Source organism: Ciconia boyciana, chromosome 4 (assembly GCF_034638445.1).
Source record: "Ciconia boyciana chromosome 4, ASM3463844v1, whole genome shotgun sequence".
NCBI lineage: Eukaryota > Metazoa > Chordata > Aves > Ciconiiformes > Ciconiidae > Ciconia > Ciconia boyciana.
The window spans coordinates 28067833-28200149 of NC_132937.1; the positions used below are offsets into that span (position 1 = coordinate 28067833).

At 47.3% G+C, this 132317-nt stretch overlaps 3 protein-coding genes across 14 annotated transcripts; all 3 read right to left on the bottom strand.

Moving 5' to 3' along the window:
* Positions 1-11559: 11559 nt before the first annotated feature.
* Positions 11560-16962, bottom strand: ELAC1 (elaC ribonuclease Z 1). Of its 5 annotated transcripts, none has more exons than XM_072858952.1 (5): positions 16338-16765; positions 15956-16197; positions 15085-15304; positions 13194-13661; positions 11560-12570 (listed from the first exon to the last, which is right to left on the bottom strand). In XM_072858952.1, the coding sequence occupies exons 3-5, from the start codon at positions 15239-15241 to the stop codon at positions 12107-12109; spliced, it is 1089 nt and encodes a 362-aa protein (XP_072715053.1). In that variant the 5' UTR covers positions 15242-15304; positions 15956-16197; positions 16338-16765; the 3' UTR covers positions 11560-12106. The 5 variants fall into 5 exon arrangements, with proteins under 5 accessions (XP_072715053.1, XP_072715055.1, XP_072715056.1 ...); XM_072858954.1 differs by lacking the exon at positions 16338-16765 and adding an exon at positions 16783-16962 and having other exon boundaries at positions 11561-12570; positions 15085-15263; XM_072858955.1 differs by having other exon boundaries at positions 11561-12570; positions 15085-15263; positions 16578-16765.
* Positions 16963-17994: 1032 nt separating this feature from the next.
* On the bottom strand, positions 17995-55115 carry ME2 (malic enzyme 2). Of its 8 annotated transcripts, none has more exons than XR_012042151.1 (17): positions 55012-55115; positions 47418-47544; positions 37771-37904; positions 36229-36378; positions 34204-34279; positions 33280-33441; positions 32648-32751; positions 32206-32315; positions 32001-32098; positions 30840-30953; positions 30633-30747; positions 29344-29486; positions 25284-25386; positions 24584-24654; positions 23753-23851; positions 20526-23372; positions 17995-20184 (listed from the first exon to the last, which is right to left on the bottom strand). XR_012042151.1 is itself a non-coding variant. In XM_072859442.1 (16 exons), exons 2-16 carry the CDS (start codon positions 47523-47525, stop codon positions 21021-21023), a joined length of 1680 nt encoding a protein of 559 aa, XP_072715543.1. In that variant the 5' UTR covers positions 47526-47544; positions 55012-55115; the 3' UTR covers positions 17995-21020. The 8 variants fall into 8 exon arrangements, 4 of the variants coding, with proteins under 4 accessions (XP_072715543.1, XP_072715540.1, XP_072715541.1 ...); XR_012042152.1 differs by having other exon boundaries at positions 17995-19296; positions 20072-23372; XM_072859442.1 differs by having other exon boundaries at positions 17995-21113.
* Positions 55116-72621: 17506 nt separating this feature from the next.
* On the bottom strand, positions 72622-94426 carry MAPK4 (mitogen-activated protein kinase 4). Its single transcript, XM_072859688.1, has 5 exons — positions 93881-94426; positions 83823-83967; positions 77818-77979; positions 75471-75672; positions 72622-73622 (listed from the first exon to the last, which is right to left on the bottom strand). The coding sequence occupies exons 1-5, from the start codon at positions 94424-94426 to the stop codon at positions 72935-72937; spliced, it is 1743 nt and encodes a 580-aa protein (XP_072715789.1). The 3' UTR covers positions 72622-72934.
* Between the last annotated feature and the right edge of the window lie 37891 nt (positions 94427-132317).

Here is a 132317-nt window from a genome sequence, read left to right on the forward strand (position 1 = left end):
GCAGTCTTGCAGATCAGCTGAGAAAAGAGGTTCCAGATACAGACGTGGTGCTGAAGGTCCAGAGACGCTGGTGGGGAAAGCCGATAAACACACCAAACAGGGGAGGCAGGGCAACGCACAGCATACACTGACAAATCAGAAGCGAATGAAGAATGCAAGATGGATTTGCCACCACATGCACAAGAAGCCTGAAATAAACAGTTGTGATGGAAATCCAATCAGTCTGCAAAGTTAAAATCAAAGAAAAAAAAAGATTTTACACGTGCTAACTATGAGATGACACATTCGGGGCTCAGGAAGCCTTTAAACAGCAAGGCGGAGAGAGATTTGCCACCTTTTTGTACAAACTGATAAGACAACAGCCCTGTGTCACCTTAGAGCACTTCAAACTGTCATAAGTAGATGATCATTGTAGGTCCTTTCCAACTGAACTATTCTATTCTAAATAATATTAACACAGATTTTTAGCAGCAGTTATGCAAAAATGTTCTATGATGCACATAAATATACAAGTCTAAGAATTTTTAGTATTGGTATATCCGTGTAAGGGCTGGCGTTACAAGCATGTAAAGGGACGTTAAAGACAATAATGTAAGGCAAGTAAGTGCGTCTAATGGCATTCACCAGGTACAATACAGCATTTCTATCTACGCTATGAATCTTAAAGATAACTTGGCCATTATCCATTGTAAGATATTGCAGAAGGGTCTAAGCAAGTCAGAAAATTTGCAGACAGAATATCCTTTGAGAGGAGCCATGACTTAAGTGAATATTACTACTACGGTGTTCAAAAAAAAAAGTTCATACCATCTGAGCTTCCAAGGAGAAAAGAAAATAAAAACATGTATATTGCAGTAACAAAGAAAGGCCACAGCCAGATCAAGGCCTGTGGTGCCGTATGATATCAAAGGGAAAGAAGTAGAGTCTGCAGTTCTGGGGAGTCATATACTGGGGGTGCAGTTCTGGAGAGTCATATACTGGGGGAGGAGGGAAAGGAATTAATGCAAAAAATATCTTAATGACCAAAAACATATTTCCAAGTTACAAATGTGAAGGTAATTTTTTGAAAAATATATCTAAAGAAAAAATAAGAATCATTTGCTTGAAGCTGCCACCGATGCTCTGGGAGCATGATTTACCAGTAACAGCCATTCCAGTCACAGATTTCCAGCATTTTGATACCAGGCAGTAATGCAATGCTAACGAACTGGCTAATTAGAATAGCGTACAAATTGACATCTTGCTAGAACATTTCACACGAATAAAGGACAAGAAAGGCTCTTGCATAAGCTGTTGCCTCCAAAATTAGACAAACACAAAGATGTCAGAAAAGCAGCATATACATTTGATAGCTTTTAACCACCAAAACATTACTACAGAGTTTTGCTGTTTAATAATGCAGTGGTAGAAGTTTTATGATAAACACGATAAAGAAAAATCCATAAACCAATAAAACAAAAGGCAGCTCGTGATTTGATGAAGATATGAATAAGTGATTAAACTGCAGATACTTTCCAGCACATTAGACTATTATCTACTTGCCCAAAGGGTGAACAGGAACAAAATGTTTGTAGACATAAGAACAATTAGCATTAAAGGGCAAGAGAAAGCGTACTAAAAAGCTCCTGCACTAGCACTGTTCTGTACAGTAAGAGCTAACATTCCCCAGAATACTATTTTTGTGCGTGTATCTGAATCATCAGTATCAATTCTGCTCATCTCACTGTCAGCAGGTACAAAAATTTAAGACACATGACAGCATAAAAGGAACTGGAGAAGAGTTTTAAGACAACTCTGAGTAGCAACTCTTACATCTCAACATAATCCACGGTTAAAAAGTGCGAGCAGCCATTTCTTTGTGGAAGAAACTGATCTGACATAGCTGCCCAACTGCAGCTCTCAGCTTCTTTACTCCTCTCAGCTTCCACCTGTGCACTTCAACTGCTTTCAAAAGCCCTTTACAAATGCAACAGACTGATCCTGTAAAGGAAGCAAACATTTCTGCTGCACAAGGTTCCAGGTTTTTTAATCTCCTTCAAGAAACTAATACAACAGTCAAAAAGACATCCAAATCCTCTGAACGTGTGGGGGACAGGACACGATGAAAAAGGTAGCGCTACTACGCTGATGTGACTACATACGCACACATTTTAAATCCTAGAAAGTTGCATTTGTCATTTTGTTTCCCGTTCCCTCTCTCTGCTTTTTATTTTTATACAGCTCAAAAACACTCCTCTTTTCAATACAGGCTTCTGTATGGTCAGAGAAGGAAGACCACTGCACGTTACACCACGAGAGTGGAAAGGGCAGTAAACTCCTCTACCACTGGATCTATTTCTGCAACGTAGCAGCGAGACTCGCACTACCTCACCTGGCGAGAGGGCACCCTTGCTGTCCCATTCAGCAAGAGATCATCCCCTCCTCATCCTAGCGCCCGTGGGTAAGGAAGGGATGAAAACCTGGGACCGGCAGGAGAGATCACGCTCAGAAGGCGGGAGGTGGTGGAAGTCCTTGCCATAGAACGACAGGGCAAACCTGCAAACCTGAACTGAGCTCTTCCTCAGAGTATCCTGCAAGACACATCTTCTTGCAGAAGGCTTCCTTCAACAAGGACAAATAGTAATTTGTCAAAACCTCACAAACAGAGGAAACAATTGCGGCTACACCAAGCAATAAAAGGAAGAGTCAAACCTTGCTCAGGCAGAAGCGGTGTGATTTTTCACTTGTACGTCATGTTTCGATACCCTAGCAATAGGTGTATTAGATAACATCTGTTCTTTATTGTAATCTGCACAGGGATAATGTTCTCTGCATTTGTTCGAGCTTTAAAAAAAAAAAAAATCACCTCTGGGCAAAGCAAGCATGGAAAATTCCAGCCCCAACCAAAAGTAGAGTTTTTCACAAGGTTAACAACATAGGAAAACAGAGTCCTAAAATTCCAGCAGGACCTTAACAACAGCACGGCAAAGGCTGCTCCTCACCAGGATAGACCGATCTGCTCTCAGCACCTTTGTTCTCCACTAAATCTGTTGATACCTCTCAAAACTCACATCCCTGTTGTACTAGCTGCGCTTGAATGCATTATGTAAAGAGCCATCTACTTAAAAAAGGAATTCTAATCAGTTTGAGACACTTACTGCTTCTCTTCAGGCTTCAGCTCTTTGAAATAAAGTTTCTATATCAATATTAAACACGCATGCTTATGCAACAAGCAATCAAAAGAGGTTCATGAATACAAAGTGAGAAGAAACTCCTTCCAGTAGCAATCTGGCCAAGATAAGAGGAGGGCCAGAAGGACAAGTTGCCTACTTATCATGATGCTGGAGTACGAAAACACCTTTAGTTTTATAGGGCAGTATAGCTATTTCAACAACCTTGCATGGAATTACCTACATTCCCAAACAAAGTCACAACAGTACAAGAGTCTTGCAATTTAAACGATGACAGCTATCGCAGAGTCCGAAATCACTCTTGCCTGTCGAAAGTGGCACACCATTCTTAACCAAGATAATTTGAGAAGCGGTGGTAAAAGACACCGCGATCCTACTCCGACCGTATGTGTTTGACAACAATTGGTTTGCAGTAGTACAATTTGGGCTCTAAGTAATAACACACCTAACCCACAACCAGATTACCCCATAAATTAACCAGCCTTCCGTGGTAAAACCTATAAGACTCAACTACGCAGCAAGTCACAAACCTCCCCCAAAAACCCAACACCCCCCGAAACGGGGATGGGAAGGAAAAACAGTAAAGATGGAATAATCTTTAATTAACACCCCTTGTGCTCAGCAGCCTCACGCTGTCTGAAAATCAGCTAAAAGCACCGCTCTCTCTTATTGCAAATAAGATGGCAGATTTCGGAGCACTAAACGCGAAGCGGCTCAGGCAAAACCATCCAGAGCATTTTCCAGGGTGCGGGAGAGAGCACGGAGAGAGAGGTCGGCACCAACGGCAGCCGACGAAAGTTTAACTGGGGACAGGCCGGCTGTAGAGCCTTTACGAGAGGGCACCGAGATTTAAAAAAAAAATCATACTAAAAGTTTAGGCCGGGGTGGGGGGAGGGATCATGGTTTTTTCTCGCTCAGGGAAAGCGGGGGAGGTGGGGAAGGAGCCGGGGAGGGGAACCCAGCGCAGCGGGGCCGAGGAGAAGCCCCCGGGCGGCGGGGTGAGGGGGGGGGGAAGGCCGCTGCCCCGGCTCCCCGGAGCGGCAGCCGGCACGCCCCCGCCGCGGCTCGGCGGGGCGGCGCGGCCCGGCGGCGCCCGAGGGCCCGAGGCGGCGGGGGAGGCGGGCGGGAGGAGGGGCGCGCTGCGGGCGGCCTCGGCGGGCGGGGGGGAGCGGAGAGCGGATGTTCCCTGGGCCGCAGGCAGCGGCGGAGCGGCCGCTCTCCGGGCGCGGCCTGCGGCTGTGGTGAGGGCGGCGGCGGCGGCGGCGGCGGCGGGGGGCGGGCGGGCGGGGGAAGCCTTCCCTCGCCTCAGCCGGCCCCGGCGCGGCGGAGCGGGCCAGGCCTCCGCCCCCCCGCCCTCCCCTCCCCGGGCTGCGGCCGGGCCGGGCCGGCGGGGCGGCGCTCACAGGCCCGCGGCGCGGGGGAGGGGGGGACCCGGCCGCCTTGTGACGGCCGCCCCCGTCGCCGCCGCCTTCTTGTTGTTGTTGTTGTTGTTGTTGCCGCGGCTCCGGCCGCTCGCGCTCCGCGGCCGCCGCCGACACGTCCAGCCGCCACCGCGCATGCGCGACATCCGGGTAACACCCCCCCCGCGCCGCCGCCGCCGCCGCCGCCGCCGCCACAGCCGAGCGCCTCCGCGCCGCCGCCGCCCCCGCGCCGCCACCCGCCGCCACTGCGCCTGCGCGCCCGCCGCCCCGCGATTGCCGCGCCGCCGGCAGTTGGAGAACGGAGCGGGCGGGCGCGTTCGGGGGTTTATTTGTGTGGTTGGCGTCCGGCGGCGGCGCGCCGGGCAGGGCAGGCAGCGCTCCTGGGAACTCAAGCACGGCCCCGGAAAAGCACAGCTCCAAAAATGCGACCCCAACAAATGCAAAGGTCCGCAAACGCAACCCCTGTAAGTGCGAAAACCCGAAAAGGCAATCCCCGTAAATGCACAGCCTCGTAAATGCAACCCCCAGGAGTGTAAAACCCCACAAATGCAACCCCCAGCAGCTGAAAGTCCTGCAAATGCAACCCCAACAAATGCACAGGGCCACCGATGCAACCCCCATAAATGCATAACCCCACAACCGCAACCCCCATAAATGTATGGTCCCCAGAAGCATGACCGCCATAAGCGCAAAGTCCTGCAAATAGAGCCCCCATGAGTGCAAAGCCCTGCAAGCGCAACCCCAACAGATGCACAGTCCCACGAGTGTAACCCCCACAAGTGCAAAACCCCCAAAATGCAACCCCAACAAATGCGCAACCCCCACAAGTGCAAAACCCCAAAATGCAACCCCAGCAAATGCACAGCCCCACAAATGCAACCCCACAAGTGCAAAACCCCAAAATGCAACCCCAACAAATGCAAAGCCCCACAAATGCAACCCCCACAAGTGCAAAACCCCAAAATGCAACCCCAACAAATGCAAAGCCCCACAAATGCAACCCCCACAAGTGCAAAACCCCAAAATGCAACCCCAACAAATGCACAGCCCCACAAATGCAACCCCCACAAGTGCAAAACCCCAAAATGCAACCCCAACAAATGTACAGCCCCACAAATGCAACCCCCACAAGTGCAAAACCCCAAAATGCAACCCCAACAAATGCACAGCCCCACAAATGCAACCCCCACAAGTGCAAAACCCCAAAATGCAACCCCAACAAATGCACAGCCCCACAAATGCAACCCCTACAAGTGCAAAACCCCACAGATGCAACCCCCAGAAATGGAAAGCCCTGCAAATGCAACCCCAACAAACTCACAGCCCTGCAAATGCAAAGCTCCACAAATGCAAACCCCCTATAAGTGCAAAGCCCCATAGACGCAACACCCCTATAAGTGCAAAGCCCCACAGATGCAACCCCATAAATGCACAGCCCCACAAATGCAACCCCATAAGCTGAAAGCCCCGCAAACGCAACCCCAACAAATGCACAGCCCCGCAAATGCAACCTCCAAAAGTGCAAAGCCCCACAAATCCAACCCCAACAAATGCACCAGGCTGCAAATGCAACCGCTTTTCCCATTCTTCATCACCTCGTCCAGCAAAAGCAAACTCTCCAAAGGAATTCAGCTGAAAAGGAAAAGATTTTTTTTTTTTAACTACAAGGTTACATCTTTCTACCTTTGTGGTGTTGGGCTACCGTTAGAATACAAAACAGAAGGGAAAAGGCACATGAAATACCGTATCCACTGCAAAACGCAATATATTTTTGCTAAAGAAGTGGGGTGTTTGGCAAGGTGCTGGTGTGCTATCACAGCTACTCTGATAAGAACTGAGAATTATGGAAATTTCTAAAAATGGTTATATTGCCATACCAAAATTTCCTGCTCGCACTGTTAAGTCATTTATAGTCACTTGCACATCCTTAAGAAGATCTTAGTGATGAAAAGCAATGTAACATGCTGCTATATTTATCATCTTTTCCTGGGTAGATATAATTGAAGCCGCTTCGCACCAGGATTTGCTGAGTGTGTTGCAAATTATCTATCTCGAGAGTTTCTGAAGCGTTACGGATGGGAGATGAGAGCTCCAGTTCAACGGGGAGCATGTCCCGTGCAGGACTCGTGGACCACAGCGCAGCAAATCCACGTGCTCACAGGCTGCCTACGCCAGCCTCTGTGCTGGCGAGTTACGCACCAGCGCTTCCCCTCCCACTCCAAGGTATATCATTTAAAAAAAATAAAAATCCTTAAATAATTTGCAATTTGTAAGCACGGTCTTCTTCCCCCTTGCACTTGCGGAACCAGCTGCAGCCCCTGCCAGGGAGACGATTTGCTCAAATATGTGGATGAAAGCTGCAAAATGTTAATGCTGAGCACCAAGCAGTGTAATTTTCTGATTTCCCATTGGTTGTACAATAACAAATAATAAGTCTGAATATAATAAGTTCAATTTCCTTCCATCGGCAATAGCCCCGGTTTGCTTTCAAGGCGTACCATGAACCACGTTCCATTGGGATGCCATGAACTGCCATTACTAACGCTGCGTTTCAAGCATCTTTTCTACAGGCAGCTCTCTTTATACGCAGGATTTTGGTTTTAAGAGTGGAGATGAAAGGGTGTTGGGAAATTCGGTGCAATCTTTCACCGCATTTCACAAGCAGGTGTGAACAAGCTGCAAATTCAAGGAGGAAATCCCCAACGATGATACTGCAGCTGGGTTACGGGGTAGTGGGATTAATTCACTTCTAAAGCATGTATTAAATCCGAAAGGATCTGAATTAGGTATCTTAAAAGTACTGTACGCGTTGCGGTAACTCTCTGTGTTTATACGTATGTCTATTTTGAGGTTCATAAAGCAATCATGACGACGTCCTGCTCAACCGGATGGTGAAATGTGGAATTTGGGGGTGCACAAGCCGTTGAGCCGGTGCCACCATCGGTCTCGGGTGTCCCAAGCTCGGCACGGTGTCCACGAGCCTCCGTGCGTGGTGGCTGTTGGGGACACGTGGCGAATCCCACCGCAGCCAGCACCAGCACACGAGGAAAGGACTGACCTGGAGCTGTAAAAGGACCGGGGTGACCACCAGGTAGGTGCTTCACCAGGGAAGATGCTGAGCTGCTGCCTCATATTTATCCAAACCCAAACAGCTCCAGCAACAATTAGTCCTGGGAAGGACTTTGTAGGCCATTAAGGTGATTTTGAAAGGCTGCAGGGATACCGTGTCCAACAAAATGGTACTATTTCCAACCACCTAAACTCCTTTGAACGCAAACATTTTTCAAATATCAAATGCTGGTACTAGCAGGATCAATTTAACATGTTGTGGTTTAGCATCCGTCCCTGCCCCCCTCCCCAAAATGTTACTTTGATCAGATTTCTGCAACTCGTTCTACCTCAAGATCCCAATCAATATGTTTTTATTATTAATAAAAAATGCATTAAGTTGTTCTAGTGACTATGTGCCAAACCACCTATTTCAGCGAGACCTGGATCAGTCCCACCACCTCGCCAGAAATTAGATTTCTAGAATGAAGCTATCCGAGGTAAATAATTAATATCCTTTTCCTTACAAATGAACCTAATTCAGCAAGAGCAAATTATTTTAAAAGTCTGTTTAAAAAAAAAAAAAAATGCTCCCAAATGAAGATCGTGTTTCTTCTGCACTGACAGATGAAGAGTCCCACCGTGGGCCATGGGGAGTGGTTGATACCAAAGGCTGAACCACCTCTAGCACGAAGGATCCTTTTCCCAGCTGGATTTAGAGCCCAGGCTCGATGTTGAGCTCTCCATCCTCGACACAGACGGCACCACACTGGGAGCAGCTAACCATTTTTGTGCTGTAGCTAACTTATTTCTCAACCTTTTTTGCAAGCTCATGCAGATCTCAGCAGACGGAAGATTTACCCTCACTCCCTTTGATCAGCGCTCATCCATTCGGTTAGCAGCTACACGTAAAACACAGGAACATCTCTGCTCTACAAAACTCTTCATGTCTTATATCCTCCCTCCTCCTCTTTCCCGTAACATAAAAAGCTTCTTTCGCAGTTTATCGAGTCGCTCTGCTAGTACCAGCTAAAAAAGGAACCAAACTTAGAGGAACTCTTCCAGGAAAGCAGAAGAATTTTTTAAATAAGTTATTCAAAGCTAAAAAAAAAAAAAATATCTTCATTTACATACCCAGAACTTGTCAAAACACCCTCCTGGTCCCTACGGGACCAGACTGCAGTCCTTCACCTGCTGTCAGACAAAATACTCTCAGGCAAATATATTTTAATGCAAAAGAGTTTTGTTCTCTGGTAATTAACAAACAGTTAATGGAAAGATAAACTCATTGAGAAAATAGACAATTTATGGTCCAAATTTTTCTGTCCTTACTGGCACACATGTTCCCATTAATTTAATTCAAGTCTCACCAGCAGTCAGATTTATGAAGTAGTTTAGTATCCAGACTTAGAGAGAAGAGTGGACCGTGGTAAGCAAAGACACATGGGTCTGTTAAGAAGAAACAACTATAACTTGATTACAAATACTAAAATATATTAAATTGAAAATACAGGAATTTCACATAACTCCAGCACTAAATGTACCCTCTTTCACCAACATACCAAAAATAAACGGTTTTTAAAAATGACAGACATATAGTTAATCCAGCCTTCAATATAGACCAGGCAACTTGCAGCTTTTCTTCTCAGCTTAGATGAAACGAGCATTTCCTCCCTTGATTGTCCATATAAAATAAATTGCCATAAAAAATGCACTAACACATCAACTCTGTCCAATAAAGTCCCCAGACCTAATACTTGAAGAGGACCTGGCCTGCTGCTTCAATTTGATACACTCTTCCCCTTGCTGGTCTTTATCCCAATTGACCTGTTCTTATTTTGGATTTAGATCCTAGAACATATTTAGGCTGTAGCTACGTGGTAGGACTGACCCAACGCATCAGCTCTCTACTGCTAAAAAGGGGGGGGTCCCAAGCATTTCTGGCCAAGCACTTCTGCACCCTCCTTCGTTCAGCCCTTGTACAAGTCATGCAGGAAGACAGCTCGCTAATCGACTCGGTAATCCAGACGAAAATTAGCCCAGAGGCCATTTTCTTGCAGGCTAGCAAGAACCAGTGGTTGTTTAGCCAGGCAAGCGCTGGACCGGCACGCTGAGCTGGACCACGGGGGCACCGGGACCGCGGGGCACGGAGGAGTGAGGCTCCCTCCACGCTGGGAGCCTGCGCCATCGATTCATCTCACCCATCTACCCACACCCTCCATCATTTGAATGGGAACTGAAGATATTCCTGAATTCACAGCAATTAACTAACCACACGAAGGCAAAAATGTGTTTACCGCCGGGATGGATTACCCAGTTCTGGAGCAGCATGATCCAGCACCGTGGGGAGATGAGCTGCGGCAGTGGGCGCACGCATTTCAGGTTGCATAGGCTTTTGGATTGTCCCTTGTTTTTATTTCCATCCTTTGATTTTTGTTATTTGCAGATGGTATTCAGTGAATTTCCACAAAGCTTGGAAGTTGTTCCCTAAACTTTGTATCACAACTGTGAATGGCTTAGAAAGAGGAATTTTTGGTTGTTCCAGTGTGGAAGCAGACGTAGCAGAGCAGGTCAGGACAACAAAGAAAGTTCTTCTTTCACTGTGTGAAACATAGAATAGCTGGAGTCTGCTCAGCTTTTGACTACATAAAGCAGAGTGTGATATCAAGATCTCTGCACCTGCCATTAATTTTTATCTTAAAAAAGAATTTATGGGAGGAAAGAACATGCCACCGCATGATCTGTAGACTCTGCCTGCTTTACACCATTTTGAAGAGAGAAGTCATAGAGAGCAGTGAGTTTCTGCTCCAGAAGTCATGGTCTTCAAGTTTGCAACTCTTCCCAATATTTTTTTAAAGAAATCAAAGACTTCATCTATATTTGAAGCATTAAATATTAACGGTGGTGTAATTCGGTTCGGAGTTACCATAACCGCAGGTAAGACCAAGCCTGTTTGAAGGGTGGGGATAAGACATCCCATTCAATTCGATCCATTTAGTCAAACATTAGGAAATCACACTCCTTTTTCTTTGAAGACTGTTGCTTAATTACGGCCAAGTACACTCTTAGCGAAGAAAATGCAAAGAGTATAGAAAAATTATCTGCAGGATTTAACTCCCTCATCTACCCAGCTTGGTCTGGGTGAAGATTAGCACTGTACACAAACCACCTTTGAGCGGTGCACCATTTACAAGGGAGAGATCTTTAAAGAGTGGGAGCGTCTTCGTTTTTTGGAGCTTTGTTATTCTACATTTAAAGCAGGGCGGGAAATCGTATATTAAAACTGATTCATTTTCCTTCTGCATTACCATCAACTCAACAAAAGTACAAGCACAAACTCTAGCAGCTGTACTTAGACCTGCCAGAGTTGTCAGTGTTTATTACAAAGCTATGAAGTGTTTCAGCTTTCAGGAATCCACGCTAGGGGAAACATACTCAGGGTAGATTTTTCAAAAACACTGACTTGACTTTTGACCAGAAAATTGCGCTAACATTTGGGAAACTCCAACTTCTAGTTTGTTTTGAGGTGGGAAGAAAAGGAGATACAGTTGGTCTACATGTCCCTTAGCTGAAAGAATAAAGTCACTGCAGAAACAGACCGAGCTATACGTAGGTGAAATTCCTCCCGTAGGGGTATTTCTACAGAGAAATATGCTTTTATCAGGATAATTTGTCTTTGAAAAGGCACGTGGAGGAACACTTCGGAAAGACTGTTTGTCATCTGCCTAAAGACTTCCAGAGCATATTTCCAAAACTTTGCTGATGCAGGGAACAGGTATGCAAACTTAGGGCTCACGCTTCAGAGCTTTAAATGAATCAAATTGTTAAGAGTGAATCACTTTTGACAGGAAGGCTAAACTATATTTATTTATGAGAAAACTTCATATGCAAAGGGAGAATTAGAAGAGCTCCTCAACTTGAGCATAGCAACACCCCCAGTTACAAACACTTAGCAGAGTTATAAATGCTTTATTAGTTTCAGTGTAATAGTCCTCTTACATAGAAATCGGGTAACAGTTACAAAATGCTGTCGACGAGTTTGAAATAGATGTTATTCAAAAACTTGTAAACAGGCAAGATATCTTAAATTCTGGTGCAGAACACAAACCTTCCTGAGGGCTGCATTAAGCCGAATGATCCAGTGCTCCGCTCTAGGAATCTGTGGTCCAAGGAAAACCCCTGGGCTGCAAAGGCTTGTACCAGCCTACGCATTTGGTTTCTGGGGAGGCCAGGTGTCCGAAACCATCACTTAGGAATGTATTCCAAGTCCCAGATGTTCGAGTATCCTTTTTTCTTGCTTTACAAAAGCCACGCTAACTGTACCTGGTACTCTTTCCAGCTTGCAATGGTTCTCTGTGTGCCACAGAAGAGAACTGATTTGGATACCAGAAACCCTACCATTATTTTTAAGTGCTATCCAACATCATCCGACTTTATGTCTTCATATAGAGCTTGCTAACACTACTTTTACTTTTTCATTGGAATTTCTATTGTCATAAAATCCTCAGCTAGCATTACTTCTTGACCATCTAACACTGACTCTGCCTGTCTCTTCAGTTCGGTGATGTCCGTATCTCCCTCCCCTCTCTGAGCAGCTGGTTTATACCGCTGACTGAAGTGAGTCAAAACCAGTTTCTTAACTTTACACAATTTTGCAAAATCCGATGCCATTTTTGGAGTGCTATGACCATGCTCCCTGGCCTTTTCCTCTTGGGTATCATCCAACGTGGCTTCATGTATCAGTACATCTGCATCACAGCAAAGCTTCATGGCCGCATCTCCAACCACCCCTGAACAATCCCCCAAAATGCAAATTTTTCTTCCAGGAATAGGGTCTTCTAAGACGTCTGAAGGAGAAATCGTTATTCCGTTTTCTAGAACGATTGCTGTTCCATTCTTCAGTTTCCCATACAAAGGGCCTGGTCGAACTCCTGGTAAATAAAGGCAAAAGAGTCCTTAAGTATTATGAGTGTCAGGTTTAAAAAAAAAAAAAGTCGCTTAAGAAGAGATACGCTATATATAGAGCTGTCTCACTGAAAAAATACAACCTCAATATAAATAGCAATTGATATTTCACATACTTCATACAAATAAAGAGCTTGTAATGTTAGCAGGAAGTGTGTTTGAAGAAAAGATATATTCTTCATATTAAAGTCAATAAAGTCATGCAAATACACTGGCCATACATTTCCCTGAAAGCCACGTTGTGCTTTTTAAAGTTTAACATTTGAATTTGTTTGCTCTTCCCAGTATGAGAATGGTCTGCAATATTAATTGGCACTCGTGTTACACACCAATTCAGACTGCTGCATTGGTATGAAGTATTAAAATGTCTTTAATAGAAAATGGAAAATTGAATTAAAATGGATTACGGAGAGATACAGCAGCTCTAATTTCTTAGAACCTCTAGAAAAGTGGTCATAAAAAGATTTCAGCTGCTTGTGAACCCAATTTTCTTACATTTCCTGAAAATCGGAGTCGCTCCTCAGCTTGAACACATGCATTTAGGCATTTAAAAAATTAAAAAGAGGAAAAACAAGTCAAAAGTAGTTACCAAGGTCTTTCAGTTTCTGTACATTGAGTTTACCGGTCCGGGGCTTCTCTTCCACCACAAAGCCAAAGGAAGGAATGCGGTGAAATAGGCGAAATGCTTTCAGAACTAGCTGCTCATCCTCAACCAGCAAGTAAGAGTTTTCTACTGGATCCAGGTGGAGTATTCTCCCTTGTGCTCCCTGGGGAGACACCTCATCTCTGTCCACGTAAGGAAACTCTTTAAATTCTTCTGCAGGGCACTGGTCCCGTGTAGGTACCAGTTCATGAACAGTGTAGGGAAAGAGAAGTTGTGAGTGGGAGAGCTCCATACTCCTCCATATGAAGTTTCGCAGTCCTAATGGCCCATAAATATCCACAGGTGGTTTGTTTGGGTCAGGGCTACTTTGGAGGCTAAGTGTACACAGCAGGCCAGGAAGTCCAAAAAAGTGGTCACCATGGAGATGAGTTATGAAAATCTTGGTAATTCTGCCTATTGATTAGAACAACAGGAGAAGAAAAACAAACCAGAAAAAGATAGGAAAATAAATGAACACCATTAACAACTCAGAAATACTCACTTTTTGGCAAGAAGTAGGAAATCAGGAAGGAGGGAAATTAAAATAAAAGCAGTGTTTAAGAAATAAATCCCAAACCACAAAGTATTTTTTTTTTCCACAGTAGCGACAAATTTCCACACAAGGTTTATTTTGGCTTGATTTGTCACGAAAAGACTGCCGAGACAGAAGTTTTAGTTGCTTCTAAGCAAAACGTGCTACAAGCATGGAACAGAAACAACTGGTGACATCTGCCATATTAAAACGCAAAGAAGCGCTGGAAAGGGGTTGTGCTTTCATACATTACAGGGAATCTGTAGACCAATGAGAAACATAAAGTGGAATTTGTGTTGTTCCTAGTTTTGAATCTAGCACATGAAACGAACTTAAGTAAAAAAAAAAAAAAAAAAAAGGCATCCAGTTTTGATTTCAAAGTTTTTTAAAAAGCAAGAACCCCACGGTTCCTGACTGGTTTGTTTTGAACAGATGAAAAATTACAGTTAAAGATTTGGGCTTTGTTTTGTGTTTGAGTTTGTCTCACTCCAGCTCTCAGGCACTGGGCCCTGCCCTTGCTAGATTAAAAAAAAGCCCAGAATTTTCTCTCACTACAGTCACGTGTACTTTAATCAGGCTGCCTCAGTCTCCTCTGCTAGCTGAGTTCCCACTTCCTTGCAGTAAGGCATTTTCTCCAGCATCTGTTAGGAACAGGCAATAGGAAGGACAGAATCGCTTTGTTTTAAGAACAATTTAGTAAAAATCAGTAAATTTAGTAAAAATTAGTCTATTCACTTGGTCAGTAAATCCCCTGATAGCTTCAGATTTTGGGGGAGCAGGAGGTTGGTTTTCTGTTTATAATTGGTAATTCCATCTTTATAACTTGAGAGTCAGAAGTCTGCTCTTGCCGCTGGAGACTGCAAAAGCACCGCGACTGAAGGTAAGTCTGGTTTCTACTTTATTTGCCAAAATGTAAAAGTTACCACAAATACATGCAACTTTACTTGAAAACAAAAGCACAATATTTATTGACAGGAAGACTCACAGCAGGTATTGTCAAGAGCCATCTTCAGACAAATACAAACTGTGCCAGTTTAAAGCTGGTCTGTGGTCCACGTTCGAAATTACAAAGCCCAAGAAATTAATTCAGGAGAGTTCGGTTCTCGAACGCAATTCTTTACCAAAGGGCAATCAAGGAATACTGCACAGCAGGTTCAGCAACTGCCACCCATACGCAGCACCTTCAGATGCTCATGCATGTTTAGTACGTATTCAAATACCGTGAGCACGAGGACAAAGTATTTTGTTTAGATCTCATGAAACTTTTCCCCTTCCCTAATCACAATACCTTTCAGCAGCACAAACCTGCTTTGAGATGGCTCTTCATGAATTGTGTTTGAGTTCCCTCTCCGCAGTCGAAGAGCCAGCACTCTCCTTCCCTGCGAAGCACTAATGCCGATGCTCCTCTTGTTGGAGAGGGATACGCTGAGCCTGTGCCGAGGAAAGTTATATCCATCGACATTTTGAATATGTCAGTATGCCACCTGAAAGAGAGGTTTTGAGCCGCTGAACAGATGTATTTATGCTGGGAAAGAAACAAACATTTTTGCTTTAAATGAAGGCATCCTCCATACTTTAGTGTGAGGATCAAATTCCCCCTCCCTTAAAAAAGAAAACTAAAACCTCCCTGGAGTAGGATATGATTTCAGAAAACACAATATTTACAAGCAGCAGATTCCCTTTTTATGTCGATGGAAGGTTGCAAACATGCAGCCCAAACATAAGATGTGACCTTTGTTTGCTACCTAAAGAAACAGTCCTAGCCAGCTGGAAATGCTCTGATCTTTAAACCCACTATTCTTTCTTCTTTGCTTTATTTAAACTTTGAATTTTCCTGCATGCGCTTTCCTCTAAAAGCCTTTTCAGAATGACTAACACGAAACAGCCACTGCTGACATTTAAACGCCGTTACTGGATGTCAGGAGCGGGCAGCCCAGCACCGCAGAGGAAGAAAAATTCGCTCCCCTCAAAACAACTTCAGAGACTGCAAGAGGCAGGAGTGACCCGATTTACTTTACCTTTGCAACGGCATCCTTAAAAGCAATCGATGTTTTATTTCTCATCAGTGTTAAGTGAAAAATTAAACACTACCAAACCTTTACGTAGCCTGAAGGCTGCGTGACAGATCATGGGACACCTATTGCAGCAGAAGGATCTATATATTCAGCTGCCATACCTCAGTTGTTTATGTATCCACTATGTTCTCCGGATGAGGAGCCTGGCCGGTCTGCAGGAGCAGGACAACCTTCCCAAAGCTGCGCTAGGAGCAGAACTTCCACGTGCACGACTCCGACGATGTCTCGCCGTACCGGGTGTGCTTTCTCCAGCCTTAGTCTTCCCAGACTTAGTTCCTACCTCGTTTTCAGGTGTATTTCCACCTCATTTTCAAACTCCAGGTGCCTTAACAGCTTCAGATACCTTTCAAGCAAAAGAATTACCATTTCTCAGGTTTCGTTACTTTTAAAGGAGCTGCCACAACTTTCCAAAGGAAAGCAGCCCTCTTCCCTGGTGCGCTAGCAGGGTCCTCCCAAGCACACCAAGGTGCAACATGTAATTACCTGACCTTGGGGCGGCAGGATAAACGTCCATCACCCCCCCAAAAGGCAGAAAGAAACATTTTTGCTTCCTTTTCCTCAGTGTAAAAGCAGGTTAACAGCTTCTCAGCTGAACTGGCCTCGGGCCTTACACCGTGAATTCGTGTCCATGGGCTGGGACGTGGGGCCAGCCGTAAGGCCGAGACCCACCGAGGTCTCACCTCTCCTCAAACACTTCACGCCCGCCCGACCACCCGCACTCACAGCCGCGCCGGGCCTCGCCCTGCCGCCTCCACCCCCCTGGGCCGCGGCCCTCGGCTGCTCCCCGACAGCGGCTGTGGGGAACAGCCCGGGGAGGGCCGGGGACGAGGCCGCTACGCCGCGGCGAGGGGACACGGTTCCGGGTTTAGTCAGAAAACGCGCAGCGCACAGGCCCGGCGTCCCGGCCTCCCCTTCCCGCCCGGCCTACCTCCCCCGGCCGGCGGCAGGCGGAGCCCGCGCTGCACCGCCCGGCCCGGCCCGGCCCCGCCGCCTCCGCGCCCTCCCAGGCGGCGCGGCAGGCCGGGAAAGGCGGGCGGCGGCCAACAGCGGCCCCGGGGGCCTGAGGCACCGGCAGCCCGGACGTGCGGAGGGGCTGGGGCGGTGCCGGCTGGAGCGGGCCCTGGTGTGCCTGGTCCACAGGCTTGGGGAAGAGGGGCTGGAAAACTGCCCGGCAGAGAAGGACCTGGGGGTGTTGGTCAACAGCCGCCTGAATATGAGCCAGCAGTGTGCCCAGGTGGCCAAGAAGGCCAATGGCATCCTGGCTTGTGTCAGAAGTCGTGTGGCCAGCAGGAGCAGGGCAGTGATCGTCCCCTGTACTGGGCCCTGGTGAGGCCGCACCTCGAATGCTGTGTTCAGTGTTGGGCCCCTCACTGCAAGAGAGACATGGAGGGGCTGGAGCGTGTCCAGAGAAGGGCAACGGAGCTGGGGAAGGGTCTGGAGCACAAGGCTGATGGGGAGCGGCTGAGGGAGCTGGGGTTGTTCAGCCTGGAGAAAAGGAGGCTGAGGGGAGACCTCCTCGCTCTCTACAACGCCCTGAAAGGAGGCTGGAGAGAGGTGGGGGTCGGTCTCTTCTCCCAGGTCACAAGCCATGGGACGAGAGGAAATGGCCTCCAGTTGTGCCAGGGGAGGTTTAGATTGGACATTAGGAAATTTTACTTCACGGAAAGGGTTGTCCAGCACTGGAAGAGGCTGCCCAGGGCAGTGGTGGAGTCCCCATCCCTGGAGGTATTTAAAAGCCGTTTGGCTGAGCTGCTTAGGGCCATGGTGTAGTGGTGGGCTTGGCAGTGTTAGGTTTACGGTTGGACTCGATGATCTTTAAGGTCTCTTCCAACCTATACGATTCTGTGATTCTGGGATGGCAAGAGCCGCTCCAGACTGGGGTTTTTTGTCTCTGTTAAAATATGGATGTAGATCCTCAAGTACCTTTTAGAGGTCCTTTGTGAAGGGCTGTCCAACAGTCAGGAAACCAGTTTTGAGATAAAATTCTAATTGCTTTACCTAAGTACCTGTTTTGTTTGCTGATCATTTGCAAGGGACAAAAGGGAAAAAAATAACGTCGGTGATTTAATCAATTGCATACCAATTCTGTATAGGTCAAGCATTATTTTTTCAGAATAAACAAAATCAAATGTCATTTAGGCAAAGGGAATGCATTTTACTAAGAAAATAGAAGACCAGAACACACATTTCAATAGAGTTACAACATTATAAAGGAGAAAAAACCCCAATCAGTTCACATTTAAATACAATTTTAGTTTCAGCTGAGCAATGACCCCCCCTACGTAAAGTCAAGCCCGGACAGATTAGGCTAGAACTGTTCTCACAAGCAGTCCAGCAGACTTACATTTATTTGTGTAAGGTAGATATGTTTAAGAAATAAATGTAAATTATTTTGACATTTTATTTCTTGACAAACTGGCCATCTTCTTATGTTTGTGTAGTCCTAAAAGTATTTTTATTTCCACCTGCATGAGAAAGGAACTACTTAAAGGATGGATAAGTCAAAGGTACTCGGAGAGTTCAGTTCAATCCAGCACCCACTTCGTGTCCGGGGAATATAAACGCACAGCATAGGGTTCCTGCGCCGCAAGCAAAACGTCCGATGCGAGAGAGCTTTTTACACGAGCTGTGGCCATGGTCCACTGTGCCACCGGGTACCGGATTCCCCATGTACCATCTAGCTGTTAGCACACATTCCTCTGGAGAAGGCACGAGTAAGCTGCATCCTCACCGAGCGCTGCGATGCGGGAAGCGATAGCAGGAAGCAGAGGTCTAAAGCGTGCTCAGTTTTCCTTGCGGTTCACCCAGAACATCTGCAGGCTTTCCGAGACTATGGTAATGTGTATTTTGGGAGTAGGTAGGTAGGTCAAGGTAGATCCATACGGAATTAGACGTCCCTTCACCAGCGGCAACTGAATTACATTGCTCAAATTCAGCTGTCAAGTGGGTGCAATCAGAGCTGTGCTCTAGATTTTCTCCTTGCTCCAGTATTCAATGTAACACCAGCCCCTGCCTATTATGGATGGCTGTTATGAAACAGGATAGCAGTATGCATCATCTTAAAAAGAGTCCAAAAACGACAGTGGTTTTCTTAAACTCAGGAATAGCACTTATAGCCGAGGCAGAACGGGAGTCCAAACTGTACTGTTCCTACAGTCTGATCCGAGAGTCTCGTAGATATCTTTATCCAAATGACAGAGGTGCTCAAGCCTGCACCTTTGAAGTCAAGAAGACCCAGAGCAAATGAAAGAAGACAACTTGGATTTACTTAGGCCCAGAGTCAGCTGAACTAAAATTCACAGTTGTAGCTGCACAATAGTGATCCCCACTCTCCTACAGGAGTAGTCACTAAATAGGGCCGCTAATGAAAAACTAAAGGGTGTATCATTTATCTTTACAGTTACTACCAGAGGAGTGTGACAAAGGGTTACTTTACCCCCTCCTGCAAAACAGCGTGTTAGGAAAAAAAACAGTACGAAGACATGCACCTACCACAGGAAACCTGTTAAACACCGATCTGCATGTGAAGCGTCGTTTCGTTTTAGGCTTGGAAAACAAACACAACATCATGAAACACCACTGTTCACAAACATAACCAAGAACTTCTGTGAGGAGGCACACTTGGGTTTTAAAAATCTATCAGACACAACATTTTAATAGTCTTCCTCTACATGTCAATTGTTGGCTTTAGGAACATACAAACCTTTGTAAGGTCTCTGAACAAGAACACACACATTTAATTAAAAAAGGCTTCCTTTCTTCTCCTCCCCTAGACATTTCTCTACATTGCTGCTAAGAGGCTCAGTCCTGCTCCTGTTGATTTTAGGGAAGCAAGTCTTGGACCAGTCCTGGAAAAGCCCGAGCTACTGACCTCGGTGGGAGTTTCTGATCCTCTCAGAAGTGTTCTGTACATCCAGAATAGTACCCTCACAGAAGAGACATGAAAGACAGACTTCTATACCATTCAGAGGGCAAAAGTCACCAGGACTGTGTGAAGAGCTAGAACACTAGTCATCCTTTAGGTGATAAGATTTTTTTTAAAGAACAGTTTAGGCTTAACTTACACTATGTAGCATTACAAAATGCATCCCGGTAACAACTTTTTCCCTTTGCATACTGCGTAACAGAATTTTCTGAATAAAGATCGGTAAATGCTTTTGAATAAGCCAGCAAATAGAAAAAAAAAATCAGGTTAAGTAGAATATGAAAAAGGATACTGTGGTTCCTTACTAAGTGGCAAGATTAGCAGTTGTAATTAATTCAAAGATTAATGAGATCTGAAGAATACACAAAACCAAAGATGAATCTATATATTTTATAAAAGAAAAATCTGAAAGAGATGAAAGGGAGAGTGAAATGCACTTAACTTTGTGAGCTGACACATTACCTGTTGCTAACAGAAAACAATGGCTATACATTAAAGGTAAAATTCCACTGTGTCTATATTGCAAGCTATAGATGACCCACAGAACCTGATTAAACAATGTCCATGGGTGTGTGTGCGTGGATGAAGTCTAACTGGTACCACTTAGCTGCTGTAACTGGGACAGGTTAGAGAGACGCAGTCAGGCCTTCTCTATGCTAGAGCTCCGACACATCTGCAGCCCTGCCAGGGCAGTGCTGTATTGTAACTGGAGCCTCCGAGTCAGTTAAAGACTGTTTTTTCCTCACCTGTGCAGTGGGATTTCCAGAAAAATGATGCAGGAACATTTGTACTTGGGAAAATCCCACTGCTGGCCAGTTCTGAACAATCCCTCTTGGCATCTGCTTAAAGACAGCAGGGAGAGCCCGTGCCAGGAAGGGAAAGGACTGCACTTCACAAAACAGGCATCTTCCCTCAGCTTGACAGCAGCCAGTGCGAATTTCCTGCATGGGAGCTCCCTCTGGGAACCGAAATCACTCTTGCTCAAAGCAAGACTCCTCCTGCGTGCAGGTAATGCCATTTTCCCAAGCGCCAGGTTTTCCTGAGTACTATTAATGCCCACTGATTATGAACCATGACTGCACTTCTTGCCTGAAAAAAATAATCAGACTGAATAGATGGATGCAGATCTTTATTTTGTAAGACAGAGTTATATTTACGGACTGATTGCCCTGCCTCCGTGATCATTCTCGGCCGGGACACCAGATCAGTGCACGGGATATTTTTGTTACTTGTCTGCCTAATTAGTATGTTGGCAGAAGTGAGGAAGTGTGTGTTCCCAATATACTTGAATCCAATGACGCAGAACTTCGCTGACACACTGCAACAGGCTTCAGCTAGAGTTGAATTTTCAGAAGGTAAAAATAATTTGTACACTAAATAAATATTTTTTCAGTAAGATCACAAATTTAAATACAATAAAAACCAGGCATAGCAAAAATAGATGAAAAAAGCATTCTTGGTAAAAACATCATATGTGTGTGTTGGTCTTTTTTGTACATACATATACAAGTTGCAAACCACGCACGTCGCCCAACTTGGCAATGTAGCATTTCGAGCCCCACCAGACAGCACTTTACCACAGTTTGAATACGTGGTCTTTTCCCCACATCGCTATTTTCTGTGTTTACATAATCAGTCTTCTTTCCTCACTTAGGTAAAGCCTTCCCAAAGTTTACTGTTCTTTTTATCTAATACATGAACATAATTTTAAAATCAGGTACTAGGCAGGAAGTGACAGAGACCACCTCCAAGGGGGTACAGAGACTATTTTCCCTGTTCTGTATGGACCTGTTCTGAGGAGACTGCATTTTCCAATATAAACGAGGATATGAGAGAGGTGCTTGCCATCAGTAAATGCTATGCAAGCTTTACTTCATCTCTTTGGATTCCAGCTTCAAGTCTGGCAGTACAGCCCTTTTACATCTATCTATTTTTTTATTTTTGTCCTTTTTTGCCTTGATGCAGCAAGTTATGGAACAGCACGTTATCTTTATTTCTGTTCCTGACATACCATTGTTCTTGTTACAGAGACTAGATTTAGAGAAGTCACAGACTGTAACTATCACTGTGTGTCCTTGCCTGCTAATACAAAGTGATGGAGGGCACTCAAACCTGATATGAACAAAATGAAAAGGAATGCACAGTGTGGTATCTTTATCAAATGTGCAGTACTATTCATTGCAAGGAAAAATTCAACTTGCAATTTTTGTTGTCACACAAAAACCCTGACAAATTAAATCTGTAAACAGAGTGAGGAAGATGAAGTGATCAACTTAGAGCTTCTAAGCATTAGAGTTTTCGAGTCCTGTATTCAAACTGAACTGAGACCACAAGAAACATTCAGTCAAACTTCTGTGAACGTGCGTGCCAATAGCTGCCTGTAACACTTCGTTTGAGCTTCATCAGCTGCGTGAGGGGGGTTTGTTCCAAGTGGCAACTGAGTCCACTTAAGAGTGTCTGAGTCAGCAATGTCATGAAAACATCGCACACACATCTTTTTGTGAGAACAAGGGTGGGCAAGGGAGAAAACAATTGAGCTTAGAAGAAACAGAACCTTGAAAAAAATTAACAAATTAAAAATCCTTTGGTGCACCACCTTGGAGTCACTGTGGAAAATCTCCTTGTAAAAACTCTAAAATATTTCCGTAAATTCCTTCAGATCCTGCCTTTACATGATAGAATTTATTATGCAACAGCATAGCTTTGTTTTTAAAAGCTATTAAGTGATTAATATTATTTTCAGGCTTTCCAAGGATAATTTTAACTAGGTTCACATTTTTCCTGATAACAGATTTCACACAACGATGAAAACATGAAATACAAACATTGCTGCAGATTCCACATGTGCACACCACGCTGCTCCTCAAAGCACATGCAAAGAAACAGAGCCGCCAATGCCGCAAGGAAGTCTGGACATGGGCATCTTTAATCATCAGACAAAACAGAAAGCCCATTAGACTGTTACATTTGTCTTAAGGTGTGCTTTTTTTTTTTTGACAAATGCTCTCTGGTGATGTCACAGATAATGCAGTGTGACAACACTACGACAATTAGAAGACTGATTATTAAAAGCAGAAATAAATCATTCTGGAAATCAGCAGTGATGAGAGAGCTATAGTTCAAATGCACGTAGCTAAAACATCATTAATGGAATTCTTTAGTATGGTGCCGGCTCTAAGCTAGAAATGCAATGTCATTATTTAAATTAATTTTGGAGAACTCTCTCATTCCTGTGACGGGTGCCATCATCCATACAGTTTATCAGGTACTTGGAACAGTGGGGAGAAATCTACGTCAAGCGAAAAACAGGGTAGAAGGGGAAAAAGACAACAAAATGAGCAAAAATAAATTACAGGACTCAAAGATCATTATTTAAATTGGTCTGAAAAAGGGATCCCTGCAGAGTAGAAGATACTGCCCGAGGAGTGTGATCTTCTGATGCATCAGTGAACTTTAGATTCAGGCCAGTCATACACATCTGGCATGAAGGATTCATATTCGTAGGTCCAAACCTTTGATCGAATGTAACGGTTCTTGTCTGCAGGTTCAGGGTAATGGAAAGCCATGTTGTTTGCGTACAAAAACTCCATAACCTGAAAAGTTAAATCACCATGCAGTTTGTGCCTTTTACTACATTCGCATAACAGCCATTCTTCCACTGCAATAAGTTTAGGACTCACAAACTGGATAAAGACAAACACCAAAGTCTTTTTACAATTCCTGAATGCCTTACCAGGGATCTGAAAACTTAATTTCAGAAATCAAAGGAGCATAATTTTGGCCCATCATCACTGCCAAACTGAAGGATCCAACAAACTCAAAATTTTTTCTAAGTATCTCTTATTAAAGGCACAAAGAAGTGGGTATTTTGTGCCCAAGCACCTAGTGTTCAAGGGTCATACTGTGCAATTCAGCAGGTTAACGTACACATAAACCACTTTTAGTACAGTCCACTTTTATGCTTCATACTCACCTTGACAGCAATATAAATAGAAACTTCCCTGATATTAGACAACGGAGGATAAAGTCTTCCTTGTGCAAGTTCTTCATCGGTCAACTGTTCTGTCAACGCCTGAGTTAGAGAAACAAACAAGTTTTATTTACTGCATCCTGAATGGGATCAGTAACATGCTCAGACATGTTAACACCTCAGAGAAACAAGTTGCAGTGTTCTTACTAGTAGAGTGCTCCAAAGCACTAGAATAAGGCAGTCAATCTCAAAATTCTCAAAGATCAACTCTGCTATCTGTGCCCATATCAGCAAATTCTGCTTGTAAGCATTTAGCAAAGTAAGATCCTTTTTTTTGGAGGCCGAACTACCCATAACCACGGAATTTATAAGAGCGCGACATGCCTGCAGGACTGCCCATGTGTTTGGCCAGTTGATTCACTGGCTACTCCGATACGGTAGGTGCTCCTGCTCCAGAGTGGAAAGAAAGGAGAGGATGGGAGTCTGGGGGCCACGTGCATCCCTGACCGCAACGCCAGCTGTGGAACCCAGAGCGGGGCGGGGAGGAGGCGGCAGGCCTGCTGCCAGACCTGCAAGGCTGGGAGGCAATTTACACGTGGTCGGATTTCCTATTTGGGTGTTTGGTTTCTGGATGAGAAAATTAAAATTGCAGTGGAAGCCGATAATTTTCACAATTTTGTTTGATCAAAATCCATTTTTTTTTCCATTGGGGAGGGATAAAACCAACAGAAATCAAACAGGAAACCACAGAGTTTCAGCAAGGTTTGAGAAATTGCCCATCACGTCATCCACCATCATGTCAGAAGCCACAGCCTACTCTGCTTCCACACTTACCTTAGCAGCCTCTAGGAAAACCTTATCACTAATATGTCGAACACTGCTGAGGATCACAGCGAGAGCCACGCCTACAATAAAATTATCGCCAATTAGGGCCACATAATTTTAAAATATGCAGCCTGCTGCCGAGAAGCTGCGAGTCATCTAGAATGTTATTTTTAAAAACCTTCCCATAGCTTTCTACACACATTCGCAAAACTACTACCATGTGTGCTAGTCATTTACCGTAATACGTGGCTTTTGACAAGGGGTTGGAGCTTAGCAGCTCAGGGAGGAAAGGGAGAGAAAGGGGAAGGCAGAGAAATATCTCTAGTGCTTCTTTTGTACCCTCACTTGTGCAGACATAACTTCAAGGGGAGCATATTGACACCTACTTTTTCCTCCCCCCCAAAACAAGCAGAAGAACCCACAATGCAGCAGCTTTCAAAGCCTTTAATAACACCCTTTTGTTTTCTTAGAAACATCCAGTTGTGTGAGCTCACTGTGTGCATGTCACCTATGTAGCTGCACATGCCTAACACCCATCCTTAACTGATTTTATGCCATTCATTCTTCTGACTGAGTTCTCAGCTTTAAATGCTGGTAACACCTCCTCAAGCTGCTTCACTAACTGTGCCTAGCGTAGCAAGGGAACCCAAGAAGAGGTGCTAATAGCCTAGTCTTAAAGATTAAAAAATAATACAATTTTATTTATTACCTGGAAAAATATAAGCATTGTTTCCTTGGCCTGGTTTGAAGGTTCTTCCATCTTTCAGAGTCACCAGCTCGAAGGGACTGCCGCTGGCAAACAAGCAACGGCCCTGTTGAACAGAGGAATAATCGCAGTCAGGCAGCTTCTAAAGAGCCAACAGTATGGAGCAATACAGTCATTATGAAATACAGGGACACCAGAGTCCTACAGCTCCCAGTCAGCTCTAGGACTGAGTCAGGAAGATACTCGAGCACACAGCCAAATGCAAAGAGGCAAACAGCCCTACTGAATGCAACTGGATTCAAGCACATACTTAAATCCCTTGCTGACTCAATTTCTACAATCCCGGAATGACAACCACCAAACGCGCCCTTTCCAGTAGGGCCTGGAAGAGATACAAGAATCAGTAAGCATCTGCATGTTTCTGCAGCTGCAGAACATGCAATGTTTCTGCAGCAAACATCTGGCAAACCAAAGAGGCAAGCGTACCCATTGAATTGTGCAGCTTTCCAAGGAATGGAAGCAATCTATTTCTTTAATCATTCATTGCTCTTTAAGACAGCAATGACTTAGAGGAACTACTCATGCACAAAATAAAGTACTCATGTGTTAACCATTATTATAACCGTAACCATATATCCGGAACCACGGCCACAAGCCAGAACACACCACCATAGGACTGTACACAGACAGCTGAATAATGTCCACTTCCAAAAGGAGACCGAAATAGAAGTACAGTAACAAAAGGTCACTTGCTTACTGATGGGTGGGAGGGTGAAGGGAGGGACTGCTGTATCATACTTCTATTGCTGAGAGCTCTGAGAGGAGTGAATAATGCAGTTTGCTTATCCTTCCTTTGAAAAGGATTTTAATCAGCACAAAATATTGAAACAAATCCAGAGTTCGGAGTATGAAATATACCCTCTAGATAAATGACCCTTTCCTCAAGCATTAAAACCCCTGTAAGCAAAAAATCTTGACCTTTTTTTGAGTAACAGGTTTAACAACATTACTTTAAAATATTTAAGGCTCCTCAGGACCACTACATTTGAGAACAAATTACCAAAGAAGCTAAAGACTCAGGAACTATGAATGTTAGGCCATACCCACGACAATAGCCTTTTTGTGTAGGCAGGAAAACATATTAATGCATTTCAGGACAGGACCAAAAGACAATGAAAATTAAAACACAACAACAGCCCACACAATACACAGTGGCAGAGGGCACTAAAGCATTGTCAGACTTTTACAGGTGCCATCTAGTGGAAGAAGAATAAGGAATAAAAGGTTAGTGATGATATCTTTGTTTCCTTAACTGACTTCCTAGTTTAGTCTAAGATTTCACACCAGCCAGGATTAGGCTATTCCCGAGGCCAGGAGACACATGGGGCTGAGAGCTCTGATCCCTAATTGCCTGACAAACTTTGTTAGTTAAATGACAAAGTAAGTAAAGTCGGAGAGGATTTTGTAGGTAATTACTGTATCTTGAAGGGAAAAATATTATACATTTTGAAGGGCAAACTATGGGTAAACTGAGTACATTTCAGAGAACTAAAGAGCATTATGAAAACAAACATTAGATATGGAGAAAAGTCTAAAGAGCCAGAAACATTACAAAATTTATTAATAAGGACTGGAACAAAGTTACACCTATTCATTTACTGACCAGTAATATTTAATTGTCCAAATAACCCATGTCTATAAATAATAACTTATGGAAAATCATGAATAAAAGGACATATGGATCCAGTACAGGAAAAAACCTGTATTTGGCACAAACTTTTTAAATAGCACTATGCTCACACAGCTACTTCAGTGAAGACATGTTACCACACCTGAATCTAATCACCACTGTCTTGCTTCTGCATCTGATAGCGCCAACTACCCTGAAGTCCAGCTCCTTGGGACTCAACACACAGCCATGGGGAACACGTGAGCCTCTTCCCTTAAAACATCTGCTGCTCTGTTGATATTCTATAAAAAGCGCAAGCGAAAATTAGGCTGATTCTCTCTCTAAAAGTGCTGCTGGCCTCCTTCAGCCATCAGAGATGCCAGTAGTTTTTACATTTATTTATGCCAGCTAAAGGCTTGGCTGTATAACTAATTCTTGTTTACTTTCTATCCAAGATATTGGAATTTAATTTTATATACTGAAACACTGCCCAAGTCGCTATTCTGGCTCATGCAAGATATCTGAGAGATATTAAACCACCTTCATTTAAAAGTGTTCTCATTTACTATTAAAAGCTAAGGTCTAGATTTTGTCGAGAGGCTGATATTCCTGCGTAGGGCTCACTCTGGACCTGCAAATCTGTGTAGCAAGAGTTCCCTCCGAGCTGATGCGCCCAGTAACATGGAAGGGAATCTGGATGCCAACTGGAGACGATGGAGTTCTACCCTTCCCGGTGTGAAGCTAACACTGCTTGAGGTTGCAATGCTGGAAACTGAGCCACACTAACAGTGGAGGGAAGGAGTTCATAGTTCTGCATCAAGAAATGAGGAAAGATCTCCACTCACTCATTTTCACATATGAGTCACTTGATTTGGGACTGTATAAAGAGAAAAGGAGGGGAAGAAAAGGAGGGGAAGAAAAGGAGGGGAAGAAAAGGAGGGGAAGAAAAGGAGGGGAAGAAAAGGAGGGGAAGAAAAGGAGGGGAAGAAAAGGAGGGGAAGAAAAGGAGGGGAAGAAAAGGAGGGGAAGAAAAGGAGGGGAAGAAAAGGAGGGGAAGAAAAGGAGGGGAAGAAAAGGAGGGGAAGAAAAGGAGGGGAAGAAAAGGAGGGGAAGAAAAGGAGGGGAAGAAAAGGAGGGGAAGAAAAGGAGGGGAAGAAAAGGAGGGGAAGAAAAGGAGGGGAAGAAAAGGAGGGGAAGAAAAGGAGGGGAAGAAAAGGAGGGGAAGAAAAGGAGGGGAAGAAAAGGAGGGGAAGAAAAGGAGGGGAAGAAAAGGAGGGGAAGAAAAGGAGGGGAAGAAAAGGAGGGGAAGAAAAGGAGGGGAAGAAAAGGAGGGGAAGAAAAGGAGGGGAAGAAAAGGAGGGGAAGAAAAGGAGGGGAAGAAAAGGAGGGGAAGAAAAGAGAAAAAATGAAGCCTTTTCACAAGCCCCACCCCTGAAGTCTGCAGGCAGGCCCTATGGACAGGGGAGAGATCACAGCGAGCTGGAGCCTATGATGTAAAGGAAAGGCACTACCAACCAGTTCAAAGTGTTAAAGCTAGTGCTCTGTCTGCCTGATGCTCCCTTGCCCCCACCTCCCTTCCCCTCAGGCTCTCTTCAAAGATGATTAGTTTTATATAAAAAGTTGTGCAGAAGGATAAAAGACTTGCTTCATTAAAGGCCAAGGTCTGGATGCACTGGTGATGGTGTTATTAAAAAAACACCCCAAAACCCCAACTTCCAAGCCCCTCCCAGCACCCCACAGTGTAATGGCTTTGAGGTAAGAGTGCTGGATGAGGTGTGTTTATTCTTGGTTCACTCATTTCAACGTTTGGTGGTGCCAGTGTACGAGACACAGACGTTGCGAGAGGGGAACACGAGGACAGAGGGCCACCACAGACTCCTGGACTGGAAGCACAGGTCTTCACAGGTCACTGTTAATGATATGAGTTCTGACCTGCAGACACTAGGAAATGACTGAGTGCAAAGCAGAATTCCTGGATTGATGCAAGGACTTTATCTGCTTTACGGACTTGACTCACAACGTGGCAGCCGTTACCTCTTAAAGGTTGCACCTAGTATCTATTACAATGTTAACATGTTTCTTTAAAAAACAAAATAATTAAAAAGCGTGGTGGGAAACGGTTAACTGGTCAAAGCTATGGAACAGTACCTCGTGGTCGTTCTTTTAAAAAGTAATAAGATTGAGGCTATTTTAAGCTTTGCAAAATGTCGTTATTTAAAAATTAAGACTTCTTTTCAAATCACCTCGATTTACTTTTGCCAGAAGACAAGATCTGTATTATTATGTCAGCAAGTCCAAGTAATAATAAAATAATTTGAGTTCTTGCATTCTCACACTCAGTAAACAGTTCTATCACTAAGTGCGAACAGGTCAACATTTCTAAACATTACATACCTCTGTTAATGTATATGCTTCCTCTGCTGTGCATTCTGCTTTCACTGTAGGGTTACTTAGTGCAAATATTATGGGTCGCTCATTGATAGAGGCCATTGCTTTGATCACATCCTGAGAGAAGAGCCGCCCAGCTCCTGCAACTCCTGAAGTAAATGGAAACACATAAAAATAGAATCAATACTTGACTGCCTCAGGGCAGATGACAGCGACTGTAGATTAAGTTCATGTCACCCCTCAAGTCTCCCACTCAGAGCAAAGCATCGCAGGCTTTTCTAGCAGCAGGAGATAGAAGCCAGGCACTGCTCTGTTAGTGGCTGCTTAAAATTCTCATTTTCACAGGAACATCTAATTAATGTGTTCCAAAAGCCTATTTTACATGATTTTTTGTATTGATCTGTGCACTTATCGCTGCCCTGGATAAGCACGTGGGAACTCCAGGCTCTAGGATGATTCATCCTAGCTGTGTGTTAACTGTGCAATGCACATTCCCTTGATACTGGTCTTTTGACCACACCCAAACACCTAGGTACAAACACATAAAAGTGGTGTACGTTTCTATACCGGCTACAAACTTCAGGGTAGCTACTCAGCCAAAAACTTTTCCAAATAAATCATGTGCAAAGGAAATTGCAGAGTTATACCAGGAAATACCTGTAATCCCATCTGACCTCTGCAGACAGCCACAGTTATAAATCAATACCTACATATGTCAGTGACCTAGCAGGTATTGGTGATCTGCAGCATGAAACAGCTCCTTCAAGCCATGCTGCTGGCAGATTCTGGCCAGAGAAGCTGACTGGGGGAAGGAAGGTCAGAATAAAAACATTACTCAAGTTAGGGAACTCCTGTAAAGCAGAAAATGCAGTGTTTGTGACTGCGCTCTCCCTTGCTGCTGGTGTAGGGAATGTGGCTGGGAAAAAGGTTGTATTTTTGTCTTCCTGACTCTTAGTGCCCTTCATTACAGTTTCAGTTCATTGTGGCCATGCAGGCTGTGAGAACATGCTCAGAGTTTTGTAAGAAAGGTCCAACACCAGCTGGACCAGGACTAGAGGAAGTGGTTAACAAGGACGCAAGATGCAGAAGGAGCACCACAGCTGCAACGAAGAATGCCTTGAGAGCTAATCAGCTCAGTATATTTTCAAGCAGAAAACTGATCTCACATTTCCATCTTATTTACACCAGCAGAAATGCAGATCACTGTCACCAACCTCCTTGGAGCCATGTTAGCAAATTAAATGCAGCAAATAACCAAATGATGGAAACACAGAAACAAAAATAACCTTACTTACCAATGATAGCTGAAGGCCGAAGTACATTCACTGCCTCAACAAATGTCTTTGGTATCTGCTCTGGAGCCTGATGCGTAAATGGTTCTTGATTGGAATCTACCTTTTGTTCTCGGCCCTATAGATAAAAAGTTGATTCTTTTTGTGAGAAGGACATGGAAAGCACCAGCCATCTGTATTGTGGTATTTCAAAGCACGGTGCACCCCTACCTGAACCAGTAAACCGTATTTGTCAAACATCCATATTCTCCTGTAGGCTTCCTCAGCAGAAACACCGCTTTCCATCATAGCCATAACAATGAGGTTTGCAATTCCCAGGGCGGCCTTGCAGATAAAAGGACTTTGATTTTTAACAAGTCACAAAAGAGGTCTGTCATCGCAAACACCACCCTGTTGAAGATCCCCACAAAAATCATCTAGTAAGTCAGCTCTGAATCACAAGCACTGTTTGCCTAGATGGGGGCAGACTCCGGGGATCAACAGTGTCACGTCTTCCAGCAAAAGAGAGAGGCAGCTCCTCTGGGTACTGTGCCCCCATGCCTATACCAGTTCAGCAGCCACAATAAAGCAGCCCAACCAGACAACAAGAACAAGTTAGTGCTGCAGCACTCCTGTCAAGAAACCATGGCGTAGTGTTCTGTGCCCAACTGCTTTCCGAACCTCTCTCTGCTCCTGCTGCCTGTGATAAAGGCCTTGCAGACAGAGGGCAGAAAGTAGATGCTGGCAGCGCTTCCCTCCACATCCCTTCTCTTGGCTCACTGCACAGGCTGCTAAGTCTGGCAGAAGAAATAAGGTAGAAGGAAGTGCAGAGCAGGGCTCAGTGCTCAGGCAACAACACAACACTGGCCAATTACTGCAATCAGGACCTTCCCCAGCTGGAGAAATTTTCAGCTAATTAAGTTATTTTGTCAGCACCACAGGAGCAATTTTGCTGATACAAGAAGCCTGGTGCTGGTCCTGACACTGCTGCCCCTGTAACTAACTAGTGTCTGCTGCAAACAGCCACTGATTTAACTTACTAAGAAAACAGCTGTGTACTTCTCTCCAATGCTATAAAAATTAACAAGATGTTCTTACACTCTTTCTTACTAAATCATAATTTTATGGTAAATTCCCCTTCAACTACACAAGTCCCTGATGCTTTTTTCAAGTCCATGTAAGAAAGTGAACAACTTGAGTCCTTGCAAATGTTAAACACCTTTCAAATAGTCATCTTCAAGCAAGTAGTCCCTCCTGTTAATGTATTTCAGCTGGCCTGATACAAAAAGTTCTGCAATAGAATTCAGAGAATGTGAATCTCCACAAGTCCTACAGAACCAGAAAATACACAGTTAAATCTCTTGCTGCTCTAGAGCCCTTAAGAGAACTCACCTCTCCTGCTCCAAGGAACAGCACTTTCTGCTCTGCAAGTGGTTTACCAGTGGCTTTCTGTGCTGCCAGCAGTCCTGCCAAGGCCACTGAAGCTGTCCCTGTAAAAGCAGTACAAATTTAAGGTGAGCTGAACAGATCTACACGGCAGATTATGGTTTTAGGCAAAGTTTCTACATATACATTAAGAAACAAACAAAGGGTATACCTTGAATATCGTCATTGAAGGTACAATATTTCTCTCTGTATTTTCTTAAAAACCGAAAAGCATTGTGGTTTCCAAAGTCTTCGAATTGGATAAGTGTGTTCTGGCCATACCTACAGAACATGGCAAATATTCCTATCACTAGACACAGAAAGAAATACAATCCTTGTAAAACAGATCCTGCACGTAATCAATTATCTTTGGAAACAGGATGTCCTCAGACCTTTCACTGCTTAAAATGGTTCCATCTCCATTCTGTGCATATTTAACAGATGACTACAAGCAGCATGTTCCTGATCACAGAGAAAAATCACTACAGAGCCAGAAATACAGCCATGTCTTTTGACTTCTAGTCCTATCCTTATTCCTTAAATAACTATTTCAAGGACAGTGTGTTAAGGGGTTTTTTTTTCCATACTTCTGTGCAGAATATTCAGTGTCATACCTGTCTGTAATGGCTTCCATAAATTCATCAATTAGGTCATCATAGACCTGTGAGCGATCCCTTTTTTGGTATAGGCCCATATAAAATGGATCTTTTAAGAGTGTCTGAAAAAGAATAAATCAAAGGCAGCAGCAGGATGAATCACTTCCTCAATATACACTTTCCAGAGTTCACAGTAACACATTTCACACCAAAGATACTGCATTTATATAGCCACTGAAACTGCCTCCAGTCTATATCAATGTTAAGTAATTTCAGCTGGCACTTGAGGTTGGTGATGGCTGCTTTTAAAATGGAACAAATCAATACTGTGAACAATAAACTGCTTTAATAAATCTGATTCACATTTCCAGCTTCTTAAAGTCAGGTCAACCTGACTGCCTGTTTTACAGTGTTCCAGCATTCAAATTACTTCCAAATGCACCATTTCACTGACAAATTAACTGGCGTTTTTCAGTCACTGATATGTAACTGTATAGGGAATTCCAAATCATTTACCCTTACATAAAATATTTGGGTTTATCTTAAATAAAAGCGCTCAAATAAAAATCTTCTCTTATAGTACTAAATACTCTTAAATAAATACTTTTCATAGGCATAACTTATGGCAGGCAAAGTTCAGTCAAACTCACTGTATTATCAGTTCCAACGTCGATGCACACGGGCAAGCATTTATCTGGATGTATTCCTGCACAGGCTGTATACAAACACAGTTTTCCTACTGGAATTCCCATCCCATACACACCTAGGTCTCCAAGACCCAATATTCTTTCTCCATCAGTGACGACAACAGCCTGAAAACAAAAGCAGGTGAAATTATATATGATCACTGAAATTTTTAAAGTTTAGAGCAATACCAGTTGTGGGTTTTTCCAGGAAAAAATTCAGGTATGTTTGCACAGTCAAAGAATAGATTACAAGGAATATTTTACTTGAACCAATAATGCTTAATGTTCGAATCTGCTATGCTCCTTTTCCTTGCCTGAAATCCACTGTGCAAATCCTTAAAAGATAAGTGGGAAGGATCCAAGCTGCCGTGTGGAACTGCAGCTTGTAACTTGGGTTTATGATTTCCACTTGTAAATCCAGACATCAAAAAGTTTGTATAAGTATCATTCACTTCATCTCCCCTTGTGGTTCTCGACCCAACTGGGTCATACCGAATTTAATGGCAAAATCTGGGCCTCCCAACTACCACTTCTGTGTCCTAATCTGAGGACAAAATCACCTCTCCTACTGCTGTGTAACACAGTAAGAAAGACCCAAAGGTGCATCCCCCAACACCTCCCCAAAATGTGGAATAATGTAGTAAAATAAAAAGTTTGGCAAGTCTAGTTCTCATCATCATTGTTTACTCAAACCATAAACCTCATATTTAGGATAAAACATCGCTCTTCAAGATATGCATTATCTTCATTAGCTGTATTTTGCCACCATTGTCAAACAGCTAAGGATGCATTATTTAGTATTTACATTTCCATCAAATACTAACAAATCTTAAGAAGCTCAAGTGAGATTAAATAAAAGCTAGAAAAAAAATTATACAGTGGTAGTACCTTAACGTCGTTCTCTGGCCAGTTGTTCACAATTGACCTTATATGGCCTCTGTCTGAGATAGAAATAAATAATCCTCTGAAAGAAAAAAAACAAAGCAGAAATATTTTATAGGCGGCAATTAGAAATGTCACCTTGCTTTGTAAAACTAAATGTCAAACAGTACAGTTTTCTTAAAATTGAAAGGGTTGCAACCACTGACATAAATCACTCAAAGGACAATTTCTAACACACAAGTCTATTTGGCTACTTTGACCCTCTAAAATAAGAACACAGAGAAAATAGTTTTCATGATGCTACCTGGATTTTACACTACTACAGATATTCACCTTTAATACTCCTCTAGGGCAAAACACCTCTGGTGTTAGCGTCAGACATGACAGGATCTATGCTCCCCTGTAAGGATATGAGAAGGGAACATCAGCCTAAGCCTGGCTTTTTACTTTAGTGAATCTCTGTTCACGACATCACACAAGGTGAGGGGAGGGAAAAGAAAGGAGAGAGAAAGACAGGGACTGAGCACACTGTCTTCTCCAAGACCAGGAGGAGAACAGTGCTTCCCACCGCTGAGTGCTCCTCTGTGGGAACATGGGAGGGGAGGCAAAGGAGCAGAAAGGATCACAGGTGAAGAGAAGTGTCTGTATTTCTTCTGCTCAAGCAAGCCCTCTGTGGTTAGGAGAAAAAGGGGCATGAAAGGCTTGGCAGAGGTGGTAACAGATAAATTACCAACACTTGGAAAGGGCTGGTTCTGGGAAAGAAAGGGGCACATCCTGAGTTCAGGTCCATGCTGCTGTTTCTTGTACAGACAACCTCTAGAGGGGGACAGTTTTCAAACCAGTCTAATAATACACACAGAGACGTGGAAGAGGAGAGGAAGTATGTGAGAAATAAGAGTACATCTTTCACATCCCCTACCCCAGATCAGGAACAAAACCATGAGTTTCTTACTGTCTTTATCACAGCAGCCGCGCTGCGCAGCCGAGTGAGTCCTCGCGGCAGTGAAGGATTAGCCCTTCCTCCACACAGCACTAAAGCCCTCAAGCAAGAGGGCTCTAGAAACATGCTTTGAATTGCAGCGAGAGTATCATGGAAGTGAGCTGAAATGACTGCCAGTCTGAACGGGTTTCCTCAACACAGAGCTAATAACCTGAATGGTTGTTTTGAAGTCACTGCTGAACCCAAACCAGATCCCAGCCAGGTGTATTTACTGTGTCAGAATAACTGAAAGCTGACTCCTAGTAGCACAGCTTTAATACGGGGACTATCTGCACCCAACGGAGTCTGCTGAGCTACCATGAGTCAAGCCTCTCCCTTCCTGCTTTGCCAACCTCTCTCCTCACACGCTGCTCACTGGCCTCTGCTCCTGCACCCAAGATGTCATGCTGTGCTGCTCTGCAGAGCCTCGTGAGAATCTCTCCAGCACTGGGACCCTTTGCCACCAGCAAGAACATGCCCATCATGGCTTCGATTCTGCCAGAGCCGCTGTTAGCCTGAGCTTCCTCCAGCAAATCTGCTGTACAGGTGTGCGTGTACTCGTGTTTCTGCCTCTGTGTAGGCTGTGTGCAGGGTTGCACAGGGGAATATATCTAATGAACCTACTCAAAGTTACCGCTCCGGAGGCTGGATGACATCCAGAAATCCCTTTCAATCTATACCTTCCTCCGAATGCTCTGTCCTAATACAGATCCTCAGACTCACAGATGCAGTTTTGAGAGCTGGAGAAAGCCACAGCACCCTCCTCAGAATTAAAGAGCTGTATGGCATCCAGGAAGAGCTGGAAATGGGGCTGAAGCCCTGCACTTGTGGTATTTATGTGACACATTACCAGTTCTGTTTTCAAGTGTTCTGTTTTCCACTATAAACTGGGTCTTGAGATATTATTTAATTAACTTTTACTGCCCCGAATTGGCACAACTCTTGTGTAGCTGAATCCAAATGAAAACCAAGTAAAACATTTCCAAACCTCAAGCAAGTATACAGAGAAAATGATAATAAAAGTAGCAGTAATACATATCTATTGTTCTTACTTTGGTCTCCTGAAGATGTGTCCATACTGGGAGCAGGCAAGGCCTACTGTTGGTGTGTATACAATTGGCATTAACCGCTCAATATCATCCTGTAATACCCTATAGAATAATTTTTCATTTCTCTCTTGGATTCCCATTATGTAGATATACCTGAAATCAAGCAAAAGAAAAAAAAACACTTATTGTTTCACATTTATGCTTGTTTAAAACAATGTGAAAAATGTCAAAGCAAAAACCAATTCAATGCTTCACATTATTTCTTCATGAAATTCCTGCTTCCACTCAAGTTGGGCTTTGAGCACTAAAAAGTTGGAAAAGAGAGCAGCAGTACTAAAAAGCTGAAATAAAAATACTGGCTATGACATACCATGCATGCTAACAACTTAATGCACAAACATGCATTGCAATAAAAGATAACCCATGGATTTATTACAGGATGCAGCTGGGAGTCTCATTACTGTTAAAAAAAATTATCAGTGAAAGAATTTTTCATCCAAAAAAGTAAGGTCCTGACAGTAAGGTCTTGTTAATCCTAACATTAACACAGTTGTAAAACAAATTAACTCCTAACAAAAAGTTCATTTTGAAGGGCTTACCTAGGTGTGTAAATTAAACCTGCATTTTTTGCAAATTTACCTACCAATCTACCATGTATCAATTCATATTCAGTCTTGCTGACCCGACAATGTAAAGATAATGAATTAGCAATTTGTCTTAGGCTACAGCAACTGGGCACTTTGCCCATACAGATGACATGACTGTTTCAGATCATCAAGTGACATGATGTTGATTTAAAAGTCATCTTTTGGTCTGCATGAGAACAAAAGAGGTTTGATGTGGTCCAGTAAGCCTCAAACCATTCCAATGCTCCTCTCACCTTTAGGAGAGTGCATGTATTTACATGCAGATATACATAGGTGTATATGAAAACAGTAACAGGATGCTAAAAACATGCCATTCTAAAAAAACCCAAATCAAAATCCTTACATTTTTTCACCAAACCAGTGGGTTAAACAAAAAAAAAAAGATTGATGTAAAAAAATTACCCATTATGACACTCAATTCTAACCCTGTAATTCCTTTCTAGCAGTAATTACTGGATACAATAAACATTGTTTTTCATACCTAATTATCAAACCTTTGATTTACCTTCACTCTCACATATTTTTCTAGCATGCACTAGCTGCCCCCTTCCGCCCCCGCCAATAGTTCCGTGCTCTAACAACCTGCCACCCAAATCTTACCTATTACAGAAATACATATTACAGCAAGGTTTGCAGCTTTGTTACTGGCTAACTCGTGCACATTCTTTTTCGTTACCTTATGACTATGGAATATAAGAAAAAAAGCTCCCCAACCTCATTTAGCCACATGATGAACGCATGATTGATGAAAGCAGTTTTCTGTGCAAAAGTGAAAATAGACTCCAACCACCAAAAAACCCCGTGGAGGCATAGAAACCTTGTTTGGTTATCCCCATGAACTATTTTACAGCAATTTCCATTTACTTGCATGACAAAACAAGGCCAGAGGAGTGCTTACTTTTCCAAGGGGTCAGTCATTTTTGCCAAATTCTTATGGAAGCGTAAGGCTTGAATGTCTTGTGTCTCTATTTTAGGAGGTAGAAGTCCTTGCAACCCAAGCATCTGTCGTTCAAGTAATGTAAAGGCCATTCCCTGAAAACAAGAGAGGTGAGAAATAATTAGCAGTTCTTCCTCTAGCATTTCTATTTATAATGTCTTTCTGTTTGTCATTTCAGACTATCTACTGCATCCTTTTCTCATGGCAGGTGCCACAGAAGGCAGGGTTTGGATATAGTTGCCTCTGCTGGGGTTCTCCTCATCCTTTGTGGGTATCCCCCTTTTAACCACAGCATTTCCACATCTCTGAGACCTCATGCTCTGTGCCAGATTTCATTTTCCTCTGTGAAACTGGAGAACAACCAAGAGATTCCACCACAGACAGGCTACAGTTTAGAAGTAAAATAACAGCTGCTTCTTGAATTGTTTCATAGGAACATAAGGTTGACCAGGAACATGCGGGTCACCCAGTCTGGTCTCTACAATCACAGACAGTAACATTCAGTCCAGAGAGCTTTCTCTGAATTGCTCCATTTGCTGCTTTTTTCTACATACTTTTGGTAATCTAGCCAAAGTTACTGAATTGCCCTAATGCTTCTATTGAGATCACAATTCAACCCAAATCTTTCATTTCTACTTAGGGCTAGAACTAATCTATTCGTCTTCAACTGTAGCTGTCTACTACCAAAAAGCCTCATTTGTAACAAATTAAGTTTCAGAAGAGTTAAACCACAAAAATAACCCAGCATTTCCATTCTTCTCTGTTTCAAGGTGGATGAAGAGTTTAATTTATTGTTATTTAAATACTAATTTTAATTATTTAACAATAACATTCAATAAAACTGGCTTTTCACTTAGTACACCTAACAGCCTGCTGTGAGCTACATGCTAGTGGAAACACCTTCACAGGGCAGTCACCTCGAGGCATAACGTTGCAAAACATTAACTGATCCGAGTCCAGATTCGCGGCCAACCTGGCTCAAAGTGCTGACCCCATTTCTGACAACAACTGACCCCACTTTTAAGTTTGCCACTTCCAAAAGGGCAACGATAAACTTTCCTTATTTCAGTTTATCCAACTGGGTCAGTTCAGTGAATGATTAAATCAATACTTGTGAATGCAGGAGCTGAAAACCCAGGAAAGCCCTTGCTGTGCCAAGGCTGTGCACCAATCCGTGAGCAAAAGCAGAATCCGAAAGGAAAAGGTCTGCTAGTTGCAATGTTTTGAAGGAGATGGAAACAAGAAACATCATTTCTGCTCACTAACAACACTTCCTTTGTTTACCACAGCAGCTAGATTACAAAACAAGAGCATGTTTTCTCAAATTTCCCCACACTGGAAGCAGATTCTTACTGCCAAGTTAAAAAAAAAAAAAAGGTTTAAAAAAGCTTTCTAATGTTTGGTTTATGCCTTGTAATTACACTCCGAATTCATCCTGCAATCAGAAAAATCACAGGAAAAAAAATAATATTTTCCCACTTTAGAATAAAAGACATAAATTCAGATTAGAATATATATATTTTCACCTCTGCTTATGTTTGAATAGACTTTCACAGGTATTTGTACAAAGCATGCCCAATAACAAAAAAATCTCTAAATTAGACTCTATACTTAGTGTAATTCAGCACACTTGAATGGTTTATAACCAATGTAACTACTCCTTAGGAAAAAACATAATTAAAATTATTAATATTTTTACTTTTTTTTTCTCTTTGCTTATTTAAACCACATTTAATATCAGTTGTTTTGAGTACACTGATTTAAGCAGTCCACCTGTTTTTCCATACTCATTCCATAGGATGTTCTAAAGTAATGAAGTACTTGAAGAGTTAGAAAGCAATAAAAAAAAAAAAAACCCAAAAACTTCAGTGTTTTGCAAAAACCACTTGCAAATACTTTCTTGCAAAAAACTCTAAGTATTTAACCCTAAACTAGATTATGTATTTCTGACAACCTTCCATGTAATCGATTTGACATTAAATACTGAACTCAATTTATCCTTTTTCTATCTGCGAATCATTCGCAAACCATTGTTTTCTTTCCTCATGTAACTGTTATTCTCAAGTATTCTTCCAATATTGTCTGTAAATAAATTTCAGATGACGGCTTATTCCTGAACTTTTTACCCTTGCTGCTGGTCTTTTGCCGGGTGTAACAGTCACTTTAGCCACATGGTAATTTTTCTGTAAACTGATTTGAATAATCCAAAACTTCCACTGAGAAGATGCCCGTGTAAGCAGCACCGGCATGAGAAAAAAAACAACCAAAACACCACGAGGAACACACACTGAATGCCTTTTTTTTCCCCCCTATATTGCAAAGGATCTACTTTCGTTTCACTTCTGCATACATCACAAGAAATATTGAAAGATTCTCTGGGAATGTAAATGCATCTTCCAAAGTTGCACGGAAGCGAACCATGCGAACACACGTCTCGGTTATCTTCCCCTTTTCCTTAACTACTCCCTAACTTGTTACCATCAGCAGTTTATGCCTTTTTAAAACAACCGTTTCTCAACACAAACTATACTTGCAGCACAAGTGATTTAGGATACAAAGCTGAGTACAGCTGGGAAACATCTGTAATATTTCAACTGTTACTTTAGGCACTACAAAACCAAAAATGATGGCACAAGATTTACGATATTAAGAAGGAAAAAAAAAAAAGTAGTCTATTTTCAGAAGATATATAAACACTGGTCAGTAAAGCCACTAATGTCACTAGCTTAAGGCATGTCAAAAGCCAGAACCCCTTCAGTGGTACCATACTGGCTACACTGACATTTTACTCTAAACTAACTGAAATATCTCACTAGCAAAACTTATGTCCTCCCCATCAGAAACTCTCAAGTCCCTTAAAAATAAAGTCTACCTAATTTCTAATTTCCACTATTAGCACGACACTGGGACATGGCTTTTCCTTAATCTCCTCGTACAGTGAAACCAGTGACCTTAAACTACCTGGGTCCTTAATAATATCAAATGAGCCCTGAGGTTAGTACTAAGCAGAACAGCTACCCATCTTTAATCAGTTTATTCATATTTTTTCCAGTCTATAGGCAACCTGGTTTTTCAGTGTATCTGGAGTTATAGTAACATTAAACACAGTGAATTCTTTAAGTGGTACTGAGTACTTCCAGCTGTTTATTTACGTGATAATTCGATCTTACCACATTAAAAGATGCTTTAATTTTTGCCCAGGCCTAACTCAGGAACCTGGACGCCATCAGCCTCCATACAGAAATTTAATCCTCGTTCCAACTAGAACAGAACAAGTTTAGTCCAGAGCAGCACTATAAAAACCCCAGAGCCCTTCTAACACTTGCTGTATTCCCATTCAATATCTTTGTCCATGACCATCAGCTGCCTCGTTTTGCAGGGATTTCAGCTTGTTCCCCATACAGCACCTTGCAGGACAGAGATTTTCCTTAAACTACTGTGCCTAGGAGCTGCAGCATTACAAATTTCCTAGCCTTTTCCCTCATTTTATAAACCGTTCCCAGTGAATCAGGAGGCACTCAGCAATTTGCAGCGCTGGGACTGATGTTCTCAGAGGCACTTAAGATCCCAGTGCCTACTTAAGGGCCAAATTCCCTCTGGTTTCCACTGGAATTAAATGCCTAAATATTGTAATGATTTGGGCTTAAGTCACAGGGATCACTTTTTGGTTTCCTTTGACCCACAGTGCTAGGTGTCCTTTCTCTGAGTGTCATCTGCTGACTGTCAGATTAGTTTCTTTAATCCTCTTTACAGCTCAGAAAAAACAGGCGTCCTTTCTAAGACAGTACAGACAAAGCAGGAAGCGCATCTAGGAGAAAACCCAGCACACTTCAAAGACCACAAATGAATGAATTAATACGCATGGACAAATTTATTGCAACAAAACCAACGTACTGCCGTGGGAAAAAAAAAAGCTAGTAAAATGAAGTGTTGACAGTTTTTTGTTAAGACAAGCTCATATTGAATCACCACGTACTGTGCCTTTAATCCACAAACTATCTGGCACTGGCACCTCACTTTAGCCCTAACAACTGGGCTCCACTACACAAAGCAAATGGTGCTATAAATATCAGCATATAAAAATTCTAGATGCCTACTTTGCATGAAGGTGAAGAGGAGACCTGAATCCTGCAAGCATGATTTTTATAGCACCACTGAGTAAGTAATACTGAGAGGTTTCTAAGCAGAGAAGTACTAGTGGCGATGATTTTTTCCCCACCTGCAAAGTCTTGCAGGCATATATAGAGGAGGGGATACTTCTACCTGATACCGTAAATACTCTCAAGCGTTCTGAAAACCTGTACAGTTTATTACAAATAACCCATTCAAAGCCCCTGATAAAGACGTAAATGCAGAATATATCCAAACATGCCACTGTTTGGAAAATGAGTTAGCCTACTTCACAGGGAAGATTTAATCAAATGGTTTTCATGTAACTTCTAATCATTGTTATAACATATTCAGCAGTATATCGTAGGCTTTGAAGTAGCATCATAAACGTTTTTAAAAAAGTAGATTTTACCTTGGATTGTGGACTGCTGCTCTTAACTCTGCTTCCTTTTGCTAAATCACAAAGTTCACTATTGCACAACATGTCTCCACTGCAAATTAATAGAGTTCACTCATATGAATCAAAGGTGTATTTGCTATCTCACCCATAGATTCAAAGTTTCTCTGTGTTTATGAGAACAGTGTAGAATATGGAAATCTCCTTTGATTTATTTCCTCCTTCATTTTTTAAACTCAATTTCTTATCTTTATTCTTCCAGAAACAGCATAGTCTATATACTGGAGGGTATGGCTGACACACCACAGCAGTGTACTCCCTGCTGAACTGTGAAATGACCCAGACCTTCCCCGGTTATTAAGCCTTTAAAGACCTTAGTCTCTCTGCAGGCAAAGATGCCACCACTTCTTGTACCTCCTATGTATGTGTGGAACCAGATGTAAATCACTTTGGCTGCTGAACCAGACTTAGCTAACCCACAGTAGCTCTCATTTACTAAAGATGTGGCTTCAATTAACAGCATTCCCTTGCAGAAAATGGGAGAAAGTCAGAAACAGAAAGCCATCACACATCAGCAAGAAAGTCATCCAGCCTCTCTAGGGGTTGTTTCCAAGCACCAATGGTTATGGTAAAGCTGTACATTGCAAATCATGAGCATGATGGACTGAAATGGTTCATCTACACTGTATAGCATCACTGAACACCTCAAAGACATTTCATTAAACTGCTGATTTTCTAACTGAGCAGATGCCACCGCTTTTGTTCTCCTTTAATGGCATTAATCCTACAATAAAAAAATCAAAAAAATGAAAAAACAAGACAGCTTCCTTCCTTCCTCCACCCACCATCCCAGCAGCTCACGAGTCCTGAGCAGAATAGCTGATCTAAGTTAAATGAGGTGCAATACTACCTCCCACCTTTGGCACTTACAGCACCTTTTCAGACAGATGATAAAAGCTGGTTACAGATTAAACAGTTCCATCTTTCCACATTTAATTCCCTTTAAAAGCATGCAGATCTCAAGGAAGTTGACAAAAGGTGCAGCAGCTGCAGATGCATGCCCATGCAACCTCCATCCAACAATCCCTCCATCTCCAAACCAGTTGGGCAGGACACTAAACTTGCGGTGGGACTTTCGGGCTGGGTGTGCGCACGCAAGGAAACTAGCAGTTTCTATCAGTTTCCTTCTCCACATCCTGTTTATCCTGGTTTCCCCAGGAAGGCAGACGGGCATTGCATATTCTACACCCTGGCTGCTCAACCCAGCTGACACAGTCTAAAAAGTATTAAAAAAAAAAAAAATCAAATGTGTCAAAACCCAGCATGGTGAGAAAGGGCAGTGGAAGGGGAAAGGGAGCATCTGCTTTTAAATCAAGTTCGTACAATCTTTCTTCACATTCTCTTGTCCTATCCTATTTATTTTGTCCAACTAGCTTTAACTTTGGGTTGGGGTTTTTTGGTTTGTTTGTTTTTTTATTCTGAATTGGAAACACACTGTTTGGATATTTGCCAGAAGTCAGTGAGGTCACATACATCTTTGGAAGAGAAATGGTTCTTTAAACAAAGGCAATCTATCAGAGTTTCTGGAAGTATTCAGTAAGGCATAGGTGAAAATAAATTGTGCTGAAAAAGCTGAGAATGAATACAGATAAAACTCTGATTAATGATCTAGGTAAATACAAGATACAAGAAGATGACCACCCATAGGGAAGATAGACACTGGGACAGTTCCTCAGGAATCAGTCTGGGATTAAACTGCAACTTCTGACACTGACAGTGAACTCTTTAAAAATGTATCACGTATTCCCATACACATGTGCCCAGGCATATACATACATACAAATATGCATGCATGCGTGTGTTTAATGCAACATCCTAAAGATATCTGCTGAAGCTAAAAATTTGGGAGGCATTGTCTGTACAACAGAACGATATTAAAGAATGAAATAACCAAACAATATTGAGGAACAGAGTAATAGAAAAAGGGGTAATGGAATCAACTGTACAAAATACAGTCACACACTTAGAGAGGAACAAGAAGAATTGATGCCACAAGGTAGAAAAATCGCCAACTAAAATACAGAAAGTGTCACAGACTATTCAGAGTCACAAATTTGCTGCAAGCACACAGAAAGCAAATATACAAATAATGTTACAGGTCACGTGTTTCCAGTGAAGATAAAGACATACTGATGCCACTCTACATGGCCAAATGGACATTGCCAAGGTCAGGGATCATCTACTCCATCATCTGTTCTGCGCTGGAAGAAGTAGTTCTGGCCCTTGAGTGAGAACCCAACGCATTCCCACAATATAAATAACAATTTAATTGCCAGTACTAAACAAATGAGATTGTTCTAACAGTGTTCTCAGCACCCAACAAGCTTAAAATGCTGCCTTGGCATAGCAGGGATTTCCAGCAGAATAAAAGGTCCTGAAGCCAATTAACTGTAATTTGAATCCCTGTCACAGAGCAGAAATCAAACATCATGGAAGATCGTAAATATACATGGATGTCAGCAATGCAGGTACAGTATGTTCTGCAATTGTTTGGCTGCAACAGAAAGGGCATTACTGATATAGCTCATGACCTTTTCTGAGCCACCCTGACAATAAACACTTGAAAGCTGGCCTTCAAACATAAAAGCCCAAACCAGTTGACGTAGGTGTAGTACGCACCTGCAAAAGACAGGTAAGGATGGGAAAGAAAAGAAAAAAACAAATGGTAAGAGAAAAACCTACTCCAATGGCAAAGAACAGGAGAAGATTAATTTGCACGAGGGGAAAGGGTGGTCTTCTGTTAGTGATGCTGCCATCTTGCGGTTCTTATTTCAGGGCCCATGTCCATTAAAGGAGACCAAATGTTCTGTAGAGTTGACAGAGACTGTAAAAACTAAACATAAGCAACTAAAACACAAGTCATAAGATGATGATCTCAACAAGCTGACAGCAAGAGATAAAGCCCTTTATCTGTGCCTGTATGCATATGATATATGTATGCACGAGGCACTTGAAGGCAAGAAAAGCACAAAGGGTAAAGTGCTTTCCGTATTTAGTCAATCATTTATTTCTCTGCTGAATTTCCAAAATATATTTCTATACAGATATTGCACCCAGTGTCAAGCAGTATCACTTAACTAGCTCACAGATCCATTCAAACAGGTGTCAGCCTTAACGACAGATTGATACAACAGAGCCAAACAAATGTGGAAAGTTCTTTTTCCTCTCACAAGTATAATTTCTTGGAGACATTAAAAAATAAAAAAAGCAACTGCTATTAATAAGGAGCTCTCTGTTCTTCCCTCCTCCTCAAAAACCCCCATAAAAAATACTGCATTGTGCTCAGTCCACCAGAGAATTCCAGGCTTAACAAAAAAAAAAACTAGAAAGATATTACGACTAGAAAAACAGTCAGAAATGACCTATTGTTTTTGTTTCTGAATACTGTTGCATAATCAGCACTTGGAAAAGCTTACAGGGCTTGAAATAATTTCCACTGGCTTGTCAAAGTGTTTATAGCTCAGAAAAGTCTCGAGATAATCTGATCTTGACAAATCATACCAATCTATTCTTTTCTCCTTCCCCAACACGGCAATCCCAATTTTATTTTTGCAGTCAGGCAGTCTCTAACTTCTACAACTCTCTCTCTCTATACGCAACCTGCATTCATGCAGTATCAAGGCATCTCACGTTACACTATACTGTACAAGAAACAGTAAGAAACATGACTACAGGTCTACATTTTGTCTTCTTCCTTTCTTTTCAGGACACTCAGGAATCACTTTTGCCAAAAGAAACATGAGCAATTCTCCCTGTAGTTATGGGCAGGACACAAAGAGATGCTGCTTGCAGTTCCTAGCTTGATATCCTCCCCAGATATTTTGAGCCTACTGGCCAACTTCTAATTCTGACAAAAAGAGAGGGGACAAAGAAGAGAAAAGGGGAAAAAAAAAGATTTTGCTGTGCAGAGGAAAGAGCCAGCCTAGCCCTTCTGCTGAGAGAAAGGCTCGGGGTTATGTGCCTGGTTTGCCAGCTGGCCAATTTATAGCAGTACGTGCTTCTTTGCGTCTCGGCAAAGGGGACGTGGGAAGGAGCTAAGAATACAGGGGGAGAGAAGGAGTCAGGGTCATGGGCAGAAAAGGAAGGGAAGGAAATTTACAGTGAAGGGGGAATATAGGGCATTACAGGAGGGGGGAAAAAATAAAATCAGAGAATGGGGAAGAGGAGAAAAGCCAGACATTAAAAGCATAGGATAAAACTATGGAAGTCCAGCTTCCATAGCTCCATTGCTCAGGAAATACCCTGTCAGAGACAGCTAGATTTGTCACCTTTCTTGGCTACTTCAGACATCTTGGATCAGCTACCAAAAGCCCTCATCTAATTTCTTACTAGTTTTAGTTTACACATCAATTGTTTCCATATTCCTGAAGCCTACCACTACTCTGGGAAAAAAAGAGATTGGAAATAGGAAAATTTTTGTGAAGGGGAAAAAAAAAAAGCTACTTTCTTAGGAGAGGTTCCTCCCAATGCATGGAATTAACATAATGTCTCTGCCTCCCAGCTAGCTCCATTCAAGGCTTATTTTTAGATGCTCTCTGTCTGACTCTCTGGACAGGGATGTTTCTTACTGATATGGCTCAGTCCCAATTCAGAGTCTTGCAGGAAAAAGCCAGGACTAGGACAGAGGGGCTAACACTTTCTATCACTAGCAAGACTGAATTCAGAATTAACTTTTGCAAACTATGAAATAAGACTCTATCTGCTAAAGCTTTACTTCAATTCAACCAGACCGAAAACCAAGCCAGTAATCAGCAAGAATCAGCGACTCTTAATTTGGCACAAGGAAGCAGCAGTATTGACTGCATAAGCCACAGCAAACCAGGGGGAGCACAGGCTGACAGAAGCAGAAGGTATTATTGGATGTCTTTGTACTGTAGGTGTCCAGGTAGTAAACTTGAAACCATCACTGACTCCTCCATCTTCTGTACCCTTTTTTGGCTGTGGCCTAGTACACCTCCTGGAGGTGGTTTAACCCTGGAACAAGGTCCATGGGACGATTACCGGATGAAGATAAGATATTTGATAATCACATACAACCAACCTTGTTTGTTCGTGGGTTTAACATCAGTGGCTTGCCTTTTTCTTTCGTATGTGCGCTGCGACATGCCATCGCACAGGGAGTGACAGCTACTCTTAGCCGGGAGAACATTTTTTTTTTTATACTGCACCTGGGAAAAGGAAAAGAAAATCATTCAGATACAGAGGCAGTGGGACTAATGTTCATATTTGTAAGCCATCTGTCGTAAAAGAAATAGGTACATGCTAGACAAGACTCTTTGCTCTAACACCGTGATAATTACAGTGCAAAATTGCCTTGCGGCAGCCAGAAGAAAGAAAAAGAAGGAAGGCTTTACAACAACGAGAGCACATGAGTGAGTGGAGAGAACATACGGGGATACTAATGTGAGCTAGCATTATGCTGCGGGCTGCAGTCAGCCAGCATTCACTAGGTATTGCCTTATAGCTGCACCGCAAACCCAGAGCAGAATTGCCATTAGCAAATATTAACCTTCTGTGGTGACCCATGCAACTGGCACCAGTGCAAATACCAGGGAGGACAGAATGACTTGGGCTAGTGCAGCAAGAAAATTTAAGCTGAGTTTCTCCAACAGCTTTCTTACAATGAAATCTTGTGGCCTAGGCAACAGAAAGGAAAGAAACTACATCTATTAGCATATTAAAACTAGATTAGAACAAAATATAGAATTAAACAGTCAAAAAATTCACTGAACTCTGGATTCCATGCTTAGATTTTTTAAATTCCAAACCTAAAAAAAAAGGTTCCTTTCAGAGAGAATATATCCTTTTCAATAGAGGATATGTTTCCCTAACAAAATTAAAAATTTGTTAGTACCACTCAAAAACTTAGTTCTTAACCTCACCAGGTGATAAACACTCTCAAACCCATTTTATTCCGCTATTAATTGCAAGCTCTTTGGCGCAGAAATTATCATTTATTACATGTTTGTATAACGCAGTACCACCAGGGAATGTGTACTGGACTTGTCTCTAAACTTTATTTCACCAACACAGAGAGACAACAGCAATCACAGAGAGACCTTACACAGGACCACGGCCTGCATGAAGACACATTAAGATGGCAGGCCAGAAAGGACAGACGTACACAGGTCGGACGCAATATCGTGCAGAATCCTGACATGGGGAGAGGAAAAAAATAGATCCCTTTAGCAATAGGCCTAATACAGTCAGCGGAGGAAGGCAGAGATCCAGGATCAGCATAGCAGGGAACTCCTCTCCCTCTCCGTTGCAGCTGGCGTGGGTGGGGGACCCCTGCAGCCGGTGCTCCATCATCCCCTGGCCCAGCTATATGTTCACATCCAAGACACACGCAAGGACAGTAAAGCAGGTATGAGACATCTTTAAGGAATGAAATGATGCGTGATTTGGATTTTTTATTTCTTCCAGATGGAAGCCAAAATTAGATTAAGGAACAAAACTTCATTATCTTAAATATAGCCTGAATACTTTAGAAGACCTTTCTATAATCAAATTTACACATAATCAGCTTTTAAGATGGCAGACTGATCTTACAAGTTACAATCTGAGGATTTTCTTCAAAATCTTTCCAAGCATTAAACGAACATGCAAACATTTAATGTTTTTCATCATCAGTTATACCCAAGTTTCTCTTCTACCCATTATAAAGCATAGAGGAAAGCAGTGCTGACATTCAGCAGGATCCCTTTCTCTCATCCTTTATTTGTTTGTTTAGGCCTTGCAATTGAAAAAAGTTCCACCCAAAACCCATGTGTTTAGTTGTTTTGTGGTAAAGAACATCAATTTACTGTGTGGAGACAGGAGGAATGGAAGCCTTGCCAGCACTACAAACAAATGCTGCTTTTAACATGATAATTCCTCCCTAAACCAGCTAGCAATGGACTAAACACAGCTGGTCTGCCAGAACCCAGGGCAACTGAAAATCAGCATCAGATAAGCAAAATTAATTTTGTGCTGCAAAACAACCAGCCTTTAGGAATGGCAAATTCAGTCTTAACTGTTTTTAATTCTGATTGCTCATTTGCCATCGTTACACAACTGCGAGTCCATCTCCTCATGCGTGAGGCTAAAAATCATCTGTGATTACAGGATGACAGCAAACCTCAGCCTGCATCCCATCAGTCTGGTGTTAGGGTGGCTTCAATCTGTCATGAGCAAATACTGTAAACAAGGAATTAAAAAGTAGGCCAAACACCACACCTTATCTTAGTCTAATTAAATTCAAATTACTTCATTGCAATTAATGAGCATTTAAGAACCAAACAAGATTGTGGCCCAGATTTCTCCTAACTTGATCAATTAACTCTCTAATCAACAGGAGAGAAAGAGACTTTTCAGGGGTGTGATTCAAATCTTGCAAATACTTTCTTCTCTCCTCTGTGAGAGAGGAGACTGGCTCCTCTCTGAGGTGCCATACAGGCACCTAAAATGATTCTCTGGGTGGAGGTATCTCAGATGCATATAGCACGTGGGAGGAATCAGGCTTCGTTTTCCACTCAGTCCCTCTCTTTAGATCCAAGAGATAGGATCCCAGTTAATTTATATCCAGCATAAAACCTGACTGGTTACTCAGTCCTGAGCTCTCTTTCCCCTGCTTTTCTAATTGTTTCCTATTTCTGTTTCATCTCCCATCTTGCCCATCTCCTCTAACTCCTTTTGTTGCAGACTTTCAAACATGTTTTCGCAAGAATCTGCCTCCAAAACTCACCTTATCGTGACTTACCTTGAAACCACAAAGCAAGCATCCTTCCCCATCCCCTGTCCATACCCCTCTGTAGGAGGGCCAAGAGCTCTGTGCTTTGCTCGCATGGCCATGGCCCTCCACGACTCACCTACCCTCTCCGCCTGGCTCTGCCAGCCACCAACTTGGCAAGAACAAGTCACCCATCTGCCCAGCTCCTTCTGCTTCAAAAGTCCTAATTCCTCCTCAAGAATACACACACAGCACAATCCAGTAACCCTTATGATTAAAAATCAAGGCTACATCTATACAAGCCACTAGTAGTTTAATGCTTTTGAAAACAGAGCTCCCAGGCTGACTGCTCAGCCCTAGCCGAGGCTCACAGGACAGCTTGAGCCAGATGCAGCACTGGGATAGCCATAAAACCAGCTCACAGCAGGAGTTTGGGATTACAGCTAACAGCTTCTCAGATGAAAGATACAACCAGACAGTAAAAATACTTTAGATGCAGCACAGTCCAACTGACAGCCAATAAGATGCCCTGGGCAGCTCTGCTTCTGCTCTGGCCTTGTGGGAAAGGAAGAACGGCCGGTGGCCGTTCCATGGCCGGTGGCTTGTATTTACCAGCCCTGTTTCTGGGAAGCACTTCAGGCAGATAGCAAGCTGCAAGGACAGGTCTGGAAGAAAGGTCCCCAAACTGATACCTGGTTTCAAGGAGATGAAACGGCTGGGTCATGCTGCTTTGTGGGAAGGTTTTTAAATGGTTTATGATCGGTTTTGTAGAAGAGAGACCAGGCTTGAGGTGGTGGTACTTTAACCATACAAAAAAGGAGAGATGATTTTGACAGCAGAGGCTGATAGAGAAGGGGGAAGGATGTCAACTGAGGAAAAGACGGGGGGTTGCAATGATGTGAAAACAGATACAGAGAGGACTGAGGTTGTGCAATGTCCTGTGAGAAGGAATTAGGAAGAAAGCAGAGGAATTGTAAGAGGAATAAAATTCCTGCTGAAACGTGTGTCAGCATAACCAGAACACGGATTTCTTTTCTTCTTTTAGTACTTGACAATGATAAAGACTAAACAAGACTGTGCTGCACCACAGACTTAATCCAATACAACTGGTAATTTTTGACTTATTACCACATACATGCTGTGTCACAATTTAAGAGAATTAAATTCTTCACCATACCAGATGACAGCTCTCTTCTGTGCCTTATCAGGAGGCATCTGGCCAGGTCAAACTAATTACAAATACTGCACAAGTGCCCTTATCTAGGAGCAAATGTTTTGCTGCTGCAATTATGGATTTGTTAAATTGCAAAAGCTACTTTTTAAGCGAAAAGTTCATGATACTTTTAAAAGGTACAATTACATTGCTCAGAGAGTCAGGAAGCCCACTGTCAATTAAAGCAAGGTCTGCTTCAATTACTGCACAGGCTGGCTGACTTGTGGATTATACCTTAATACTAAGGAGTATCTCTCCGTGGAGAGCAATTTACGCTTGATGATTTTGCAGTCTTCCTTCAGTTTGAAGGATGGCTAAACATAAATATACTTCAAGTATTCCTGAAATCCTGCGTAAATGAACAGTTCCAGTCTTTCTTTCACGTACAGAAATTATCAAGACCTGTGTGTTAACAGGAGCTTGTTCTTAATAACACAAACTGGGATTATTAATCCAAGACCATACAGGCCTCACAGTTTCCAGTCTTTCTGGCCTCGACTGGTTTTGGTTTTTTAAGCACCACCGCTCTAGGGCCAACAAACATTTTCTCTTATATAGCCACAGCAATCTATCCTGTGACTCTGCACTATCCTGAGTCTGGTGTGGATGCACAATTGCACTCTTTTTTTTTTTTTTTTTTTTTTAATAAACAGACAAGCCTTGCCTACTCAAGCATGACACAAACCAGGCACACACTAGCTGGCTTCATCACTTCAGTAATGATAAAACAGTCTAGAATTATTACATTAGGCAGTACCAACTATAAATGTGTCTCCCAATGAGACTTTTACTTAAAGAAGCTTTCCCCGCACCCACCACCCTGCAGCACTGCAGCAGGTGCTCTGCGGATCAAGGGGGAAGGGGGCACTTCCATTTCACAACGGGAGCACCCCAGCGCGTACGTGTGCGGAGGAAGGAGCAGAGAGATGAGGCTGGGCAACGCAGTTCTGCACAGCAACTCAGCACCTCAGACTGCCGCGCTGACCAGATGCTGTTGGGGGAAGTTAGCAGAAAATGGTGGTAATAATATTTCGGGTTCCTTCCAGCAAAGTCCTGAGCTGTCATTTTAAAGGACATTTCTAAGGTGCCTTGAGATCTGCAAAGTAAAAGGGGGGGTGTTACTAATAAAATGTTTGGCAGTGGTGAGCGGATCATTTTGGAAGCAGATCTTGAAACTACTTTTCTTCCCTCTTATTCTGAGGCAACCAATTCAACAAGGAAAAAAGTTAGATGCAGGGTACTCAAGCAGAGTAAGTTCACAATTTGAGGCTTGAAACATTCAGCAAATAAAGCACACTTAGGCAAATTCAAATGAGACTAATTTCAGAACACCTTTGTAAAAAGAGCACGTGTTCTCTACATTACTCTAACTTACAACATTAACAAACTTCTCGCAGCACAACTAGAAAGTAGGACTAAGTTGTTTGGTGTTGGAGTCTTGGTTCATAAAAGCTCTTACCACACAACCTACTTTTTTATACATTAATGGATCTGACCTAAATATTTTTCTTAAGCATCAGAAAGTCCATTATCTTGTACTGTGGAAACTGCAGCAGCAGTATTTTTGGCCTACTCTGACAAGATGTATTCGCATTCTTGATTTTATTCCACTTGTCTCACTGGGAGGGCTCCCAGTAGTAAAGCTAAGCGCATCTATATATGCGGGACAAAGGCCTTAACCTGCAGAATCTTCAGAAATATTGCAGAATAGTAAATTCCTCCAAATAAACAGAAAGCCACTGTTGCTTCATTCTGAAGAACTGGTACACAGCTGTATTAGAGCTGTTTTCTTCAAAAATACAGATTTTTTTGATACAAGTTGAGAGAGAAACAAGGATGTTCTCAACAACTGCTACACACTTACAAAAGGGAATTCTTCCTGGGAGAATAATTCAGCAATAAGCACGGAGAAACTGAGCTGCTTGCTAGTTCAGTAACTATCAGGTGAAGCATAAGCCTGTCAACCACTTATAAACCTTGGTGTGCACTACAGTTAGGACTTTAAAAAAAAAGTCCTGCTTAAATTACAGAAGAATCTGAAAAACTATCCATACGCAATTAGTTACCAGCCCAAGTAACAGCGAAGTGTTCCTTCTGCTGCAATAAAGGTGCTGCCACCAGCAGTAAAGATGAACATTTAATTGGTACTCACTCAAGCACGGCGCACTACCACGCATTTTGACAGCTTCTTTCTTAGTTTGCAGAAGAAAAAGCTTCAAATCTTGCCTGTACTCACGCTGCTGACTCATAACGCTACAGCACAGGATTATCAGAAGTCTTGTTCTGGGACTGCAACACACACTTTCTCTTAAAATACATGGTCAGGCTAACGTTCTATAGACCTGACCACACCTAATAGAGCCAACAACATGTTAGACACTGCTGGCTGCACACACACATGGATTACTCGCAGAGTTTCATATTCTGCCTAGCTCTTTGTATTACCCATGTGTCTATATGCACATATAGAAAATTTCCCTTTGCTGTGCACTACTAACTTTTTGGAATTAAGAGCACAAAGATACCAAATAGTTAATAGCTTGCTTGGCTGCAATATCGTCCTTTTTTATCAGCTCTTTATCAACATTGTTGTATGTTTTTGGATTTCTTCAAGTAGTTAGAGATTCGTGCCATGACATAACACACCAAGTTGCTCAGAGACCAGCACTTATCTTGCACCATTTAACGTTACGGTGCAGCGAGACCAAGAGAAGCACGGGACCTGCGACGGTAGCATTTCAAACAGCCACCGCCACTTCTTTTAACAAATAGCCGAAAGGCAAAACCCAAGGACCACAGAGACCAGCTCTAAAAATACCAGGCAGCCTGACGGTGTTTCCTCTTCCAACACTGCACCAGCAGCTCTGACTTCCCAACTTTTACTCTCTAGCTTTTAGGGCCGTGCCATAAAAGTTCACCGCAGGTTGAAAGTCGGCATGGGGATGGTCGGCCAACGTTGAGGAGCTGCAGAAGTAGCTGCGCCCTGGATTTGGGGACTCTGGGGGAGCGTCCTCCCAGGCTTGACCCGGGGAGCTGCTACAAACGAGGGGGGTTGTTCTCGGAGAGTGGCAGCTGAACGTGTCACCCATTTTGACAGCTGGTAAACACGCACCCCTGCACGGCTTAGGCAGGGCACGTCCTGTTTCCTCCAAAGCAAAACAGCCGCCCTTCGTGTTTTCCACCTGCCGCCGGGGCCGGCCGGGCCGAGGGCAGCGGGTCGCGGCGGGCGGGCGGCCTCCGCTGCCCCCGAGGGGGCTCCTCGCAGCAGGCCGAGCCTCGGGGCCTCCCAACAAACGGAGGGGGGAGCGGCGAGCTGCTGCTTTGGTGCGACTTCAGTCGGCCCCAGGGGACCGGACCGAGGGAGACGGAGCTCCCTCCATCCCCCTCCCCGCTCCCGGGTGGGCCTCGTGCCCCCTCACGGCAGGACAGGGCTGGCTCCCCGCCCGGGCCCGGTCCTGCCCACCGCACAGCTCCGGCTACAGCTCGGTGGCACGCTCGGCCAGGGCACGAAGACAACGCCCTCTCCTCACCCTGGCAACACGCAGGCGGCAGGGCCGGGGGAGAGGCTTCAAGGGGGAGAGGCACTCGAGGAGGAAAGGCGGCAAGGGTCGAGGTTCTGGAGAAAACGCCCCCAAGATACGGGTTTGTAAAGAGACAGAGGCCTTTCGTACGCCATTGCAATTGTAAAATTGTTACCAGAACGGGATCTACCTCCTCCTGCGGCTGCTGCCCTCTGAGTGGTGCTGGCCGAGGACCTGTTTCTATTGTGCAACAGCAGCTCCCATCCGCCGGAGCTCCGTCCGCCTCGGAACCCACCACTGAATGGAGCAAACAAGGAGGCACCCGGGAGGGACACCCCGGAGGGCGGGGCGTTCCCCATGACTGGCAACCCGACGCAGCCAATGAAAAGGAAGCCGGCTCGCCGGCCGACGGCCGCGCTCGGCCAATGAGCCTTCTTCCCCGCGACTCCCCGCCCTGACCGAGGGGAAACCGGGCCAGGCGCGGTCGGGCGCGGCCTGTTATATGTTAATTAGGCCAGGGGCGATAGCGAATCAGCGTGGGGGGGGCAGGGAGCCCGGCGCCGAGGGGTGGTGCTTCAGGAAGGGGGCGGGGCGAGGGGTTGTGTGAGGGCACCGGGGCTGTGAGGGGACGGGGGCTATGAGAGGGGGTTGTGAGAGGGACCGGGGTTGTGAGGGGACCGGGGTTGTGAGGGGGACCGGGGTTGTGAGGGGGACCGGGGTTGTGAGAGGGACCGGGGTTGTGAGGGGACCGGGGTTGTGAGAGGATCGGGTCTGTGAGGGGACCGGGGTTGAGAGGGGACCGGGGTTGAGAGGGGACCGGGGCTGTGAGGGGACGGGGTCTGGGAGAGGACAGGGGCTGTGAGGGGACGGGGTTGTGAGGGGACCGGGGCTGTGAGGGGACGGCAACTGTGAGAGGACAGGGGCTGTGAGGGGACGGGGGTTGTGAGGGGACGGGGGTTGTGAGGGGACGGGGTTGTGAGGGCACGGGGTTGTGAGAGGACGGGGGCTGTGAGGGGACGGGGGTTGTGAGGGGACGGGACTGTGAGGGCTGCCGGGTGGCACCCGGGATGTCGGGGGGGCCGCGGCTGCCGAGGGGCGGCACGCTGGGGAGGAGGGCGAGGCAGGAAAAGCAAAGCAAGGCGGAAAGTAGCAGAGAGCGGGTCTCTTGGTGGCTGGGAAATGGGTATAGTCACTCGAAGCAAGATGGACGCCGTTTCCTGACGGTTAGGGCCACAGTGCTGGATCCCCTACACCCATTAGGGCTCCTCAAAGCATGCAGAGCAACAGCACTGAGGAGTTAAGCTCTGTCTCGTGTGTTGCCATACAGAGCCTGAAGGGCTGGAATACCCATAATGTACAGCACGTTGGATTAAAACAGAAGACTTGGCAGAAGACGGTGAGGCAGCTAATGCTGCAGGTCAGCACTAAAATTTCCAGGCCCAGAAAAGAATTGCGGTCTGAAAAAGCACCACTTTTCGTAGTAACATAGGGCTGTTTGTCCTAATATTGCTCTCACCTTCCTAATAGAAATGATACTCTTCCCCAGCTGAGCTTTGACAGTATTTGGAGAGGGCAAGTATGACGGTATGAAACGTGACCGCTCAGCTCATCTGAGACTTCATCTGTCTCCTCTCCAGCCCAAACTCTGAGATGTTTCCTAGTGTTGCAAATTGTGAGGCTGTTAATTCTCTTCTGGCACTTAACGTCATTTAAATTGTTAGATGTACGAATGAGCACTCTGCAGTTAAAAGAAGCAGAGTTGCTATAGTAACTGTAACAATAAATATATAAATCCACTTAATCAAACCCTCCTCTTCTAATCATGATTTTGAAGCCTGTCATGAAGTGTGTATTCTGCTGCTTCCCCTGCCCCCCCCCATCAGCATGACTCTGATGCCTTTGAAACATTTCTGAATAATGTGGTGCTGCACCTATAAACAAAGGAGATTGCTAAAATAACATGCAATGTCATGACTTTGTGCCTGGCTAAAACCAGCCCAAATTAAAGGCATTTAAAAATGCCGGACTTCATACCTGAACAGCATAAATCAGTAGTGCTGTAAACCTATGTCATTTTAGACTGGTTGAGGATCTTGCCCAATATATCTAATGAAATATACTGCATAACTGAAATATACTGCATAACACCTCCTTGTGAAAGAATGACTGTCTTGAAAGCTGTGTTGTAATTAGTCCCAGAAGAGAAAAACCCCCACTCCAGGCAATGGGATTTGGCAGGGCTGCAGGGTCTGAAACTCCCAGCAACCATTTTTAAAGGGAGGGAGAGCTTTCATTTCCAGGCAGCACACCCGCTACTTTTGCACCAGCGTTTTCTCCCTTTGGTATCAGTTAAATTCATTCTCAAATCCAGACTCCAATCCACCAAACCTTTTTCAAGCGACAGGTCGTTGTGGAGAGGAGGTCTGCACCATGCTTCGTGCCTTAACGCAACCCCAGTCTTGTACAGGTGGGCAGCAGCAGCATGGAGCGATGCCTACGACCTGATAACCCAAACCTGGCTTGTCCTAAGACAACGGGGGTGCTTTACGTCTGATCCATATGGACGGCAATCCCACGTAGCGTGGGACCCTGCTTTCACAAGCCTGTTCTTCATCTCATGCTACTACACAGCCACCGAGTGACTGTTACGTTTATAGCTAATTTGTGCAACCGCCTGTGCTACAGAACAAGAGAAGCAGTTGTTTCTTCTTCCTCCTGAGGACTTTTATCACCATATTTGGTCCTCAACACAGAAGAGTTTCTTTTGGCTCACATGATGTTGTTGCTTTGCTGTTGCCAAGAGAACAACTGGGAGCCCTTGGCATTCCTCAGCCCCTTAAAGCCAACTGTCACGGCTCTGCTATCTCTCTTGGCTGTACAGGACCAGCCTCAGGCAGTTTTACAGCTCACTCGCTACAGGGTGCGAATTCATTCAGAAATTTTTAATACAACGGGAGACTGTTTGCTTATCGTAGCAGATTTCCCACACATGCAGGCCATGGCATTTTACTGGGGTTCCTCTTCAGAGGAAGCCAGCGGTTTGTGCTGAAGTAAAATGCATCTCCCAAAAGTCATCCGATCGCAGTTTGAAGGTATACATCAAGGTGCCTAAATCACTCACTCTCCTAAAGCTATGCTGTATTTCCCATTTGAGTTTTCCTGGACTTTTGATCATTTGCTGCTTGTTCTGTCTCTCTTTGCCAAATCACAAAGTCGGATACTTCCCGTTTCATTTTTCTCATGATAAACCTTACAGCTTGTACTGAGTCTGTGTGATAAATCAAACAGAAGACTTTTGTTTCCCATCCTTGAGATAATTTTGTCTCTCCTTTCTGTAACATTTCTAGTTTTTCAACTATCCTATTTGAAGCAACACTGCCAGAGCTGGACCCAGTGTTCTTGTTTTTTATATCTCTGATTCTTAATGTGAATTAAAAAAAAAAATTGCTTCTCTGTTCTACTCACCTAGATCCAGGGCTCTTTTCCTTCCCTCCATAGCGCTGCCTCAACACCTACACTGTCACTCCCATAAATACACTGATAATGTAGCTATATATACATAGCTACTGAACAAATAATTATTTAAGCAATCATGTTAGTTATTATCTACCTCCAACCTCAGAAATTTTTACAGTACAGATTAGCAGACAAGCCATCTCTCAGGAATAAAGTTTCTGCAGCTTGATAAAAACTGGCATCTTCACCTTCCACTCTATTTCTGTTTAAAAGTGTTGAGGGTTAACTATATAGTTAGACTAATCCTCATATGGAGACATGACCCTACTGACTCTTCTCATTTACATGACGAGACTATAGCAGGAACTAGGTGGTAAAGATGATCATTACCTCAAGGCAAGGTTTGTGAGGAAAAGTAGTATCTTTTATTACACCAATTCCACTAAAAGGTATTACTTCTCTCCACGAACCTTACCTCTTTTACATCTTTAGAGCAACAACGCTGCTAATTACCCTTACACTGTTTCCATTATTTTGATTCGACTTCTGCCTAGTAATTTTGTTCTATCTTTTAAAGTTATTCTGTTTAAAATTTCTCATGTAGCATTTTTGCAATCAAATGTGTCCAGACTCTTCTCTGGCCTTGAGACCAGCTCACATGGGAACAGCCCACATCCATGCTATTAAAGTGTTTTACCATCCAAAACAACATTCACATGCAGACTGTATTTTGGGAATAGCGTGCTAATTCCCACACTGTCTCTAGCAATTGTTTGGGAAAATGCTAGCTGGCCTGATCCAGAACTATGCCTGGGATTGTGCCAACGATTTAACAGTGTAGATGACAAAGCTTCAGCTCCTGGGGACATTTTGTGGCACTGTTAAATCTGTCTTGATTAGGAATGACGTTGCTTAAACATATATCCGTACGTGTCTGTAAGTCTTCCCAGTCAGGGAGCTTTGGTGTGCATGGATACAAGTCCCTCCCCTCCCTAGTTCTGATGAATTCCTTCGTCAGTGACTCATATAACTGTCATTGTAGGTTAACAAGTCTGGCATTTGCTGCTTTCTAATTTATGTTTTACTTTCTTTGCTTTTGATCTGGAGTCTCTTTTTAGGCTGGTGACCTGTTTGACCTCAGATCGTCAGTTGCTTCTACTCTGCTGAGCTCCTGAGCAGCCAGGGACGTGGTGACAAAACCTGAGATGGTCTAACCAGGTGGTATTTCATCTTGTTTTTCTGGCTTTTCCTCCTCTTCCTTCAATTTTCCGTTTCTTCAGTCCACCTTCAACACTGCCCCACGCTACTTTACTTATCCTGACCAATGAAAGTCTCCTCCCCTCCTTATTTTTGCTCCATTAATACAGCCACACAGCAAGGAGAGATACAGTGGCAGTTTGCACAGGCTTACCTGTACTGGAGCTAATCTGGCCACCATGGTGGGGGCAGAAGCAAGAGCACTGTAAAGGAAAGGCTGCCCAGCTCCCTTATCACTGGGGGCAGAGACCACAGGTACCACACAGAGCAGCCTTCGCAGGGGGAGACCAAGCCTTTTTGGTGCCTTCATCCCCTAATAAATCTACTTTTCTGCTGGGAATCAGGGTAAACCCCTTCCTCTTCGCCACTGCTGTTAGTTGTATTAGTTGCATTAAAACCGGGTAGATTTGTATGTGCTGTGGTCACAGCTCTCAGCTCTGGTGCAGACATACAGTGACCTTTTCCTACATCATCCTCATAACTGGGAATTTTCTTCCAGAGGTCATCTACAGCACCCTACCTCTGCCCTTCTGAATCATCTTCCTTGACATCACGTTTCTTACATGTCTTCTCAAGTGGCTGAACTCCTTAGCTGTCTTGATGGAAGGACAGAAGGACACAGGGCCTGAACTGTGTCCAATGGCCTGAGGCTGGCCATTTAGGCTCAGGAGGGAAACCTTGTGTCTTTAATGTGCCTCCTTTAACCGCAGAAGTAACCAATTAATTTTCATCATAAGACTTGTATGGTTTATCGCTCTGTCTCCCTTTTGTGTGATTATCCAGGAGGAGGGCTGTAGACTAACATAATCCTCGCAGATACTCCATGGTTGCAGCTCCACAGTGAAAATAGCAAGTAAGGTGAAAGTGCAGCTTTGTTGATAGAATTGTGTTGGCGATGGGCCCTACTCCAGCATGGCGATGTCATTCAGGGGTTGGATCTATCCACATCCCCAACCAGTGTAACTGTATCAGCACAAGTCTGCAGCATCAACTTGTGGCTTTTGAGACCGTTAATTCAACCATAAAGTAGAGTAAGTACAGAGGGGAAGGACTGCCCTCTTCTGATCGCTCAGTATATATCAAGTTGGGATTGTCATGCCTTTGTTTGACCAAAGCGGGTATAAAAAAACCACCAAAAACTTGACACTAAATTCACAATGAGTATAGAAGTCCTAAAGTCCCACTGACTTCAGTTCAGCTGGAAAGAGGTGTTACTCGGACACCTCAGGGGAGAGTGTAACCCCATCAGAAAGTGTTTGGTGGCATTGCATCTGGGTTTAAGATCTTGAAATCAGCATACAGTGCTTTTCTGTCTCACTTTCATGTAATATGGTGTGTATGTGTACTGAGAATGGACCTCACAGGGACTGATCAGAGCCAGTGTTGAGACTTGAAAGTTAAAGGATGAGTCCCATCAGCATACACACACTCGACGACTCTTGCGTCTGCTTTAAACTGATGGACACCACCCTCTCAGCCTGGGCTCCCAGGCAGTTACACTGGTGTCTCAGGCTTGAAACTCTCTCCAATGAGAACAGTGTGCTTTTGTCTCCATATGGCAGTGACGGACAAAAATAATAGAGAAACCTGCCAGAAAAGATCCGTTAACCTTCATAGGTCTCCAGATTGTACTGACTTGAGAGGCCAAAGAGTGAATTTTCTGTACTTGTCAGCACAATATCATCATCTCCACCCTGACTTTTCTATAAGGCGAGCAAACGATAGCATCCTAACCAGTGCAAATCAGCTTAGTTTCCTACGAAAGAAGTGAGAAAAGAGACTATGAGCTGATAAGCAGAGCACCAGCTTGGCACTAAAGAGAAATGGCTTTTGCTTTTGGAGCTATCATTTGCCTGCTGAATGTTGCTGAAGGCAAAGCAATCCATGGGACTCTGCTAAAGCGGTGTTGTAGTTGCTGACCCACAATGTTACATCTATGCCTACTTGGACTCTTCTGCATTTCAAGTCATCCGACACGTACTCACATACTCTCCCTGGCCACATATTGCTAGCTGAACCATAAAATCTAACTCCTCCTGCAGAAGAAGGTTGATATTAAAAATGTGATCAAGGAGAAGCAATTACATGAGTTTTTAGATCTCAAATAAACAATAAAAGCCATAAATCCTTTATGTCGATAGTGTATCATATCACTTTCCAGAATGTGCAGACATCTGGATTTGGAACAGTGTCAGATGTCTTAGTTATGAGATATCCGGATAGAGAGTTATGAGCCAGCTACAAAACCTCTGCTATAAAGCGAGCTTTGGCACTTATTCCGAAGCTCTTCTGTAGTTTAAATTACAGAGAACCTAACTCCATCAAGATGTCATCAGCACTGCTGTGAATGGAAGTCTCCAATTCTTGACAGCTTTCACAAACAAGTTTTTTTCTCTTTTCTGAGAGCGAGGGAACTTGAGTCTCTTGAAAATTCAGACCTATTTAGCTAGCAAGGTTTTTTCCAGTTTAGGCTTATTTTCCTCAATCCTAGGATCAGGTGGGCTGAGGCTGAATGAAGCCACTGCTGAAAGGCACTTGCAGATAAAAGATGGCATGACACAGAGCTGCAGAAGCCACAGATCTTACCCCTGCTCTGAGCCTGCTGGCCAGCGGTCTAAAGGCAGCATGCTGAAAGAAGACAGCCATCAGGCAGCCGTCACAGAAAGCTGTGAGGAACAATTTACCCTCGGTAAATCTATGTTGGTTGCTCCTGACCACCTTTATCCACTTCAGGTGCTCAGAAATGGCTTTCAGGAGGATTTGCTCCCTTTTCTTTGCAGGACCTCAGCTTCGGCTGCCTGACCTGCAGGCTTGAGCAATCCCTTCTGTCCTGAGGAGGGTTTTAGGGTCCCTTTGCACCCCTGCTGTTGTTTAATGCCCTCATTTAATGCACTCCCAGGGCTTCACCACTGCTCCAGGAGTCAGTTGAAGACAAAAGGTGCTGTCAGTCCCTAATGGGGAAACTGCCAGCAGAAGCTGTTAGACGCTGTCAAAAGCAAAAGCCTGCAGATGCCAACCCCACCTCAGCAGTCCCCCGCGTCCCCAGGGAAAGCGTGTGGCCAGGCCTGGAAGTGGGTGCGCGGGACTGCAGTCAGTGTGTATTTTCTGCATGACTGTGCCCAGGAGAGCCAGTTCATTACTCTCCTTCAGTCTCAGTCAGTCCCCACAGCTCCTGCAGACTGCAAATTGCAGCCATCGGAGAATACTCACAGGGACAGCAGCTGTACGTGTTGCTTTTTGGATACTTTACTTTCCAGCAGTGCATACAAAGGCCTGAACGACCAGACATTGTACTTTTTCAACTGCTGATAAACCTGAGTGAATCTGAGCTGTACATTATCCCTGTCCCAAATATCTGGGGGTGGTGGTGCAGAGTTAACAAGCAAACTGGTGGCAGCACCAGGTTACTGTTCAGAAAGATTTGGACTTCTTATTTTGAGCTCCCCCAACAGATCACATGCTTCTCTCTATGAGAGAAAAAGCAGTCTCCAACATAATTTTTTAAATATTGCTATAACACATGAGCCTCTTAGGTTTTAAAAGCCACCTGCTTTAGCAGGTACACCTATCAGTTCAGTCCCACATGGGAAGAGGTTACTCCCTGCCTTCTTTGTCAGAGGGTGCAGTGAAGAGACCGTCCAAGCTGAAGATGGGATTTTATATTCTTTAGACACATTGATACAATCCAGGTGGCCTCAGCGCCTGCACAGTGGGGACTCAGGTCACCAGAAATAGCACAATTTCCTTTTCTAGTTTAACCTCTGTTACTTAAATACCAACCCAGGCGAACAAAGTGCTTAGCCACACGCATGCATGCAACAAAGCGCAAGAGTAATCCCTATTGACTTAAATGACTCTGCTGACCTGCTTGATGGTGACGTGCTTAAATACTTTGCTGGAGAAAAACCTACCAGATGCGATTCAGCAAGACAAAGTACCTCCTGGCTTCATTTACAGGAGCAGGGAACACTCACCATGCTGCAAGCCCAGCCCTACAGCCGCTCCTCGCTGATCACACATATACCAAATAGGTGTGATCCCATTATTTCTCCCTGCAGGGGGAAAAGCTTGATGTCAAATCACCAGCCGCTGGTACACCCTCGCCCCGCAGCTCTTCTGCACATCACGAGTACTAAAAATGGAAGTCCGCTGGAGGATGTAAAGTCATGGCAGGGCTCTTGCCCTGGGTGGTGTCCTCAGTTTGAGTCCCCCGTGGGGTTGATCTGTAGGGGTTTAATGCAGGCAGTGAATTAGAAAGGCCAGGAACCCCACTTTTATCAGCTCCCCTGCAGAGGGCGGTCCGTCCTCACCTAAGACAGCTTACAGCTCCAAGAGCTGCACAACTCTGAAGTCAAACAGACTTTTAATCAGGAAACATAATTCTTCCCACCTGCCCAGTGGCTGGGAAAGAGCTGCCCTCCAGAGCGACAGCCCTGGCTTGGGGACATCCTCCTGAACGAGATCTTTGTCTGGCTGCAGTTCTGCACCCCAGACACCCCAGTGCAAAGAGGCCTCCAGGACCTGGTGGGAGTCCCTGAATCCACCACTCAGCTCCACTTCTTCCATCTGCCTGCTCAGCTCCCTACACCCTCGGCTTTCTTGCTCCCAGGTTTCTCCCTTCACCCCTTCTTTTCTCTGTTCATCTCCTCAATGAGCTTTTTTTATGGCTGCTGCTGAGCAAAGAGCTCTGGAGGTCCAGCAGGAACCCTAGCCATAAACCAAGTCACAGGAGCTGGGCCATGTGGGCTCGGTGTCTGCCCTTCCCTGGATGAGCTAGTGCAGGAAGTGGGTTCCCTGCAGGCTGCCACTCAGCCCGGTCATGATAACTTCACTGCCCTAAGCTAGATGATCTTTAAAGGTCCCTCCCAACCCAAACCGTTCTATGATTCTATAAAAGCTTAACGATTGGAGAAGAAAACCAGAGGAGATCTCACTCTTTTTGTCAATCGGTCTCAAAGCATTTTTTTGCATCCCCCCATTTTACAGATGATGTTAAGAACACACACACAGAGCTGGGGTGATTTTACCCCTGGGCACTCAGCAGATCAGGGAGGAGCAGGCTGCAGAGCGAGTCCCAGAGCAGCGCTCTGCCTTGCTCCTAACCACCGAGTCAGGAAATAAGGGCTGGCTAATGGAAATCGAGTATATGCGCAGTGACGCTCATCTGAAGATGCAGCAGCACAGAAAGACCACATAGCTCCTGGGGGAACAACTCAAAGTGGCAGGCGAGGGGATGGAAGACCTTAGCATTTACTGGCAGCTACTGTGTTTGTGGGTTTGAGGAACATCATTTAGAGCAACAAAGTACCTGCTGCGGGAACGGACCCTCACCCAGTGGAGAGATGACGACCAGGTCTTGCCCATGTCTGGTTTTTAATGAGCCAGGTCAGTTGGTGCGAAATGTCAGTCGGTGTCTCTGGAGACAGAGAAGTCACAGCCAAAAGAAGAAACTAAGGCTCCTGCTGTTCAGCCCCTCTGTAAATAGCTCTGTGATTAAATATTTCAGTTTGTTGCTCAGCAGTTCATGGGCTGACATTTTTGCCACCCTTTGGTTTCCCATTTGTTTTTTCATCGGAGACTGAGTGAAGGCACAGCCTAGCTGAGGATTAAGGGATGACACACAAATAAACTGCCACTGCCAGCTCTCTGCAGACACACAACTTCACGTGCCAGCACCGCCTCTGTTCCCAGCCAAGCCTGTCCCTCTGCCATGGGAGGATGAAGAAGCTCACCCAGACCAGGCAAAGCCCATCCGGCTCCAGCAGCACTCAGGAAGGCGGTGGGGTGCAGCTCCAGAAGCAGACAGCAGGATGAGATACGCAGCAGCCATGTCCGAGAGATGGCTTGGATCATACATGGGCAGCATGAGCCCCTAATTTGCTGCTAATTTTGGCCAGAAAAGCTAATTTATCTGCATTCTTTTGCAGGAAGAGAATAACGTGCTATCTTGGTTGGTTGGTGAGACCACAGAGGGCTCCAGCTGCTCAGCATGCTGAATTAGTGGCAGAAGCACTCAAATGTAAGGCCTTGTTTTCCTGCAGCGACAGCCTTTTCAGCCTGCGATGAATAACCATCACATACCATCTTCTCTGGAGAGAAAGACTTTTCTTCTTCCTTTCACAGCTGACAGTTGCATGGGATTACACAAGGAAAATCTGGAGGCCTCTTCAAATAGTTTTTAAATGTTTCCAGGAGGGTTGTCTCTTGTTTCTAGACCTCCCTGGAGACTGTTTATCTACACTGGACAGATGGCAGGAGTCCGCATGTCCCTCTTGCCTTGCCTAGCCTTCCTCACGCCCGGCTGTGCCAAACGATTGGCTCTTGAGCCTGAGGAAACCTCCTCAGTTGAAGGTCTCCTCCTCCCCAGCAGTGACTGCTTTGGGGACTGATGAGTCTTCCTTGGTAGGATGCGAATGCTGCCCATCCACAAACACGGTTAGGCTCATCAAACTCCTAAAATTATGGGCTGCTCACTCGGGGATGGAATAACTCAAGTATCAACCACCTCCAGCAAGCTGAAAAAGCAGATGATTTGTATGTGGACAGCTCAGCTCCTCTGTGCATTTGCTTTGTCGTATCCTGGGCTCCTGGTGGTTTTATTCCTACAACAGTGCCAAGAAGCTCTCATCATGGAGAAGGAATTCACATCTCCAGAGGCAAAGGAGGCTGAAGAGATGTGGCTGAGCTTTGTGATGAGAGGGAAAGATGGAACTATAAGGATGGAAACAAACCTTTCCAATCCAAAGGCCTGATGAGAGGCTCCCCCAGGCATTCGGTACAGGAAATGCATGCATTTCTATATGTGCACGCATGCACAGAAGATCTGCTGTGCCTGGCTGAGCCCAGTTCATGCACATGGCATGTTTCCTTTCACCTTCCACCTCCTGCAATGCTGTTGAGTGTTTTAGGGAAGGACTTACCTGGATGACTGGCAGCTTCCCGACACCCAGCCGCTCATGAGCACAGGTCCCTTGCAGAACAGAGCAAAAACATTTTGGGCTGAAACCATTTTCTTCCCTTACTGCGCGTTATTGCTTGGCAGGGGAATTTTGTCACCTCTGTGTGCTCAGGTGCTCTCTTCCCCATCCCATCTCCCATCAGCAGTGTGTTTTCACCATCCTTCTTCTCACATGGGGAGATGCAGCACTGAACTTGTGTAGGGCAAGAGGCTTTTTACTGTGGCTCTGATCTGGGCACTCCTGCTGGCACTGAAGCAGTTAACAGTGGTCAGCAGGATTTGGGGCAGACAGCACGTATTTTTAAAGGGAATTTGTCTTTATTAAATTGTCATTCCAAAACCGATTTCACCCCATCCATCTGACATCGACCCACCCTGTTCTTGCTCCAAGAGCAGCAGGGTGACTGCGCGGAAACACGACGGTGCTGCCTGTCCCATCACCCAGCCCCATTCGCAGCCAGATGGTTACTCATCCTGGAGCTCAACCTCCCTTTATAATTGGACCTGGCTGAGTTCAAGCTGTTCCATTGATCTCCACTTCCCTCCTGAAGTGCCAGCGGGACTAACAGAAATGGCCCAGGATTTTGAAATAGTTATTGCAATAACCATGGAGAAGCAGCCAGCCGGCACTGCCTGCTCTGTCCCAGAGCCACACAGCTCACCGCCGCTGCCAGAGGCACGGCATTCCCTGGGCATTCGCTAACCCAGCATTGCCCTTCTTGCACTGAAATGTCAACCTGCAGCAGAGGAGAAATAGCAGGGGAAAAAAAAATGTGAACACGGTCGGCATTGCACCCACATTTGTTGAGTCAAAAACCAAACTGGTTTGCATACAGTTAGAAATGTAGACCAGCTCCTTCTAAATAGCTGTAAGAATTGCCCAGTGGTGCCTTGCTGGTTTTTGGTGGCAGTTATGGAAGGAACTGCCATAACAGGCAGCGAGGGATGGAAAAGCATGGGCCATGGCAGTGAGACAGGGCATCACCACCAGCTCATTCCTTCCTGCTCCCTCTGCACCCCTGGGCAGAGCTGGCAGGCGCTAATGGGTATCTACAGCACCCCGGACGAAGTGGTGGCAGGCCCAGGTGCCCAAGCAGCCCGTCCCAACGGGGGATGCGAGACAGGAGCAAAGGCTCTGCAGAGCTTGAAGATTTTGCATTTTTAGTAGCTGGTTCGTGACGGTGGCTTTAGCCCAGGCTGCTCCGCTGTGGACTGTTTTCATTACACTTGAAACTAGACTTGGGCTGTTCAAATCAGTTTTATGAAGTGTCCTTCTAGTGCAGAGCTATATAAAAATAGGATATAATGAGAAACTCCTTATTCTTAAAAAAAACAAAACCAAATAAATCACAGTTCTTCCCTCTGCTCTCCCTGATCACAGAGCCAATCCCACACACCAGTTATTCTTCCCTGCTCCATTTTGCAGACTAGACTATCAAAGTTTGGTTTAATTACCCCAGATTTATGCCCCAGATATTTATACCACCACCAGTATGACCTAGGCAGGAATTCCCCTGAACACGAGGATAGAGCTGGCACCCAAGCACTAACTGGTCATCAGACGTGCCCTGAGGGGTTCTCACCTGCGGATACCGAAGCACGGAGAGTAAGCAGAGAGTTCAAATCACACCTTGAAGCACCTTTACCTACATCTATTGCCATTTTCTGGGAGGAATATTATCAATTGCTTAAACTTAAAACAATATACCATCTGTGTGTACAAACACTTCATGCAACAGTGATATATCACAGGAATTAATTATATTAATTAAGTATAGTCTGTCCTGTCAAAGATGTACTTGGGTATATTGTCTCCAAAGCTTAATAAAAATTTAGACAGACTTCCTAAAACATCTTATTTTCACTGCAAGATTAATCAACGCAACCCTTTCAAGATCCTTTTGTTGCAATCTATTCTGCTGCAACCCAAGAGCCGATGGAATAAGCCCCCATGAGAAAAGGTCGTCTTTTTAAGACAGATTCTCCTTTTTTTGATAAATAAAATCCTACTCTTTGAATTTAGCAACATGATTGTTATAAACCAGCTCCGACAGTGGGCAGATGGCAGTTCAAAATACCGTGGCGAGCATGGTCTCGGAAAGTGAAGATGCACTTTGAGAGGACTACATTCACCCAAGTATTGTACTACTTCAAAATCAAACTCAGCCTTTGAAAATGTCAAAGGCAACTATTCACGAGCAAACACCATATGGTATATTTGTCCTCTTCAATTCCTCTTACAATCAATGGGAAAAAAAAGAACATTTCAGACCTGAAATGACTGCATGCCACATTATATAGTGTTCTCACCACAAGCTCTCCAAAATGTTAGATGGTGGCACGAAATTACTCAAATACGTGTTTGTTGGATTAAAAGGGACAGAAATGATCATTAGCAGTCCAGTCTCCAATAGCTCTGCTTGTAATACTGTGTTGTGGCTTAACTTTGGGGTCTGGCTGTGGCTTGCATAGGAAACACTTCCTAGGGTGTCCCTAAAACCTTATTTAAAAGTAAGCTGAAGTTGATTTTTTCATTATTCTAATGGTAAAGCTCTGAAGATCTGGTTAATGCAGCTCTGTGATGGTGTAACAGCTGCTGAATCCCAACACGATTAAAAATAAACTACAGTAAAAAATAGGCACGTATTTGTGACTGGGGAAGAACAATCACCAGGCCAACAACTGAACCGTCGGAGGCATAATTTTGACATTTAAAGGTGTTTTTAAGAGCAGCTGAGCAGGCACCTGCACCCTCGTCTCCCTGACAGATTCCCAGTCCCTAACTTGTGGCCACTGGGTGGCTGTAGTGGAAGGACAGACACTTGCATGGAGGCCACCACGAGCAGCTCCCACAGGTTCAGGGAGGGGGGATGCTGGTCCCTCTGTTCTTCTTCAAATAAAACCACGTAAAAGGCTGGCCACAACAGCTGGGACCCACAAGGGCACTTACATACCTGATCACCGGCTTAAACACCAGCCTCTCAACTTGAGGTCCTCCTCCACTTGGAAACATCTGCAGTCCCTCTGCTTCTGTTAGTGAAGTCCCCTGCGTTGTCATTGTGGTGCCTCTCCATGTCACCAAACACGACCTTATCGCTCACTCCTGAGCCCTAGAGATCACAGACGAGCAGCCGCCGTCGCTCCTGCCTCTGCTCAGCACACCCACACCAGCACATCTCTAAATCCAGGGCATCCACCCATCCCAGTGCCATGTGGCCTCAGTGGCCCAACACACCATCTATATTATTAATGATAGCAATGCTCTCTTTTTTTTCTCTTTTGCAAATAAGTAACATCTGCAAATTTATTGAAATACCTGCTGGTTAACCTTGCACTGAAATGATTCTTCAAAAAACTGCAAGAAGCAGCAGTTTGCAGAAGTCATCGTGTTGGTGATGAGGTCTAAATTCCCTCCCCATGACCCCGAGCACTCAGACGGACTGCACCAGGCAAAGCGAAGCTCAGTGAAAAGCCACCCAACACCAGATAACCCCAGACTGCAAATATTCATGCAATGTGTGTGCTAATTCAGGTGTTTGTGATCATTTGCAGAAGAAACCTAGATGTGAGCACTGGAATAAACATTTCAAGTCTTATAATAAGCAAAATAATTACACGCTACCAAGCAAGGAAGGCTCAGGCCTTAAATTTTATTGTTGTAGATGAGAAATAAATCTGGCTTGTGATCGGCTGAGCACACTCAGGTAACAAATTAAAGCCACCCCTCTCGTTTCTCCCTTTCCCAGCATGTGATGCTGAGGTTTTGGAACAACGTTAAATAACAGCTCATGAACAGAGATGGAAAATCCGGAGCAGCGGCAATAAGCTCCATTTGCTTCTTGTGAAGTTAATATTAGACTTACACTATTAACTGTGGGCCCCCAAGCTCCCACTCCTCCTTAGAAGATAATATTCAAAAGCAAAACTGTGGCCATAATAAATAGTCCCGTACGCCTCTGGTGAAGACGTTCAGGCCGAACGTAACAACCCACAGAAAATGGCTTCTGGTTTCAGAGGACGTGGCGACTGATGTCCGCCGAGGAAAAAGCTGGCGTGGTTTGATCGCTGCTGATTTCACATGTCAGCACCTCTCTGTGTTTAACCCAACAGTAGCAAATAGTTGCTGAATCTGTCAGAAGAGAGTTTTAAAAGTCAGCTCTCGCACTGCTGATCTTATCCTTCAGATTTAAACTCCATCGGCTCCCAAACATCTAATTTTCAGTTGATGCCTCCGGCTGCAGCGTTTGTGCATCTCCCATCAGAGGATGTGCGTTATCTGCTCCTCCCAGGGTGGCACCAGGGAGCGACGGGGCACTGCTGTGGCTGCTGCTGCCTCCTCCTCTCTCGGCACACACTCACTCGAGCGCTGGCAATGCCATTCCCAGCCTTTGTTGGCCGCTGCCGAGTGCACGGCGAAGCTGAGCAGGACCACGGGCGGTGAGTCGTGGGTTGCCGGGGCCGGATTTGGATCCGCCCCACTGTGGGGGCGGCCACTCCTTCGGCATCTGAATTTCTCCCACCACGAGTAAAAGTGCTGAGCTTTAGTTGAGGTATATCAATGATCTGCAACACACTGGAAACCAACCCTCTGTTTCTCCCTTGTTTCCCCTTTCTAAACCACCGTGGGGGATGTCCAAACACTCGAAGCAAAGACCAGAGCCCAATGGCTTTGCCTTCCAGATGCCTTCTCCAATGGCTTTGCCTTCCAGATGCCTTCTCCACCCCTGCCCCAGGACTTCCACCCCATCCCATCCATGCAGCCGGCAGCCTTCACATCTATGCTGCTAATCAGCTGGAGTAACGGCATTTCAATCAGCCTAAGGAGAGATCTTCACAATAAGAACAAGTTTTTGGGCTTGTCAATGCCTTGCACAAGCTCTCCTACAGCTAAACCTGTACCTGATCCCAGCAAGAACAGAAACCAGGGTTAATACAGTAACTGCTGCTGTTAGTTATCATCCGAGTCTCACATGAGTTTTCTTCACATCTCAGGACATTTAGTAGATTGCTTGTTAAAAGGGTAGAAAAAAATTGTATAGGAATAATAGTTAAATATGGCCCTTGGGGTTACTAAGTACAGTAGTTTCTCTTTTACAAATGGAAGTACTGCCGCCGTGCTGGAGAGCACAGTGACATGATGGCAAGGAAAGCAGAGATTGGCTTTTATGACACTATTTACAGGTTTTCCATTTAAAAAACTGCCGAGTTTGATTAAATATAAGTATAGAACATTTCTTCCATATACAAACTCTTGTTAGCTGATTCATTACTAAGGTGCTCAGAAGTGTGGATGAAAACAGAAGTTACAGTAGATCAGTTGTGTTTGTGTCTATTTACAAACTGCACTCGGTTGCCTGCTGACATCAGCATCTTCCAAAGAAGCTGGAAGCAAAGTGGCCAGTTACGAATCTAATGCCACAGGAACTGTTGTTTTCTTCACAACATCTTTGTCAGAAGGTAAAATAGTAGTACTTTCATTCCTTTTTTTATTAGCAAAGGTGGGTGCCCTTGCTGAGTCTGTGTAGCTGGTAGTGCCAGGCAGCATCGCACCATGAGACACCATGTTTCTAGCTCTCAACTCCTGTCCAGCCCTTACCACCAGAATTTGCTGGTCTGCTGGGCAGCTGCCCGAGACAGGACTCGCAGCACCAGGTTATTACACTGAAATGCATCGCATGGGGCTTCCTAAGTACTTGGAGAGCTCAGATTTACCCCGTACAACTGGAGGGGGAATTTATGTGCCAGAAACCAAACAAGGAGAATGCGCTTAGCAAGAATTTTGTTTTCCAATCAGAAAAGATAAAATAAAATCCCAAGTGGCCCATATTTTGTAGGTCAAATTCCTTCCCTGTTAACATTCTCAAAGAGTTATTTTCTGTCTGATGGCCAAACTCTACCTCTAGTTCCATTCTCTGCTGACTAATGGCTGACCACGGACACTGCCTGGCATCGCTTCTCTCTGTAGCGTCTGTACTCACACGGGTTTCTCAGAGGAGCTCAAAGTTTGGCGTTTTGTGAACCCATCAAACTAGGAAGGTATCTGACCATAATGAAAATGCTGATTTTGTCCTTGTCATTTCAAGATGCTATAGAAAAAGAAAGGAAAATAAATTGATTTGACTTCTGTTTGTAAACTTATCATGTACTGTCATCTTTCCCTCGTACATTTAAGTTTCAAACAGGTCCCAGAGATTGCAAGGCAAGAGTGTTAAGGCAGTATAAGAAACTCAGTATTTCATTCACACCTCTTGATTCCCTTAAAGGTATTTCTAAGGCATCAAAAGGGGCATGTGGTTTGTGCTTGCCTTTTCAGAAAAAGGCATTCAGTATAGTGTAAAAAACGGATGCTCAATGACAGACGGAAGCCACTCAGCCCCAGGCAATGGCCACACCATCAGAGAGGAATAGGGAGATAGAGCGGGGTTTCCTGGGTGTGGGTTCCTCACCATCGCTCTTTCTGGTACACCTCTGTTTGTACAATCTCACTGGGGTGCTCAGATATGCAGGCCCCGTTGATGTCATTGAGCTTGTTGTCTGGAAGATCCTCAGGTTTTGTGCAAAGTTTCAGTGCCCTGGAGATGAAGACGTCCAAGTCAAACTCAGGGTCTGTTTCACTGTTCACCTCCGTGGGTTCTTTGTGGAGATGGTGAGGAGAGGATGGCAGGCTCCGTTCCTGAATCTCCGGAAGAGGACTGGGGCACTCGAGACCCACCTGCGTGCTCTTCACCCACTGAGCAATCTCCAGAAAGAGGTTGGATGGTTCTTCTTCCAGCGATAGCTCAGCTGCGGGTGCTATGGTTGCTCTTTTCCAGTGGGATAAATCTAAAATTAGCTTGGGCTCTGAGTAATGATGGGGCTTATTGTCTCTCCACAGCAATTTGTCCAAGTAGGAAGGTGACCCCACTTTGTAATCACAAGATTTCCCACAATCGGCATCAAATACTCGGTCCATGGATGAGTGGGATAGCTCCAAGAACCTCTCCGAGCTGCTTTGTGAGTATTTCCGTGGATCAACTTGTGCTTCTTCAGCGATGGATTCAGACCCTGCCCGGGGGTCCCGCTGAACCTCATCCATGTCGTGGTATTTATCGTGTCTCCATTCCAAATCAGAGGAGAGGCTTACGTGATACCTGCGAAAGACACGCTGCTATTAGACACCCAGATGATGGCTTCATTAGAAACAGCAGTGCTCAAACAGATATGCACGCTGCTGCTGCTATTTTTACCTTTTTCTTGCTAATATGCTGCTTACCTACAGCTCTTTAAGTTCTTATTAATATTAGAGACCTTTTTCTTAAAAAAGGCAGGGGGGCTGAGTATTTTATGAGGAGTCTAAGGCTTGCCCAGGCTGCACGGACAGGACCAGTAGTGGGAATAAAAGCTGAACAACCAAACCAACTGGCCCTTTCATTTAGCCAATCATCACCTTCTCTCCACTTGGGATTAAAACATTATTAACAATATTAATCATCAAACTGTCCCTCAGCCCATAGACGAGCATCCACAGTGTGAGTGCTCCTTGTTTGTGGCCATAAAAGTAAAAAAGATGAGCTTAAATCCCCACTGAGATTGGACATCACCAGTTTACTCTGACGTCGTGGACCAAGAGCATCCCTGAAGGGTCACCTTGCTAAGGGATGACTTCTCAAGCCAGTCAAACTCCCTTGATTGCAACTACCTGACAACACCCATTCTTAGACATGGTTTTCAAGTGACATCTAATTTACTGGCTCCTAACTGAGCTGCCTTTAAAAGATGTGTTATCCCAGGTATCGGGGCTCTATGTCCCGGCAATGAAATGCTCTTCAGGTATCCCACAACACACAGGCAAAATAATTTCCTGTCTCTAAAACACTCAGCTTGTGTTGCAAAATTTACAGCCCTATAGCAGATGTCCCCAGCTGGGTGGCAGGACCAACAGTCTAGGTCCCAGCTTCTTGTGTCACACCAAGAAAGCCAAGAGATGAAAAGGTGACAAGGTGACCTCCAGCAACTGATTAGCTGCTTTGGGGACTGTAACTGGCAGGGATGCCGGAGCTGTGAGGGTACACTGATGATAGATATCCTGAGAAAACCTTCCACCTTTCCTCTTTACCTAATTTACCTGGTTGTCTCCCCCAGCCTCCACCCTGGTACTTGTTCACCCAGGCAAAGAGATTAATAATAGTGAAGGCAAAGGATTTCTTTAGATTATTTTTTCAGTGCCGGTGAAATATAGTGGATTAAGAAGGCAAGGAGATTTAATTGCTATGCACAGAGGAGCAATGCTGTAGACATCCTCAGCCAGCTCGTCCCACTCGGCTGGAAGGAGCTCTATAGGAAAGTGAACCTAGTTAATTCTTAGCTGCTTATTTTGTCCTACCTGCTCCGGTAACTGGGACTGGCCTAGTAACTGGGGTAATCATCTAGAACACGAGAGACCTCAGCTCAAGGTTTTGATCTGTTCTAAACTTCCTGTATGACTTTCAGCAAACCATTTAAAAGTTAACACAATTAAGGATTTTTTAAAAGACCCCAGATCTGTGGCCTCTGGGGCTTACGCACCTTGAAAAGTGATAAATATAGAGCTCCAAATCAGGCCTGGTCCCCAAAAGGTACAAGAATTATATTATTTTATAACTTGTATTATAGGGACAGAGGAAAGAACCGCAGCATCACCTAAACAGATGTAACTCAAATGAAGACAGTATAGGCTGTGAATAAAACCAAGAGCAGAAAGATACTCGGTAACTGGAACATGCAGACTCAACATCTGCTCCCTGTAGAAATCAATTACGAACCTCTCGTTGGCTTCAGCAAGGTGCCAGCTTGGGCTAGAATTACAATACGGCATAAAGAAGGAAAAGTAGGTGTCTTCCATGGGTCTGGAACATGTGTGACTGAACCCAATCAAGAGCAGGTCAGAGACTCACCAGTCAAGTTCTGCCTAAAGAATTTAAGCCAGTATCTGGTCTCTGGCCCAGCCTTGGGTACCATACCTGTCCCAGTTAGACATCTGGCTCTGGTTGGCTTCCATCAGTAAAATATCATCAATTTCATCCTCAATCCGGAATGGATGCTGAGACACTGGTTCATCCTCGGGGCAGGAATACGGACTCATGTAAGGATGCTGCAGACCCATCTCAGCCGTTAATCGATCCATAGGGTTAAATGTCAGTATCTTCTCCAGAAAATCAATAGCTGTGAAGCAGAGAGAAACAAGCTCATTAATTCCTCAAAAGCAATACCAGCTTCCTTTCCAGGATGAGCCTTGTGAATCCCCCATAACAAATCCCCTCGAAGTAAGGAAGGAATTCAAAGGTCACATCCCGCGTGCATCTAAAACGGACACTTCTATCCTTGCTGCATCCATCCTACTCCCCACGGGAGCTGTGCGCTTGCAGTGGAGCAATCTTGCAGCCCGCAGGTGTCAGTTCATCTAGCAAGGCAGAAGAAATGACTGCGAGAGCATCACACCTCCATAGGACAGCATATACATGTTACACCCGGTGCTGCAATCCCAGCCCAGAAGGCTAAGCTCGTACCCCCAAAAGACCTTTGGATGGTGTCAGGATTTGATTCCACGCTCTCAGATCCATTCGACAAGCACTTGCGTTTCAGACAACTGATTGCACATCTTTATGTGCAACTGAAGCGGGATTAGATTTAAAGTCCAATTTTTAAAAGCCCTTGGTGTGAACAACACTATGAAATTATTTTGTCCATTAATATTTAAAGAATCCTGAGTGCCTAAAATTATTTTAGAAAGACCGTGGAGCACGAACTCTTTCTACGACACTGAAGGAGGAAATTAAGTGCAATTAAAGTGACTGGAATTAACTCTAAATGTATAGGGTTTATTGTGATTTCTTTGATGATTCCTTTTACTGAGGTTATGTGAAAAGATCTAATCCTGTCATTACGTTGCTTATTCAGTTGATTCTTGGCGCATGGAAGAGTCCCTTAGACTTCAGATAATACAAATGGGAATACACCTTTCTTCAGTTGCATCTTTTGCATTGTACCTTCAGAAATATCCCCATTAAAGACTTAATTGTGTGAATGGGACCGTTTCTTTAGGGGCAAAATCTCTCAGCAGAAAGGAAGGGCCATACCTATTGCCTCAGTGCTTAAACATTAACCAATATCCGATTGTCTCCATGGGATTATTTCATTGCTTGGACTAATTAAGTAGGAAGGAATCAATAGCTTCATAAGGTCACTGACTGTGGGCAAGAAGCATGGTGGAATGATATATTACGAGTTATATATTACGATATATTATGGGTCAGAGAGGCAGGAAAATGTCGATGAATTATGTAAGGGGCGCAGGTGACCTTTCTTCCCGCAGTAATGACAGGGAATAAATCCATTCCTGCTTGCCGGAGGCTGACGCAGTCCCTGGGTAACCCAGGCCGATGGGTATTGCATTGCCAAGCCCATATAGCGGACGTCTTATAATGAAGAGTTACGCCAGCGAACGTATGCCAGGCTTGGTCTTGACGTCTTCCCAAAAGCAGGTGGTCAGGTCCACCAGCCTGGTTTAAGCCTTGGAAGGAGCTCAGAAGAACTGACGTGTCCTGGTCCACACTGCTCAACTCTGGCTGCCACCCTGCAAGCTCTCGCTGCCCACAAAGCTGCTCCAGGCAAAAGTTCAGGTCGAAAAGCCTGTGGTTTGCAGCCCCCTCGCAACAACACGCTGCTGATTTTTTTTAAGCTTTACCCAAAGGAGGGGAGTGGCTGAAGCGGTATTTGAGCATTGCAGGCTGCGGCAGCCTGACGCGAGTGATGTCCAAGCCTTGGAGCACTTGGCAACGTTTCTGCCTGTAGCAACCATCTCACGGAGTTCAGATATTCATGAAGTAAAAGCATTTATTTTCTTGTACTATACAACTGCGTTCACGCAAAAAGCACAGCAAGAAAATGAACAGGGCTTGAAAATAACCTCTGGGCTGAACTCTCACTTACAGCTCAAGAAGAGGCACAGGAAGGCAAGGATGCACCTTGAAAGTGTCTTGGAATAGTCTTGGAAGACTATTTCACCCTTATTTCTGTATGAGCTACCTGTGAGAAAGCTACGACAACATGAGTGCTGTCCTGCAGCCTATGCCTTCCCCAGGGGGATGGTGAGCAGGACCTGGGGGGAGCGTGGTGGGGACGCGTGAGCTCCAGGTGGGAGCAAGCACTGCAGACCCTCAGATATCTGAACTCTCATTCACCAGCATTCATGCACTTGGCCTTATAGGACGATTCCTGTGATCCCCTGGGGAAATAGGTCTGAAAACACGGCAGCTGGGGGAAGTCCCAGGAGAAGGACGTTGCTGAAGCCAGCGGGCACTATGGTACCTTCACTGTCCACTTCGGGGAGCAGCTTGCGCAGCGGCTTCCTCACTTCCCAGGTGCTGTTGATGAACATGGGCATCACTTTGAGCAGCTCCTCTTTGTCTTCCTCATGGATAACGGGGATCGTCTCCAGAATAAGCTGCATCTGTTCCAGCTCGTGACCCCCTAAAAGGTAGAAAACAGGCAGTGAGTTGAGACCCAGAAGTTAAATCGGGGAGGGTGGGGGGTATTATCAGCCACCATCCTACATGGCCACCCCTCTGAAATGAGCCACGTCACCGCAGCGCCACATCTCCCACCAGCCCCTCCACGTTAGCCACCACTCTTTGCTTCAAGGAAAACGTGGCGTGATTCCCAGCCGGGTCACCTCTTTTTAAGGGTGATAGAGTTAACCTAGGCAATTTGCTCTCCTGGTGTAATCACCCTGACGCTGTCTGTGCAGCTTTTCGACTAACCTAGCCATCTATTTAAAATGGCTATGAAGCAGAAACCGTACCCAATTAAAATTATGGGGCGTGGGAGCTATTATCCATCGGTGGGGTCCACCCTACATGATGGAAGGAGGAGACAGATATTGGCTCCAATGGCCTCAAAACTGATGACCCTCTTTAAGCAATGCTATGGCTGGGCTCGTTCATAACCCCTAATGAAGCACCCTGGCTCACAAGGCTGCAGCCAGGCAGGGCAGTGCCCGATTGCCGTCACCACGTGTCCCTGCCATGTGCTGTGCTACGCCGAGAAGCAAAGCCCCTCTGGGCAGCAGCAACAAAAAATACTGTCACAACCCCAATGACAACAAGAAGATCGTGAACCCAGCTCCAGAAGTCCCAAAGCTTCATCTTTAAATGAATGCAAGTGCCTGACCTCTGTGCTCTCCCGATGGGAAAGGGGTTGTCTGACCAGGTCCCACCTGGCTGCTGGGCACCAAGTCAAGGCTCTGACGGTAACCATCCCCACAACTGCTATAAGCAATAATATATTTTAAAATACTTTTCCTTCAGGACATATTTATCCATGCATCCCTAAGCCCCTGCTCAGGACTGGCTACCAGTCAGCGAGAGGAGAGAAGTGGCAGCGCCAGCGGAGCGGAGCCAATCGCCTCACTAATGAGCGTTAATCCCATTCTTTAGCGCACTATTGGATGCGACCAAGAGCTCCACAGCTGATTTCCAGCTTCCTACGTGTACAGCCTGGCAGAAATACAGAAACACACTATTGATTTTCTGTCTGCCAGAGACGCCAGTTACAAATATTCTGTCATTAGAGGCAGGACTATCCATTAAGACAGCGAGCTGGCTGGGGTGGACAAACCAATGGGGATTTTTGGGCTACCAAGCCCCTTGCTGTCCCACTGATGGATTTTAGGCTGCTTCACTGGCAAGCAGCGCCCAACTGATCCACAGCAAGAGGAGAGAACCTCATTTATGGCACAGCACTTCTGATCAGTCTGCAGGGAGGGTGGAGAGGCCAGCTCGTCGGGGATGGTGGAGACCATTGCTGGCTTCACACCCTCAAGCAACCCTGTCCCTTTGGAGGTCCCTGGCACCTCGCAGGGGCCCTTCCCAGCCTGGAGCTCCCTGTGGGTCTGCAGGAGGTTTCCAGACTCACATCCATGGAACTGACCCCAAACACATCCCCCTGGGCAAGGGTAAGTCCAAACATGGAGGTTGGGAAAGGGTTTCCATCCATCATGGCCTCATCACTCCAACAAGGTTTGGTTCAATGCAGTCGTGGCCACTTTCATCCCAAATGGCAGAGCTCTGAGCCAGGACACGGCAATGAACTTAGACAACCCCAAACCAACACTGACATTAGCATGGCTGGTCACCATCACACCACATGTTCGCTCAGAACAAAGCCTCAGAAGACGACAGAGCAATAGAAAAAGCAAAAAAGACAGAGGGACACCCTCCTAATACCAATCCTGGGCAAATGAATTCACTTTCCTATAGAAAAACTAATTTTAGGTTATTTAGAGGTTCGCAGCATGGCTCCAGGAGAAACTAAAGATGACCATCAGGAAACAAACACCTTGTTAGTCAGGCTAATTCTCAAACTGTGATCAAAATTACAGGGTATTAAAAGTCACAAAGGTGTTGTGGCTGTTCTCCTCTCAGTGCAGCTCCAGCCACTGCTCACTGAAGGTACCTGGCAGCTGAAAGGCACCGTGTTTAGTCACATAAAGAAGCTGCTAATGCAATGCTGGAAGTGTTGAATTATGGCTCTCGGGAACCCAATTCTCCACCATTATCCTCTATTTATGTAATTCCTAGGGACCTTCTGGAGGCTTTAATTCCTGAAAAGAAAAACACGAACTACAGACAGAATAAACACAATGTGCTGTTGTTACCCGAGGAGAGAATGAGGAGCTCTGCATCGTGTCTTGGAAAAGGGACCCCCTTCCCTGAGCTTGCAACCAAGTACCAGGTGAGCACCCAAGCCCTGCTAGTGACTCTTCTGGGAGCAAGTACCGATCCCATGGGAAAAGCCACCGTGCCACCTCCCCGCGCTCGGTCACAGGCACGGCCCCACTCGTGAACCCCACGGAGATCTGCGAGGACAAGCAGCTTTTCTTTTTCTCCTATTTTCTCTTGCTTCCCCTGGCGATGTTTTCGGATACGCTTTGGCAGCAGAGGGTGGAGAATTCACTGGAGGAAGCTGTAGCTGCTCAGTTATGGATGCTCTTCCCTGTTTTCCATGCTGCTCCTGGTGGGGAGCTCTCCAAAGGTCTGCGAAACAGATTTTAGCTGTTGGAGACGGGCTATGCTCCTGCGAGCTTTGGTTTAGCCAAATTTCTTGTGCCCTCCCGGGGCTCTGCCAAACCAGAAGCTGCTCCTGCCACCGCATCACCCAGAGAAGGGGCTGTGGGGAAGGCAAGGGGGCTGGGGGTCCCTCTCTGCTGGGTGTTCATTAACTTGTGTAGGAGATTGAAAGCAGCGAGTGACATCCATTCCTAATAACCGATCACCTTAATTTAACTGCGTTGCTTAAGCACCCCAGATAGACTACAGAGTTAATTATATTGACTTATGCTAAGCACTCAATTTAAATTGTGCCGCTTGACGCATACTCAAAAAACAATTTATCCAGTGTAAGGCAATTACCGGAGGTTTGCAACTTTCTGGGAATAACATCGCTGTTATTTCCCACAGGGTGTTTGCTGCTGACCCAGGACTCTCCAAAAGTCTCGTCCTGCAGCGACGGGGGCTGCGGGTGGCTGGGGACGAACTCCTCCCAAGCAAAGAGGAGAAAAGCAAAAGCAAAGATGAACCCATGCTGTCATGCAAGTGTTTGCCGGTTTTAGCTATTCTGAGTGGGTGGGTTTTATTCTCCTCCTCTTTGGACACCAGCAGATGAAAGATGGTACGTGGCATGGGACTCCATGGGCACCCTGCCCCAGTACTGGACTCCCACCCTGCCTCTTCTGTACTTACTTGTTCAGGAGGAGGCCAGGAAAATGGGGCACGGGGCCAGGACCTTCCCGTAACAACTCCACAGACTATTTTGAAAGCAACCCAAAAGGAATATGTATTTTGAGCTTTGGTTTTGATCCCCACCCATTAACTAAGTACTCTGCCATCACCTGGGGGCTTATTAAGCAGAGATGCAGGGATGCTCACAGCACTTGTCTGGCTGAGCCCAGTCTGTGATCTGCCAGATCCCATCTCCTGATCCCTAACCTGCTGTGGACTCTCAGGAACCAACCTGCAAAGTAAGTTCCCATATGGCTGCTCTGGGGCATCTCGCCCAGGCAGCCGGGACAGAATTGATCTGACTTGTAGCCACATGCAACACCAGCATGGACATTTCAGCTTGTTCTCCAGCTGCTCTTTATGAGCAGTAGTGGAAAAATAAATATTTCTAAGGCACAATCTCAGCTGAAGGCAGACAGCTAACAGAGGCCAGACGAATCACATCCTGGAGCTGCCTTTGCCTCTGCCTTGACCATGAAGGGAGCTTTAGGGACCAGCTCGGACACCTAGGTGGCAGATGGCTGGTGTCAGCCGATGTAGCTTCTACCCCTGGGGTCCACAAACAGCACAAGAACCAAGCTGGAGCTGAGAGAGGGGTCAAGAACAGTTTGGAAAACCAGGATAAAGATGAGTGCTTGGGTGCTCTGATGGGATGACCAGAGAAGGACCTAGACAAGCCAATCTTGTTTTGCTGTTTGACATGAGGAGCAAGTACAGGAAAAGAGAGACTGACTTAAGAGTCCAAAAGGCTTTCCCTGGGGCTCCGGCTACACCCAGTTTAATACGAGGCGGTGCGTTGCTCTGGTCTGGTGCAACTCCTGCAGCAGCAGGACCCTGCCATCTGTGCTGGGGTTTGCTTCTGCTGCTCTGGTTTACCTGGAGCTAGTTTGGGTCCGGTGCCCTGGACTGGCCTTAGCTCTGCCCTGGAAAGGCATCGTCCAGTTTGCTTCCACCCAAAAAGCTCAGAGACTCTTCCACGGTGCAAAGCACAGCTCGGCAAGGGGAAGCGGCTGACAGAGCTGCCTCGAGAGCTCACCCACATGCAGCATCTCCCAGTGAGACCAGAAAATGCCCTGCACCTGCAGGGACAAGTGGCACGTGGAGATGTCCCCGCTCCTGGAATATATCCCGAGGAGGTGGCAGGAGCAGCCTGGTCTGAGGCATAATTTTCAGAGCTGAAGTCCCTGGATTCAAAAATTTTGGCGAGGGAAGACCGAGGGAAAGAGGAAGGAAGGAGAGGGAGGCAATTTTAATCATCTCTTCAAAATGATACCGACTGCTTAATTTTCAGCTTTCACAAAAGGAATATGGAAGCTGCAAGCGGGAGCGGGGAGGGAGCGGCAGAGCAGCTGCAATCAAACACTGGCTGCGGAGCTCTGCGGTGCACTGAAATATTTGTGAAGAAAATGTCCTTTTCCATTATTAATGGGTCTAATTATTTATTTACACAACTCCGCGAACAGCTGCTCACGAAATGCGTTAAACCTTGTCATTCAAAACACTAATGGGTGACGGAGAGACAACCAAGGAGGAGCATTGCTGCAGACCTTGGGTAGGCAGGCAGCTTGTTCAACAGGCAGAGAGCAGCTGCTTAATTCCTGAATGAACGGCTCCGCATCCCAGCTTGGGAAGCACAGCTTTGCTCCTGACAGTAGGATTTTTGGAATTGTGTTAAATAAAGATTTGCTTCTCAAGAACATCAGAGTCGAGCTTCAAATGCTGCACTGATAATTATGTGCTCCTTGCTGGTGCTTTTTTTGTCTTCTTTTCCTTGCACTGCACCTTTACAGCTCCAATACCCGCTTATAGGAAAATCCTGAAAATAGCTGAAAATGGGTAGTGGCATTCAAATGTCTTCCCTCAAAGAAAATAAATACCTTGAAGACACCAATCACAATTCAAATCCACAGCACAGAGTACAAACCTCTTGGGACAGGGCCACATTATCTCCTGTCCTTATACTCCACCCTATGACATTTTTTTAGCATCCTCCCTCCCAACAAAAAGCTCTTATTTTCTGTTGGAAACCCAGAAACAGAAAAAGGTTTTATTGTTTCATCAGAATTGTTCTTTGTTTGGGGTTTTGCTTTTGGCAGCAGACCGTCCCTGCCCGGCAAGGCTCGGCACAGAGGCACTGTCGACTCCGGCCAGCCTTGGGCACCCCATCGGCTGGTGGCATCCCACTGGGTGCCATCACACCCGTACCACCACGTGTCCTTCCCAGGTAAGCACGAGAAGGCTGAGTGAAAATCAAGATGGTAACTCTTCTCCACCCACAAGGGCCTGCCTGTTTCAGGGACGTTCGCACCAACCAAGGGACCCTCTAATAACAGAGGTTGTGCAAGTGACGTTTGTTCTCGAGACAGCTCTCGTGTCTAATAACCAACCGTAGGATCCCTGTAGCGATGCTACAAGCGTTGCCTTGGCTGGCAAGAAGAGGGGACTTCCCTCTACCACACTAAAAAGCCTTTGAATTGGGTAGCAAGGAAGGAGGGAAGGAGAAAAAAAATTCATCAACGAGAGCCAGAAACCTACCAGCAAAGAGCATCCTTCCTGTCAGCATCTCGGCCAGGATGCAGCCAGCTGCCCACATATCGATGGCTTTGGTGTAGTTGTTTGGCGAGAGGAGGAGGCGGGGGGAGCGATACCATTTTGTTACTAAGCCTTCAGAAAGGTAACCCTGAAAAAGCAGAGACAGAGACGTCAGCAACGTTGCAAGAGAGCTCCTCCGCTCCTCCCCGGTCAGCCCTCACTGCCCGCCATGGCCCCACCATCGGATCCTGCAGAGAAACCTGCCCACCACGCTTGTGCTGCATCTATGGCAGGCTGCGGCTGTATATCTTGCATGGAGCAAAGAGGTGAGACATACACCGCTGGTAACAGAGATGCTTCCGTGCTCCAGGAGGCAAAGAACTTGCTGCTCCCCAAAAACTCATTTGCTGTTTGTCACCGTGGTATTGAAGCATCTTCGGCAAAGGACAGATGGCTTTAATAACACAGATTTGCAGATCATACCTGCAAAAGTTATTTCAGGTCACTATTAGAAGATTTAGATGTATTATATAAATCCCAATTTGACCATCTGAGACATGTTGGAAGTTAAGCACATTATTTAAGTACTTTGCTGGGTCCCAGCTATAACCCACCGGTGCGTGAAGGAAGCCTTTCCCAGCTCAGTACCTGTAAGCACAGTGCTTGGATTTTCAAAAGTTACCAGTTTGCAATCTTTTGCCAATTCCATCTCTAGTTAAACCTATATCTATAGTCCCTCCATAGCTACCTAAACTGCTGGTAACAGCAAGCTACGTGGCGCTGAATTCCCATAGATCCAACTCCCAGCACCGATGCTGAAACTGAATTTTTGAAGGGCAGGAGCTCCCTGGGGAACCCACGCAAGAGCAGCTGCCTGTGGGTCAGCCCTGGCTGGGCACAAACCCACCGTGAGCACTGGGAGACACACGAGACCAGAGCAGAGATGGCATGGGGAGCACGCAGGGCTCCCAAGCGGGCAGTGCCCAGAGGATGCGCTCAGCAGGATCCGGCCTCTCACAGAAGCCAGGTGAGTTCGTCCCGCCTGCATCCTCAGGATGCTGCTGCAGTGTACCCCGTTTCGGTTTGGGGCATGCGCTGGGACCTGTGGATGAGCCCATACAGCGTCTCACAGGGGTGAGACGTGGGATCTCGTAATAAAGAGGAGAACAAGGGGACAGGCAGAAAAACAGATTTATGGAGGAAAATCACTACGGCATGGAAGGAAAGTCTCCTGGACCAGGAGATGTCTTAAAGCATCACTGAACGGGTAACACAGCCCCACAAGGACTCCTAGCCAAGACTCTTGAAAATAAGACGCCATGGGGTAAGTGAGAAAGCCCTCTTGGGGATTAGCTAGCTGATGAAGAGCTAGGAAACCCTGCCCTTTCTGCACTGAACCTGAGTCCTGCCTAATAAATCGCCTCCCTCCTTTGCCACCCAGCCGCTGGGGCCCCAGCATCGCCTCTGGCAGCCGGGTGGCATGGGGCAGGTCCTTGTCCTCCGTCCTACTTTGGTTACAGTGAGGATGGTCAGTTGGGATGCTTGACCTGGTTTTAAAGGAGATGCCCTCAGCAGCACTCCATGGGACAAAGACCGAGTGCCATCGTCTCTTTGGACCACAGCCCTCCCGCTCCTGAACTCACCCGGGAGATTTAACACAAGTGCCAAGCGCTCAGCAGCTCCCGCTGAAATCAAGGGGATGCGTTCAATCCTGCAAATAACGCTGGCATCGTAAGGGATGTCCCAACACCCCCGGCTTCGCCCGTCGGCCAAGCTCCGGATGTGCAAGTGCCACGCCAGGGTTGGACATGAACGGTTATTTCATCAGGATAATGTTAGAATATTCCTAAGTGGTATTTTCTATATTAAATATAACGCATTAACAGAACGAGGTAGATTGAAACACAGTAGAAGAGACAAAATAAAACAAAATTATAAAGTTGAATTGCATTTAAATGCCATGAAGCATTCGAGAGTATCAAAACGCAATGACAGCATGAATACAGTTCACGTAAAAACTCAGTTAAAAATTCCATCCTAACTGATATAGTTGCATCAACTGTTTTCAGTTGCAATATAACTGTGGATGCAGTTATGCTATATAACATCTCCTAGGATGTTATAGGATACATCTCTCAGCCTAAATGCGAGAGCAGTGCACCATCACAAACACTATGAGGTTTATCACAAACACTACGAGGTTTATGCAGGATTTTGTTCCAATTTCCAAATGTGAAGTCATCAAGCTTTTAATCATAAAGGGTTTGCTTTTAAAAGAACATTTTAATTTTGGTCTTCTTAAGATAAGTTGTAATGGAGACCGATTAGCTGAGAAGTTTCATTTAATGCTATTATATTTTTGCTAATGCTGCTGAATCAGAACCGGCACAAAAGCCCCCAGGCGTTATCCGATCACACCGCTGCTTTTCAGCTACTGCAATTATTCCCAACAATGGAGACATCGGTATTTATTGGAAAAATCCTAAGAAAATAAACTTTGTGGATAGTGAGCCAGGGCAATGCCTGGCCAGAGCAATTTCCTCCCTTTCCCAGCAAAGGGCTGCCACTCTCCTTACAGATTTAACATTCTCTGACAGCAAGATGGATTTGAGTTCTCGGGGGCGCGCGCACCATGCAAAATGTATGAGCGATAGATACTGCGAGTATCTATATGTTGCAACAAGCCAAACCTCTTTTTCCCCAGGCATCTCTCATGTATCAGAGAAAATTCCCTGCAAAACCTCACCAAATATTCTGGACGCATCTTCAACCCCTCCCCTGCCGTGTGATGTTACTGGTGGTAATTAATTAGCAGCGCTTCTCATTGTGCTTCCCTCTTCTGTCACCCATCACCGTGTCTTTGACTGTTGTCTCCCTGCTTTCATCTGCTGAATAACCCAGACCATTGGGTCACCCACCACCAAGCCCAGGAAGGACCGGTGGACAGGAGCAACCTACAGCTTCTCTCCATCCCACTGACTCATGGACCATACAGCTGGACACCCCCTTGCTTCCCATGGCATTCCACTGCTGGGCTCTGGGTTATCCCTCCTCTTTCTCAGGGGGAAAATACTGGGAAGGGCTGATGGGAGGTTTGAAAATCAAGACTTTTCCGACCTGGCCCCAGGTTCTCCGGCAGGAGCGGCTGGGGGTGCTCCCTGGCTAGGCAGCACAGCACCCCAGTCCTGAGCGGCTTATACAGCCCCAACGCCTACGTCTGCTCTTTCTCCGCAGTGGCTAAAAACATGGGCTAGATCTTTAATTTACAAAATACGTAAGACAAGTTCCTGTCCTACCACCTGGAGGAAGTAACTACAGTCCTGTGGACTATCGAGTCCTATGGAGAAATATCACCACAGCTCTGGGAGCTGGGATCATGCAGCTGCCGGCACAGCCACGGGATGCTTGGGTAAGGATCCACCTAAACCTGGGTTAGGTACGGGCTCGGCTCTTACCCGTGGTGCCGAGACTTACACGAGGGCAGCAGCCGTGCCAGGATGGAGAGCCCGAGCACTTCCAGCCATCACCTATGCAAGGCATGGGCTTCAGCACAAGAATTTCACCATTTATGTAGATTCAACCAGACAGAAAGACCAAGAGCAGAAGCATATTAATTAGTTCTAATTAAGATGGAACATACACCTTCATGACAATATTCTGTGGATTCAGAACAGCCCTTTCTGAACTGAAGAACCATTGGAATCTCTTTAAAAACCAATGTAACGGAGTTAATTTAAAAACAGAAATAGTTTAAAGTCCAAGGCTTGCTCTCAAGCCCTCCCATGCTATTTTTTTTTTGCAATTTTCAAGTATCTTTTTCCTGCTTCTCCTCTGCTCCTGCAGCTTGTCCAGGAACAGCTCAGGCAATCTATAAAGGTGATGAATTCACTACAGGTAGGATAAGCCTCAAGTCGTATCAAACAGCACAGTAAGGAAACTGAAAAGCAAAGAAAAAGTAATGCCGTTTCTAATCTTTCCACAACACGGATTTTGTGCGTTGCTTGTAACACCAGGAGGAGAAACAATTTCGGGCGGGTGCTGCTGCATCCCGGTGTCACACGGGTCACGGCACACTGGACCGCCTGCATCCCCAGCGCGCCGAGGGAAGCTGGCACGGCATGGCAGCACGTGGGGAGCACAGCAAGACCTGCCGTGCTCCGAAACAACCGTCGCCCAAGCCCGGAGCTCCTCCTTGGAGCTGGAGGGACCAAGGGCAAGTCTCCTCAAGGCGGATGCCGAAATTCAGGATCCCACCTACTGCAAACCAAGCAGCCCCTAACACTGCAGCCCAAAGCTTCTCCCAAGAGTACTTCACACCAAAATCCATCTTCCTGCACTCAGAAAGCCGCAGAGGTGCAGACCAGGCACCCACGAACTGGAAATCCAGCCGGATCCAGCCACAGCCTGTGTATCCACGCCTCCATCCACAGCCAGAAACAGGATTCCTGCTGCTGCACCTGCAGGAGCCGGGTCGGCTCCTGGTGCAGATCTGCAGTGCCAAGGGAGGGACTCAAAATAGCAACAACCCCACGCTTTCGGAATAATCCTGGTGCAGCAGCAGGCTGGTGCCTCTTCACAGCACGTTTTTTTAAGCTTATTTTTTAAAAGGCAGGTAGGGCAGTTCTAGCAGAGGCTGAGAAAGACGCTGGGTTTGCAGGAACGTTGCTCCATAATAAAATCATAAAAGTGCCGTTATGCATAGCTCCAGCAACGTGATGTGTGTCCTCACCGTTTTGGGATGACAGAGTGCATATACTTCAGGACCGCAGACTATTATGTGCTTCATCAGAGGACAGAGAAGGAGAATAACCGAGTGGGGGTCGCAGCAGGAAGGCTCGGCGCTGGCTGCATGGGGCCACGGGCAGCTGCCCGAGGGTTGAACGCAGAGGGTGGTTCCCTCCAGGGCGAGTACGGAGCAACATCCCACGTCCTCATCTCCTTTGAAGACCTCCTCATGATGACCCACCTGGGAATTTTATTATTTTACTGGATGAACTGGAAGCTATTATGTTTGCACTGATCAGCAAGTACAAAATGAAGGGAGGACTTCAAAGGTTTGAAGATGTTCTGGAAACTATTTACCATGAGATCTCCCCCTAAAAGGGCTGCTGCACCCTCCTTAGCGTGGAATTTCTGCCAATTAATTCTGTAATTAATGTTGCCAACAGGCAAAGGGAGAGAGGGCCCCCTGGCAGCCCCACGCAGGTGCCCCCAAGTGCTTTGGGGCACCGGGCAGAGCCTCCAGAAGAGGTAATCTGACTATCTTGTACAACATGGGCAGGCTAAGGAGCGTCCCACTTCGCTGTCTCGTCACCCGAGTAAAGAGGTTCAGCAAGTCTCCGTATCCCCATATAGCAGGCATTTCTGTTGTCTTCTCCAGACAGGACCACCGGCTCCTCTCTGACCAGCGTTGGGTGACACACCACCTGGGATGCATGGCCAGGGCTGAGTCTACCCTCCAAAACATTTATTATTTTTAAGTCTAGACATTCATCGGTATTTATCCCAATTTTTAAAGCTTGACTTTGCTATCTCCCTGCTCTCCCATCCCTCCTGCCCACCATGAGCTGAGGGTGCTCAAAGGAGGACAGCATCTCACTTTTACACCCCTTTCCCCACCAGACTTGGGGCAGATCACATCTGGACTCTCTTTTCCAGCCAAAGTTATTTATTATGGCATAAGAGTGGGGATGGATGGATGGATAGATGGGCAGCTACACACACCCAGGCAGCCTCTGAAGAAATGCAGGCAGGGGCTGGACCATGGGGAGAGGGCAGTGAGGCGTGGGGCAGGCAGGACCACGAGGCTGCAGACGCAGCAGGCATTGCGGAGCACTCTGATGGTAAAGGTGAGATGCATTCAATAAGGAGGTGGTTTATGAAAAGGTAAATGCTCAGCTTTGACTGTTTTGCATAGGGGTAAGGACCTCGTGGAGGCTGGAGCTGTCCCTTATCTTCATCTCCAACACCCCTCTGCTCACCGTTCGGGCACCGAGTCGCACAGCAAAGCGTTCAGACCGCAAACAGCGGCGACTGGGGAGAAAGGGATTAATGTGGAGATGTTCTAGAGGGATTAACAGCAAGATTAGTGACTCCCAGGGATAAAAAGTAGTAAGAAGGAAGAGAAAGGAGCCTGGGCAGCTGGATGGTGAGAGCATCAGGGAAGGGACAGGGGGACAGAGAGAGAGGGACGCACAGGATCATCTCCCAAGGGTCCTCCCCTGCTAGACCTGATATTCTGTGCCCTAAAGAGATGTCTGCAAGTACGTGAGCACCCAGGGAGCTTAGAAGCGTGCTTATCTAGACAGGGCTAAAATTTAAGCCATCGGGTCTAAGCAGCCTGTGAAGGTGCAGACCCAGATCTGGATGTGACCTTGGCAGCTTGAAATTCATCTCATTTGCTACTGGGAAGTTTCAAATGAACAGATGCCCCCATGCTGCTCTTACCACATGGAGAAAGGGATTTGAGCAGCAAACACCGGCCAAATGGTGGGAGAAATGCAGGCGAAGCTGCTCTGCTTCAAAGCTGGTGAAGGCCAGCACCTCGCTGTGGTCCAGGGCATCTCCCAGAGTGGGAGAGCTCGCCTTTTCCCACCAAATTATCCTAATTAAATGGTTGCCTGCTGCAAGTCATGTAAACAAGACACATTGCCAAGTAAGAACTATTATTTAGGTGGTATATGTATTTCTAAACTGTGTTTAAAGCTCTGCTCACAATCTACCGCAGTTATTATTTGCCATTTTAACACTCAGCAGGATGGTTTGGGATTTGAGAAACATCGGGTCAGAAGAGCTGTGACCTTTTAGACGGATGACAACGCACAACCTGCAATTTTTCATGTTAGCAGACCCCAGCCATCAGACTAAGCATATTCCAGATACAAAACATCATAAAGGAAAAAAATCCAAGCGCTTAAAGACAACCCTTCCTTACTGCAAAGGCTTGCAAGCAAAGTGTTATTCTAGAGCTGTAGCTCTGCGCTGCCTTCAGAGGATTGGATCTACTGGGTCTTTTCAGCAATTAATTACCCAGGGAGCAGGATTTCATCTGCTTTTGGGCAGCTCTGCATTAGCACCAAAATTCGGGGCGTAAGGATCCCTGTTCTGCTCAATGCTGGTCAGCAGTGGGGTGGAGGCTCAGCAGCTTCAGACTCGGTGATGCTCGGGTCCTCTCCCTCTTGCTGATGCTTTCTGCGAGAGCACAGACCAAGGAGCTTATAAATCTGTATGAGCCCTTGAGGAAAGCAGAGGTTGAAAGAGAAATACGGAAAGGGATTAATCTTCCCAACTCGTCTGAGAAGAGCTGGAAATCAAAGGCGGGACTGACCCAAACCCCATCCCAGCCCTCCTGTCATACCTCTGCCTTTGCAGTCACCCGGCTTCGGCAAACACAGTCCTCCCCATTGCCAGAATTTACAAATAACTGTCATTATCTGTGGTGCTGGATGCTCACCGCAGCGCTGCTATTTTCGGCTCTGCTCTGGAGCAGTATCCAGGTCTCTCTGCACAGTGGAGATCTGCCCTTTCTTTGCACTGATGCTCCGGCTTTCCACCCCTGGGAGGAATCGGAGGATGCTCATGCAATGGCATCTTGCAAAGTTACATCCTACCATGAAGCCGCAGCCCTGGCCATCCTCCTGACAGCTCCTTCCCACTGCACTGGCTGTTATTAAGGCAACAGAGAATTACTTAGAAATAACAATAATTCTGCAGCAGACACAGACAGATGACTCCTACCCTGATCCTGCAGTCTCTGACAAGGTGATGCTCCTTAAATCAGTGACTTTCTGCATTCACATAGCACTGCCTTGTTTGCGGCGGTTCCCTCCCTTGGGAAAAGCTTCTGAAGGCACCTGACTTAAAAAAAGAAATGAAAACAACCCACTCACTCAAAAAGCCAGGAGCCTCTTCCTCAGCTGGGTAATAACTGGTGAGGAAGGGAGCACGGGAGGGGGAGGCAGCAGTGACAAGGACCCCGCGCTCACTCCCCGATGTCCCTTGCAACCTTCTTGCTTTTCCCCAGGCTTTCTTTCTCCCCAAACCCCAGACTTGAAACCAGAATGGATCAGGGCTTAGCTTCAGCATCATGAGATCATCTTCTTGCCATCCTTTTCCCTCTCCCCTTCCCTGCGCAAAGCAATGGTGCCCAAATCAGAGCTGCACTGGCCAGAAACCCACTGGTAAATGCAAAGCACATTTCAACCTCGGCACAGGCACAGCGGTGGGTTCATGTGGGACACTGAACTCTCCCACACAAACATCCAGCTCAAGAAAATAGATTTTATCTTATCTTACAACACCAAATAGTAACTTTAACCAGAAACCAGCAGCAGACTGCATCACATCTACTGGCGCAGACCACACGATACTTTGCTTTCTCCCAGGATCACGTGAATCCACGAGTTGATGAAGCCTCCAGCACGCTCCTCCACTGCTCAAAAGCTCCAGCCTGGACAGCAACCTGCATTAAACACCTGCAACTCCCTTCAAAAATCCACCAGCATCAGGACTGCGTGTTACGGAGAATTCTCACCCGTTTTCCTTGCCTCCCTCCCTCCCACACTGCCTGCCCGCTGTCAGCACAGCCACTGCTCCCTCCTCGAGGTGCTCCACCAGCGAAGCCACCATGAGCTGCTCCCAGCTCTGACTTCCTTTTCACGAGGGGACAGGAGAGCCCGGGGGCAGCCCAGCCACAGTGGCCGTGGGATGCCGGGTCCCCCCCCAGTCCCCGTCCCAAGAGAGAGCAACACGTCCAGGGCTACCCCACTGGGAGGGTTTCGCTGCAAGAGACTGCCACGCCGAATTAAGTGTGTTAGAGGAACAATGCAGCTCTTTTAATAGCTGCATTTTTGCTTGAGTATAGAACTGTTTTCAGTACCTTCAATTATTTTGCAGGGTTTGGCAGTTGCCTGGGAATGCAACCCTTTGCAGAGGAGACCACAGCCCACGGCTCACTAATTGCTTGTTAGAAAGTGCCACTTCTGGGGAGTTTCAGCCCTCCTTGGGCAGACAGAGAGAAGTTGATGACAGCAGCGGGAGAGAAAAACCTGAGTCAGTCCCAAAGACCCCCTAAGGAGGGGATGGATTTACCCTACTCAAGGGCAGGTATTTGTTTTCCTGCATTTTGCTTCATTCCTCCTTCCCTTCCTTCTCCATCCCAGCCAGACTGCTGCGAGAAGGCGTGTATGGACCAACAGATGGGATCGCAGGGGATGCCCAGATTGGGGGTCCCAGGCTGGGGGTTCCAGGGGGCTCTGGGCATCCCCTGCCCCGAGCAGGGCAGCAGCGGGGCACGCCAGGCTGCCCAGGGCTGCACCCAGCCACTCAGAATTATTACTGCACTCTAAAACAGTCTGTAAGTACCAAAGAGCAAAATGTTTTACACGTTATTTGGATCTTGACCTCGGATGAAAGAATATGACCGCGTCTCAAACACCCATCCCTCTTTCCCTATGATGAATTAAGTGTAATTCAGACAGGGTTGGGTTTTTAAAAAGTGGGTTGGTGCAGAAGTGAGGACAAAGACGAGCAGAGTGGCTGCGGACGAGCCAGGTACCCTTTCCATGTGCTTCCGCTGCGGGCACGAATGACAGCTCGTGTTCAATAAAAGCAGCAAAGCAAGGAACAGAAAGTTTAGTCATTTAAGTAAAGCGAGCAAATGCATGCCTCCCCACAGTCCATTGCTGGGATGGAATAAAATATGTAAGTACATATTTGATATATATGATATAAAGCAATGAAAGACACCTGAATTGCACTTGAACCCTTCCTGTGCCCTGCTCGGTGCTTTGTGGTGCTGGAAAGCCCTGGAGTGCGCTTGGCAGAGCTCAACCCGCGGGCTTTGCCTGGGAAATGCATCCTGGCTTGGGGCAGGGAGCACAACCACCACCAGCGACCACCCCAGCAGCGCTTAGAGCTGCCCGAACAGCCTCAAGGACCAGTTTCTCCCGAGAAGATCTACCACGATCCAAGCGCTTCACACTACATGCATTCAACACCTCCCCATGCCGGCCAGCAGCTTGCCAAGAGAGTACCGGCCTCGGCGATTCCGCATCACCTACCTTGTGCGAGTAATGCTGATCCACGATTCTGGCCAGCCCAAAGTCGCCGATCTTCAGCACCAGGTCCTCCGTGCTGATGAAAATATTGGCTGGCTTGAGGTCGCGGTGGAGGACGTTGGCCGAGTGGATGTACTTCAGCCCCCGCAGCAGCTGGTACATGAAGAGCTTGGCGTGCTCCTCGGCGAGCTTCCCCTGCTCCAGCAGCCGCGCCAGGTCCGTCTCCATGTACTCCTGGACGATGTACACCATGTTAAACTTGAAAAAATCCCCACGCAGGTTGGTCCCCTTCGGTCCCAACACCTCATACACCTTCACAATGTTATCATGGTCCAGGCGGCGGATGATTTTGATCTCCCGGAAAGCGTGCTTCATGCTCCGCGCATCGCCGATGGTGATTTTCTTCACCGCCACTTTACGGCAGCTCTTGCTGTCGAGGGCTGAGAGCACCAGCCCGTTGGCCCCGAAGCCCAAGGGGCGAAAATTAATGAAGCGACAGCCCAGGTCGTACCCGTACATGCTGGCGATACAGTCGCACTTCTCTGCCATTGCGGGCTTCGTCCTCTTTTGGCTTTTTCCTCTTCGTCACTAGAAAAGCTGGAAGAGTCGAAGGGCTTCCAGATCCCAAATGTGGTTTGAAATCAAGCACCTCATTATTACTTACAGCTGCTTGGGGGGGTCTTGCTCTGAGCCCATCACTTCAAGATGACACGCAGATGCAGTGAGAATAGATGCAAGCACACACACAAATAAAATGTTTTAAACTGGGTGAGAAATCAAGGGGTAGAAGAGACTTTCCAAGCAGCGTGGATAAAAGCAGCTCAGAGACCTCTAGCAAAACAGGAAAGTTCTTTTTCTTGAGACTAAAAGATCAGTGCTGCTACATTTTTCAGTCACTTTCTTGTTTTCCTTCTCCGATGTCCCCGAGATGATGCTGAAGCGCAGGGCTGGTGGCACAGCTGGACACCCGGCCCTGCGTCCCCGGCGTCTCAGTGCCGGGGCAGCCGGCCGGCCCCGCCGTGGGGCAGAGCCCAGAGCAGCCCCATGGCCCCTGCACTGCCCCAAACCCTTCCTGCCCACAAGTTTTGACAGTGTTTTCCCCACCAGCGAAGCGCATCCAGGCACTGGCCGGGCTCCCCAGCGGTCAGCAAAGCTTCGCCCTTCTCGTCGCTCCCTTTTCGGTATGGGCAGACCCCATCTTCCCCATCAGCAGATAGAAATCTTGACAGCAGCAAATATTTTGCAGACCAAAACTCACTTTCTCTGTTCAGTGCAGCAAGTTTCCACGTTTGCAGTTCCAACACCTTCCCCTTGTACGTCTTTAACTGGCGAAGCCAAGTGCCGTCTGATCTTTACAGCTTGCCGGAGGAGTTCCCTGCGCTGCGCTGCCTGGTTATCCCTCAGCAGGTCTCAGTCCCGCTCCTGGAAGAAAAGAGGAGATGGATTCATTTGATACCAGCGCTGCCTATGCCCTGCCTACGTAATGACTTGCTGAAAGTTAACCATGAGCAAACCTGTGACCTTTCGGAGACTCATTAGTTATCCCCTCCAAAGGCACGCATCATTACCAGCATTTTTCAGATGGTTAATTTTTCCTTTTCAATTTGTAATACACAGAAAGCTGTAACTCTTCCTTTCCCCTTTGTTGTTTTTTTTTTTATTTTAATCTGTCTGAAAATGTTACAGAGCGATTTGCAGACGGCAAAGGTTGAACAGCGCACTATGTCTCTGACTGCCCATTTAAACGGCATCGCAAGGAAAGCAAGGTCGCAGCCCATGAAGGTATGAACCCTTCCTGCCAAGCAGCTGAGAGCAGACAGGGCCGTGGAGTTTTTCAGCTTATTACGACCAAAATTGCTTGGGCAAACGAGGTGGTGCCACCCTGGCCAGTTTTGCAAAGAGCCTTAAAAACCAGCTGCGAGGGTGGGACTGCCCCTGAATTCAGGGTCCCACAGCAAACCTTGGCAGCAGCCTGGGGATGCCGCTGGCTCCATCCCTGTGGTCACGGGGAGCTGCCAACCCCTTCCCTCACGCGGCAAACCACACCATTTTAGCTCATTTCTAGAGAGAGATGCTCCAGCCTTGCTCAGCCTGGGGTGCACAAGCAGCTAATGACACAGCTCGTTTCTCCTCCAGCGCGCCGGGGGAAGGAGGAGAGCATCCTCATTGAGATGGATGAGCCGTGTCGTTAGCTGTGCGGATTTGCCCATCCATCAGCAGCGCCTGCGACCGCAGCTCAAGCGCCCGGCTCCACCGAGAGCCACTTGGCACAGGCAGCCGTCCCGCTGCTTCTCCAGCAGCTTTGCCGGTGATGAACGCAGGGGCGGGAAGAGCCGGTGGGAAAATAGGAGCTGACTTCATCTCTCACCGCGTCCTTCGTAAGGATGCGCTCGGCACCCAGAGGCCGCGAAAACGCTTCCCCCATCTGTCCAAGTTTAGCAGCTACTCCCTTCAGAGGCACGAGCCAGCTCGCAGCCTCCCAGCCTCGCTCTTCTCCTCCAGCAGGTCGTGGTTTCACAGACCCAATAACTCCTCCATGCGAGCACATGCTACAAGATAGACATAGGTTCCTATGGTCCTCTTTGAAAGGACAGCTGAATAGATAAATATATATATATAAAAATCTATGAATAATAAAATTTGTGGGTTTTTTCACCCCCTACTAATATGAAAAGACTTTATGACACCCTTGGCATTAAGAAGCTGGAACAAATGAACGCAGAGCCAACACAAGCAAGGTGAGCAACAGCAGCGAGTTGCGGCGTCTCAGGAGCAGAGCCCCGTATTTCAAAGCCTCTCTGTGCTAACACGTGCTGCCTTGAGCGATGGAGGAATCTCTTATCAAGATGTACTGGCTTTTCAAGAAAAGAAAAGCAGCAGAAGAACCTGCTGGCACCACGGCAGACCCCTCGCCCAGCTGCTGGCAACGGCATAACAGGCAAATACCAACGTCTGCTGGGGATGAGGACGCAGATTTAGCCAGAGGCACGGAGGATCCCAGTATTTGGGGGATTTTCCTGATATAATGTCATTTTCCAGTGGCAGGTCACCATGCAGGGGTGGCCGTGGGCAAAGGACCACCTCTTGCAGATGCTCCAGTTAGGAAAAGATGGTTCAAAGCCCTCAAAGCACTTAAAGTTTTCTAGATAGAACACTGCAATTTTTCACCCACAATTAATTCGTTTAGAAACAAAACTGAACAAAAGGCATGAAGTGTTAGGAAATGACTGGGGTTTTTTTCCAGATGATCAGCTCATCAAAGCTTTCGACCTACCATGTGTCCCTGCCGACACGTATGAATCTCAGAGGAGCAAGGACACCCTCTCCTGCCCGGCCCCTGCCCCGCTCCCAAACACCCCCCAATGCCTCGTTTTGCTGCACCCCTCTTTGCCACGAGACCCACGTGCAGACCAATGCCCCGTGCCACCCGCTGAGGGGACCACCACGTCCTTCTGAAGCCGGGGAGACCTGCAGGGACCAGCCAGCTGCATGACAAGGGCTGTGACCTTGCATGGGGATGTCTCAGATTAGACACCGGTCCCAGTGCTGCAGAGGGAAGGAAAAAAATAAAATTACCAGGGATCTGGTCCTGTTGTGTTCTCCATGCCAGATTAATGCCTCTGTTATAGCCCTTAACCACCAGAGCTGCTCCATTAACCCGGCAGTGGGTTCACAGCCTGGTCCTTCACGCTGCACTCCCCAAGCATCGGGCATCGCCAGCAGTACCCTCCTGCTCTCTGGCAGAAGTTACCCAGAGTAACGATAGGGAAAACATCAAATGCTGAGCTTTGTTTCGGTTTGCAACCATCAATCATTAAAGGTGGAAGAGAACCATAACGCTTCAGGCCAGCACGGAGCAGCTGTTTGAAGAGGGATCCAGTTAACGGTTAAAATAAAGACGTATGGACCGTATGATGGCAGAGAGGGATGTAGGCAGGGCAGGGATACCGTCCGAAGAGCATCTGCCAGCAGTTACCAACCAGTCTGGCAAACACTGCTTGCTCCTGTAGTTAGAAGCAAAAATAATTACAGCCTCTCTTCAAGTCAGCAATTATCTAATGCTGGCTCTTGCATGCAAGGATTGAACAGAGAAAGCCGCTCTTGCTATTAGGAAGCGGGGCAAGCCAGAGAGGTGCCTTGGTCCATAGTCGCAGGAGGGGAAAAAAAAGGATGAGAAACCAGGAGTGAAGGGGAAAAAGGAGGCAAATAAATCCCAAGGCTCTGCAAGGACAGCAGGAAAGAGCACCCTGTGTGGGAAGGTTACCCCTGCATTGCAACCCAGCTGCATGGACATGGAAAGGGAGCTTAAACCCCAAGAAGGTGGTGAGGGAGTCTGAGGACCACGGGAAGGTTTAAGGGCAGGCTAGGACCTGATGAGCAACCAGGGGGCTGCAAGAGGTACATGTGGCTGCAGCAAAACTGGAGCTTTTCCACTTGTGGTGACTAACCTGAGTTTTCTGAGCCTGCGCTGAAGACCTCAGTCTCTGCATGGGTCTCCTGGATGTCTGAGTAGGAAAAAAACCCAAGAAGAGGAGCAAAAATTTCCTACTGGCAAAGGGAACTCTGTGAAATAGCGCTTGGATCAATATGCTTCAACAAGGTGCCACGCTGGGTTTGAGATCCATCTCTGTACCTCATCTCTCAGCCCCACCACCCAGAACCCACCACATTTCTCAGCTTTTTGGCACTATGAGCCAAACTCCACAGCGTTTGCTGAGACCAGGTAGGGCTGGACAGGACACGGTGCTAGCTCCCACGCTGCGCTTCTTGGCTTACTCTAGATGCAACGGAAGGAAACCAAGTTTTGCCTCGTCAGCTTAATTATTAATAATTAGTACCACTCTAGAAGCACTGAAAGAGAAAATGCGATGCATAAGACTAAACGGGAAGAAAGAGCCCTGTTTCATCTCACGAGCAAAGCGATGGCCTTTGCGGTGCTCCTGGCTACATCTCAGCCCCCAGCTGAGATGATGACCCTGCAGTATCTTCTGCAATTAGAGGGGCCGAGACAGAATCACCCCTACAAGGACGGCAAGCCATGCGCCTGTCCTCACTCTCGTGGCTGGGTCCCTCTCACTGAACCATCCAGGGAAAAGCTGCTGGTGAATATGGGAAGACGCACCACGGCCAAGGGACCAGCAGGCAACACCCTCCTGTGGGACTGGCCGCCATCTCCATTTGTCCTTTTTTTATCTCTGCCTCCTCCGACCGAAACAACAGCAAACCCAAAGGATCAGGCTGACCAGCCTTCCCTGAAAGGCTACAGGAGTTATTTTTCCAGTGCTCTCCATTATCCAAATCAGACATCACTTCTGACCGGTTATTTCATTAGAAGCACTAAAGAAACAAAGTAAAGCGTGCACGCAGTCTGGGTGCTGCTCCCGAGTTATCCGAGCAGCTGATGCCCGGAAACTGCAGCGGGGGAACAACCATCCGACTATTTAAATGTGCACTTCCAACGAAGGGCTGGATCCTGGGGCGGTACTGCAGCTAACCAAGGGGGAGTTTTGGGATGCCAGCCTCATCATCAGCCATCCCGGTTTTTCCTCTCTTCTTGGTTCTCCAAGTCTATTGTAATGACAAAGTATTATTTCAGTGGCCTCATGAAAATAGCTGCTGAGACCAACAGCGGTCATAAAACCAGCAGCGATGCTATTTGGCTGCAGATGACGGAAAACATGGTCTATTTTCATGAAACTACGAACCAGAGTCCCAGGGGTTTTTCAGCTGATGAGGCCAGGATCTGCCACCCACTTGAAAAGCCAAATTCAATGGGAGCTTCAGGGCAAACTGCAGCAGAATACAGCCAACAAACAGGTCCTGAAGCACAACAGAGGGTCAGGAGCAGAGAGTGATAAAACTTGCAGGGAGAATACATCTGACTTGTTTATACCGGTGGAGTCAGCCCAATCTTTTGCTGGTGTGCTCGACAGAGGGTTCTGCTGGGGTGCTGGAAGATGGTAAAACACAAAGCGACAATGGTTTTAAGGGATTTCAGTGCTAACTTTATTCCCATCCCCTTTCCCACCTCCTATCTATCCTAGGTTTAAAGCTAGGAAAGCTTTGGGGTACTTTCAGAGCATATACCAAAAAATTTCTCTGTTGGAAAATTCTCCTGGTCTGCAGACCATAAATCCTGTGGGTTTAATAAGTATGTGTGAGGTCAAAGCCATCGCTCAAACCTGCAGCTCGGCCAGAGGGAAGGGTCAGGAGCTCCCGCGATGCCCTGCAGAGCCCAAGCTCCCACCAGCCTGCCCTCCAGTCTCCTGGGCACGGAGAGGCCACTGAGGAAGGGATGCAGTTGCTTACACAGAGAATTATACAGTCAAATTCCCGAGAAACATTGTGCATATAAGAATAACGCAGGAAATGTAGAGACATGTTCCCTCTTTATGAACGCCGAGCATATTTTACAGTTTGAATTTACCTCTCACTCGCTTTTTCACTGAGGGTAGCATATCTGTTTCACTGCTTGCACAGCACATCACCCCTGAGATTTTATAATCGGGACCCCTTGTGCCATACAAGGGATGAGGGAATTCAGAAATGTTCTTTTATTCTTCCATTCTTCCTCTCTCTCTCTCATACCACTCTGTGCAAGGAAAGCGTTTGCCCTCACGTTGCTGCTGCAATTTGCACTGACCTTTCTGCTCCCTTCACTCCTCCGAAGGTTCGGGGAGCCCTGGGTGCCCTCGCACAGGCTTGGGGGGCTCTGGGTGCCCTCGCACGGGCTCTCCGCTGCCATCTCCCAGTGGGCTCCCAGCATTTCCCAGCGCGAGACCTGACCACGACGTTGTGATGAGCTTTTCCTTTTCACCGAATCCGCTCCAAGCAGCGGCAATATCTCTAGCTGGATGAATTCATTAAAGCTCAAGTGTCATAACAAGATGTCTGTTATTAACAGAGCACCACGGGTGCTAATTAAAGGAGGATAACAGCAATCTCTCACTTGAACACCTTGTAAAGGGCCGGATCCTGCAAAGCATCACATCTCAACAGCCTTTTCACCTGGGCCCAAGATTAAACACCGTGCTGCAAAGCAGGTGGGATCTAGCAGGGGCTGTGTTCATCGTACAGGCTTAGCTTATCGGTTCCCGTATCGGGTAGATCTGGCAAGAGCATGATGAGATTCATTTTTTTGCTCCCTCTCTTCATCCCAGCATCCCTCCCCCCTTCAGCAAAAGCCTTTAAAACGTCCTTTATCTTTGCCTCACCGCTCCCCACGCCGCAGCATCCCCGCCACGCACGGTGGAAGCCATCTCCGACCCGGAGGAGCTGAGCAGCAGAGACCCTGCGGCGGACCGAGTCCAGGGAGTTTGGTGCCCACCGCTGCCGTGATGGACTTGCACGTCTTTAGGAAATCTCTCCAAGCTTTAGTCACAGTAACGGAGTTACTGAAGCAGAGGGAAATATGGGCAAGTCTCCTGTAGCTCTGAGCTCCCAGGCCAGCAATTGCTTCAAGGCTGAAACTTAATTAGTCCTTCCCATCAATAAACATGGGCTCCTGGTGCTCAGTTCTGGAGGAACATCCCACAGAGAGCCCCAGGAGGGTCACTCTTCAGGGCTGAGCGCAGGTGAAGGCAACGCTTCTGCTCTTGTCTTGGCAAACAGCCTCTTCCCTTCCCTCCTGCAGCTCACGCTATAAACTACAGGATCTGGTTCCCTCCTTTGCAACCTCCTGCACCTCCCAGGAGTACGAGGTTTCCATCACAGAGCTGGGGGGCTCCATGCCCTCCCTGCCCGAACTGAGACCCTCCGCACACCCCGATGCCTATGGGCTGTGCTCTGCACCAGCCCCACACTGGGCACCCCACGAGAAGCGAGCACATCAGGAGACCCAACCTGACAGATGGGATCCCAAGGAAACAGGGGGCAAGAACCCACCCCAGCAAAACCGGTCCGATAGCAGAGGAACGAGCTGTTCCACAAACCTCATGATGAATACAGCCAACGACAGGAACCACTCAGCCTTTAAAGGATGCTGAAGAACAAGCGATGCTCTTGTGCTGTGTATCCTCAGCTATCTCGGTGCTGGGGTCTCCACCAGAGCCACCCCAATCTGGTACCCCAGAAAGCATCGCAAGCCTGTGCACAGACACTGGCAAGCACTTGGACCTGTCTAAAAGCAAGCTCCAAAATCAGAGGACTGCTGTTGTGAGCTCCTCTGAGTGAAGCTCTTGCTAATTATCACCGTCAGAGTCCTCCCCCCGGGCAGAATCAGACCCTCTTACGCCAGAGCTGCTTATAGCAAAGAGACAGAGATTACTACAGTCAAATCGATGAGCGCACTCTGGGTTTCTGAACACGGGTTTTATCCTCCCAGCTTCCTAGAGCTGCCGATGCAAGGCACATCAGGTACCCTGGGTGATCTGAAGTAACCTGTTTTTCATGAAGAGTTTTTTTTTCCTTTGGGATCTATCATGCCTTGACAACCCAGCTGTACCAAACAACAGCCATGCAACCTGCTCAGGAGTGGATCATATACCTATTTCCCCCAAAATAGTGCTTATCAGATGCCTTTAATACCAGGATCCAAATGGAAACCCATTGAGGAGATGAGCAGAGCTGCCACCAGCAAAAGGCCAGAAGGCACCAAGTAGCACTGCTCCAGAAGGAAGGTGAAATCTCCATAAGCCTGTGGGAAAGGCTGGAGGGAGAAGGCAAAACCAAAGGGAAGCAGCATAAAAATGACCCCAGAGTGCTGGCTTGAACAGTAGTAACACACACACAATTTTCCCATGCACACCACTGTACCGTAAGCAAGCGGAGCACCATCACTCAGCACTGCAAAGCCACCTCTGCTGCCCAAACCTCTCAAGGGAAAATAGGAATTTTCCTCCTTAACGGTTAGGGCACTTGTGGCCAGGCCAAATTACACTGAGAAAAAAGAGAAGAAAAAAAAAAAAAGAAAAGGAAAAAAATCAGACAACGCTCATTAGTTCACAGAAAGAACAGAAAACAATGAAGAACTTGCTGACACTCACAGAGATTTTAAGCAGTGCGGGAAAGCCACCCGGCTGCCCCCAGACAGACAGCTGGTTTTGGTAAATCAGCCGTGGCAGGGGGCTGCGAGCGGCTGAACACAGGCGAGACGTGGGGAAAGGTCTCATTCCCAGTGGGACCCAGCACATGAAACCGCTCTGGGCTCGGTGGTCTGCAGCCAGACAGCAACCAGACAGTGCCTTGAACAAACATGGTTCAGTACACGCGCCCCGCAGCCAAGGCACCCTCTCCCACCAGCCTAAATACATTTGTTTGACATGGTATTAAGCTGGAAAAGCCCAGCTCCATGTCTATGAAGGCATCCGCCTGTGTCAAGCTGTCCATGACAGACAGACAGACATTGTAGCCAGCGTATTTTGCTGCACCTGTAGCCTCCATCCTGCTCCCTCTTCAGCCCTAGTCCTGCCAGCCGCAGTTTTCATGCTGCACGGGTTTTTAAAGGCTGACAACACTTTGATTTAAAACCAGCAGAATTATTTCTGTTACCTAAATAAAGCAATTCCTAGAATGGATGACTCAGAAGCCTCTCCCCTAGCCACAAATCAGAGCAGAAACACGATACCTCATCAGGGCAAATCACTTTGCCCTTTTGGTTTGGCACCTACAGTCTTTTCTTCTAAAAAAGAGACGAGAAGATCTGCTCTCTGCCAGCACTTCGTCGGAGAGCTGGGCCTTTGCTCCCCAGGATGCCGCAGGTCAGGACTTTGCCTGTGTTATCACTGGAAGGGCTGGACCAAGATAAGCAAAAGCAGGTCAGTTATTAAAAAAAAAAAATAGTTAAAAAAATATATAGAAAGAGCCCTAGAGGTTTTTTTACTGTGACTGAGGAGCCCGCACCAGGAATTTGCCCCAAAGGAGGTATGTGCAGCATGTGCCAGCAGGCAGAGAGATGGCAGAGGGACTCCTTCAACTCGCCCCTACCCTCCATGGGCCCCAGGAGGTACCTCTGCAAGCAGAGAGCCCGATGTCCTCTCAAAACACTGCGCTGGGATCTCGCAAAAGTGCTTGCATTTGTGTCTGTCAGAGCTGGTCTGTAACCTCCCTCTTAATCCTTCTGCTCACTGACAAATCTCATCCAGTTTATTTTGGGGGACGAGGCTGGACCGCTTGCAGATCTGCATGCTCAGCTTGGGAAAACAACGAAGACAGGCTTTAGGGAGAGGAAAAAACCCCTGCATTTGTCTGCAGAAACCACTTTGTAAAAGGTTTCCACCCCCCCTCCTCCCACTGCGGTCCCGCAGCGATGGCCCCATGCTGCTGCAGCCCCAAAATGCCCACAGGAGAGATGCTCTCCCAGCGACTGAGAGGGGAAAGGGGGTAAAACTACGCGGTGCGGAGACGTGCCCAGTGCCCCAGCCAGAAACACCCCCCCGAAGCCCCTCTCTCCTCCCAGGCAGCACCAGCGGGGGCTTGGGGGAGCTGCACCTCCAGCAGCGTGCTCTTGCCTCCATCGTCCTCGAGAGGAGCGAGTGATCAGAGACATCCATCTATGAACAACCCTCTGGGAGGGCGACAGCAGTCTTCGCCAAACCGATGCTCCCCTGCGATGCCGGGGCTGCTGGACCGAGGGGCATGGCCGCTGAGCACGGCCAGACCGAGTACACAGAGAACATGACCTGTAACCCGTCGTAAACAGCACAGGCTGTTCAAACCTCAAGGAGAATTAATCATACGTCCAAGAGACTGTCCAGACATGGTATTTCACCATAAGCTCTGTGATATTTGGCCACTGTTGAAGAGTCAGTCCTTGATCCAAGCGTACGGGGGTTTAGGCAGCAACGTCTTCTGGAAAATGTTCCTCTTGAAGAGCAGGCTTGAGCCACGTTTCAAGCCCAAACTGCTTCACCTCTCCTACAGACACAAGCCCTCGCTCATGGTCACGTTTCCGTGGTTCACACCTCTGCCCCACGTTATCTCCCAGCACAATCGAGAGGACAGCCCCCCAGCCTGACCCACACATTCACCCCGCCTGCCCCCACACATCCCATCTGCCTGGGGAGCACGGCAGGTCCTTCCCAACGATGAGGACTCGGCATCCCAAACTTCAGCCCTTTCCTTGGTCTGATGCCCTAAAGAGCAGGGTGACAAGGTCCCACACCGGCAAACAGATGCTGGAGACCAGGAATCCCACACTAACAACTTCACACGGCAAAGCTTCCCCTCTTCTACTCTAGGGAAAGAGGTCTCTGCTGTTTTAATGCTTCCCAGTCTCATGATTATGGGAGACCGTGGTGCGTAGTCGTGGGATGCCGGCGGCCAGCAAAGCTGAAAGCCAGTGGCCGCGGAAGAAATGTGCCGGCATCGTCAAAAATAATGCAGGAGATTTTCTAGAGATTTTAAACAAAAATGTTGTAAGTCCTGGTCCTAAAACAGCCTGAGCAAAAACAAAACACGCTCCCAGTGACTTTTAGCCATCCAGATAATAGAAGGGGAATAAAAGGCTTTGCTGCACCACTGCTAAAGCTTGCTTTCAGTATAATCACCTACTACTATAATGAGATTATGTGGATTAGCTGTATTTTAAGGGAACCTCAATGAACTGGACGGCCTTTTTAGGCAGGTTTTTAGTGCTACACAGAACAACAGGGGAAAGACATCAAACCAGGCAGCTATTTTTAGAAAGCATTCCTCTAAATAACCTAGGTGGAGAGAGATCGCAAGGCAACAGAGGTGCGTTAATGCAGGCAGTAGCTGAACGAATGAATGTTGCAGAGAAAAAGAGATTCATCCCTGGTTTGGCTGAGTTGCACAAGAAATTAATTCAGCCGGACCCCAGCTCGCATTCCTCCAACGCTGTGTTGTGAAACGGACTCGAACGTTGGAGGGAGTGAGCAACACAGGACGCGCTCTGCTAAGAGAGGAAAACGTGAGGCCAGGATGAACGCGCTGGGGTTTGTGCCTGGTGCCCTCCGGGCACCTGCACTCTCCCACCCTGCGAAGGTGACAAGCCCCAAGTCCTGTCCCTGGCTGCAGACAGGGCACGTGCCTGGGAAGGTGTCCCCCAAACGAATCTGAAATTAGGCTTCATCATCATCATGGCATCCTTCACCACGTGGGATGCAGCAGCTATGTCCCAGGCAGAGAGCGGGGGTAGCAGTTCACCGAGGTGCGGACAGACAGGCGTTTGCCCAGCGCTCGGAGGGACGGGTCTGCTTTATAGTCATTGCACTCTTGTTCCAAAAACCCAGCCGCTCATGTACTCGCTCTCATTTTCTCCTAACTATCCTCAGGATTTAAGAGGAACTCTCAGAGAAACCATTTTTTTCATTGCTTTTTGGCCCTGGAGCTTACTCCTGCAAAACACCCAGCAACTTCAAAATAAGCTGGACACTGCACTGTCCAAAGTCCTTTACTCTTCTTTTCCAGGATGGATCCAAGCTGGAGCCTTGGGGACTGAAGCCCGGACATTTTCCTCCCCACGTTCTATCCAGCCGCATCTCTGTGCCTTCTCTCTCACTGTGACTCAGCCAGGGCTCGTGAATAAAACCCAATTAGGGATTAAGCATCAGAGCAGCACAGCAAAAGGATGGCCCCTACCCCAGGCAGCTCACAGCCTGGGATCTTTAGCTCCCATCCTGGTGAAGTGACAAAAATAACCCATTAAAAAGTCACTTCAATTGCCTTGCCAGTGGTTTGCGCAAACTCCAGCTAATGCTTGAGGTTAAAAATGAATTAAGCCTTAAATAGCAAATTCTCTTCCATTCCTCCCTCTTTTACCCTTAAATTTTAATGGGGTCGTGGTGAGGGGGGAAACCAGATCCAGCCAGTTCTGCAGCTCTTGTACCCAGCTCCTCTGCAACAAGGCCCAGGCTCAGTGCTGCTGGGCTTGGTCCGCCACAGGCTCCCGTTGCAGGCACCCGATCTGTTTTGGGACACACCACCCAGGCTGCCGCCTAGGTGCAATTAAGACAGTTACGAAGTGGATATTCCTCATGCCAGAAGTGGTCTTAACCAGGATGAGAAAATTGAGAGGGTGCAACCATGCACCATGGTCCTCCAGAGCCCTGGGAAGATGTGCTCCATCCCACGCAGGGCTTGTGCTTCACAGTCATTGCCCAGCACTTTGTGTCCAAGTTTAACTGCTACTCAGGAGCAGAAAAGTTCCACCACCATGCTTTTGTTGAAAAAAAGATGCAAACTGGAGGTGAGCATAGGCAGCATCTCACAGGAGCACAGGCGGAGCATTGCCTGCCCACTGCCTGGCTATCGCTGCCTGCTACACGAGGATCATCTGAACTGGGCATGATCCTGCTCCCCATCAAGACCTGGGTGCCCAGAAGGGAGGAGGGAGTGAGACAGCAACTCCACGGCAAAACTGAGAGGCTGCTGAAGGTTTGGGCTGGTTTGCTCTGTTTTCAAATCTGATGCTTTAAATGTAGGGCTAGAGCATCAACCTGCCCTATGCTTCATTGAGAGCAATGCAATTAAGGTCCTCTGCACCAGCTTGGGCTCTAGACCACCAGTGACCAGCATTTAGCCAAATATTGCCCCGAAACATCCCTTCTGCTCTGCACAGGGCTGTAAAAGAGTGATCAGGATGGAGCAATTTCACAGCCTTAATCCATTTGTTCACTTTTGGCTCCAGTGGGCGGTAAGATACCCATTTTGCAAAAGGAATCATGCCAAGAAAACCTGGCTGGTTTGGTTTGCAAGACTCGGGTCTCAGAGGCTTACTTTTTTTTTCCATTTCAGTATCTATTGCTCAAAAAATGCTTAGGTTTCTAAAGCATTTTGCAGATCTTCCAATACTTTGCTGTGATAAAGGAAAGCTGAAAAACATATTACAGCAATAAAGATTATGTTTTCTGTCTGAGTAGTAGCAGGCACATGAGATTTATTCAGATACAAGAGGCCAGCGTAGGAGATGAGCTTATATTTCAGGATGTAAACCTAAATCACAGGGAGGTTTGGAGACTCCGTGGGGAACAGGCATCCAGCATCCCCAACGGGCGAAGTCCTGCGTTAAAAGCAGCATCCCCATACCCTTCCCAGGGTCTGCAGGACCGTCTGCCCTCCTCAGTCTCACGGCACTGCTGAAATGAAATGGGTGAGACGAGCAAACGTACTAACCCACCCTCCTCCGTAGGGAAAAAGGAGAAGTTTTTCCAAACTTTGCCATCACGGTTTTTCTCTAGCTGTTCAGCTACTGCATTAATGCTGCGACTGCTCCTGGGATCTGCTGAAACACACAACATTTTCGTGTACTGAAAAGATGTTGCAAGTATTATAATCGGAATTTCCTTCAAACTTCTTCCCTTTTTCCAAAACGCACTCTGCCCATTTTGCTGCGTTTGAAGAGCAGACAGCAATTAGCTTTCCAGCTCAGAGAGACTTTTTTTTCATCCCTAGACCCATCTTTACAGACGAGCTTGTGGCATTTCTAATGACTTAAGGAGACAAAGACTGTAAAAGCCTTTCCCGAATGCAGAATTGCCTCCGCGCTCTCCAAACACACAAGATAATGAGGCCCTTCAAGCCCTGTGATCAAACTCCTTTCTACCAGCCCGATTAGCACGGCTAACAATCTTGCTTGTGTCTCCTCCACCCTCACCCAGTTCAGCATTTACACTTTGTTAATCAGTTGGTATTTACCAGAAATCTGAGGTCGCTTGTGCTGAGCTGTTCTGCCTTCTCACCTGCGTTAACATCAGGGGATGCAGCGATGCGATCGCTAACCCCGGGCAAAACCCAGCGTCGAAGAGGCAGGCAGATGGCATGGACGTCTGTCACGCCTAAAGTCAAGCAGGTATTTTGGGAGTGGGTGAGGCCACCTTGTTACTCCCAGAATTTTTGTTTTCTTTTTAAATAAGTAGAATGAGCCTCCATCTAAGAGTAGAGAGGACTCGGGTGAAGCTGGAATGCGAGACAAGTTGAAAAGTCAGTAATAGCAACCATTGATAATGTTTGGCAAAGGTAAAGCCCATGCAGATGCCGTTTGAGATTTCCCTGCCCCTTATTCAAGCAAGAAAGGAGATGACTCAGCGATGATACCGTACGCATCGCGATCCCTTCACAGCCACCGGTTACAACTTGAGCTTTGTTTCCCTAAAAGAGTCTCATCAAATTTCACATTTCCTTTTTTGCCTCTGTTAGCAAAGAACCCAAAACTGACCGCAGGTGTAAAGCAAAGACAGGAAAAAAAAAAGAGAAACGTGCATATGACATTGCAACTTTGCATTAAAACTTATCTCGCTGAAGTTTAGCAATCGGTGGCACGGGCGTGCAGGAGCGAGGAACACGTGCCAGCTGCCCTTGCTAGCACAGCTGTATGCACATCTGGCCCCAGTCCTGCAGCATCCCCTTCAACCTAGCAGCAACTCCAGGAGCAATGAGAGCTGTCCCTTTCCACCCTGCAAGCATTTTTTCTGCTTCATGAGGCTTCTTTTTGGCTTCCCCACAAACCCCCTTCCCCGCCAGCTCCCTGGCCACCCATTTCCCACTCCCAGCTTTCCTTAGCAAGATGACAAGCCTTGCCTACCTTCACAGAAACAGCAGCAGTCTGCTCCGTGCTTACTGCCTTACTAAAAGCACATAATTATTTCTAATTTATGGCATTTCTGACCACACTCAGCCTGGGAGATATGTGGAAGGAAACTATGGCTGGCCTGCTCATTTCAGGCTAGGAAAGGCTTTCTTAAGTTGATACAACCTCAAATTAAAAAAAAAAACAAGGAGAAAGCAGAATTCCCAGAGAGCAAAAGAATTGTAATTCTTAAAAGAAATTATCTGAAATACTCTCTGGGTCAGATTCATTGCTTGTAGAAGAGATGCAAACCACTCCCAATGTTTCAACCTGCAATACTGACAGAAATGCAAAGAAACAACTTTTTTTTTTTCTCTTCCCATTCTCCTTGATCTCATTTTAATTGGAACCGGTCCCAGCTGAACCAGATCCCAAGAAGCCCAGCATCTACCCTCTGTCCTTGAAGTCATTTTAAGCCGGGACCTATTTCCACATTCACGTTTCCAGCCCTGCCTCCTCCCAGCAGGCCAGGGTTTAATTTACCTTTACCCAAAGGCACTTTCTAATAGTTCAAAACTTTCCGTATTTCACAGGACGGGGCAGAGGGAGTTAATGGAGCACACAGCCTCGGCGAGGGGCCGGGTACAACCGGTGCTGTGACGGCAGACGTGGCACTGCCAGCCTGGTTTGCCGGGGTGCCGGGGAGGGGGCATCCCCCCAGGTCTTTCGGGAACAGCCTGGGAAGATTTAATGCCAGGTCTCCAGGATGCAGGCACCGAGCAGCAGCGTGCCCGGCGTGCAGAGCAGGCTGCGGGACAGCAGCACGTCTGGGTCCCCTGGGAATAAAATAGGAACGAGTCACCTCTACACCCTGCAGTCGACCACGATGCAGGCTGCGCCTGGGCTTGTGTTTTGCATCAGGCACGCTGGAAAACCTCCCGAAGCAGAGATTAATCGCTGGGAGCAACGGCTGGGACCTGCTTGGAGGCACGCACGGCCGCTGGTTCCTTGCCTCCAGCAGACCTGCCTGGCTGCTTGTCCGTGTGCTCGTCCCGGAGAGGCACCGAGCAGGTCAAACCGGGCAATTCCTCCCCACATCAGCAGTTTACTTTGCAGCAGCGGGATGATATTCCACCTTGCTTGCAAACGTGATCCAGCCTGCGTTTTCTTCCACCTCCTCTCCTCCATAAACCCCCAGACCAGGGGCACGCGCTTGGGGCTGGGGATACCCCCAGCTCCTTCCAGGGGGACCGGCAGCATCACAGCCACAAAAGTGAGAGGTGGGAAAGGGGGAACAACTCCTTCCAGAAAGGCTCATGCCTCCGTAGCTGACACGCTGCCTTCCCCCTGCCCTGCCTCACTTACACGTAGGAACAAGCCTCTCCCAGGGTCCAGAGACGATCTGCAGAGTTTCCTTTAGGAAGGGATTTCGGGAGGAAGGCTTAGGAAGCCTCCAGAGGAAAGCAGCCTGTACTCTGAAACATGAAATTTGATTAGGCTTTTTATCTGAGTTTACATAGCTAATTGTTGCAGGTGTATCAGTTACCATGTAATTAATACTGCTGTAAAATCAAGTGTAGCCAAGAACTGACTTGTGCAAACAATCCGAGCAGCTGGGACAGATGGACACCAACAGGTATCGGCCTGGGGGTTGTTTGCTCTTCCCTGAATCCGGAGAGGTCCTAACGCGAAGCTGAGACGCAGCCGAGCTGCTTCCCTGGGAAATCATACAGACTTGAAAGGTCTCCCATCACCCATCACTCACCCTGGGAGTAAGACAACGGCTCAGGGCAGCGGAGGGTAACTTTTTATCCACGTCAGGTCACGGCTGGTGAGGAAGGCACTAAGGGTGCAAAAGCAGATGCAAGACTAAGGGCACAAGAGCAGAATCCAGGTTTCCCACCTGCACGCAGTGGATCCACACCGGGTCCCAGGAGGGGACCGCTCTCCCCGCCGCAGAGCGGCCGTGCAGCCAGAACGACACACAAGGATCCCTGCCAGTGACCCGACGGACACGCACATACCTGGGCACTGCTTCTCACGCCGCCGAGGAACACTAACATCAGCGTGCCGGAAAGCTTTTTCCTTGAGTTCCCCCGCTCCTTCCCTTCCTCCCAGGAACACCCCGAGGATAAGCATGCTAAGAGCCATGTAGCACTGGGCTGCTGCAGCGGCGTGGGCTGGCCAGCTTCCTACAGAGATGACTGTTGTGTATAATATAGAAACCGAGCTGCTTGTTCCAAGCACAACCACGCCGGCTGCTTTTTAAAGACAGGCTTAGCTTGGATGCAAAGTGCTGCAGGAACAAGCAGTGCTAATTCCCCCTGCAGCCTCCGAGGCAGGGGATGTTCTCGGTAGGGAGATTTGGGAGCTTGTCCCGCTCCTGACCCAGTCTCACGGGCAGGGAATGCCCCCAAGGTCATCCTGGCACCTTGCAGCAGGGCTGAAATCGGCTCCTGTAAATCCTCACATGCCATTCTGCCTGGAAAGCCCTCGAAGCAGATCACTGTTTAACCTCGCCCTAGCACGGATCATGGGAAACACACAGTGGCTTCCCGGTGCCGAGCTTGGGCTGCACCAGTCGGCATCGCGCCTGCCTGGGAAGCGCAGCTGGTGAGGTTTGAAAGGTGCAGCCGTCAGTTAGGAGAGGAGTATGAAGGTGTCGGGGGACAAAAGAAGAGATTTGGTGCTTAAACGCGCAAAAATAATTCAAACCATATGAAGTATGTGATTTTCTTCTGCAGTGGTGTCAAAGACACTCGAAGACCATTTGCCAGGCGGTCACAGGCCATAAGCACTGAATTTTACTCTCTTCTGTGTGTTCAGCTGCACCGGTACAAGGAGGACAATAATTCATCACATACATACACCCAGAAATGCAAATAAAAATACCACAATGCAAACAACTAATGAATAATCAATACCAAACCCAAGGAACACACTGATAAGTCTTTCGGATGAAAAGCCGCTGGTGGCACGTGGAGTAGCTCAGAGTTCACTGCCCACGGAGCAGCAGCAGAGCTACGTGACAAGGATGAAGCCAAAATGAACTGCAAGTCCTCTTCCATTATAGCTTCTTTCCCTTCCTGCACTAGTCACAGAAACTATGAGCCTAAAATAATGGCAGCAGTGTCTAAATTTACAAGGGCAAATTTTACAAAGCCAAAAGCAATCGTTAGCATCACTGAGGGTACGGGACCCGCTTAAAGCATCTGCCAAAGACCCCAAAAGTTACAAATCCAGAAAAGCAGCAAGAGTTCAATGAGGTAAAAACCATTTTCGCAAAAATGAGATGTGGAAAATGCATGGCAACATGATCTTTCTAAAAGGCACAGAAAAGAAGAGGAAAAAGAAATGGCACTGAAAAAGAAATGTCCAGGGTCGGTGACTGATGAGGACCTCTAAAGGAATACATTAAGTCTGAACAGCCAACAGAATTAATTGTAAAGTAAGGCAGTTTTTAAGCACGCTAGGAACAGAGAATTAGATAGCTGCTAGATTCACTATTCGGTACCATCAGTAAAATTGGAAGTGAGTTCTGTGCTGCCGATGGGATGCTGGGGATGGGATAAAACAGTTACCAAAGAGGACGAGAGAAACTCAGTCTACAGATTAACCATGTGCACCCCATTGTGCAAAAGCAGGGTCTTTCCCAACAACCTCCTGTATAACCTGCCTTAAAACCCCTTAATGACAGAGATTTCAGGATTGCCAAACACCTGCTAAAATAAAGCATTTTAAAATCAACCAGTGAAACACAGGGAAACTTTGTATAGCTGCAGTATTTTAAGAAAGGACGAAAGGTGAAAGGCAGGAGCAGCAGGTAATCTGGGGTCAGCACCAGCTAGAACGGCAGGACAGAAATTTCAGGTAAATACACGAACTGGAGACTAAAAATATAATTCCAATCAGCCAGCTGAGTTTCCTGGAATTACATCTATTTAAAAGACTTATTTTTTCTTCAACAGCCAACAGGGCTGCATGACGCAGGCAACTGCCTCAACACAGCATTTGCCCAAATTTCTCCAAAGCACATAATATTTTGAGGATAAATCTCACACCAGGTGAAACGAACCCCACACGCATTAGGTGTGTGCCGGCACAGCCCCAAGCGTGGCTGTTGACAGGGCGAGACCAGGGAGGGAAGCCAGCACCCAAGCATGGTCCTCAGGGATTTTCGTCACTGCTCAGCCTCATCTGTGATTCCTTCTGGGGGATTATATTAAATATAAACCTGTAGTACAAAAAAAAGCAGTAACTAATGGATGGTTGGTTGATGACACGGTTGCATGGAGACCCAAATCACCTCAGTGGAGGCCACAGTCCAACAGACCATGTTTTCATGTCGCAAAATACACGAGGCCACAAAAGGGATCTCTGCCCAAGCCAGAAAAGGATTTGGGATGAGCGTGGGGCATCTCTTCTGCATACGCCGTCAGAGCAAAGCCAGAGCAAAGGGAGGTGGTCCTTGAAGGTGCAATGAGAAACACGTCCATTAGAAGTCGGAAAGCAAGCTCACACCAACACACGGCATTGCCAAGGTCACGGCTGCATCCAGACTGGCACCTGGACAACGCGGTCACACCAGCAAAGTCCCAAGGATGGCCACAAAAACCATACATGATGGAGCAGGAGCCTTTCACTGTGAGGTTATAGCACCTCAAATATTTCAGCCTCCTGAGGAGCGGGCGAAGAGGTAACCGATCACTGCGGGCAAGGAGCTGGGAGTGACAAGTCCCCTTTGTGACAAGGGCACAACAACATCCCCCCTCTGCAAGTCAAAGCTAGATCAAGTTCAGCCTTGAAAGGAGATAGCATCTCCTCAGAGTGAGAGCAATTAAATGTTGGCACAAGGTATTGGAGGAAGGTGGGGGGACTGGTTTTTACCCCAGCCTTCTGTGTCTGCAGGAGGATGAGCTGCAAAGGCTTCCCTGCAGTTGCATTTCTGCAACACCTCCCACCTGGGGATGTGTAAAGTTTCAGAAGTATTATTTATGCCTCAAAAAAGGCCCAAGCGGTAGGAGAACAGCAGGGTCAGGCTAAAAAAGGAAAGATCAAGGCGAAAGGACTAAAAATCAAGGTTTGCAAGCATTGGGTGAGATTTGTCTCACTTAAACTTAGACCTCCTAAGCTCAGATATCCAAGTCTGAACCAGCATTCTGAAAGGCATTCGCCTTTATTTGGGGTTTACCGTGGGGCAAAGAAAATCCTGTTCGGGAGGAGCCTGTTCCCTCCATTTGATGAGGGGCAGCTCAGACCAGACCCTTTTAGATGCCCAAGAGAGGGCAAATGAATCGCATCCACCAAAACAGCTTCAACTGCAAGTGAGCTGCCTCATGCTGTCTGGAAAATCGAGAGGTAATCTTGGCCCGTAATGCCAATTCTGGTGATTTTGCCTTGCTGAGTTGCCCAGCACCCAGGAGGCAGAAGCAGGATGAGAAGCTACTCCAGCACACGGAGGCAGATCTTCATGTCTCTGTTCTAGGTATAAAGAAGAGATAAACAGAGACCATCTGCATGAAGCACTCAACCTGGAGAGCTTGAGGCTGGCCAAGATGCTCGCAGTTCAATGTCCTTTCTGAACACGGATTATTTGATTGGGATTTCAGACCTTATTGGTCCTCACTAACAGGCTGGGCTCAGCTTGAGGAGGGAAAGGACTGTGGTGAGCCTGACTTTTCTCTGCTTTGGCTCTGAACCCGGGCAGAGGCTCACAGTGGTAGTCTCCCAAGCACAGGAGAATCGACGGTATGTGGGTTATCACATCCCTTTACCCTTTCTGGAGAGGAAACACTGATGCTCACCTGCTGGGTGTGAGATTTATCCTCAAAATATTATGTGCAACTCCAGTCCCGGCTCCTGCGATATCCTCACTATGGTCCTGGTCTCCCTTTCCCTGCAATCCTTCGCACACACACCTCCATGGGGCTTCCTTGTCACCTTCAACTTGATGGACGTCTGTCCATCCAAAAGGAGGAAAGCACACTGCAGATCTGACTCTCAGTTGCATCCCTTGATCATGTCCAAGGTGGTGAAAAGGATGTCACCATCCCCAGGCCTGGTTCTGCAGGAGGCTGTGCTCCTGCTGCAGACCAGGAGAGGGAAAAGCACTCTGCGTTTCCTAGGAAGTTCCCAGCACCAGGCAGGATTAGATGTGCCTAATTAACAGTGAGGAGCAAGCAACACAGAGCTGAATGCAGGGACCAAAACTCCTCTCAGCAGTACCCAAGCACTGTATCTCCAAAACCAAGCCAGCTGCTTCGTCAAGAGAAACCCTCGATACTCCACATCACCTTCTCCGGCCATGACATCCCCCAAACACGCAGACATGAGACAGACTCAAGGGACAGGCAGCAGAGGTCCCCAAACACCTCCAACACCCAGAAAAGGCTGAGCTCTGGATGCACACCAGACCCCAGAGGGACCCCTCTCCCCTAACCTGCCCCATGCCTCGGGGCTGGAGGATGCAGCCGGGCAAAGAGCTGTGCGGGGACAGCCTGTCAGAGCCGCTGGGACATCAGGGTCGGGTTTTTCCCCCCCCTTTCTGGTACTCACACTACACCAGCCTGGGATGAATCCTCCCGAGGCGCCGTGCCTCCCGGTGCAGCAGCCAAACACGCGTTCACCACACACTGAGCACGTCTGATGCCATTAAAGCCTGGACCATCGCCATCTCCAGCGCACGCTCTCAGACCCGAGGGTCTGTTTCAAGCTAGGAATAAATAAATAAGACTGAGAGCAAACGCAGCCTACCTTGGATGGGGAGAAGAGGGAGAGAAGCAGGTTTCCCTCTCCGGACATGGGGAAGGGGGCCAGGGACCTGCCGGACACGCTGACACCAGCTCGGCTGTGCACAGATTTAGCTGTGCAAGCCCGCAAGTCTGTACGTATATACCCATAAAGCGCGTATATACACATAAAGCACGTATAAAACCGGCGAGAAGCAAATGCATACGTATCCGCTCGTCCTCTCGGGCAGCAAACCGGCGCTGCAGGCGTCTTAGGGATTTAAGCCCACCGTTCCAAGGAGGGGGTCTCCGGCAGGCCCGGCGGTGGCAGCGGGGCCGTGCCGGGCTGGGCTGAGCCCCGGGGAAGGGCGAGGCGACACCGACACCGACACCGCCGGGCGGTTCCAGGGACGGCTCCCCAGGCGGGCTCCCCGCCGCCGGCCCCCAGCTCCGGTCCCGCACGGGGCAGGAGCGGGCGCCCTGGCAGCGACCCCGCTCACCGAGCCCCGCCGTAACCGCCGCGCTCCGGCCGGCTCACCCCGCACCGCACCGCACCGCATCGCTTCCCTCCCCCAAAGCCCCTCACCGCCGGCTCCCGGCGGGCTCAGCCCGCACCACCGGCGCGGCGCGGGGGAAGCGGGAGCAGCGCCCGGGCGCGGCGCGGACAAGGGGGGCGGCGGGGCGTCGCACTTACCGGGGCCGCTCCGCGCCGCTCCGCCATGGCCCGGCTCGGCTCGGCTCGGCCCGGCTCCGCTCGGCGCACCGGCACCGCGCGCCCGCCCCCGCCGCTGACGTCACCCACCGGCCTCAGCCGCCGCGCGGGGGCCACCTGCCGGGGGAGGGGCGGGGGAGCGGGCGGGGAGGGGGCGATCCCCGGTGAGGAGCCGCCGGAGGGGATCCGGTACCCCGGCTACCCGTGCTGTCCCCGGGAGGAGCCGCCTGAGGGGATCCGGTCCCCTCGGCTGCCTCCGCTGTCCCTGGGAGGAGCCGCCTAAGGCGATCCGGTCCCCCCGGCTACCCCCTGCCGTCCCCGGAGGAGCCGCCTGAGAGGATCCGCTCCCCTGGCTACCCCCTGCCGTCCCTGGAGGAGCTGCGTGAGGGGATCCAGTTCCCCCTCACCATCCCCAGTGAGGAGCCGCCTGGGATCCGGTCCCCCGGCTACCCCCTGCCGTCCCCGGGGGGAGCCGCCTGAGAGGATCCGGTCGCCCCGGCTGCCTCCGCTGTCCCCGGAGGAGCCGCCTGAGGGGATCCGGTTCCCCCTCACCGACACCGGTGAGGAGCCGCCTGAGGGGATCCGGTCCCCCCGGCTACCCCCTGCCGTCCCTGGAGGAGCTGCGTGAGGGGATCCAGTTCCCCCTCACCATCCCCAGTGAGGAGCCGCCTGAGAGGATCCGCTCCCCTGGCTACCCCCTGCCGTCCCCGGGGGGAGCCGCCTGAGAGGATCCGGTCGCCCCGGCTGCCTCCGCTGTCCCCGGAGGAGCCGCCTGAGGGGATCCGGTTCCCCCTCACCGACACCGGTGAGGAGCCGCCTGAGGGGATCCGGTCCCCCCGGCTACCCCCTGCCGTCTCTGGAGGAGCTGCCTGAGGGGATCCGCTCCCCTGGCTACCCCCTGCCGTCCCTGGAGGAGCTGCCTGAGGGGATCCGGTTCCCCCTCACCGACCCCAGGAGGAGCCGCCCGAGCGGATCCGGTGTCCCCCCGTCCCGGCCAGCCCCTGTGAGGAGCCGCCTGAGGGGATTTGGTTGCCCCCAGCCATAGTCCCTGTGAGGAGCCGCCGAGTGGGGATCCTGCCTGGCCCCCACCTCATGGCGTCCCTCACAGCGGGGAGGTGCTGGGGCCTGAGGTGAACCCCCTCACTCTGAACATGGAGACAACGCTGGCTGGGCTTTCTGCCCTTTCCCCCCGCCGCCCGTAGCCAACGTGTATTTGCTTATCGGTGTTAAAGTGTGGGTTTCCAGACCTGCACCAAGCCAGTGTCCCGGCAGCCTGTGAGACCACGCCGGGGCCTGCTTTGGGCCCAGGAGCGCGGCAGCATCTTTGTGTCTGTCCGCTCCCGAGGTCTGTCCCTGCTGAAGCGGGGCCTTTCCCCGAGGAGAAAGGTGTAACGGGTTTCGGGTAGTGCCCCAAGGGGCTGAGGGCTGTTACAGGTGAGGTAGCTGAGGTCCTTCCACCCCCGGCTGGCATGACCTGCTGAGCAGCCTTAATGGAAAAAAATTAACCATACACTGTATTTACAGTGCAAAAGAACAATTAAAGGAAGCTGCTTCAAGAGTCTAAGTGGAGGAAGCACGATAGTTCGATAGTTATTGATCCCCTCCAGACAAGCTTTGTTAGAGCTGGGGGAACCCAGCCTCCCTCGTCTTCTGCAGGGGAAATGGTGAGAAAAAATAAAAGAGAAAATGATCCGGTAAATTAAACTCCCAGGGAATTACACAGGAGGAAATGAAGGTGTATAAACAATATTTGGTGGTATAGTAATCTGTAACAAGACCACTCCACTGTTTCACTAAGATTAAAATGAACGTTCCCATCCGGTTACCCCGTGAGCAGGAAGGTATTGAATTGGTGCTTATGCCTGTGAATGCAAGAGGGAAAAATCAGAGAGAAGAAAGAGGAATAGGAGCATTAACAGTTATTGTTAAAACCTCCCAGGGAAACTGATTTTGTGTGCCCTGCGTCACTGTGAGCTTAGCTGCTGCTTCCCAGTGCCTTTCAAAACCAAGTGTGGAGGTTATTCCCCTGGTTGACCCAGGTGACAAACACACAACCAGGGTGAAGGAAGGGCATCCTGGGGCACTCCCGGGGAACAGCTTGAGGGGGGAAAACGGGGGCATTTGGGCAAAGATGTTCTCAAACGTGACTATTGTCTGGTATCTTGCTTCAAGGTTTTATTACAGCGAACGGTGTGGTGGTACCCCCGTCCCTGACTCGATGGTCCTGTCCCGGCGTTCAGCGGAGAAGTTTCCACCACCGGAGCGGCTGTCAGCTCTGCTCAGCTCGAGTGCCAAGTGCCGTATGAGAACGGAAGATAAATTACCATCCTGGCCGTGGGGTGAGGCTGAAGCACACAGACCCTGTGCTGTGGGAGCATGCTCTGCGTCCGCGCTGGCTGGGAGCGATCCGGGGATTTGAGGACTTTTCTTCTGCAGCTTGAACCCTTTGGTTTGTGGCACTGCCGTACACTGAGCCGTTTTGTTTTAACAAGTAGGCCAGCGATCTCCCTCTTGCAATTATGCAATAAGCATATGCCCACGCATATACACATTTATATTTTCTTTTAAAGGGTGGATGCTGGTTTGGTTGATATGGGTTTGATTTTGGTGAAGAGGCCGGCGCTTCAGGAAACCAGGGCAGCGCTCAGCATCTCACAGGACCTTGGCAGTTGTCCCCGGAGCAGCGCCGCGTGAACAACAAACTCTGGCAGTGCTGTGAATGGCATTGCGGAGCAGCTCTCACACCACCCTAGCAACAAGCGCCGCAGCTTGGCAGGATCGGTCCCGAACGCTAACGAGATAAAGGGGACTCCGTTCAAACGGGGTGATTAAATGGCAGTAACTCCAGGCAGCTACAATTAGCTCGTCGTCATCATGAAGCCGCTAAGCGTAATGAATGGAAATACCATATTTATGGTATGTGGTGTTGGTGCGACTCAAACTGTACGCCATAAATTGCAGGTTTTGGCACCTGTGGGTGTGTAATGGTGCCATTACGCACATACACACAGAGACAGGAGCTGCTGCTCTCCAGCGTGAGGTGGGTGCAAGGGTGCATGTTTCCAAGCAGGATGAAGAGAGACAGGATGATAACATGATAAGCGACTTAATTAAACACTATGGAGCCTGAATAGATAATCACGGGCCTGTGCTGCATCTTCAGGCACGAGGAATTGTGTCTCTTTTTCAGCGAGGAGAAGCAAAGCTCTCAAAAACCTGCCTGAGTGTTTACATCAATTTCCTGGTGATTGGTGAGGAGGGACCCGGCGCACTTGATCAAAGCAGGCAGCGCTGTTGCCTGGAGCATGTGCCAATAACGGGAGCTGTAAGAATCTCTTTTTTTTCACCCTGCCAGAAATGTGGTTTTTAATTCAGGCTCTCTCCCTTCCCTGTGTGAGACAGCCGAAAGCTCAGGTAAGGCAAACGCAGAAAGGCGTAGCATTAGTCCTGCCTGAAACCCAGCAATTCAGCCTTCCCGCTGCAGGCTTGGACTGTCGGATGCCTTCAGGAAGAGCGTGCTTTTCTCTGCTGTCTCCTTTGCCAACGCTTCTTACTTTCATTGAGAGAGGGGGCATTTTTATTGTCTAATCACAGCATGTGCAGCATTCTGTTCGGAGCCTGAAATTCACCCCTTTCGCAGGCAAAGAAGCCAAAACCCACAGGGGTGACGTTCAGCTTGTACTGGGGGATTTATACCCTGTCCAGGTGTAGATTTCACCCCGGTTGCATAATGATGCCGGTACACCCACTGCAAAATGTTTGCCTTGCATAATATTATTCTGTCTCCAGTTACAGGACTTATCCAACGTTATTTAGGAAGTGAAATTGTTAGCTGCCGAAATAAACGGGACCTGAGTGTCTGCAGCAGGAATGAGTTCCAGAAATCCCCTGCCAGATCTGAACTCGGCGACGTCAGTGAAGTGATACAAGTCAGCCCGGTGCCCTTGTTTTCCCACTGGATACAGTACATTCAGCACATCCTTTTTGACACATGTAACGCCGCCTTTTCCAGACACATCCCCATATTTTTTTATCAGCCCTTGGAACAAGATACAAAACGTCAGTAGTTGCCCGGTCTGTTAGTGACCTGCAGTAGCACACCCTGGGATGAATCGTTCATGCTTTCACAGATCCATACACAAGAGGCGGAGGATAAAGACTTTTTTCACACCAAATTCTGTAAAATGAAGAACCGGTGTAAAAGAAGCCACATTTCCAGAGGTGCTAAGCCCAGCTGCTGGGCTTTGGGGGCATCTCAGGACCCATGAAAAAAAAAAAAAAAAAAAGCTTTTATTCATCAACACTTTGTAGGTTGCCTTCTCTCTACACAGATGAGGAATACTGTTAGGAATTGCCCTGTGTTATAAGAACTTCCCATCTTACAATTGCTTTCATGTGCTTGTGGGGAACCGCAGGATAATTTATGTGGGAAGGGACCTCTGGAGTCACCTAGTCCAGCCCCTCGCTGCTTGGAGCGCATCTCCTCGGATCAGGTTCCTCGCAGAGTTTTCCGGTTGAGTCTTGACCACCTCCAAGGATGGAAGACTGTACGGCGGGGTAGGGCGAAGGGGATTTAACAGAATCTGGTTTCGTGTGTGAGGCAGCAAAAAAGAAAACAGTGTTTCTTGCCTCGGCAGCCTCCTCTTCTCTCCAGGCTGCAGGCTGCCTACCCCACATGTACACGCTGCTCACCAAATTTTAGCTTTCCTCAGCACTTTGAGCTTGCAGCCCAATTTCATTCCATCAGCTGTATTATTAATCACCAGGCTGCAAATTATGTTGCTATAACCCACGTACTTTTTGTATTTTAAACTGAAAATAAAATAAATTGGTGCATAGTAAACAAACCCCACCTTTCCAGGAGAAGCACACAACTGGCGCAGCAAAGCAAGAGGAGCTACAGGGCCAGGACAGTTGGGAGCCCACGGGTGGGAGAACGACCTCGGCCAGGCTGGACTTCCTTGTCAGCAGATGAAGATAATAGCAGAGTGCTCGTCCAGACAGGCTCTGGGATAGCAACCATACCCGCGAGACTGTCTCCCTCCTGCTTCTCACCCAAGGTGCCACTTGGTCTGCTCAGCTGCGGGTGGGTGAACCCAAACCCCCATGATTTCAGCCCAGCTGAGCAGCCATGAAGAACTGCCCAGAGCGCCGGGTATAGCCGTCACCCAAACCCAAAACCATACTAAGGGAATAGCTCTCTAAACAGAGACCAAAAAAAGAAAAGGACAACATAAAATATTTAAAAATCTCCTTGACTTCCTAACCTTTCGTGCAGAAAAAGGACATACCAAAAAAAGAGAGGCTGATTAGTGGCTGGGCCAGAGCTATTCCCCCATGTCCATGTTTCCTATTCAAACTAAGTTTGCGTCCGTAAAGGTCAGGTTATATTTCTAGATTCAGTGCAGTACACACTAGTTGGGCTGGGAGCAGGGAAAAAAAAAGCCATTTAATAATGCATAGGATTTTTTCCTTCGTGCTACTGCTTAGTAGAGCTCCGGTGCAGCTTTGGTGGTGGCATAAACACCAGTGTAAGGCATGGCTCGAGCGCGGTCTGGCCTCATTAGCCCTGGCAGTGCCGCTGACTCCACTCTGCATTTGCACTGATGCCATCAGGAAAAGATTAATTCCCCGGGCGGGGGTGTGTGACAGTAATGTGTGATCAGTTGCCCCGAAGTAGTATTAATGTACAAAAATAAAGTGGAAATTAAAAACAGTGGGACAGGAAAGTGCTGCGAGTGTCAAGCTGGGGAAATTAAACCACTCTAACTCACCATGTGCACTGTTCGCTCCTCCATGCACGCTCTGATTTCTCCCCAAAGTGTCATAAATCAAGTAGATACTTAAATGTCAGTGTCTGCAAAGCAGCCGAGCAGGTGAGTCCTGGCTGGTGGGGACATGTCGGTGGAGTGAAGCCAGCTCGTCCTGCAGCAGCTGCCCGCACCCATCACATCGTGATGCTCCAACACCGCCGTCGGTGCACAGTGCCCTTCCCCTTCCCACTACAACTGAGGACATCAAAAAGACGAACACAAGCTCTTTGGCATGGGCGCCACACCTTCCTCTTTTTTTTCCCATACTTCTAAGACACCAAAGACAGCTCAAGGGTTTAGTTTACATCTCGTAGATGGAAAGAGCTGCTGCTGCAGCCCTGGCTCAGCTTTATTCTCGCGTAGCAAAGCTGGCTGTGCACGAAGCTGCCTGTTTTGCCCACCTCACCCTGCCCACAGCAGCAGCGAGACCCTGGCTTTGGGCACAGGCCATTGCTGGAAGCTTGAACATCAGCCGAGACGCATCGGTGAGTTGTCCGCTAAGGAAACAGCTCGTAACAGAGTCTGCCTCTTCGAAATGGGAATGCTTCAAGGGAGGAAGTGTCCGAGTACAAAATCTATCAGGCACAAGTGAAGTATTCTCCCCAGCCCCTGCCAGCTCCTCCAGTGCCCTGCGAGGAATGGAGAATTAAATGGAGGAGGAAGGGTCTGAGATACTTCGGAGCCGCACTGAATCCAGGGCTGGATAACGTGGCAGAGGACAGCACAGAGTGGCCAGTTTGAAGAATAATCGAGCGGCTGAGCAGATGTGACGCCCAGATGTCAAGCTCCTGGGGATGAGTCCATGTAATGAAAGTGGTGCCAGCAGAACGACCCCTTTACTTCCTATTTATTGCAAATAAAGAGGCTGATACTTGTTCACTGCTCTGTGCCCGCAGATCCTGTCCCTGCCGCTCCCCTCCCCTGTCCCTGCCCCGCCACAGCTGCACTCAGGCCTCAGCACCTGAAATAACAGTTTATTCACTTCTTCCTCCATCTTCCTACATCACGTTTGATTTAACGCTGATGTCAGAACACCCACCCACCAAACCAGGGCAAGAGCAGCGACTGCTGCCGCTCGCCGGCTGTGAGGGATCCCAGCCCACTCCTTCCATCTCACTGGCAACAAAAGGAGTCGAGAGCAAAGCTTTTGATTTCCCAACTGTCACCAATTTGGCATCAACTTCCTTGAAGGTTTCCTTTTTTCTTCTGTCTTATTAAACTGACCTAAAACTGCCAAAGCAAAGAGAAAAGATGAAGTCTCTCTCATGTTGTAGGCAGCCACCTTTGTAAATCCTTGGGAATGAGCTTGTCACAACTCCCCGGTATGGGGGGATGCTGTTAGAGCTATCATTCTCTGCACACCCACATTTTCCACCATTTTCCACCTCCTGCTGTTATTTTTCACGTACGCTATAACAGCCTTTACAGACCGTGAACCTCACACCCGGGAGCGGAGGCACCTGCCGGAGCGACGGCAGGAGGAGACCCCTGAGGAGATGACACGACTCCCAGCTGCATGTGCTGGGGGGTTCCAGGGATGGCCTCGGAAAGCCCAAATTTTGCCACGGTGCTTCCCAGTTTCTCTCCCGCCCCAGAGTCAGTTTGTCGTGAGCAATTAGGACCAATGTGCCCGAGCAGAAGGAGCTCCCACACACCCCAGCGTCACCTCCCTTTCCCTGCCCAGCGTCCTTCCCCTCTTACCTGCTTACCACACAAGCCATTTCTCCTGGCATCTCGATCATTAATAAAGATGCTAATTATAAGCACAGTCTCTGCCAACCCATAACCCCCGACGTCGCTGGTTTAGCCGTGGCTACTGAAGCCATGATGGGCAAGGGGAGCCCAGGCACAGCGGGAAGGGACCACGCAGGACCTAAGGTGCTGCAAGGCAATTTTGGATACTGGTACCCGGATCAGCTGCATTCCTGATTCCTCCACGCATTTTGTACCCATAACAGAAACCCAGCCACAAGAAAGAAAACCAAGAGAATTATTTCCAAACTGTGTTTTTCTTTCTAGAAGCAGATGCCTTTCTTTTGCCACGACTGTCCCCAGCATGCCAAATCCAGACAATGCCCAGATTAAACAGCATCACCTCAAAATTGCCTTTTCCCCACCCTTCGGGGCAAATCCCTTGCAGCACTTGGATCCAGGCTTGGCTTTAAGCAAAGGAGCTACCCCAGGAACAACTCACCTGCTCATGTGGGTATTTAAGTGTTTTACCAGCTCCCAGCATTCGCATTCCTGCTCATTTGCAGGACTGAGCCTGCAGAAAACAAGCAGCCAGGTTATCTTTTGCATGGACCTTCACAAAGCATTGCTCCAAATTACCTGGGAGAAGCATGGGAAGCAGAAGAGAAATAAAAATGGGAGTTAGTCAAGGTCTTCCTCTTCATAGATTTTATCCATTAATTAAAGCAGAGCAGGCTTCAGAATGGGAACAGCTTCCCTGAGGTCCCAGTTAAGAGGGATGGCTTTGCACCAGCCGCAGTGAGTATCCAAGAGACTGGGTGAGGACGGAGGGATTGATGGATGATAATGAAGGAGCTGTTTGAACATGTGCAAGTGAAGTTCTCAAATGACCTTAAGCAGCCTGGTTTGGGAAAGCTACGCTGTCTGCGCCGGGAGATGCTATCTCCTCTGAGAGCAACCCAGTTGAGGCATCATCCAGCCCTTTGTATTTTAGATCCAACGTCTTGGGAATATTTCAGTGTGAGAAATACCCAATGCCAAGTGCACGGCAAGATAATTTTTTTTTTCCCCCAAGACTGGCCATTTCCCTGCATTGCCGTTCTAATTGCAAATAGTGTTTTTAAGCTTAGAAAGGTGTTTTGGAAGTGATGCAAACTGTCCAACCTCCCAGCCCACAGGACTGCTACCTGACAGGGAATGGATCACGCTGCGTAACCGCGGTTTCTGGCTCTCGGCCTGATGCTGGCTGTCGCCGGAGACAGGTGCCTGCAGTAACAGCTATCAACCTGGCTGAAACCTGTAATTCCCATGTCCACGCTTAGCACCCTCTCAGATCCTGTGACATACTGAAGCTGAGCAGTATTTAGCTGAGTTAGCCTTTTAATAGGGGGTCAACTTCAATTTACAACTCAACCCAAAACCCTCCAAAGCTGGGAATGCGAAGGGGTCAAGGAGCAGATGCTGACAACAACCTCCCTGCAGAAAAGTCTCCTGGCCCAGGGATGTCGCGTGGGGAGCACATTTGAGAGAACACCCAAGGTAGTTTGGGAAATGAGCTTTTAATGAACACTGCTGTGCCTTTTCTAGAGGCTCTTAGCTGGGAGTTCAGCAGGGCAAGATTGGCAGCGATGCTGAGCTGTTCTCTTCCAACCCAAGCTGGGAAGATGCAAAGTACCCTGCATCTGATGTGCTCATGACGGCAGCATGGCTGTTTGGGGGAGAATAGCTCAAAAGACACTCATTTAGCCCAAGAATGCTTAAACCCTCCCTCTGACAGCACCTGTGTTATCGTACACTGGTTGCAATGCTCCAGGTTTCAGCGTGCCTCCAGCAACGGCCCGCCGGCAGCCCGAGGACAGGATGCGGGAAGTGGTGCTGCAGCTTGCTGGTGCATGGCAGCCAGTGGCATCGGGTCTCAGCATCGCGGGCTCCAGGTCACCAGCAGCACGGGAAAATTTGGCTGCCGATGAGGTGCTAATGACAAAGCTGTGAGCTTGATCTTCCCTGCCAGCCGGGTCTCCTCCGGCCATATGGTGCTGGACAAGTCTGGCAAGCCCTGGCCGTCACTGGAGGTGTGCAGACAGGGCTTGAGCCCCAAAATCAAGCATGGTACATGGGGCAGGGCAGGATGGCTGAGGGTCCCCAGCTGTCCCCATCATCCCCTTCCTCCCAGTTCCCCCAGGTTGGATTTTGCTGGAGTTGTTGTCCAAAAGGGACGGGGAGGCAACTGCTCACTCTCCCTGCACACGTCTCCCCGCTGCCTTCTCCCGGTGAGCTCCAGCCACTGCTTTTGTGCCTGGTATTAGCCAGCGAGCCTTGCATGTCCTCATTGACCAGGGGGTCATCCTGGGAATGCCCTGCTGCGTGGGATGTCAGCATTTGCCGGCAGGGATGCATGGATCTCTCCTGTCTTCTCCTTTCTTAGGTGGCCACAGGCAAAGGTTTCACCATGCCAGGGTGGAAAGCAGAGGTTAGGGCTCTACCCCTCAGCCTGCAGCTCCCACGTCCACGTTTTTCCTCTGGGTGGCCCCCAAGAAAAGGCAAGGACTATGTGGTTTCACTGTGACATCTCTTTTGTGATGCACACCGTGGTTCGTCGCTGGGAAAGGGTCTGGATCAGCCAGGGCTGCTTTTATGCGAGTTGAAGGAAGCATCAGCCTTGGCTCACACAGCCCTGTGGAGCCCTGAAGGCATTTCCAGTGCTGGTTTGACCTCCCTGGTCCTCCCAAGCTTGCAAGATGGGGAAGACATTTCCAGCTGAAGAACAAAACCAGAATAACCAGCTGGGCCACCCGTGCTGACCTGTGCCTTTGGACTGGAGAAGACTCCAACTGCCAGACAGCTTCTGTGGAAGCAAGTCCTTTGACGGCAAGTGGAGCCCGGGCAGGGTAGCAGCAGCAGATGATGCTCAACCTCTGCCAGGCCAGAGGCAAAACCTGCTCTGGGCTGAGCCACGGTGGCCCTGAGGAGGATTCCTGTGGCTCCCTTGTAGAGTAATTCCCTAACAGATGGCTGGGTGGAGAAAAATCAACATCCTCCTCTATCAGCAGTGGGTGAAAAAACAGCAGCATTACTTATCGTAAAAAAGGAGACAATTTTCTAGGGTGATTTCTCTTCCCCGAGGCACGGGTTGAAGTGCGGCAGTGTGCATGCAGCTCCTTGCACCCAGCTTCCATCCCAGCTCCAGCAGCAGCTCCAGAAGCCCATCCTCTGGCATGGACCAGCCCTGTTCCTCACACCCGTCCAGAGGACTTTATTCCTCCAGCTTCCTTTCTGTGATGCCTGGTGTGAGCTCAGAGGCCAGGAGTGGGTTTCACTCAAACCCAAGGAAGCCTGGATCAGCTGCCCCATCCACCTGCTAGCCTCTGCTCGAGGTCTCATCTCAGGAAGGTCGAGGTGGCCCCAGCTCCATCCACACATCTAGAGGTGCACCTCAACCCAAGCACATGACCTGCTGCTCCCACAGCCCCCACCAGCTCCCAAGCAGGACACGGCCTTTTTTTTGCATGATATGAACTGAAAACTCCCATCTGAATGACATTCACCACCGGCATGTGGAGTCAAGCCAGCTCACCCTAACTCCTTTCCTCCACCGAAGAGCCGGTTGGAGTCACCAAGAGGTTTTCTGGAAACCTGCCCTGTCATGGCACAGACGTGGGCTGGGGAGGAGAGGCAGGACAGCGCAGGAAAGGCGATGCTGAAGGTCATGCTGCAACAGAGGAAAAGGAAAATGAAGCTGGAAATCCCAAATGAAAAGGCAGGACAACCTGCAGAAGGCACACAAGACATCAAGCACCAAACCTTGGCATTGCTGTTGCTAAAGCCCACCAGTGTCAACAACAAGGCACGTGGAGGAGGAAGGGGCTGCAGGATTTCAGAGGAGACCTTTAAGATACGTGCAACAGATTAATCTGTAATTTAATGTTTTCAGCCAGGGAAATTTTGTTTGTCTCGTCAGCTGAGGAACTCCAGGACCTCTTTGCACATTGTCTATGTGTTTGTGGGTTGCATGCTCCCACCTAACAGCTGAGACAAAAGCTTGGCCGCAGCAAAAGAGAATAAAAGACCATAAATGCTCCCATGGAAAAGATGACTTGAACAGGCTGAGGAGCTTTGTGTCTGGGCTCTGTCATTAAGCAAGCTAATTCAGATAAGTGAGCCATTCAAGTGATATTAGGCCGAGCAAGAGGAGCCGGAGCAAAATAATCAAGGCTTTAGAAGAATGAAGAAGTCTTTTGAAAATACAGACCAGATTTCTGATGGCTGCTGTGAGAATGTGTACAGAGCCAGAAAACCAGAGGGGCTGAGGGCCTGGAAGGGCAGGACATGCTTTTGAGTTAGAGCATGGAGGATTTGGTGGCCACACTGAGCAAGAAAGATCCTTCAGTGGCAGGACCTGGGTGAATTTTGGTGCAATGGCACATCCCATCAGCCCAGTTAAGAAAATGAAATGGTTGGGCTGGAGATTCCTAAGCACCCTTTTCCTGGTCATGGGGGAGTCGCTTGCCTGCATCTGAGTTCAGAAAATAGGAATAAGTTATGATTCACCATCTCTGAAGCACCTCTGCAAGAAACCCCCCTGCAGCCAGCACTGCCACCACCACCCAGGTCCCCTTCCAGGCATCGTCCCCCAGATGTGGGTGCAGAGAGGAACCAGCGTTTCAGCCTGTTCCCTCGCTAGTGCTTTTGGGGTGAGAAGTTTGGTAGAGCTTTTGTATCACCCCACACCAGTTAGATGATAGGAGATAAAACCAACAGAAAGCAAAGGATAAGAGGTGCTGCTTAAGCCATCTTACGGTCCCTCTGTCACCTCCCTCCGTGCTCTTTGTGCCTCGAAGTGGTATTTTGTAGAGCTGGAAAAAATAGGAAATTTCTTCTCCAGCCAGCAAGGGCTCCCCGCATGGCTCCTCGTTCTTCATGCAAGGCAGCCCAGCTTCTCCCAGCGCTGCCAAAAAGCTGGGACCTCAGCTTTGATTGGATGAAAATATCCCAACCAAAGGCAGATGAAGGGAAATATTGAAACCGGCATCAAAGAAGCTGCGCTACCATCACAGCAGCAGCGAGCTGAGCAAAGCCTTCAAAAACCTGCATTTTAATCTTGATCTGCTCCAAAAGTCGGCTCTGCAAAGCCCAGCAGCTTTGCGTTCCCGACTACCTCCACACAGCGTGCTTCCAGCTTTAAATGAAAGGGTGTTTTGCTGCATTTTCTGATACTTCTGATACTATTTTGTAGAGCATCTCCCCTACACTCTCCATTTCCAGGTGAGCTTCCCAAGGTTAATAAATAATATGGTCACGGGGCTGAAAAACACACAGGGGAGCAAATGTGAAGTGCAGGTGAGAGAAACATGGATGCACATGGCTTCTCGTGGGGAAGGGCTCCTGCAGCACCATCTGCATGAGATTTGGAGATGGGGAGCCACGGAGATGGTGCACTGGAAAAGTTTCCCATTTCTTCCCTGCTTCTGGGCACAGACACCTCAAAGCCCCAGTCAACCATAACCAGGAGAAGCGTCGCAACACAGAGAAAAACCCAGAATCACAGAAAACACACATCCCACATGCTCAGATAAGGACCCAAATTAAAAGATGCAAACCATTGCTAACCAAACGGTGCCGATGGAAGAGTCATTACTTCCAGCCTGATGTCCCAAAGGACCATGACTATGAGTTTAGTCTGTAACGCTTGGCCCTACTAATGGTGTCACCAAACCCCGTGGAGCAAAGGAGGAGACAGATTCCTGCCCATTTCTGGCAGCAGCATCCCTGGCTGAGAAGATGCCGGGACAGGGAAAGAGAGTGGGACTGGCTTAGAGAAGAGGGTGAAACACAGCACCATAGCTTGCACCAAGCAGCTCCCAAGGCTGGGCACAAGGACAGGAGGTTTTTCTCAACTGTAGCTGGATTTAAACTGGATATTGGGAGAGATTTCTTTCTGTTAAGGCAGAAAGATCTGGACTTCCCAAGTCAAAGGGGCAAAGGTGAAGCCAAGTGGGTTTAACGTGGAGCTTGGCAAGTCAACGAGCAAAAAGCGTCGCTCCTCAGAAAGGGATTTGCAAGGCAAGAGCTCGGGGGAGCGTGGGGAGGTGGTGGCCAGGAATGAAGCACTTTGCACTGTGATCTTAACTGTTGGCTCGCGGTGTGGCCTTGAGAAGTACTCCAATGCCCTGACGACTCATTTTCCTTTTGTGCAATAGGGATAATAATACTAATCCATGCTTAGGAACCACTCCAGACATTAACATTAAGGCATAAGCACAAAAGAATCGCTCCTCGTTCACGTTGCAGCGCAAAATATTAGTAACTTCAAGTTGTTTGTGACAATCTGGGGGTGGGAAACACTGAGGATCTCGTACAGGTGCTTGACAGAGAGCTCAGCCCATCCCAAAGCAGGAAGGAGCCCCATGAGCATGTCACTGCAGGTGATGGAGCAACCAAAGTATCTCAAAACCTCTAAACCTCTCCAGGAGGAAGGGACAAGCAGCCGTGGGGCCAGGCAGGGATGGAGGAGCCCCAGAGCCGGGCACCCACCAGCACAGAGACATCCCTTTGATGCTCTTATATTTTATCAATAAACCAGGGGTCCCACGGCACGGGCTCGGCTCCCTCTTCGCATCGGAGGCTGTTTAAATTTTAATTGGCATGTGCATATACATTCATACCCAACCAGCTCCCATCCGAGATGTTGCCATGGCATCTCCCAGGCCCAAAGCACCAGCGTTTGGCTGCTGGATTATTCACACTCAGCCCTGCTGAGCGAGAGCAGGGGGTTCATAGCTGGGATGCACCAGCACAGGGAAAAACAGGCCCTTTTTTTACATTCACGGGGCTTTAAAGAATCAGTGAAATCGCTGCTGTTCTGCCTAATTACCCACTTCATTATCAGCGGGGGAAAGCAACGCTGAAACTCCAACAATTTCCAGATTTCCTAGTTGCTGGGAGGGGAGGAGCTCGGTGGGGCTGGTTCACCAGGAGAGCCCTAGCGCCGGGTTTGGGACGCACCCTGTGACAAGACCCTACAGCAGCTCAGCCATAGGGTCAGCACTTCCCCAGCTGCTCACATATATATTCCCATATATCGCATCCTCCTGGGTGCAGCCTGTGTGCAGGGTCCTGGGGCTGTTTCCCGGCAGGGAGCAATCCTCAGCCTTTCTCTCCTTAAGCGACTGAGCAACAACCAGAAGGAAATGCTGCTGCAAAGAATAAATGCAAAAATCAACATATTTCCAGCTTGTAACAGTCAGCACATTATTTAATTAAAAAACCCTATTAAGATCAGTGTGATTTCCCAGAAGGAAAACATATTTAAATTACTTTGGCAGCTGACGCTCACTGCGGTTATTGTAAGGCAGGGAGGTGGCTCTGCCCCAGACCCCCACTGCACCCGAGAGCCATGAGACAAAGAATATTTTTAATGCTAATTCCCCGTGCAGCCAGGTTACAGAGCCAGCTTCACTTTGTTGAGTCTTCCCGGGAGGCCGCATGAGCAATAATTTGCGGCCTATTTACTTGGACACATTTAAATGAGGAGCCTTTGCACCCTGTGTAAGTTTTTTGGGGTTTTAAAAGCCTTCTGACTTCCAGGATATTGTAGGAATACATTACTGGGCATTGCTAAAGACCTAGAAAATGCTAAGTATAATTTTGGTTTAAGGTCATCTGGAGGCATCATCTAGAAGAGCAGTTTTTCCCCCCATTTTCCTTACAAGGCACCTGGAGCTCTGATGAGGTAGAGGACACCGTCCTGAATTATGGATTCATTTGAAGGTGAACCTGGTTTATCCACAGCGGGTGTCATCAGAAGATGTGGATTTTGGGCAAAGTATTATTTAGAAATTAAAAGCTCCACATAGCAGCAGAAGGGAACGAAGGGTCCCATTAGTATTTTAATTTATTTCCTTACTTTTTTGCAAGGGTGCAGAGTCAGGCTGTCAGACCTTTGATCCAGGCTGCCAAGACAACCGACACAACCACGCTCTTTCCAGATGGAAGCAGACAAGAGACTAGCGATAAACCCACTCTTAATTAA

Bases quoted from the DNA above. Each gene is read 5' to 3' on its own strand.
- ELAC1 (XM_072858952.1), bottom strand. From the start codon at position 15,241: ATGTCGATGGATATAACTTTCCTCGGCACAGGCTCAGCGTATCCCTCT. The intron at 13,662-15,084 runs GTTTGTGCTGCT...TCTAATCAATAG, and splicing joins GAAGAGCCATCTCAAAGCAG to GCAGAATTACCAAGATTTTC. The intron at 12,571-13,193 runs GTAACTACTTTT...TTTATTTACCAG, and splicing joins ACAGAAACTGAAAGACCTTG to GAGTTCGACCAGGCCCTTTG.
- ME2 (XM_072859439.1), bottom strand. From the start codon at position 47,525: ATGTTCTCCCGGCTAAGAGTAGCTGTCACTCCCTGTGCGATGGCATGT. The intron at 34,280-36,228 runs GTAAGAACAATA...TTTTTCTTTCAG, and splicing joins CACATCTTCAGGAGACCAAA to AGGATTATTTATTTCTATCT. The intron at 29,487-30,632 runs GTAAGTAAGGTT...CATTTACTTCAG, and splicing joins TCGGCCTTCAGCTATCATTG to GAGTTGCAGGAGCTGGGCGG.
- MAPK4 (XM_072859688.1), bottom strand. From the start codon at position 94,426: ATGGCAGAGAAGTGCGACTGTATCGCCAGCATGTACGGGTACGACCTG. The intron at 75,673-77,817 runs GTACCATAGTGC...TCTGCTTCACAG, and splicing joins CCCCGAAGTGGACAGTGAAG to CTATTGATTTTCTGGAGAAG. The intron at 73,623-75,470 runs GTATGGTACCCA...TGTCTTTCGCAG, and splicing joins CAGATGTCTAACTGGGACAG to GTATCACGTAAGCCTCTCCT.